The 144,179-nt window shown below is 32.6% G+C and overlaps 6 protein-coding genes across 7 annotated transcripts in view; 3 read left to right on the top strand and 3 right to left on the bottom strand.

Annotated features, from left to right (window-relative positions):
• The window catches only part of LOC143070850 (5-hydroxytryptamine receptor 4-like), a 10,177-nt gene extending 4,127 nt beyond the window's left edge, over positions 1-6,050 (top strand). Inside the window, exon 2 of the mRNA XM_076244970.1 lies at positions 4,877-6,050. Coding sequence (XP_076101085.1) covers positions 4,917-5,927 — 1,011 coding nt within the window. The 5' untranslated portion in view covers positions 4,877-4,916 and the 3' untranslated portion in view covers positions 5,928-6,050. The remainder of the gene's footprint in view (positions 1-4,876) is intronic.
• An 18,101-nt stretch (positions 6,051-24,151) lies between these two features.
• LOC143073457 (temptin-like) lies at positions 24,152-34,525 on the bottom strand. The gene is made up of 3 exons (XM_076249018.1): positions 34,254-34,525; positions 27,834-27,984; positions 24,152-24,341 (listed from the first exon to the last, which is right to left on the bottom strand). Exons 1-3 carry the CDS (start codon positions 34,434-34,436, stop codon positions 24,250-24,252), a joined length of 426 nt encoding a protein of 141 aa, XP_076105133.1. The 5' UTR covers positions 34,437-34,525; the 3' UTR covers positions 24,152-24,249.
• Positions 34,526-35,467: 942 nt separating this feature from the next.
• Positions 35,468-48,310, bottom strand: LOC143073456 (temptin-like). The gene is made up of 3 exons (XM_076249017.1): positions 48,101-48,310; positions 46,756-46,903; positions 35,468-35,624 (listed from the first exon to the last, which is right to left on the bottom strand). Exons 1-3 carry the CDS (start codon positions 48,281-48,283, stop codon positions 35,533-35,535), a joined length of 423 nt encoding a protein of 140 aa, XP_076105132.1. The 5' UTR covers positions 48,284-48,310; the 3' UTR covers positions 35,468-35,532.
• Positions 48,311-49,458: 1,148 nt separating this feature from the next.
• Positions 49,459-53,262, top strand: LOC143073455 (uncharacterized). Of its 2 annotated transcripts, none has more exons than XM_076249016.1 (3): positions 49,459-49,565; positions 51,029-51,533; positions 52,433-53,262. In XM_076249016.1, exons 2-3 carry the CDS (start codon positions 51,030-51,032, stop codon positions 53,009-53,011), a joined length of 1,083 nt encoding a protein of 360 aa, XP_076105131.1. In that variant the 5' UTR covers positions 49,459-49,565; position 51,029; the 3' UTR covers positions 53,012-53,262. The 2 variants fall into 2 exon arrangements, with proteins under 2 accessions (XP_076105131.1, XP_076105130.1); XM_076249015.1 differs by lacking the exon at positions 49,459-49,565 and adding an exon at positions 50,010-50,056.
• A 17,664-nt stretch (positions 53,263-70,926) lies between these two features.
• On the top strand, positions 70,927-119,248 carry LOC143073454 (matrilin-1-like). Its single transcript, XM_076249014.1, has 12 exons — positions 70,927-70,960; positions 83,225-83,339; positions 86,725-86,832; positions 87,320-87,433; positions 88,532-88,645; positions 89,389-89,502; positions 90,503-90,616; positions 91,335-91,448; positions 93,418-93,531; positions 95,731-96,014; positions 97,354-97,627; positions 118,534-119,248. The coding sequence occupies exons 2-12, from the start codon at positions 83,249-83,251 to the stop codon at positions 119,115-119,117; spliced, it is 2,025 nt and encodes a 674-aa protein (XP_076105129.1). The 5' UTR covers positions 70,927-70,960; positions 83,225-83,248; the 3' UTR covers positions 119,118-119,248.
• Positions 111,800-112,318, bottom strand: LOC143070941 (uncharacterized). Its single transcript, XM_076245042.1, has one exon. It carries the CDS (start codon positions 112,313-112,315, stop codon positions 111,800-111,802), a length of 516 nt encoding a protein of 171 aa, XP_076101157.1. The 5' UTR covers positions 112,316-112,318.
• Positions 119,249-144,179: the final 24,931 nt, after the last annotated feature.

Here is a 144,179-nt window from a genome sequence, read left to right as displayed (position 1 = left end):
GAAGTAAAATGCGCTCTTTGATGTAAAGTTATGTTTGTATGAACATTAATCTTTTATGTTGGAATTATGAGTTTTTAATATACAGTTATTCTCAGTGACTTACTGAATTGGCTGTGTAGTCACCTCTAATGATGAATGTCGATAGTTTTGTTCCTGCAAAAAAATATCCAAGTTCTTTTAAACGTATTGTCTGGGTCTGAAACTAATGGTCTGTTATTCCTCAAGGGTATCATCCACTCAGTACTCATTGCATCTTCACTGATAAAATTTTTAACAAGTATTTGAAAAATTATCGTTGATAAATTAATAATCAATAAAGTTATGGGACCTTCTACTGTATGAAACTAATAAAAATTTCTATGCAAATTTTTTTTTTTTTTTTGAAAAGGCGAAAACTCGGTATGAGTATTTTTAAGCTTTATTGGTCAAAACGATGCTATTATTTCTTACAATGCTCAGGTATGAGTTTCCCCCTTAATTTCATGCAGAGACCCATAGGATAATAAATGAAATAGAGGACCCGTGTCAAAATTATGAGAATAAAATCCTTTAAATCAATTTACACAGAATATCACCAACCGGCCAAAACTTGAGGAATTTTTAATTAAGTAGTTCATATACATTATAGAACTTAACGATATAGTTGTGGAAAATGAAAACAATTAGGATATGTGGTTTAATTACCGATGATACAACGATCCATAGTACAAAGACCAAGGATGTGATTAATTGCAGTTCATAAAACGGTCCGTAACGAAGAGCAAGTTCTATTCCGAACGCCGGAAGTACGCAATAGAAAGACCCTGTATGACAGAGGGAGAAAGAATCTATTTACTGAGAGTAAAACATGCCTTCTTTTTTGTGAGTAAAACATTGAAAACAACACGTTTAATATTTTCTTGCGTCCGAAATATGATAAAAACAAAATATTGCCGCCCAGGCGACAATTCACAAAAGCTTCTGATCTATGGTTATAATGTGTGGGAGATAAACATGCCAACATAAAATAGCACGTGACGCCGACCATGACATATCCAAACACATTTAATTTAATACAATTTTTTATTCTGCTTTTTGTTTGCCAATCTATTACCGGAAAAGTCCACAAATGACTTGATCACATTATTGTTAAAAAAACAATCAGTATGATCATAATAAAAAATGACAAATGTTTAACATGCATGTAGCTTGAGCATTTATTTTGAATTTGTAAAGTAACCAAGCCTAAAGCGCCTTCATCTTAATGATTGTATATGTCAAATCTGGTTTACCTTGCATCTGCAATGATATAACTACTGATGTTATCAAACTTATAGCATCAACTTTTCTAAGGGCAACGTCGAATATGATTAATCATTTTGAGGAAGTAAACTTACCTCACATGCAATAAGACTATTTTATAACGAGTAAAGAAATGGCTTGGATGTATGTAATTGTTATGCAAAGCGTGTGTCTAAAGGCCGATGTATTATCTGTAGGAAGGACATCAACAGATTCAATTGATTGAAAATTCTTTTATTGATAGAAACGTTGATTGCCTGCTAGAATAAACGCTACATTTTTCAAACGAACAAATATGATAAATATACAACTCTCAGCAGATGCCATTAAAGGGATACAAACATTTCGACTTGACAACAATTCTTATTCTGCTGATATATCGTTTTATTGTGTTGCTTCACAAGGTTTTTATACAGCCAAGATATTAATGTGCAACAATGTTGATTATTTTTCAAAAGACGATAATCATGGGCTGTATAAAATAATTGAATATCACAGAAATCATTAATACGAGTAGGTGATGCTGCTTTGAGAAGTGAAAACAGATAGGTTGAAACTGAGAATGAAATGAAATTTTCACAAAAAAATTGAAAAGACTTTTTAATGGAATGAAGTTGTTAACCCATAGACTATCAAATGTTTGGGTTAGAGTTTTCCTAGGGAAGATGAAAACAGACAATAATTATCTGATAAACATTGTCGTCTTCAATTTTCAAGTTGCTATATATTACCTTAAGAGTTCGTTTCAATTCGTGGAAACTAATTTTCAATCCACCATTTTCGACATAAAAAAATGCATGTACCAATTCAGGAATATGACAGTCGTTATCCATTCGTTTGATGTGTTTGAGCTTTTGATTTTGCCATTTGATTAGGGACTCTCCGTTTTGAATTCTCCTCGGAGTTCAGGATTTTTGTGATTTTAATTTTTGGTGTGAAAAGAAGTGCTGCGATTTTTGACATTTTTACCTATTTTGTCTGTTTGTTTTGTTCACACATAATTGTCAATATAACGGACATGTATGCAACTGTTATACAAGTAATAGTTTAAGCTAACTATAAAACTAGGTTTGTTCAACCATTCTCTACATAGAAAATGCCAGTACCAAATCAGGAATAAGACAATTGTTATCAATTCGTGTGATGTGTTTGAGCTTATAAAACTTTTCTCGGAGTTCGGTATTTTTGTTATTTTACTTTTTGCATACCATCTAATATTTCAACGAAATAAAAAAAATATGCGCATACTAAGTAAAAGTGTTCATCACTAACACGACAAAAAAATGACGAAGATATAAGTCTCAGTGCCACCATGTTCAGTTGTTTATTTATTGCAATCATTTTCAACATAGTATACCCATTGAAAAATCATGCAGCTGAAGATACGACCATTTTGGTGATAATGTCGCATACATATATAAAATATACAATTGATCCATACTTGTAATTCATTTGTACCAATCTACCATGTAAATCTTTGTTCAGTATAAAACTACATTGTATGTTGCTTCGTTGAAGCTTGTCAAAATAAGCTCAACCTCTACATGTATGTTATCCAACATTTAAGATAAAATCCTTGCCACATTGTTTTGTTTTGTGTTTTTTCTAATCTTTATGGAAATGCGTCGACTTGGAATACATAAGCGTCTCCATTTATACACACATCACAACCATGCAACTTCTGACGCATCCAAATTTCACCAAATTAAAACGCTATCAATAGTTTAAAAATCGGATGATTATTCTAATCTCTATATATAGTACTTATAACACGACTAAAAGATATTCGTAAAGCAATGAATTACACATATTTTAACAATACAGCCAATGACAAAATTCAAAAAAGACTTACGAATTGTTTTCAAATGAATCAAAACTTGATAATTGATAACATGTAATCGAAAGATAAATCAAGGTCATCATATAAATTCACAAGATAGCGTAAACTACATGAATTGTCATTGATATGGTCATATTTATTAAATAATTGTTTACAAAACTTTTGAATTTTTTAAATACTAAGGATTTTCTAACTCAGAAATAGATTACATTAGCCGTATTTGGCAAAACTTATAACTTTGGTCCTCAATGCTCTTCACCTTATTACTTTATTTGGCCTTTATAATTTTTTTTGGATTCGAGCGTCACTGATGAGTCTTTTGTAGATGAAAGTGGCGTCTGCCGTAAATACAATTTTTTATCCTGGTATCTGTGATGAGTTTATTTATTTAGCAGAGTTCAAATACAACAAGTGGATGGCCAGAATTAAAAAAAAAAAAAAAAAAAAAAATCGGAAAGTTGTGACAACCCCAATTTAGTATTTACAGTACCGTTGGAAAACATATGTTTCCAACACCTATTTGTGCAACATTTGAAAAAAGGTAACCCATTTATCTTATAACAATGAAACGAACGTTACATTCAAATAGCCAATACATAATTTGTACATATTGCATCTATGTGACAAGACATGGTCAGATATTTATTTAGGTTTTAATTTAAGATGAAATGAAATTTCAGAAAAAAGTAAGCTTTATACAGGGTTCAATCTTGTTACAATAAAAACTCGTGCATCATATATTTTTATTTCTCAACAAAGTAATTCTTTAAAATTCGTATACAAAGATTGTGTTTCGTTCAATCTGAGAAAACATAAATGATGTGTTTGCAGACGGATGACACAAACATTATAATTCAACAAAAGATTAAAAATGTAGTTCCCAATTTTTAATTCAACAGTTTTTTTAGTTTTGCATAGTAACCAAGCCAAAAGCACCTACATTATAATAATACAGGATTATATACGTCATATCTGTAGTAGTTTGCATTGCTGTTATAACCCATGATGTTATCAAACTTATAACATCCAGTTTTCTTACAGTGTCACGTCGAATTGATTTATATTCCTCGCATATAAATAGAATATTTCATATCAAAGTGATAAAGAAGTGGCTTGGATGTATGTATTTGTTATGCAAAGCGTGTGTCTCTAATCATGTATTATCTGTTTGGAGGATATCAACAGACTTATATGATTGAAAAAACTTTAATTGATAAACAACGTTATTTTCCTCACTAGAATCAATGCGTCATTTTTCACACAAACAAAGGTAAAACTTTAAACCCTGGGCATATGTCATAAGTTTAACAGGATACAATTAATTCATATAAACAAAATCTCTGATCCTTTGGGATTTTATTTGTCCAGTGTTGCAATGCATGGATTATTGATATAGAAAAGATGCTAACGTGCGAATATTTTAATAACGTTACAGAGGACGACTATTGTCGGCACAGCGCATCAGGTGATTACATTTATAAGAAATCAGTTATATGCATTCATAATAATGTCTCGCCAGAGGTAAACTGATATATTTAAACTTTGAATGAAATTGATATTTTCATATAGAGAACTAGGAAAAAGATATTTAATTTCACAAGGATGAAAACGTGAAACTCTTACTTTTACAAAGAAAAACTAATTTGAATAAATATGATTCAATATGTTTAAGCATCCAATTAATCACAATTTATATATGTTTTGAAAAAAAATATGTTAAATTTTTTAAAACAAATGTTTTGTTTTATTTTCTAGGATCCTGGTATAATTAGAAACAGTGTTTGAAGAACCCGATATGAACAACGTAACTTGCTCAAATACCACAATTGACAAACTAGTTACAGAAGACATAGTGTTGATTATATTTCTTTCTTGTTTTCCTTGTATAACTATTGCGGGAAATATTCTAGTTATTTTTACTGTACTAAAACGTCATAAATTTAGACAAAAGGCCAATGTCTTCGTCGTTTCATTGGCAGTTACAGACATAGCTGTTGCGATATTTGTGATGTCATTTTCCATTCTACAACAGTTCGGAAATATGCCATGGCTTACCTTAAAATATGTGTGCTGGTTATCGTTTAGTTTAGATGTCATGTTTACAAGTACATCTATATTGCACCTTATGTGTATGACTGTCGACAGATACATAGCTATTTGTTTACCATTTAGGTACCATTATTTAATGTGTAATCGTTCAGTGATAACTTTGCTCATCATATGCTGGATACTTCCTGTAATTATTTCATTCGGTTTGATCTTTGGAGAGGTGCATAATATTGGAATACAAGAAACAAAACAATGCTCAAACACATGTTCATTTGTAGTCAATATTTACTATGCAGTTATATGTGGGGTAGCAGTGTTTTATATACCATCGGCTTTCATGCTAGTTTGCAATCTGAAAATTTTACGCAAAGTTCGAGCGAATCGAATGAATTTGTGCAAACTAAGTAAGTGTATTTTACAACAAAACGAGATATTGATGAAAAGAGAAGTTAAAGTGGCTCGAACCATTGCAGTTATGTTAAGTTGCTTCTTTCTTTGTTGGCTGCCATTTTTTGTGTTGACCATAGTAGACACATTGATGAATTATAAAGCAGGAACAACTACCGTGTTAGTGATAACGTGGCTTGGATATATGAATTCAACTATAAATCCATACTTATATTATTTTTTAAACAAGCCACCATGTAAATATTCTTGCAATATAAAACTTTGTTGCTTGGGATCATTTTGTAAAAAGAAGCGAAATGTTTACGTATTGCAACATTTGAATATACAATCATTTAGACATGGTTTTTAATTTTTGAAACCTTCATTTTAAGAAAATTAACTGAAGTGCTAAGAAGGTAAGTGAATGAAACATGAACAAGAGTTGTGGTGAACATTTAAAATAATGCTTTAATAAAAACTATTCATATTATTATTCAGTCAGTTGTTTTTACATAGACAAATATGAAATTATATTATTTGTCTTAACAGTCTTCACGCTGAGTGGCAGCCCAGACAGCCCAGGCTAGTAAAATTGCTCTCGGGGCTGTAAAAATCATATCTACAGGCAAACAGAATCTAACTAAAAATTTTCAAAAATTGAGCTTTGGGTCTGTACTTTTTATAGTTCATCGTGAAGACTAATTTGTTATCATTTATTTTTATAATCTGAGTAAATATTTCAAAACGACTCTGAGTTGACGTGTTTAAAACTACCAACTAACAAGCAAATTCTTATAATTCCTTCTGTTTTCCCTATAGTCAAACAATCGCACAGGGAAATTTCTGTTAATTCAAGGGAAAAGGTAGGATAAACATTTTTAAATCTTGCAAGCATTCAGCAAAAGGACTCTTTTCGCTCTAATATGGAATATTGACTTAAAGAAACATAAAGTTTATAGGAGTGGTAACAATAATTCCTGATGAACTTACCAGTGAGGGAAGTCGGGTGTACCGGAAACATAAGTATGTCCTGCATATTTAGTGCACCTGAATGATATTATGACCGCATTTAAATGAACAAAATGCGTACGAAAATAAAAATAAAAATTGTCGTTTTCTTGACTGAATTCGTTTCTGTGTGGGATTCTTAGGTCTAGTTTTGGTTATATGTTCTGTTTAACCTTATAGTCTTTCAACTGTCTGTACATCATCAGCTTTTATTTTGTTTTGTTATGAATATTCTTAATGAAAGTATATCCAGATAAGCACTTCGAATGCACCACATTTATATATAAAGTGTTTTTTTACTCAATGGGTGTGAATTAAAATACTGTCATTCAGATTTTGTTTCGAATGTCATAGTTTATATGGTATCAAAAAAATATTAAAAGAAAAAAAAGAAATTTGATTTACAAGTTCAGAACGAAAAAATATCATACACTCACAAATGGATAAATGAAAAAAAGAAAAGGATAGTGCTTTAATTTATGTTTACAAAATTTAGAATTTTTGAAATACTAAGGCTTTTCTACCTCAGGCAAACTTTGAATTTTTCAAAAAACTAAGGATTTTCTTATCCCAGACATATATTACCTTAGCCGTATTTGGCACAACATTTTGAAATTTTGGATCCTCAATGCTCTTCAACTTTGTACTTGTTTGGCTTTATAAATATTTTGATATGAGCGTCACTGATGAGTCTTATAAAGACGAAACGAACGTCTGGCGTATATACAAAATTTAGTCCTGGTATCTATGATGAGTTTCTTTACTTCCACTGGGTCGATGCCACTGCTGGTGGAGATTTATTTCCCGAGGGTATCACAAGCCCAGTAGTCAGCACTTTGTTGTGCTGACATGAATTATCATTGATATGGTTATATTTATAAATTATGTTTACAAAATTTAGAATTTTTGAAATACTAAGGCTTTTCTACCTCAGGCATAGATTACCTTAGCTGGATTTGGCAAAACTTTTAGGAATTGTGGTCCTCAATGCTCTTCAACTTCGTACTTTATTTGGCCTTTCTAACTTTTTTGGATTCGAACGTCACTGATGAGTCTTTTGTAGACGAAATGCGCGTCTGGCGTATATACACAATTTAGTCCTGGTATCTATGATGAGTTTATTATGTTCTTATCGATAGTTGCCATGAGGACTTCAACACACAAGAAACGGCAAAAGTCGCTGTGAGTTCCAGTACTAGTTAGAGTGCAAGTATTGTAGATGTGGATACTATCAGCAGAAAACAGACTATAGTGGGCAACAAAAAAAAAAAATAAATAAAAAAAAAAAAAAATAAAAAACCAACAATAATATTATGGACACTAATAAGGCAAACGCCAGAACCAATGCAAATATTTAGACAACTATGGAATTTCTATACTTCTTGCTTAGTCTTTAGTTTTCTATGTTGTGTCTTCTGTGTTATTATTTGTTTATTTGTCTTTTTATTTTTTTATAATAGTCATGGCATTGTCAGTTTAATTTCTATCTATGAATTTGACTGCCCTTCTGGTACCTGTCGTCCCTCTTCTATATCATGAAGTAAATAATATAAAACTCTTACAGGTGAAGTTTTCAAGTGTTTCATCCATACACTCTACATTAGTTTCATTAACCGAAAGAGAAAAAAAGACGATAACTGAGTATGTTCTCTTAATCTATCTAAGATTGAAATAGTATGCTGCATTGAGAAAGGCATCACCGACAACCTAAAATATTGAATGGACTGGACTCTTTGATTTGACCATCCACAAAAAAATCAATTAAAACACGTTAAAATTTCGTAAAAAGAATTTATTTTCGCGACTTTCGCGAGTAGAAAAATAACGCGAATATAAATCGTCGCGAATATGTCAAAATTAGATTTTTCCTTATTTATATTCGTCATGAAAATTTAAGAATCGCGAAATTAAATCGTCGCGAAATGGGTTAGAAGGCCTAAACGTGAAATAAAGTATCCGCGAAAATAAGTTGGTTTACAGTAAGCAAAATGACAATGATAGACAAAGCACAATTAGCAGTTACAGCCATGCCAGCTCTATACATCAATTAAACTGATTAAGGATTATGTCTTCATCCTATGAAATTCAAGCACAATTCCTCCCATCATATCCATATAATTTATGTTTTTACAAGATCTGGTCGATCAATATCAACATTCTATATTTTAGGAAGATACAGTTATTCGTTAATAGTTGATAAAAGGAGCAAGACATCGACACGTGCACACGATTACGTTATTATATTATTAGATTTGTTTTTCAGCTTGTCGGTTGGAGGTTTTCTTTTAATTTTCATAATGATAGTCTTTTTGAAAAAGTGTGAGATAAGAAGTATGCCTTTATGATATAATAATCATAATTACTGATTTTTATCTCCAAACAGTGTTTCAAAACAATACATAGTTTTGGAATGAACGAAATAGTTTAATTTTTTTATAAACATTTATGTATGTTATAGTTATTTTTTGCTTTTCAAAAAGTTTCGGGTATTGCATTTTTCTGTTATGAGATGTATATTAAACGTGAAAAAATAAATGAAAATGGAGCTATAAAAACCTAATCGTTTTCTTACATAGATATAAGATTTGCCATGAGTGCCAATGAGACAACTTATTCCAAGTCCCAAATTTTAAAAGAAACCATTATAGGTCAATGTATGGACCTCAACACGGAGCATTTACTCACACCGTACTTCACGCTATAAAGGGCACAAAGAAATGACTAGTGGAAAACCATTCAGAAAGAACAATGGTCTAATCTATGACGTGGCGTTGTACTTATACATCCTGTCATTGTGCTATGGTAAAAGTTTGTATTCTTGTCTCTTATTTTTGATAATTTGATTTGTCTATATGCATTTTTGTGTTTCTTTTTTAAAATATGACGTGGATTTGTACTTTTAAATCCCGTCATTGTGTTATTGTAAATTTTTGTTTTTTGTTACATATTTGTTTGTTGTTTATAGTGATTAAGGTTATCAAATACTATTATCACAATGTTGACTGCTGTACACTAATTATTTTCCAGTTTTATCTATTGTGTCTATTTGATGTGTTCACACATTGTTGTAAATATGCTGAAATTTGAAGTGACAGTCATACAAGTGAGAGGTTCAGCTAGCTATAAAGCCAGGTATAAAAATCCACAAGTTTCTATAAAAGAAAATGACCGTGCAAAGTTAGAAATATGTTATCCATTTGTTTAATGTGATTGAGCCTTTGATTTTGCCATTTATTTAGGACTTAACACTTTGAGTTGCCCTCGGAGTTCAGTATATTTGTGATTTTTCTTTTCTATATAAAAACAAGAAACGAGAACAACATGAAAACACGATAACAACTGACCATCAAGTTTTTGACTGAAGACATGCTAAAATAAACGAAGCAGATTTAAATCTTTTGATAGGCACCAACCCTCACCCTACCTGAATCAATAGTGTAACATGAAAACATAGAAAGACACACTAAAAGATATCAATTGAAATGACTAAACTGAATCAAAAGACATATTAACAAAGGTTAAAATTAAATAACAAAAATACATAACAAATTGTATCAACAGATCAAATTAACAAGAAAGTACGATGTGAGTTCTCGCAGTAACGGAAAATTGTTAAAAAGCTTAACACAATTGATAATAAAAAAAGTCATGCACCAGAGACTAACATCAACTTAAACACATCCTAGAATTTTTTTTAACGTCATGACAATCAAAGAAGACACGACTAGTGCAATGTCAGAATAAATTATAGAAGACAATAGGATAGTTAGGCGTTAACTTTTAATAAATATGTGTCATGTTATTTATCTTACCTTCGATAAATTTAAGGGGATATGATTGGTTAATGGACCACACTTGGTGACTATATATATTTGATATTGGGTGTCACATGGTTAGTAACCATATAGGGTTAGCAACCTTTCAAAACAGAAAAGATGCCACAACCCATTATAAAAACAACACGGTGTTGAGGAAAAATCTGAAAGGATTCAACAGACGACGAAATTGACTATGAAAGGTTGAAATAAGTTCATGAAACATAATTAAACTAACAAGTTGTTACTGTTGGCATAACAGAGTTACTTCCCTTTCAAAACAAAACATAAAAAAATCTGAAAGGTTTCAACAGACGAAGAAGTAAATACATGTAATTCACGATTGAATTGAATTCATACAATACATTTAAAGCCAAAAAGTTGTTATTGTTGGCATTTGTTTTCTGTATAGACAAAGTGAAGTATAGGATCTTAATACTAAATATTGAAGACTTGATTAGTTTGATAGACATCTAGTCATAATACTACATGCGTTGATAGTCGGTAAGATAAATTCGTTACACGGTGTGCAAGTGACATACTACGAGATATATGGGGTCAGTAAATTCCATATGAGGATTCGAGTTTCGCTCTCATCCCATATGGAATTTACTGACCCATATATCTCGTATTAAGTCACTAACACACCATGTAACTAATATCCTGGATAATATATAGATAGCTCATTGGCTAGAGGTATAGGGGGAGGGTTGAGATCTCACAAACATGTTTAACCCCGCCGCATTTTTGCGCCTGTCCCAAGTCAGGAGCCTCTGGCCTTTGTTAGTCTTGTATTATTTTAATTTTAGTTTCTTGTGTACAATTTGGAAATTAGTATGGCGTTCATTATCACTGAACTAGTATATATTTGTTTAGAGGCCAGCTGAAGGATGCCTCCGGGTGCGGGAATTTCTCGCTACATTGAAGACCTGTTGGTGACCTTCTGCTGTTGTTTTTTCAATGGTCGGGTTGTTGTCTCTTTGGCACATTCCCCATTTCCATTCTCAATTTTATAGAATTATCTCTATATAGAAAATATACGTAGATGTGTATTTATACATCTAAAATACGTTTGGAAAGAATGCAAATTAGTTATGTTTTAATTTACTGATTACAAAATCAATAGTTGTGCTAATTTAAAGAATAGCCAACGTAGATACAAGTATCTTGTCTTAGGGAGGGATAAATCCTACTTTGTAAAGGATCACTCTGATTCGAACAAAAAATTCTCTGAAACTGATATTATCAAGATGCTTGATTTCTTGATTGACAACATATTTGTTACGTTCGGAGGACGTGTTTTTCAAGAGACTGTCGGCATTCAAATGGGAACAAACTCTGCCCCTCTACTTTCCGACTTGTTTCTTTATTATTATGAGGCTGACTTCATGCAGGAACTTCTTAGGAAGAAAGATAAAAAGTTAGCAATATCCTTTAACTCTACTTTTCGCTATATAGATGATGTTCTTTCACTAATTAATTCAAAATTTGGTGACTATGTGGAACGCATCTATCCAATAGAGCTAGAGATAAAGTATACTACAGATACAGTTAAGTCGGCCTCAGGGTTTCCCCTGGGTCAATTATTTTTTCGCCACCTCATTCGCCAAAACAATATATTTTTCGCCACTTTATTATTTTTTTCGCCAAGTAACATTTATAACTATATTTTTCGTTTAAAATTTACCTTTATTTCTACCCCCCCCCCCCCGCCCCCTTTCCTTTAAATAAGGTGATTTTGTCCCATTGTGTCTATGATTATTCTCTCAAACTTCTTTTAGAGTTTACATTTAATGAATATATACTAAACATTTACTTTAAAACAACAGATTTTGTTTTTAACATAAAAGGGAAAAATATTCATTGTATTTTAAACAACTTTTCTAAAAGAGGGGCCACTATACTTTTAATAATAAAAGGATATAAGTCCTGGAATATAACAAAATTAATGGACATGTTTTGATTATATAATACCAGTATAGTTCGTAGGGAAATTTTCTTTAAAAGAAAAATGCTGTTGTGCCCTTTCCTACTAAGAAGTGGTTTTTACAACAAAACAAAAGTTTTTATCACATGAAATTGATACCTCATTTCATGTGTAGTCATAACATTGAAGGGCTACTTTCGTTCGAGGGATTGTTCCCAACCTTTTGGATAGATTTCTTCATGACGACAGTTTTCTTTTCTTGACCATCGTAAATGAAAAAGTTGAGACGTAAAACTATGCTTGAAACACGCGTGTCACTAATTTACACTCAAACGACTTTAAAGTAGATTTTTCTTGCTTTTGAACATTTTTCGTCACAACCACAGCTTTCTTTTCTAAACTATCTTTAAAAGGAGAGGAGACGTCAAAAGTTTGCTTTAAACACGTGCGTCGCAAAGTGGTAAATAAATTCTGTATGTGACATTTAACGGAAGCCATTTAACCATATCATTTGTCAAACAATTCAATCAACACCTTTATTAATTAGTCCTTTGTTGTCGATAGCTATAAAATGCAATCAGCTGATTATTGATTTTCTGTCCAAATCTTAATGAGGTTAAGGTGAATTCCGAGTATTGTCTGATCGTGTAAAGTCCGAGAAACTCGAAAAAAGTAAATAAACAAGATGGAGGAAAATAAATCGTTCTATATATATTTCTTTCGCCAAATTCTTTCGCAAATGACGAATTTTTATCGCCACAATTATTATTTTTTCGCAAATTGCGGAAACCCTGGTCGGCCTCATATCTTGACTTACATCTAGAAATTGAGGTTCGGTTGAAAACAAAACTTTGTGAACTTTCCATTTCTAAGTAGCAACATTACAGCAGCACCTGCATACGGGGTATATATCTCCCAATAGATACGATATTCCCGTGCTTGCATTTCCTATCATGATTTTCTTGATAGAGGGTTGCTGCTCACAAGGAAGCTATTAAACCAAGAGTTACAAATGGTGAAGTTGAAATCATCCCTTCGTAAATTTTACGGACGCCATTACGAGTTGATTGACCGTTATGGATATGTTCCTTACGTCGTAACTACAATCCTCTTTCCTTTCATGAATGTGACCTACCAAATTAGACTATTTACCGGATTTGTTATCACATAAGCAACACGACGGGTGCCGCATGTGGAGCAGGATCTGCTTACCCTTCCGGAGCACCTGAGATCACCCCTAGTTTTTTGGTGGGGTTCGTGTTTTTTATTTTTTAGTTTTCTATGTTGTGTCGTGTGTGCTGTTGTTTGTTTGTCTTTTTCATTTTTAGCCATGGCGTTGTCAGTTTGTTTTAGATTTATGAGTTTGACTGTCACTTTGGTATCTTTCGTCCCTCTTTTAAACAGTATTCAAAGATCTAATTACGAGATTCGAAAAACAACCATTATTAATTAGTTTGTTTAAAGGTTCGATGAGTTTATTGATATGGTTGTATTTATAAATTTACTGTTTACAAATTTTGGAATTTTTTAAAAATCCTAAGGATTTCCTACCTCAGGCATAGATTACCTTAGCTGTATTTGGCAAAACTTTTAGGAATTTTGGTCCTCAATGCTCTTCAACTTCGTACTTTATTTGGCCTTGTTAACTTTTTTGGATTCGAGCGTCACTGATGAGTATTTTGTAGACGAAACGCCCGTCTGGCGTATATACTAAATTTAGTCCTGGTATCTATGATGAGTTTATTTACACATATCATTAAGTGATATCTGCGCTTTTAGTATAATATTAATTATCCATAGGCTTTTCTACATCAGGAATAAATTACCTTAGCTGTATTTGACAAAACTTCTAGGAATATATGGTCCTCAATGCTTTTTCAACCTTCGTACTTTAATTGTCCTTTTCAACAGTTTTGATTCGAGCGTCACGGATGAGTCTTTTTGTAGACGAAACACGCGTCCTGTGCAAATACAAAAATTCAATCCTGGAATCTATGTAAGTTTATTTAATGTAAAACATAGGATTTGAAATACCGGTTTTAATTAGTTTTCTACAGTTACAACCAAATTAACTAATCAAATCTTTGTATTTATGAAAGAATGGAGTAAAAGTCTTTATTAATTTATGGTACCACAATCACTGAATTAATAATTAACCAGTGATGCATTGATTACGCTCGTTAAAATCTATGATACCACTTCACACACGATCATAACGAACGAGTTCTGATATATAAACATCCTATGATAGATGCAAAGGAACAGTTCTGTCTTAAAATTGAAAATTGACAATAGAGAATGAATAATTGTTTTTTTTGGGGGGTCTAAAATTTTATTATGGAGTTTCCTTTTAAAATTGAAATGTCTAAATCTAGAAAAGGACAACTAAGGCTTAGGATAATGTACCCTTTTATTGCTTCAATGCTAAGCAATAGAGCAATTTATGCCTCTCTCACTGTTATCCTATTTTGACAATTATGTGTTTTACAAAAAGAAAACTATTGCTTAAAGTGATTTCCAAGGATACAAATGAAGATATTGCTTAAATTAAGTAAGAAAATGGACTTATTCAAGTACACCTTTTAGGTTACTCTCGACTTGAGTGACCCTGCTAGAGGGCTTTGAATTGTAATGGTTGCTTAGGACTATGTGAAGAAAATAAACGCTACCCCATCAATGGCAAACAAATGAATATTGTATGTTTAAAACAAAGATCTCTGCAATAAAGTTTTTTTTTTGCCTTTTGTAGAAATCTTGGTTTTTATTTTTGGCAATGACGTTTTCAACAGTGCTGCTTTTGATAACGTTTCCCCTGTGTGTATGTACAAATTAACACGTCACTTTTATTTCGTATTTTTACAGTTTTGATGTTGTAGCAATTAGAAATTTCGTAAAACACAGGTCTACGAAAGGGGTCATCGACCTAAAGATCTAGGTGGTCCAACTATCATTACACATTATGACATTACCCAACCAACATAAAAGTTCTCAGAAATAAAAAGCGTATAGAAAAAAAAGTGTTTAAGACAATGTATTATTTTTTTAATCAACATCTATGTTCCCAGTTTTTTGTACAAATTTGGTGTTTACATATTTCAAAAGAGATAGTGGTCAGGACTCAACATTACGTTAGTAAGTTTATCTCAAAATATATGGCTATAGGTGAGCTTAGCGAACCCGGTCACTTGAAATAAATCTAGTAATAGTTCGTAAAAAAACCTGTTTTGAGAAATGCTACTAGACTGATTTTAGATTATGATGTCCATGTAAATGATTATTCGTGTTATACTTATAGTTTCAATAATAGAAAGGCGAAAGAAACTGAGCCACACGAATTCCATTTAATACCAAGGGTGTTCACAGGTTCTCAGTTACAGTTATAAGATCCTATTTTACACCTGGCACCTGTCGCGTTGCTCATGTAAATAGAAAACCGGTGATAAGTCTAATTCAAAGATTCACATTCTAGAAAAAGGGGGTATAATGGTTACGATAGATATGCCACAATAGTAAAATGGAAAATCGTCATTTGATTAATATTTTAAACAGTACTATACGAGAGATCAATTATTTTTTTTGGTCAATCTATTGTTTTCTGTTGATATACATGTTTATAGTAGAGTTTCTGTCACCAGGTATCATTTAAAGTACTGTCTAAAGAACGATATTTGTACACTGAGAAAACTATAATGTTTTACACCTGAAAAAAAAATGCCTTTTCGATTGTTGGTAAATCATTCATGTAAGTATAATGTAAACTTGTAGACCGATAGGCCTATGAAATATCAATTAGGTGATAGAACAAAACTTTTGCAGTGCTATAAAACATAACCTTGGAGATTAAGGGCGCAAAACCAGCAATGACACTTAATGGACTAAATGTCTTTTTTAATAACGACAATTTTCTAGTTCAAACATTAAATATTTGTTTTAATGATAAAATTACAGCAGTCGAGCTAGCTTTGGTACTGTCTAGTGTCTAATTAAAGATTAATATATGAATGTAAAATATATATGTTGTATTTTTCTAAATGAAACAGTACTGTATATATAGGAGCTTCATTTAATGATCTGATTATTTCCTTATATTTTTATCTATATCCCCATGAGGAGATAATTATCGTATCGTATCGCATGGAACGGAAAAGATTTGAATAAAGGAGTCGACAATGTGTTTCTGTGAAATTTCCATTGTCTCTTCATTAGGCAAAAAACTAGTTTGTTAATTGTTAATTGTCGATTGATATTGAATTCCCTTTAGTTTGCCGTGCAGACAGTGTAATAAAGTTTAGTTTTACTCAATTAATCTGTATTATTTCTCTCTACAAGGAGTGAAATATTTACATAACGAATTAAAATTATACATTATTTCCCAAATTTTAACGCATTCGTCTTTGTACAATGCAATTATATACAGTCCTTATGATTAAAGATAGCATTATACAAAGGTCCCAAGCCAAACGTTTTAAAGTTGAATGATTGAGAAATCTCCAATTAAAAAGCACAACATGAGCAACACAACGGGTGTAACAAGTGGAACCGGATTTGTTTACCATTCCGGATCTCATGACAACACCCCAGTTTTTGGTAGGGTATGTGTGTGTCTGTCTTTATATTTTCAATGTTTTGTTTCTATTGTTTGTTCGTTTGTCTTCTGTTTTAGCCATTGCCTTGTCAGATTATTTTTGACATATCAGTTTGAATATTCTTTTGGTATCTTTGTAAATTTGTATAACACTTAAGGTGGTACCCAACACCTTGACTAAAATTAATTTGGCTCGTTTAATTTTCATAAAATTTTGACAAAATATTTACTTTGGCCCTTTGAAAAAAATATAAAAATTTCAGAAAACTTGAACCAATCACTTTCTCAGTAAAATTTGGTTGGATAGATAGCAGTTTGACAAAACCTAATTTTGATCATTGAGAAGCTTAATATTTCCTTAACAATACAACGTGATTAAAACATTTAGCTGATTTATCTCCCTGTAGTATTAGGTACCATCTTAATGTATGTTATTATTCCACTGTCAAGGTTTCAATAAAACCGCTTGTATTCAATAATTCATTATATAACTATAACATAAACCAAACAAATGTTTGCCATGGGGATCAACTTTGTTATACAACCGTTTTTAAAATGACGTATGAATTTTAAAGACTCAAAGCACATTCTAATCTAATATTCATCGATTCACTATGTACACAATTCCAATTATATTTTGATTAGTGTGCAATGTGTCAGTACACTAGTGTAAATTTTCTTTCATTTTCAATTTAATCAAGAGATTACCAAAATGGAATACAGAATGTATACCATTACTACACAACGATTTGTATGGTGTTTTTTTTTAATGCAATTGGCAATCTATTCATTATAGAGTTCAACAATTGATTCCATACAACAATAGAGGTATTTCAAATATAAAAAGGCAGATGGTTGAAACAAATAGAACGATTTCCTAAACTTTCCCACTCTTCACCATAAATCAATTAACTGACTCCACTTGTGTTCGTCAAGAAGGTCGGATAATAATTGTGTTAAAAGCTTTTGAACATCTGAATAGCCATAATTTCGTCATCTAGTACATTTTGATTTGATCTTTTACTGCAAACTATAAACAGAATTGTTCTTGTAATGACGAAAACTTCTGGCGTAATTAATTAAACTTTTAAAAGCGCATAATCCGCGTTAATAGTTATCAAAAGTACCAGGATTATAATTTAGTACGCCAGACGCGCGTTTCGTCTACATAAGACTCATCAGTGACGCTCATATCAAAATATTTATAAAGCCAAACAAATAGAAAGTTGAAGAGCATTGGGGATCCAAAATTCCAAAAATTTGTGCCAAATGAGGAAATGAAAAAATAGAACAAATCGGTTTCAAAGATGGGATGGACTGAGTTCAACACACAACGTAAATTTTTAATGTCAATTTTAATCATTAACAAATTAAAAACATTAAATTAAACATAACCGTTTCTGATGGTTACAAGTTCATTATAACATAATTATCCTTTTTTTTTACCAAACTTCGGTCAGATGAATCAAAATTTGATTGAATAATAAATACTGATTGTTAAACATGTATAGTGAAATGGTAAGTAAAGTCCGTTTAAAGAAAAACAATCTTTTCCTATTTGAATATTGATATTGGGACATGCGCCTTCAAGTCTACCAGACTGGGTTTATTAATAATTAATATTTCTCTAGAGATTTAACAGTTTAAAATCTCATTAATACGTATAATAGGAATTGAAATGATGGTGTGTACGACAAATATATATCAATTCAATCAGTATAAAGTTTTACATTAGTCTAAGTGTTAAAACAATTTGTTTATCTATTGTATTTATCCCAGTGGTAAAACTGTGTTATATTCAGTTTCCTAGTATCATTTTGCTTGCTTTAAGCTCAGATGCAATTTATACAAATCTAGCATGAAAACAAATTAAGAAATTGATCAGATTGACTAGTTGTGAAACGTCGTACAAGACTGAACAGACTATGACTTTGTTTATGAGTTTGACTGTCCCTCTGGTATCTTTCTCTGGTATCTTTCGTCCCTCTTTTGTTCCTCCAATATTTCAAAAGGACAAGCTGTTTTGACAGTCAAAATGGCCTTTTAATTCTTCAATTCACAATCGATAGTGGGATATTCTATTAAGAAATTGCCATATGAATGATATCTTAACCTTTGGTGTTTTACATGTTCAATAAACATTAATATTTTTAGTGGTGGTGTAGGAGGAGAGAGAATAGACAAATCGAATGACGACAAAAACTGTTGTGATACATGTTCACTCATTGCTAGAAATAAGTCAGTCACATTCGTTGTAAAAATGATGTAAATAGTTATCAAAGGCATAAAAAAGAAGATGTGGTATGATTGCCAATAAGACAACTGTCCATAAGAAACCAAAATGACACAGACATTAACAACTATAGGTCACCGTACGGCCTTCAACAATGAGCAAAGCCCGTACCGAATAGTCCGCTATTAAAGGCCCCGATAAAACAATGTAAAACAATTAAAACGAGAAAACTAACGGTAGCTATAACGCCAGACGCGCGTTTCGTCTACATACGACTCATCTTATGTAATTTACGTCTTGGTATTTATATCAGTTTGAATAACAAATCAAGTCTGCCATTCAAAAAAATATACATTTGATGGACAATCAACTGGAAAATAAGCACCATGTTCTTATTTTGGCTATTTGATAATGGACTTTCCGTATTTATTCATTAGCCGGCGGTATTTTTGTCTGTTGATTACGATTAATAAGTTTGCCATGAGGCCTATCCCAGTTTTGAATCTCGATTAAGACGCTCTTTTGTATCAGATTTCATTAAAGCACGTGTCTTCAATGAAAAAAGAAGGTATACAAGGTATTATCTCATGACCCGAAATCCCTACAAGAACTTAAAAAGACTTGGCCATTTGCATTGCTCTACATCTAAAAGTCACATTAAAAACCGTTGCAACCGTACTAAACTCACGGCAAATTCAAAACTGTTCCTAGCAACGTGTTCTTGGAGACAATTAATTACGTTACATATAAGCATTGAACACGTTAGTTATTGTTCGAAATTTTCTTGCCGTGATATCACTTAACTTTTCCCTGATTTATCAACAAAAGAGTAATTCGGTGACGGAATGAAACACCTATTATACCATTTAGTAACCCATTAAAAAAAGAATCGGACTTCTTTTAAACTGGGTTTTACTGTGGGTATTCCCCTCAGTCGACATTTGAGATCCCCTAGTCACATCAAGGTATATCGCAATAGACTGAATATTACCATCATTGATGGCAACACTGCTAGGAGTTGGGAGATGAGAATCACTTGGGAAATATTTTGGATAAGATTATAAAAAAAACGTTCGCATCAAGTGAGGACAGTTCAAAGCGTAGAGTTGTTATCACCTATTGCTATTCACTTGAGTAGTATATATTACTAATTACTATTACTAGTATAATATAAAGACGTTTGGCTACCTATAAAACCAGGTTTAGTCCGCCATTTTCCACATAAGCCAGTACAAAGTGTGGAACAGGGCAGATGTTTTCAATTTGATTGATGTGTTTGAACTATTGATTATGCCGTTTGATAAGGGACTTTCCATTTTGAATTTTCCTTGGAGTTCAGTCTGTTTGTTATATCGAACGTAAATGTTGATAGGTAATACAATGATTGAACTGTGCAGGATTATTATGAATTTTATTAAGAGCAGACAACGGCTGCAGGTCACCAATGGGCGATAAACTCTTGCACCCGGAGGCGTCCTTCAGCTGCCCCTAAACCCATATGTATACTAGTTCAGTGATAATGGACGTCATATTAAGCAAATATGCTGCAGGGTAAAACATATTTTTTTGAGATTTCAATCCTCTCTCTATACCTATAACCAACGTAGAAAGAGATTACCTAAGCCGTATTTCACACACACACACACATCTTATTAGGAATTTTTGGTCCCCAATGCTTTGCAACTTTGCATTGGTTTGGCTTTATTAATTTTTTGATTTTAGCATCACTGATGAGTCTTAAGTAGACGAAACGCCAAATGGCGTATGAAATTATAATCCTGATACCATTGATAACTATTAACACCACTGGGTCGATGCCACTGCTGGTGGATGTTTCATCCCTGAAGGTATCACAAACTAAGTAGTCAGCACTTCGGTGTTGACATGAATATCAATTATATAGTCATTTTTATAAATTTCCTGTTTACAAAACTTTGTATTTTTCAAAAAACTAAGGATTTTCTTATCCCAGGAAAAGATTACCTAAGCCGTATTTTACACAACTTATTTAAAATTTTGATTCCGCATTGTTCTTCAAATTTTTACTGGTTTTGTGTCATCTCCATTTTGATTTGAGCATCACTGATGAGTCTTAAGAAGACGAAACGCGCGTCTGGCGTATGAAACTATAATCTTGATACCGTTGATAACTATTTACACCACTGGGTCGATGCCACTGCTGTTGGACGTTTCGTCCCCGAGGGCATCACCAACCAAGTAATCAGCACTTCGGTGTTGACATGAATATCGATCATATGGTCATTTTTATAATTTTCTGTTTACAAAACTTTGTATTTATGAAAAAACTAAGGATTTTTTTTATATCCCAGGAAAAGACTACCTTAGCCGTATTTTGCACAACGTATTTAGAATTTTGGGGACCCAATGCTCTTCAACTTTGTACTAGTTTAGTTTTGTAACTTTTTTGATTTGAGTATCACTGATGAATCTTAAGTAGACGAAACGCGCGTCTGGCGTATGAAATTATAATCCTGGTACCGTTGATAACTATTTACACCACTGGGTCGATGCCACTGCTAGTGGACGTTTCGTCCCCGAGGGTTTCACAAATCCAGTAGTCAGCACTTCGGTATTGACATGAATATCAATTATATGGTCATTTTTATAAATTTCCTGTTTACAAAACTTTGAAATTTTCGTAAAACTAATGATTTTCTTATCCAAGGAAAAGATTACCTTAGCCGAATTTGGCACAACTTATTTGGAATTTTAGGTCGTCAATGCTCTTTAGCTTTGTACTGGTTTGGCTTTTCAAATATTTTGATTTGAGCGTCACTAATGAATCTTATGTAGACGAAACGCGCGTCTGGCGTATGAAATCATAATCCTGGTACCGTTGAAAACTGTGTCTTCATTATATGAATAGCAAGCACAATCCCTCCCGTTTGGGGTTTTGTATTATACCAAAATAACATATATGAGAAAAACATAACCCGTGTAATGCCAAAAACTGGTTTTAGAATAAATGTGTTTAATTCCGATGCAAAAACCCTATAAGTGAGTCAATATTAAAGCCAAAAAATGCAATCTTTAATTACCTGACAACTGTATCGTAACTATATCCCTTCTAAATAAATTTTTTGAAAGGTTTTGTTAGTTTCGAGGTGAATACTGACATTTTTGTGCTTTGTAAAGAATATTACCACAAACGATTAGATGTGAAATACCTGGACGTATAAGATGTCTGCATGTTGAGTTATATTTACGAATGATGTCCTTGTACCGTTGACAAAATTTAGTAAATGTTTTGACTAGTTTGTAATATCAAAAGTACTTGCGTATTTTTTTTTACAATAATGCATTTTTTCCTCGCTAAAATCTAATACGTTGTTACATGCATGTGCGAATCGTACAAGATGAGATATATAAACACCATAAAATTGTAAAAATGGAACGTCACCATCTAAAAAAGGATGATTTAAGATAGGAAATAAAAAATTATGTCTTTAATCATACATTTTTGTATTATTAAGCTTCCCGTTAATGATACAGATTTCAAGATCGAGGAAAGGACGGTGGTCATTGTTGGTATTAGCTTTGTTTAAAGCTAGTTCAACAAGATAATTTCTTTAGTATAAAAACTGAAGTTGTCATTATTTAAAGTCAATATATCCTCCAAATATCTAAGAGTATTGTTAAATTTTTGTATACGATTGTTCTTTGTCTTTTTAGTCACAAATTGTAATTCAGAACAATACAAAATCAGGTCCGCAATAAGTGGTGCACAATTAGCCCCCAATAAAATCTCGATAACTTGACGTCAAACTTAATCTCCAAAGCGAACAAAAATGTTATCTAGTAAAAAGTCAAGGGCATATAAAGAATTAAAGCATGTCCAATTGACAACAAAGAGTTTGAACATATGTATTCGCATTCTAACTTTTTAAATGGCCTTTTAATTGGACGTGTGAATTTTTTCTTAGGAAGAATATGAGACAAAACGTTATACAAGGTAGACAAGTCAAAACTTTGAACAGATTCAAAATCACCAATATATGCATGCAGTTTATCAAGTACTTCCAAAAGTAATTAATTCCACTATTCTCAATGGCCTTATTTGAATAATTGATTATCAGGTTTTGATTTGACCAGGTGTACTAGTAAGTATAATAGATAAGTTAGTAGTGGAAAATTGGCTTGAAGACAAAATAAATCTATATTTGTAAGGTGTTTTGTGTCGATTCGAAAGCCAGTACATAGTTGGGACTTTCATTGTATTTGGTTTTGCTGAAAAGAAGTAGCTAAAAGCTAATGTTTGTTACTTAAAATGGAGTCAGTTGGAATATTAAAGAATTCGTTATTTCATTTTGCAGAACGTCAATGTTAAATTTTTGTCAAACGTTAATAATATCATTAGCACCTTTATCAGCCGGGACAAAACAAATTCCTTGTCTAGAGTAAAATGTTGTATACGTAAATCAACTATGTTCATCACTGAATAAAAAAAGAGTCAAAAGATTTCATGTCAGCTTTTTCTAGTTTTGTTCATTGATTACAGTAAGTACGGATTAAGTCGTGAATGATATTACGACACTCATTCAAATTAATAATTGACCGGGGACGATATCTAGGTCCTTTTTTGAGGAGAGGAATGATCTTAACTATAGGTCACGAACGACGTTAAGGTCTACTGATAGTTACATCTTTACACATTTGGCTATTAATAAACCAATATTTCCGGGTAGATTTCCTGTAAACATAACAAATAAGAGCGAGTAGAGTATCATCAAAATACCCAGAAATTTGTTCATTAACAGAATGATCGTTAAAAATACTGACAATATTTACAAAATCAAAACCTTTATTGACATACTTGATTTTTATAAAATGTTTTTTTATGATTTTCGGGTCAGTCAATTTTTGGAAACAGTTTAGAATAACAATATGCGATTATAATTTGAACGATTTCATACTTAGGACTGCAATATGGAATGTTTAACAGACTGTTTTTATTTGTTAAGATAGAGATATACTAATGATAATTTTCAAGTATATTTAAAAGAGATGGGATTTTGGAAACTTTTTAATATTATTTAGTCTCTGGATCTTTATTTAAAAAACAGGAATATGACATCGATGAATTTGTAGTAGACAACATAAGTGTTATGGTTTAAGATGAGGGCTGTTTTCCATTTTATCGCAGGTAAAACCTTGTTGTCTCAGGCACTCGGGATGGCCAACCGGTTCACAAATACCTAAAAAATAAGAAAATAACATGATAGCTCACATGAACAATTTAATATTATGGACACTTCTGATTATTTTATCACACGGAATTAAGCGCATGTTACAATATTGCCATTCTGAAATAACTATCTGTTCATCATTTATTTTACTGGAAATTGTTTCAATATCAGCAAAACAACAATAAAAAAATAGCGTTCGTCTCGTGTATTTCTTTTTAGGGCACCTATGATCATTATCCCTATAATGTACTTTTTAATGATACAAAAATAGTGCTGAAAATTTGAGTGATATGTTATGAATATTTGCATCTAAGATGACGAAAAACCATAATACATTAGTTCACACAACTGACTTATCTTTATTTGTTTCATTCAATACGCCCGTTATCGAATGGCATGTAGCCTTTTACGAATCTAAATAACCTTGGGTAATCTTGTTGTTCCTACACCAAAATGAAAACGATGGTATGTCATAGGTTCAATTTTTATTGTTTGTGTCGTTTTTAACAAATCACAACGTTTTGTTGTACACTTGTAAAACTACAAATCAGAATTCAGTAGATTCTGAAACGAGGTCAATCAGCAAATTCCGGAAAATAAGCCTTAATAATATGTTAGCGGTAAAAAGCGTAACATATACTATAGAAAAAATTGTTGGCAAACAGGAAAAAATATTATGTAATGGAAATTATATTTCGAAAGTTTTATAAAAAAGCTTTTGTATATATACTTTCTGCTGAAGTATATGATAAAATGTGTTCAGCTTCTGCTTGAATACCACATTAAAAGATCACTATATTAAACTGTTAGTTTTCGTCATTGTTTTCTGCTCTTGGTCTTTGTTTGATATTAAGCTTCGGCTGATAATACATGCCATGTTATACTCTGATATAATAGTGAACGCATGAACTATTTGTCATCTCCGTTATAGGGCTACAAATGGCAATTGGAAGGGTCTTCATTAATATTATTGTTACTTTGGTGTATCTAAAAAAAAGGAGAGTCAAGGGTGAGGGTGTCGCGGAGGAATCAAACTTGATAAATCTTGACTTGTATTCTACCAAAATATCTTTAAAACTTTGAATTATAGAATTGAGAATTGAAACGGGGAATATAACATTATTTGTAATTTCATTTGGTATGACTGTTTAGACATTATTTTACGCATGTAACTGTTGAAGATTTAATGCCCATGAAATGGACACGTCAGACAAAGTTGATTTTTATGACGAATTAGACACGACATAAAGGTGACAGAAAGCACAATCTTTGTGGAATATCAATGTAAATGGAGGCAACAGTAGTATACCGCTGTTTGAAAGTCATAAATCGGTAGAGAAAAAAAACAAATCCGGGTTACAAACTAAAACCGAGGGAAACACATCAACGATAAAAGTGAACAAAAAAAAAAAAAAAAAAAAAAAAAAAAAAAAAAAAAACCAAACGACAATGCAACATACACGGAAACAGTGATATATTGTTGCCTCAAATTACTGAAGAATAAAGTCTTTTTTCCCTGGAGAAAATTCCCAAATTGAAAAAAAAAATGGCTTAAAATTATTTCCAAAAAGACAACTTTTTTCCCAAACAGTGCAGTCTCAGTAGTAATTGTGCATGAATACAAACTGAAAAACAATCGTTTAATCATTTTTCATGCCTAAAATGACTATATGTGCAGATTTGATGGTCTATTTAAGTATCTTCACTGACAAAAAAGGGGTCTTATTTAAAATGAGGGCTAACTTTTTGAGGAAAGGGCTGTAAATTGAAGTTCCAGTCATATTCATGGTTTATTATAAATTCGATAAAAATGACGCAAATTTTCCCAATTAAAAAGGGCAGAGGTAGTTTTGAAAAAAGCCAACATTATCACCGGGAAACACTATAACAAGAACATTCAAGACAGAGAAATACACAAATATATAATACAAATAGTACATTTCGACATGCTAACCACAGATAAAAAATACGTAAAACAACATAGGACAGCACAACAGAACTACGAACTGTCTTTCACACGACTAGATCAATGCTACAAAAGTGATGTCACATATAAATTTCTTAATATTTGCCACAGTTCAGGATCAGGTTTGGACAAATGTAACTATGTCATTTGATGTAAAAAAAAATAAAAAAAATTCAAGAATACTAATATAAAATTATGTTAGAAATAAGATAAATAATTGTATCATCTAGCTATGTCGGTATTTCTTCTCATTTAAAAATTAATTGTGTTCATATAGTTGATTTCAACTAAAATCTTATAAATGAACTGGGTGATTAATCTTTTAGTTGTGTTTTTACATAAGAATAGAAAATAAAAAAAAATGTACAACTACAACATGTTCATGTACAAACGATAAGACATTTAATTACATACGATTAGAATTACATAATACAACATCATATCTAATCATTTTCTGTGCTTTATTTTGTAATTCATTTGATTGTATAGCTCAAATTTTGGGCACCATGATTGGTTAATAAAAAAATTATCTATCTATCTAAATAGTTGTTGTGTGTCACTTTGGTCTCTTGTGGAGAGTTGTCTCACCGGCAATCATACCACATCTTCTGTATTTATACTTAGTTATGTAAGGATGTATTTAAGTGAGGTAAGGTAAAAATTAAGAAATTAAGAAATTAAAATTGATACTATAAGCTGGTAGAGCATCAATCAAGGATAAAGATAAGCTAAAAATATTGATAGGTCATGGACCTCCTTTTCGAGATATTTGAGGTTTAAAATATGGCGGGAAAAGGCTGACTCGGACTTTTACCTTATGTTTACATTGGTATTATTTGGGTCTCAAAACAAAAGAAAGAAAATCAAGAATCTTTTAAATTTTGGTAAATGACCATTCGTGAGCTATTAAGTTTTCTATGAAAATATAAATGGGTGTTATGGGGCAAAATATTTTACATTGTATTGTATGGAAAAACACCAAGGAGTTCGAACATTTGACACTAATTCAAAACCTCACCTAAGTACATCCTTAAGACACGGACACATCGCTTACATCAATCAATTCGTGATGGTGTTCATGACATTTATGGATTGTCATTTTTAATCTTCCCCCCTTATAATTTTTTGGAGCAGTTTCTACATAATGAGCACAATCCTGTATATGGATTCCGTACATTATGAACATGCACGAGAATAACGTATCAACTAAGATATGTTAACAAACTACGATAGGGCAGAGGGTATGTAAAAGAGGACGAAAGATACCAGATGTAACTGCTGAGAAATTGAAAATTGAAAATAGATCAATTGGGTAGTTGAAATCGTCCCGTTTGTCATAGATTTTATTGTGAAATTGTCCATACACAAATAAAACGGCATTCGTATGAATCAACTCGATGTATTAGTGTTCAAGCAATTAGTATTTCTATAATATGAAATAGCAAAACATTAATAATTTATTATCAAAAATAAGATCGTTCTTAGTCCATTTACATATGTTATTGATACGTTTATGTTTCCATGTGTATGCTTACCAGGATGGCTCATAGGTGTGTGAGATGGAGTTTGTCCTTCAAACCATACACAATCAGGATCTCCTAGTTCAGCCCCGTTTGTTTTATTGTCGCGATCTGAATCCATACGACAAAGGCTTAGGCTCCAAAAATTTGAAGCACTCGTAAAATCCTAAAAATAAAATAAAAATTGTATATTTTCCTATATTGTTCTGTTACACCACTCTCTCAAGTTAAGAGAGGGTTAGTGCATTCAAACAAGTTGAAAAACGCCACAATCTGTATGTGCCTGTTCAAAGTTTGGAGCCTGTAATTCCGTGGTTGTCTTTTGTTGCTGTATATTATATTTGTTTTCCGTTCATGATTTCGTACAAAAGTCATGCCGTTAGTTTTGTAGTTGAATTGTTTTACACTAATTATTTCCGGGCCTTTTATAGCTTCTCTATGGTGACCTATAGCTGTTATTGTGATCAGTTGACTCATTGTCATTTAAACCACGTCTTGCAAATTTTTGTTCTTCACTCGCCATGATTTGACTTCACGCTATTGGGAAATCGAGACAATACCGCTTGCACTGTGTCCAGCACTCTAAACCACTCGGCCATCTTAACTGAACTAACAATTCAGCTTTCAGTGGCCTTTCCTTGTCAGAAGAATCTACATTTGTAACACTGAATGATATACAAGTAATGAAGATGGATTTGATTGCAGATTAGCTTAATTGTCTATCGTAAAGGATCGTAAGATGCAGTCAGAGTAATAATTTAAGTACGTCTAAACAAACTCTATGACAGATTTATCCATTGGATGACCAGTGAAGGTGATAACTGCTGAAAACATATGATATTCATAAATACTCTAAATATCAGCACAACATTTGCAGTTTTAACATTGCCGTGTTATGGTGAATTTGTAAAATCAGGGAATTGTTCAATCCGTAAATTAGGGATTTTGTATCATCATTGAACTGATTCGTGATTTGTGAACTCTTTGATTTTGACTAGGGATTTTACAAAATCACTGAAATAATCAAAATCTTGTTTGCAGATTCCCTGGTTTAATTCATTGAATTTGTAAAAAAAGGTACTTCTTTTTTATTTTAGAATTCTAATGAAAAAGTCTACAACAGTTACCCTCAAAATGTTTGAGGTTAAATGAGCCTTATATACTGATATTAATGAGCAATTTACATCAAACAACTAAACAAACAATATGACTGAGGCGGATATGTATTTAAATCATGATCAAACTTACTCACAAAAAATATTATTCCCAGAATTTTCCGCATTTCATTTGGTCATGCTTACAGATATTGATTTGATGATTGGTATATATTTTATCATGACCAGTTACGGATTTATTTCGTATTTTGGTCCGGTCTAATGATGTATTGCAGACAATGGTAATTGGAATTAGAATATTCACTCAAATAATAAGTTTTCCTCAAATATTCTTGGTCATACTTGATATTTGTTACATAGTTTACACCATGACAAGTTATAGATTAAGTTAGAACTTTGGTCCAGTACAGTAAAAGAAATGTTAAGCCGGGCAATACTAACAGCTACAGTGCTTGTTTAAATTGTATTAAAAAAATACACATTTCTTATATCAAGATGCTGAATTCACTAGTAATTTAACGAAGAAGTTATATTTTACCAGAAGTTACGATGTTCTGAATTGTAAATCGATTAATGTCGTTTACGGATTAGAGTGCAACCTTTGAGGATTGGTATACGTCGGTGAAACGAAAGAAAGGCTAAACAAACGTATGTGCGGTCATAGATCAGACATTAACCTCAATGCTAACGACATTCTTCACCAGCATTTCAATCAGCCCGATCATTCCATCGTTTCTATAACAGTACGCATTAGAGAAAAAATATACCATAGTTCTAACAATCATTATCTTGCAACGCCTCTCCGTAGACAAAAAGAGGACTACTGGATTAAACAATTGGGAACTGCAACACCATATGGTTGCAATGACAAAATTGATGGTATAGGTATTCTATCTAGTCCTTCGTGTAGCTCGGTGAATGTGATGAATATGTTCAACTCTACTCCTCGACGTAGACGCAGTCATATCATGGTCATCGCCATTATACATCACCTAATCTGCATGATGTCTCTATTAATGACTTGCTGCCATTTATACAAAAACCGTAAGGTATTCATCACATTCGCACGAAGCCTTATTCATAATTACCCCTTTCAAAACTTCATTCTCTGTTCAATTTATGTTTGGAAACCAATGTTACAATCCCTCATTCAAACCAATACAAACTTACAGCTATAATTTCGGACATTGCAAGTCACAGACTTTTCAAGCTAGTCCGCATTTGAAATTGGAAAAGATGAAAACGAGAAAAGATCTTTTCTTAATCTTTCCTTTGCCAACAAAAGTCTCGATGGCGTCAACTTAGGCAACATCCTTCATAATAAATAAGTTCAATCGAAAATACCTCCTTATTTCAAAGACCACTCTGTACCAAACATTTCTTATACCTATACTAAACCTATTGCACCTACAATTTTCAATTACAATTTTTTTAGTTCCCAATTTACATATAATCCAGCTGGCCACGTTCTTACCAGTTTCTTTATTTTGATTTGTATCAACGACCTCACTGCCTTAATTCATTCGGAAAGAGTGTCTTTGTCTTCCCTCTCACGCTTAGCCCATTGTCTGGCATAATCCTTGACTGAATCCATAAAAATTTTAAAGTTGTATTTCCAATTGATGGATTTCGGCTCACGATATTTTGGACCTCTCAATAACACATTTCGTAGGGAAGTGTTATTAATAAGGTATCAGAATTAAGAAACTGAATGCGTCTATCAATGCCCATGCTACGTCAATCTTTAAAGACCCTAATGTTTCAAAACACTTATCCTACCGTCATGACAAATATGTTGTTGTCCCCGCAGATAAAGCCCCAAATAACATCGTTTTTGTGTGTAAAACTCATTACATTAACTGCTTGATAAACGAATTAGGTATTGACAATTAACTTGGAAACCCAAAATATACCCCCACAACACTTACCAAAGAGGAAATCCTGGAAAATCATGGATCTGTTCTATGTTACTTTGGAATTTCAACTAATAATGATGAAATGGATCTCCAATCACTGTATTGAATACCTTAACTGCATAAGTGTCCTTACAAACAACGGTATATTGCTGGGTCTTCCAAGTGCTCCACGAAACCTCTTTCAAAATTATTATCTATTTTATCAGCAATCAAAGACGGGCTTCAAAGTTATTGTGAAACTGCCTATTCTAGGATGGCGTGAATCAGATGTGGATACTTAAAAATTCCAAAGATCTTTTAGAGTAAATACAATCTAACGCTCTTTCATCCTGTAATAGTATTCAAACATTTGACTTTTCTACACTTTATACAAGTATTCCTCATTCCAAACTAAAAGATAAATTGAAAGAGTTGGTATTGCTTTGTTTCATAAAAAGGAATGGCCAACGAAGATACAAGTATCTTGTCTTGGGAAGGGATAAATCCTACTTTGTATAGGATCACTCAAACAATTTTTTTTCTGAAACTGATATTATCAAGATGCATGATTTCTTGATTGACAACATATTTGTTACGTTCGGAGGACGTGTTACTCAACAGATTATCGGCATTTCAAGTGGAACGAATTGTGCCCTCTTCTTGTCGACTTGTTTCTTTATTATTATGAGGCTGACTTCATACAGGAACTTCTTAGGAAAAAAAGATAAGAAGTTAGCCATATCCTTTATCTCTACTTTCCGCTATATAGATTATGTTCTTTCACTGAATAATTCAAAATTTTGTGAATATGTCAAATGCATCTATCCCATTGGGCTAGAGATAAAGGATACATCAGATACAGTTAAGTCGGTCTCATATCTTGACTCACATCTAGAAATTGACAATGAGGGTCGATTGAAAACAAAACTTTACGACAAAAGAGATGATTTCAGCTTTCCAAATGTTCCATTTCTAAGTAGTAACATTCCAGCAGCACCTGCATACAGTGTATATATCTCCCAATTGATACGATATTCCCGTGCTTGCATTTCCTATCATGATTTTTCTTGATAGAGGGTTGTTGCTCACATGGAAGCTATTAAATCAAGAGTTCCAAATGGTGAAGTTGAAATCATCTCTTCGTCAATTTTACGACGCCATCACGAGTTGGTTGACCATTATGGAATAACCGTTTCACAGATGATATCAGATATGTTCCTTACGTCGTAACAAATATACCCTTCCCTATTCACGAATGTGACCTACCGAATTGGACTATTTACCGGATTTGTAATAACATAAGTAATACGACGGGTGCCATATGTGGAGCAGGATCTGCCTTTTTGTGGGGGTTCGTGTTGCTTAGTCTTTAGTTTTCTATTTTATGTCTTGTGTACTATAATTTGTCTGTATGTCTTTCTATTTTTTAGCCATGGCGTTGTAAGTTTATTTTCAATCTATAAGTTTGACTGTTTCGGATATGTTCCTTACGTCGTAACTACAATCCCCTTCCCTTTTATGAATGTGACCTACCGAATGAGACTATTTCCCGGATTTGTTGTAACATAAGCAACACGACGGGTGCCACATGTGGAGCAGGATCTGCTTACCCTTCCGGAGCACCTGAGATCACCCCTACTTTTTGGTGGGGTTCGTGTTGTTTATTCTTTAGTTTGCTATGTTGTGTCATGTGTACTATTGTTTGTCTGTTTGTCCTTTTCCTTTTTACCCATGGCGTTGTCAGTTTATTTTTGATTTATGAGTTTGACTGTCCCTCTGGTATCTATTGTCCCTCTTTTATTTCAACTTGTAATCAGGGATTTTACAAAATCCCTAGCAATATTTTTAGTGATTTTGTAGGAAATCATTCTTTTGTTTTATTCATTAATGCCTTTATGGACACTTTCCTTAACTTTCCTATCTCCAAACTTTAAGTCAGTTTATTTTCACGATTTGACTCTCCCTCTGGTATCTTTCGCCCCTCTTGTATAGCCCTTAACCAACCACAATGCTGTCTATAATAGTGATGGTAAGGCTTTTAATTCAGCTTGGGCGTGACACGTGTATTGTTTCTGATAGTTTGTACGTTGCAAGGCGAGAGCTACAAAAGCAATCGAGTTGAGATGACAAATGATAATCTGTTTATCGCTGTTTTACCTATATCGAAATGGTCAATTTCATTAGCAACGCCACGTGGCTCCTTAGTTTCTAGCGATAATTTTCGATCTCAAGCAAGTAGCATGATATGAAAAATTTTCACAAAAAAGATCAAAAAAAAAAAATGAATAAAATAAATCCGATATTTTACTTCGCTGTGTGAACATGTTTGATCAGATACGATAAACAATCAATCAAGCATACTAAAGAAAAAAGTATGTTCTCAAATTCGACGTCAGATGTGTTTTTCTTCAAACATGTCCGGCAAAATTTTCTAAGGTGTTATAGCAGTCAATAACCAATGTATGCAGATAATGATCCGAGGGATAATGTTATAAGCAAACAACACGTTTTTAAATTTAGCGCGTCCGAAGCTTAGGGATTTAAAGGGACAAAAAAGACCTCATATTTCATTTTCTGTGATTTCTATTTATCTTAAAAGAAATAAAACCTCGCTTAACCTAGTCACGTCATCAGTTAAATTCTGTTACATACATTTAAATACAAAACTAGATTGTCTTTAATTACAAGCAGACACTGCCAAATCTATCTGTATTCAAGATAATTGCTTACATTGAAAACCATTAAAAACATATCATGCCTACGTATAGCTTTTTTGAATAAAACTTTCAACAGGAACATCAAACCCACCCAAAAAAATCAAAACGACAATATTAGTTCTTTAACTCGTTATCTATTGCAATCTGTCATAAAATTGAGCAATAAATCACTTTTCGCTTGATTGTGTGATTGGTCCTAGCATATCATGTTGTCACAGTTAGATGTATATAAGAATACATCTGAAAACCTTATTTTTCACCATTGACATTTCTCTATGTTTATGCAAATTGCTTTGATACATACGATTTCATTTGGTTATTTACCCAAATCCATTAAAGAGTGATAACTAATGTAAACATATGTTTTGCCATTGTTAAACAGCTTTAAGCAATAATTTTCATTTACATTAAATTCAAGTAAAACGTTATGCTCTAGTAAATGTATAAAAAGTGAAAAACAAAAATACTGAGCTCCGAGGAACATTCAAAACGGAAAGTCTATAATCAAATGGCCAAAATCAAAAGCTCAAGCACACCAAAAACGAATAGACAACAACTGTCATATACCTGACTTGGTACAGGCATTTTCTTATTCAGAAAATGGTGGATTAAACCTTTTACCTTTAAAAAAAATCCCCAATAATGTGAAGAAGTAATGCCATGGAAAAAAACATTTTACAATTTCTAATTTAAGATTGAAAAACTCACCCGACCAAACTTGTTTTTGATAAGTGTATGATGGAATGGGTTGTAGTGTCCAACTGCATTCCATACTCCGGGGGATACACACGGATTTGGAACACTATATCCATTCGGAATGTAATCTCTGTAACTTGGTTTACAGGAATAAATCTGGATAGTAACCAGTATAACTATAACGCACGTCCACATTGTATATTGTCTGTAAGTAGAAAGGCCTTATCTATCGTACCTAGACGGTTCTTACGTATGTCTTTATCTTTTGACATGCATTGATCAGTTGTCGAAGGAAAGGGAATTTTTTTTGGGAAAAACCCAAGCCTAGATTTTAAATTTATCAACCACTCTGTAATTCTATTGGATATAATAATATTGCTTATTAGGCCAATTATTCTTTTTAATAAAAGATGAATAATCTGAACTTCATTTGTCGAGATTGTACATAGCAATAAAGATAATCTTGAACTACTAGTGTATGTTCTGTTGCGATATACATAGGGTTCTGTCTGTTTTCTAGACCATATCTATATTTCTACAAATTCTTAACTTTTGTAACTGTATAATTTTGTCGTCTAATCACTTATACTAAAGGCAACCCCCAGTATTCATCTCCTCATGAAATGTTCTATTTTACACGCGTTTAAAGCATTTCCGTTTAAGTTCATTCAGTACTACCTCTTCCGTTATAAAATAAAAGTGCACACGGTTACATGTCTGTATTCTAGAACACAATCATATCTTTTTCAGATTCTAAATGTTTTATCACTTCACCATATTCAGTTTTCCTCAATTTGTTGTTTACTTATTTATAGCATAGACAGAGATACCAGTTCTCCCAACAAGCTACCCCATTAACACTGTAATAAAAGCATTTCCTCAATTCAAATTTCGAGAATAAATCTGCTTACTAGAACTTTGCGGGATCTAAAGAAACTATGGCCGATATAATCTTTATTTCACTGATTTAGAAAAAAAAATATCGAAGGACATTAGGTATAATGGTAGATGCCAGTGTGTTAAAGCCTCCTACCCATATTATCCATTTTGTGTTTTATTACATATTTTTTTTAATCATTTCCCTGTTTCTTCTGCAGCCAAGCTTCGCTAAAAAATATACAAAATAAATCAAATATCATTTTTTCTTTGGTTATTGTTTGCAAATATTTTTACTGAATTGGCTGATGTTCATTAGTATTTGTTGCACATCAATAAGACGTCATGCATTTATCATTCAATATCTTGAATTTAATATCATGAAAAACAAATTTGTTTTATAAAATAATCATTTTTAGGGCTTAAGATTGGCACTGTTCTCCAAGTCATTGCATGTGAATCCCTGCTCCCTTATACACAAAGGACTTCCAACAGGTTCACAAATACCTACAAGAAAAAATATTGTTAGTGACAAGGACCGAAGTTGTATAATATGTCAGCAAAATGTGTTCGTATAATGTGGCATTGAGATGAGATAACTATGTTCTCATCAGGATATGCATTCAATAGTTCTCATTGGACCGTAAAATAATAGTACATTGTTATCAATTTATAATACTTCAGAAAATCTGAAATCTACTTGGGTAATAAATGGCAGCAAATGACCGATCAACAACAGCAACTTTAAGAAACGCCATTTAACTTCGCTCATATGTGTTTAGCTTCATTAAGTTTCAATCATATTGAATATAATAAAACATCCCTAAAACTTGTATATATTGATAGGGTATTAATTAAGAAATAAAAAAAGCAAAAATAATATAGGGGTCAATGTGCTTGTTTTCGATATATTAGCCATTGAAATTTTGGCAAGAAAATATTCTCTCTTGATTTTTCATAGCTTTATCATTGACCAGTTAAAGTTCTCAAAAACTATTAAAAATAAAAAAGATTTTATAAAACTTAAAAAAAAAAATGGCTTATAATTATACATTTAAAAGATTTATAAAAAGAAAAATGGGGATTCATGGGCAATTTTTTTTTAAGGCATTTACATGGATAAAATCAGAGGATTTCGAAAATCTGACAAACATTCCAAAACAAGCAAACATCCTTAAACAGTAGAACACCACCAGGAAAAATGTTTAAAACAAAATTGTAATCTCTACGTTATTTAACATTTCAAATCTGATATAAACAACTCTTGAAAGTTATATTTTTGTAAATCTTTACAAATTTAACTGTTTACCAGTCCGGAATGCGGTTCGATAAAATTGCTCCCCTTGTTTATTTCGCTCTCCTGTCAAATCATGTAATTTCGCTGCCTCCAATAGTAGACGTGACAACGGTGGGTGTCGTCAAGACAGGTACAATTAAAAGAATCCGTTAGGAATTAGACGATCCCCATTGGTATAGGTGAGTTGTTTATTAGTTGTTGCTTTAGGATAAATGCATCTTTTAGGTTAATTCATAATCAGGAATAGCTGGAAGTGAGAGAAACGTGTTGCTAGGAGAATCCCGGAGACCGATAGTAGAATTTAAAAAAAAAATCTAGAGACGATCGTTCCGAGTGTGCCACCTACACATTCAAACATGTACACAACCACAGTATCCCCTATATATCTAATGTGTTTTCGTAATTATGTGATATAGGGCAAAAAAAGGTAGCAGTTTTTTATGTCTGGTTGTTAAGCATTTCCAGGGGAGATAATGTTATGTGTTACGGTGTGTTTGATAGGTTTGTTAAACTGTAACATTATATAATACACACTCGTAAAGTTGCCAAAAAGCGCCTCTCGCACCCAATTAACTCATTGACAATTTCAATTATTCTTTTAACCGGGTTATTGTAGTTCTATAATATAAGATTTCGTAGGTTCATATTATATTTACATGCAATTAACGTTTTTAATGGGATTTTTTTTTTACTATCAATGGGGAACGGTTGTATTAAAAAAAAATCTGATAAAAACGTGGAATGTAAATGATATGAACCTCTTTGTGGTGTGTATTACAAAAAAGGGGGGTGTCTTAAAATCACCGAAATACCATAACAATCCTACAATACCTGTTTACAGGATAAGAGAGATATTTAAACCTACCTTTTTCTCACATATTTGTTAGATATGTTGAAAATAAACCCAAATGTAAAGTAACTTAAGTATATCCATTCCATCTTTTTCAATTCATTAGTTAAACAGACAGCTCTAGAGAATATGCAATAACCGAACAATGATAATTTAGCTAACAATGAATTCAGTACATTTTTCCAACAAGTAAAGACCAATGAAAACATTTTATATGATTTAAAAACTTGGTCAATTAACATGATTAAGTAGGATCTTGTGGTTTCGTAGACATTAATGATAATTCAACATTTTCGATTTGTATTTTTCTTTATTTCATATACTAGTATATATCATAACATGTAATATTTTGTGATGCATCTGATGTATAAATCCAGTGTCAGATCCGCAGAAGATTCCGGTGTTCAGATCCGTTTGTATGGGGGCACATGTGGTTGGAACCCACGATTTAATTGTTTGTTTGATTTTTTTTTGCAGTGTCGAAAAGGCTGATAGACAGTAGTTTTATCAAGAAGTTATGGAGATTGTTTCCGAAAAGATCCCTTAACACCACAGTGTATAAGAGATTAATGAGCCTCGTCTAGTGCAAGCAACTGACATGCCCTACCTGTTACGCTGACAGAAAAGCCCCCATTTTGAAAGCACGTTTTAATGTTGTGTTATATATCTGACAGTCAAATGTCTTGGAAATATTCTGAAGTACATATGCCGACCAAAGGCATGGAATAGAGGGGAGAGGTTACAGTGTCAGATGATAGAATGAGATTACAATTTGAACTATAGAAAGTATTATATAAAGATATGTAGGAGAAATAATCTATATGGATAAATTATCCCACAATAGGAACTGTCTTATTGTGGTATAATTCCGGAGATGATATAGCAGTGCCATTGGTTTCCCCTTTCTCTTTGTTCAAAGAACTTGATCATCTGAACTCTTATTTGTTTTTAAATTGGAGCCCTGTTCAAGAACAGTTAAAAGAACATATGCTTAATTTTCGTTTTCTTTTTAAGACCAATATCACAATAAATTTTAAATAAAACTGGCTGTACATTATATCAAATATGCCAGTCAACCGGAAATACCCCAAAAAGGTCTTTATTATATTCATTTTTCAACTTACAAAATATGTCAACGGTTAATAAGCATCCCTAACTTTACCATGTGACTTGGATTTTTGATTTGTCAATATCAAGCAAACTGTCAATATTTTCCAAAACATGCTAATAATTCCGTTTTTGTCGAGCCTTCGACTTTTGTCGAAAAAGCGAGACATGATAGCGCTCCTACATTCCGTCGTTGGCGTCGTCGGCGTCCACAAATATTTACTCTGTGGTTAAAGTTTTTGAAATTTTAATACCTTTCTTAAACTATCCTGGATTTCTACAAAACTAGGACAGAAGCTTTTTTATGATCATAAGACAGTATCCAGAAGTAAATTTTGTAAAAAAAACAGTTCCTGTTTTTCCGTATTTTACTTGTAAATGGACCAAGTTTTTTCTGCTGGGAAACATCATATTCACTCTGTGGTTAAAGTTTTTAAAATTTTAATAACTTTTTAAAACTATCCTGGATTTGTACCAAACTTGGACAGAAGCTTGTTTATGATCACAAGAAAGTATCCAGAAGTAAATTTTGTAAAAAAAAATCCATTTTTTGGTACTTTACTTATAAATAGTAAATATATATGTTATATACCTTAATATAACAATATTAAGGTATATAAGAATTTTTTTCTGAGACAAGTGCCTGTGGAAACACTGGGTTTCGCGGAACCCTTACGAATTTTTATTATTAACAACAAAGGACTTCTCTTGTATAAAACTGTTACAGATTATCAGACTGTCTACAAGTACAATTTTAATCCAAGCCGCTGTTCTTTTAAGCATCGTGTTAGCGAAGGCTTGGTTGATTGTAAGTCTTTGGTGCAGAGACTGAAATATTTGTCTTTAAATAATCAGACTTGAGAAAATAACATGGAGGTAAGTATGTGTAAGGAGTTGTAACGGTGGCTTTTCCTGGAATAATTTCGCCATACTTCATATAATAGTTTGCAGATACAGTCACCCAACCGTATGTAAAACATACTGATAGACCAAATTGAAGATAATCTGAGGTTTTGCATTAGTTATGGTAACACCGTCAAGAATTGGTTGACTAACATTTCACACACAGTAGGCATTTGTGTTTAGATTTGAAGTTCATTATACTTTGGGTTGATACGTTGTATTTGTCATGCTGATTTAAAAGAGATAAACACGTAATTGTTTTTGTTAATTACTTCATGAAACATAAATGCAATTTCAAGACTTAATATTAAATTTAATTTATCCTTAAAATAATCTTTGCAAAATTATGGGGCACTAGTAGCGACATTGTTAAATCTAGATAGGACCCCAAAAGTTTGAACAAGAAAGAAAACACACTAGAATAATATATATATATATATATACAACTCGTCTAAACATCAACCCAACAATGTTAGATCTGTAAATTTGCTTTCGCAAATTTTTGGTTCTTCCCTCGCCGGGATTCGAACCCATGCTACTGTGATATCGTGACACCAAATCGCCTGCACTGCAGCCGTCCCGCTAGACCACACGACCACCTGGGCTCTCAAAAAAAGAGCTTTCGCTGGCCGTGTGCTACCTTTCCACGTCAGTTTTAATCTAGCGGCGTACTGCAGTACATGATATATAAGGCATGAAGATGTTATTGTTACAGATCAGCTAAATTATCTATAGTAAAGGATCCTACAAATTAATGTAAGATACAGTCACAGAAAATAATTATATTTATAAGTACGTCTGAGTCAGTGACAACCCTACAACAGATGTATCCATCGGATCGCCATCAATGATGGTGATACATGGCTGTGTACATAATGTATATACAACTCGTCTAAACATCAACCCAACAATGTTAGATCTGTAAATTTGCTTTCGCAAATTTTTGGTTCTTCCCTCGCCGGGATTCGAACCCATGCTACTGTGATATCGTGACACCAAATCGCCTGCACTGCAGCCGTCCCGCTAGACCACACGACCACCTGGGCTCTCAAAAAAAGAGCTTTCGCTGGCCGTGTGTTACCTTTCCACGTCAGTTTTAATCTAGCGGCGTACTGCAGTACATGATATATAAGGCATGAAGATGTTATTGTTACAGATCAGCTAAATTATCTATAGTAAAGGATCCTACAAATTAATGTAAGATACAGTCACAGAAAATAATTATATTTATAAGTACGTCTGAGTCAGTGACAACCCTACAACAGATGTATCCATCGGATCGCCATCAATGATGGTGATACATGGCTGTGTACATAATGTATTATATACAACTCGTCTAAACATCAACCCAACAATGTTAGATCTGTAAATTTGCTTTCGCAAATTTTTGGTTCTTCCCTCGCCGGGATTCGAACCCATGCTACTGTGATATCGTGACACCAAATCGCCTGCACTGCAGCCGTCCCGCTAGACCACACGACCACCTGGGCTCTCAAAAAAAGAGCTTTCGCTGGCCGTGTGTTACCTTTCCACGTCAGTTTTAATCTAGCGGCGTACTGCAGTACATGATATATAAGGCATGAAGATGTTATTGTTACAGATCAGCTAAATTATCTATAGTAAAGGATCCTACAAATTAATGTAAGATACAGTCACAGAAAATAATTATATTTATAAGTACGTCTGAGTCAGTGACAACCCTACAACAGATGTATCTATATATACGTATGTGTAGTTCATGAAATATGAAGACACTCGTGTACTACAAGTAGTTAAAGTGAGCATGTATGAGAAAAACTGAAATTATAGTGAGCCACCGACATTATCCAATGAACTTTAATATTCTTGAATCTGTTTCTGAGTTGCATGTGAAGAACTAACAGAAGGAAAGTTATTTAAGTAAAGTACTATAATACAATCGAGTCTTTATGCGACAAACTATAATAGAATTGACGTTGCGCACGATGTTGGTGTCTCTTTGGAAATATGGGTTGGATGGCGTGTTATTCAAATTCAAGCTCTTATCCTATACAACAAATATCCATGTTCTGCATATCATTCGAAAGGAAATAAACCATAGAAATCAATTACATAGATGATTTTGTGCTTTGTCTATTTTTTAATGAAAAAATTTGATGATACACAAAAAAAGACATCGAAGGCTATAAGCAAAGACAGCCAATGTAATATGTTGGATGTACGCTCGTCCTAAGAGTAAAGAGGTAGCCTCAGATTTTTCCTGTATTTGTTTCACTCATATTATCAAACTCAGTTTTAAAGTTTCACAAAATTTTGAAGATAAAAAAAACCGCCAAAAAATATACAAAACAGACTTTAAATCATATAACAAGACATCAAATTGTTACTATGAGTTATTGTTGGAGACAATTTTTCGCAAAATTAAAAATTGTGCATGTATTTAGATTTTTGTTTTAATTCAAAGGAATTTTTCATTTATACACCAGTTTAAAAAAAGTAAAAGTATATAAAGAAGCAACTTCGAAAATCTCTACAAAATGAATACTTATTAGAAGAATGTAAATTCTACGGTTACTTCAAGGATAACGTTTGAAACTTTCGGAACAATGTCAAAATCGTCGTTTTATTTGAACGTCGTGTAACGCTGAGTGGCACCAATACCGTGCGTAACGTCATTGAGTCTAACGTAAAACTGTTAACTAAATCAAGATCTCGTATGTACGACTCTTAATGTCTAACAAACTTTCGACTGTGTGTATATTATTAAGAAAAGAAAAAGATATAATAAAATCAAATCTTATGAATAATATTAGCGATAAAAGAAAAAAAATATCACATTATGTCGACGGACAATTGTAAGATGCTATAAGATCGAATTAAAATGTATCGAAAATATAACAAAAGAAATCAATAAAACAACTGCAATCCCTATTTTTAAGATGCAAACAGACAAAACAATTACACCATGTCGACGGGAAACTGTCGACTTGAAACGTTGTACGAACGAATCATATGACAAAAAAAAAAAAAAAAAGAAACCCCAACTGCAATCAACCAATATGACACACAAAGAGTCACAGGAAAATAGCAACTGTCGACTTGTCAATACTGAATGATCGAACACAAACATAGCCAAAACATGACACCAAAGAAAATAAGACAAAAACTAAATAACAAGATATTACAAGATCATGCGCGTAGCTACGTTTACGTCAAAACGCCCGGGCGTACACTTGAATTTGGTAAAACAAAATATTTTCATCTAGATTTATTAAAAGAATTGGTTAACAGTACATCAACCTCCTAAGTATTTCTTCAATTGCTTGTAATTTCGAATAAAGTGACAAAATTGGTGTCATATTTATAAATTTGTTAATTTTCTGTCAAAGTCTAAATCTACCTTGATTTCTATACTCGCTTTCCTTTTTTAAAGCAATTCCTTATGTACTTAGATTCGAAATGTAGTTTGCATTTTTTAAAATTATAACTGTGTAGATGTAGGTTCAGTATGTGGTTAAAGTTTTTATATATTTTAAGTAACTTTGTCAAACCGTCGTATGATTTTACGATAGCTGGACAAAAACTGTTTATGGTCAAAAGAGTATCCAGCGCATCATGACGAAATTATATATGATGAATTTTCCCGTAATTTATGGATTTTTTAAAGGAATTTCTTGAAGAAGTTACATTCTGAGGTTAAAATTTGGTACATCTAAATTATTTGTAAAACCGTGGTCAAAGTTAATGAAACTTCTTGGAGGAAAACGCGTATAGCGCACGAATAAATTTTCATCCTGGTATCTATGATGTCGAGTTAATTTACATGATAAATTTATAAACCTCCATATTTTGTTATGAAACTTGTGCAGAAATTAAATGAAAATATTTGATTTGTTCAAATCCTGTAATGGACTGATAAATGAATAAACTTTTACGGGGAGAAATTTCAGGCGAAAACCAGGGTTCTATTTACACATTTTAATATTGCACCTGAACAACTCAGAAAATTAATCATTTCATGTTCATTTACGATTCTAAATAAACAATGAATAGATTAAACATAAAAAAATAAGCATTTTGAATCTAAAGAATGTTGTTATTGATATGAGTTTCTACTACCAGCTGTTTCATTGACCTGGATCAAATAGGGACTTTAGGCCCTGGCTGAGGTTCGGGCGTACACTTGAAAATGACCTAGCTACGCCACTGAAGATCAATATCAGTTGTATAAAAAATAATACCGAAAGTACAATTGGTTAACACAAACAAGAGGAATACAACGATATAAATCTTTGCTACTTCAAAAACTCAACTTGACAAAGGTCAACCAATCCGGGTTACCTCATAACTAAGGTGTAACAAAATGTGGAGCAAAACTTTTTAAATATTACAGAAATTAGGACAGTCGGAATAATTGCAATTGTTTAAGAAAAAAAAAACATGTCAAAATGCAACGAGGGTCAATTTAAAACAAAGCTTTAGGAACAAGAGAGATGATTTCAGCTTCCCAATCTAGATCTTTCCATTTCTATGTAGCAACATTCTAACAGCAGCAACTGACAACGCTAAGGGGAAAAAAAGTAAAAAAAGACGACGACGAAAAGTAAAAAAAATTCTTCCATCAAAATGTTTGTATCTTGTCCTTATCCTACTTTCATGACAAATAAGTTGTTGTCCCTGCAGATAAAGCCCCAAACAACATCGTTTTTGTGTGTAGAACTCATTACATTAACTGCTTGATAAACGAACTAGGTATTGACAATTCACTTGGAAACTCAACATATACCCTCACGACACTTACCGAGGAGGAATTATTCAGCTCAGATAATATTATTATGAGGCTGACATCATACAGGAACTTCTTAGGAAGAAAGATAAGAAGTTAGCAATATCCTTTAACTTTACTTTCCGCTATATAGATTATGTTCTCTCACTAAATAATTCAAAATTTGGTGAAAATGTTGAATGCATCTATCCAATTGAACTAGAGATAAAGGATAATGAAACCAACGAATAATCAATTATATGAAAAATGAAAGAAACACATTTAGTTTTAAATGTCATGCGTCCGAAGCGCTCTGAATGTATCTTCATTGGGACTGCTCAATGCCAAAAAAAATGTAAGCCAATAATGTATAAAAACCAATACAGTCGAAGAGTTATACGACCGAAAGGTACCGAAAAAGGTTCAAAATCCATATAAGGTCAACTTTAACTAATGTTTACACACAAGTTCGTAAAACTTCATGATACCTTAAGGGACAAACCAACCACTAGAAGTCTAACCGACCAAGTGACGAAACACCCACTAGAAGTCTAACTGACCGATCATTGTATAATATGTTCTCAAAACGCGCGTTTCGTCTTCAAAAAAAATATTAGTGACGCGTGAATCAAAATAAATTAAATAGGCCAAATAAAGTAAGAAGTTGAAGGGCACCGTGGACCCAAAATTCCTAAAGGTTTCGTCAAATACTTCTAAGAGGTCGATTTCTAGGGTAAAACCAGATATTTTTTCATAAAGCAATTTATTTTCGTAAGTAGAATAATAACGTAAATATGTAAAAATTGATTCGTTCAGAATATTGATACAACATAAATCATTATATATATTATTCTAGATATCAAATTGTTTCCACCGAAATAAAACAATTTGGCAAAGCTTAAAGGTGCACTAGCTACGAGATCTAAAAACATCTAAACAAGATTTTGTATAGGTTCAATCTTTAATGATAGTGAAATAGTGAAATAATTATTCGCTTTTAAAAGCAGCCAGTTTGGTTCAATTTTGTCAAAATAATCAAAGAAACATTGTTGATGAATTATTCACTTGCAAGTGAACAATTGAATGGTTTTACATTGTCATTTCGGGATCTTTTTATAGCTGACTATGCGGTATAGACTTTGCGCATTGTTGAAGGCCGTACGGTGACCTTAAGTTGTTAATTTCTGTGTCATTTGGTCTCTTGTGGAGAGTTGTCTAATTGGCAATCATACCACATCTTCTTTTTTTTTTAATTTAACCTCATTGAATCCGTATTTATGTGACCTTCAATTTAACCCTTATATAATTAGCTAGAGATGGGTTAAGCATGACTTAAAACGTGTTCAGTTATTAACAGGAAAAGAATATCAACATTGAAAATGAAACGAGGGTAAACCATTTGATTGACTGATTCGATCTACAAAAACTAATTCTTATACTTAATGAATGGCTATTATTTATTTTGAATTTATTGAAACATAAAACTAATTTTTGACTCTTCACATTGAATAATCCGCGAAGCGGATTATGTAAAATGTGAAGAGTCAAAAATTAGTTTTATGGTTCAATAAAATCAAAATAAATTATTGCCATTCATTATAAATAAATTTTCATCAAAAATAAGGTTAAAAGAACTTTTTATATTATTTACATTAACAATAACAACGTACACACATGTTGGCGTATGAATACACAACGTCAGAGTGGGCGTGTCGCCATAAAAATTCACAACATTGAAAATAAAACTAATAATTTTAACCAATCAGAAGACAGTAAATACACAAAATTTATTTATACTCAGGTAAAACAATGCATAACGTATATGCTTAACCTATATTATTAAATAAATAAATTTTGTGTATTTACTGTCTTCTGATTGGTTAAAATTATTAGTTTTATTTTCAATGTTGTGAATTTTTATGGCGACACGCCCACTCTGACGTTGTGTATTCATACGCCAACATGTGTGTACGTTGTTATTGTTAATGTAAATAATATAAAAAGTTCTTTTAACCTTATTTTTGATGAAAATTTATTTATAATGAATGGCAATAATTTATTTTGATTTTATTGAACCATAAAACTAATTTTTGACTCTTCACATTTTACATAATCCGCTTCGCGGATTATTCAATGTGAAGAGTCAAAAATTAGTTTTATGTTTCAATAAATTCAAAATAAATAATAGCCATTCATTAAATCAAACATACCTAGCAAAGTCCAACTGCGCGAGTTCACTATCTATTTATATCTGTATTAATGTTTAATATATCAGGTTATATAACCATCGGCAGTTTTCGGATGTCACCTCGATAGTAAATTAGATGGAGTGTAGACTAAAATACACACGAAATGTTGACACAAATATCGAGCCCATGCTTTATAAATTGTTTATTTTAGACTTTTTATAATCTGGATATAAGTTTTAGTATGTAATAAATCAAATATGAGAATTTGAGTCAAATCGATGAAGATGAATTTTACAGTGCCGCCCCTTTGAAACATGCATTTCCAAATCATATTGTAAACTAATGAGTTTTTAAATCTCGTCCGTCCGAAGCGCTTATCGGGTTCCCACATGAACGCCCAAAACTAAAATTTGATAAACAGGGATGTAGAAATACGATGACAAGTTATGAGCTCCTTAACCTTTAGGTACAAAACAAAATTGCGAACATAATCTAACTTAAGGTCAAAATGTATGTGTAGTTTACGTTTTAAATTATTATCTTCTTACCCGGATGCCCTATAGGTGTTACAGTAAGAATTTCTCCTGTAAACCAATCACAATTAGGATCACCTAGTTCCGCTCCGTTTGTTTTATTGTCTCGATCTGAATCCATATGACAAAGGCTGTGTGACCATCTTGTTTCACTCCCATAATCCTATAAAAAAAACTTTAAGGGAATAGATTAATTGATTGATTGATTGATTGGTGTTTAACACTACTGTGCTATTTCGTGGCGGTAAGTTTTTATTGATGGAGGAAGCCGGAGTGCCCGGAGAGAACCACTGACAATCCTAGTCGATAAAGATTGAAGTCTAGTTCACCTTTCCCGTTCGGGATTCGAACTCACAACCACAGTGTTGACTGCCTAAGGATACAGTCGGTCAAATTAAAAGACCTCTCGGCAACAGATGCCTCTTAATGGATTAGACGTGAGACATCAATATAGCTTGATCTAAATACCAGTTTGGTTCTGTTTTTTTTTCAAATCGGTTTTCTGATAGGTGTATATTAATGAAGAAGTGCAAGAGGAGCATATGATATTTCGTGCGGGAGCCAGAACGAACCAGTCTCATTGTAGCGATCGGTCCAGGTATCAACATCAGTTTAAACTAGAAGATTTCTCATTTGTCGGAATTAATATCCGTCTTTTAAAACAAGTAAAGCACGACAGGGAGAAGTTAATAAATCTATAATGATAAGGGTGTTAAAACATATTGAACAGGAGTTGGATGGAAAAGATCTATATACAGTCTCTGTACACAGGGTTAAAAAAAACCTCATCGAATATAAATATAAGAAGATTTGGTATGAGTGCCCATGAGACAACTCTCAATCCAAGTCACAATTTGTAAAAGTAAACCATAAGAGGTCAAAGTACGGTCTTCAACACGGAGCCATGACTCAAACTGAACAGAAAGCTATAAAAGATCCCCCCCCCCCCAAATGACTGGTGTAAAACCATTCAACTATTTAAACGGGAAAAACCACCATTCGTATGTTTGAACAGGAAAACCAACGGTCTGATCTATATGAAAGACGAGAAACACTTATGAACCACATCAACAAACGACAACTACTGAAAATCAATTATATCCGTTTTATGATTTAGCACACCATACACGCGTTTCATGTTGATCCTAATAACCATTATATTGTTTCTGCCAAACCATCGTTACATGGAATAAATATTTGGAAGCGTAAATGATCAGATTTCAAAGGCACTAAAAAATTCATATTTCCCCCATAGTCATTTCTCGATATGGTTTACTAACCCTTCCAAACAACTGTTTCTTACTTATAATACATTGGAATACATTTCTCAAAATAATTCTAAATTCTCTGAAAAACTCACTCCACCAAACTGATTCTTGATCAATGTATGATGTACAGGGTTGTAATGGCCGACTGCATCCCATACTCCAGGTGAAAAACAAGGATTTGGAACAATATATCCATTCGGAATGTAATATCTGTAACTTGGTTTACAAGAATAAATCTGGATGTTAAGCACTATAACTAAAATATACGTCCACATTGTAGATGATCTCAAATAAGAAAGGTCTTATCTATTATTAGAAGATAGTTTTAACCTAAAACTGGATCTTTTCGACATACACTGATCAGTTATCGATGGATAGACGAATACTCGTAAAAACGTTAATATCGTGTAAATATTGTTAACTGCGGATATCGGACTAATTAAAACCTGTAAAGTATGAACTGTGAAACCCTCAAATGTCTTTTTATTGAAGGTGTACACCGGTATTGTACATTTGGTTCTGTATCGATATATACATGGTTAGGTAGATCTGTACGTAACTTTTCTTTCTCTTGTGTGGACGTACAAGTACCCGTCCACGTATACTGTTATTTAGTTAGATGTATCCATCTGATCAGTTAAGCCTTTTTCAATTGATTTTAATAGTGTGTTTGTTGCACTGTTACACCGTCCTAGGTTATGGGGCGCCTTCAAACGAGTTTAACACCGCCACATTCTGTATGTGCCTGTCACAAGTCAGGAGCCTGTAATTCAATGGTTGTCGTTTGTTGCAGTGTATTTAAAAATGTTCGTTTTTTTGTTCATTATTTTGTACATAAATTAGGTCGTTAGTTATTCTTGTTTTTCTTGTTTTACAATTAAGTCATTTTGGGACCTCTTATAGCTGACTACATAGCAATTTGGATTTATTGTTGAGGCCATAGGGTGACCTATAGTGGTTAATTATGTGTGACTGTCATTTGGCTTCGAGTGGAGAGCTGTCTCATTGGCAATCATACCACATCATATTTTTATATCCAATAGGAAGGTCCTGTTGTAGGAGGTCTATCAGGATTAGGTCTTTACATAATGACTAAGACAGAAAACAAGACCTCCCTTCCTGTCTCCATGTTGTGATCTATCATTCTTGGGCTATCACAATAGGTTTCATAGCGAGTAAGATTTGGATATCGCTTGATATCAATTCGATTTATTTTATTTCAATGTAATGATAAACGAGCCTTTGATTATTATGACAACTAATACAAAACTATGTATATATGACTTAAATCTCATTCACGACACATCCACTATCAAATGGACATGTATAGAGAAAGCACTTCCGTCCGTTAAAACGGATCAAAAGACACATCAAAACCAATCACGGATTCAAAATTACATAAAGATGTTTAAAAATAATTGAACTATTAACTTATATTAAAAATTAAATCAGTTATTCTCAAGATTTACAACAGGACCTTATTAACGTATTTGAGTGATATAATACCTAGTTATTTAACGACTAAGTACGAGTGTTTCAGTCATATACAAAACAGAGGTAAGTAAATAGACATATTTTTATTTTTATATCAATATCCACTATTTCATTTAAATATCATGACAAAAATGCAGTTTGGACTAGCATTGTAAAATAAAGCACAGAACAACACTTTTCTTATATATATACATCGTTGTAATAATTGATAAACGTTAAGTTCTGAAATATCCAAAGGATTTTAAATCTTAATAATATATAGTGAAGTATGTATTTTTTTCACCTGATGCTATCTTCACAGTATTTTATTTTTTTGCAAATACAGTATCTAGCATTCATGACATCTACATTTTGTAAAAGTCTTATAAATCAATTTTTCTCGATTTTTTAACAAGGAGAAAGACAATTTTTGTTTTTTTAACGTATCTTTCATATTTCTAGAAATTAAAAAAAAGACGATAAACAAAAGATAACAAAGAAGAATAATTTATATTTCAATATAAACAAAGAAGATGTGAATGAATGGCAATGAGACAACTCTCCACTAGAGACTTGTACGTTTTATTTTTATAATAGTACAAAATACGATTTCTGATATTCTAGGGATACTGTTTTCACTTTTGTACTCAATTGTTTCCTACATTTTGTGTCGAAGACTTCATTTTCATCCTATCTTGTGTGCAAGATTATTTATTTCCAGATCTTTAAAGCGCAGGATATTCATTTTCAGGTCTGAGTTTCGTCCTGTTTAGGTTTGATTTTTTGTCTACTTAGTTTTGAGTTTCGTCTTATTTAGGTTTGAGTTTTGTCCTGTTTAAGTTTGAGTTCAAGAAGACAGATGGAGTATCGCATTCAAGTGATGTATCATGTGATAAAAGTCTATACCAATGTAAAATGACCTTGATATATACATTTTAATCAGGTTTTGATCTGATTGCGTTTAATGTTAAGATCGGGATCTGAACATTTTCCGATTACAGAGTGATCTTTCGTCTGTAAAGTGTATTAAAATAAGGTGACCCTGATCTTAAATATGCATATCCGGATGTGATCGAACAAGCGAAAGTTTTTGTCTGTTATAAACGTGTTTTAATAACTAAAAAGTAGTCCGGAAATTCTCATTAATAGCTCTACTAAAGATTCCCTTGAGGTTATCCTTGTAAAAAGGAATGACATTTATTTAGTTGGCGCAACGTATTTTGTGACGAATTTTTACACTAAGTCAACTCTATAATGTCAGGACCTTTTAACAACTTGCTTTATATACCATATGGGTTTTACTCTTTGTCGAAGGCCACATTGGGACTTATAGTTGTTAACAATTACGTCATTTGGTCTCTGGTAGAACGTTATCTCACTTAAAATTACAATCCTACCACATCGTCTTATGTTGATATTGAATTAAAGGTTTTGAATAAACAGAAATGAAACAAATAACGTTTAAGAGTATTGAAAAAAAAAATCATCAGACTAGTTTTTTATTTCCTTGAAATGCAAACACATACATTGTACCTCATCTTTTTCAGAATGCGAATAATACTGATTGTAGTGCTTATTGCACTTGGGTGCCATTGCAAACCTAATAACCCGCTAAACACAGATGACCAAAATGGTAGAGATAGTAAAGAACTAGACGACCTTCCCGACATTTTTGATGATGTTGATGGTCTAGATTTGAGTCAGTCTGATTTAAGCTCCATTGATGACGTTGATGATAACCTTGTTGATAAAACGAAATTTTCTAAACATCGTTTTGGCAAAAAATTTGGATTTGATAAAGACGATAAAGATTTTGGATTTGATGAAGAAAATAAAGATTTTGAATTTGATAAAGAGGATAAAGATTTTGGATTTGATAAATTCGACAAAGATTGTGAATTTGATGAAGATGTTGAATTCGATGAAGATTGCCCTGATGAAGAAGAAACTGCTGAGAAAGAAGAAACTTGTGTATTTGATGTGTCCACAACAACAGGAGAGGGAGATTTCATCGCTAAAATTAGCTTTTCTGAAAAAATATGGGGGTTCGAGGTATGTATTTTTATCACTTTAAAAAAAGAAAGTAATAATGCATGAAATGAAAACTTGAATAGTAAAGAAACGATTGAGTTAAAAAAAAAAAAAAAAAAAAAAAAAAAACGAATGTCAAAGTTTTTATGTTGAAACTCATATAAGTTTCCTTATTTCATTAATCTGTATCGTGCTTTTTTGTTTACTCACATGTTATTTTCGTCTTTATTTCTTTTTTGCCTTCTGGTTTCTTAGATAGTGTTCCCTTCGTCTATGGACTTCCTTCTTTCTATAATGCGATTTTTTTTTATCATTAAATATTTTGGGGCATTTTTCAGTTCAACTGACTTAATACTCAATTCCTGTATTTACATGAGAATAATTTTTCGTATACCAAAAACAAAAAGACTAAGAAAGTGCGTTACATTTGCATATCCCCTAAAATAAATAGATATAAGAAAAACTGGTATGAGTGCTAATGAGACAACTCTCCATCAATGTCACACTTTGTAAAAGTAATCCATTATACACATGTAGGTCAAAGTACGGTTTTCAACTCGAAGCCTAGACTCACTTCGAAGAGCAAGATATAAAGGGTCCCAAAAATGAATTATATCGTCATATAGGTAGGCATGTGTACATTATGACGGTGGTAACCCTTTTCATCTATTGGCGTCCGAAAATATTGAATTTTAATTTATCATCTTATTGTTGATAGTCTATATCTAATTACTAAAGGTATCAGTACTGCATGTTACTAGTCCTGCATTCATAATATTTCTATTTATAGCTCAGCTTAAAGTTCTCAGCTGGTTAAGCCAATTAAATCCCTCTTATTAAACTTGTCAACGACTTCCAGAGGTGTAAATATGTTCGTTGTCGTCTGAGTATTAATTTCATTTCTTTTTATATCAATATAGATGGAAGAACCATTCAGTGTATTAGCACGACGTCGTGGAAATAACAGAATTGAAGAACTTGGCAGTACCATTGAAATGGGCAATAAGAAAATGAGAGGAGGAAAGAAGGGCGGTAAAAAAGGTGGCCGTAAAGGAAAACAAGGGGATGGTCGTAAAGGGAAACAAGGGGGTGGCCGAGGACGTGGTCCAAAACCAATTAAAGATGTGTATGCTATCAATACAGAAGAAATGGCCGTTCAGCAATATACCATGACATTCATTTTCAAATATAATACTAACAGCGTCCCAACGTTCACTTGTACAACGCTAACATGTTCATCTGGTGAACCGCCTCAGGGTACAACACCACCTTTACCATCTATACCAACGAGTTCTCCTGCCCCCCCACCACCAGAAGTCCCAACGAGTAATCCTGCTACACAAACACCATCACCAGGCCCGAGTAATCCTGCCACACAACCACCGTCACCAGGTCCGAGTAGTCCTGCCACACAATCACCATCACCAGGCCCGAGTAGTCCTGCCACACCACCACCAGCACCAACTACTCCTGCCCGACCGCCACCATCACTAGTTTAAGGAGTTCCTGTTAAAAATTGATTCAGTATGTTTTTGAGAAGACATACTTCTATTGGAGAAAAATCGTTTAATTAAAGAATTTAGGAAAAAACACTTTCAGCTTCTACATTAGTCATACAATAACTGTTAAGAGATTTTATAATTGTAACTCAGATGGCGAAAACATCACGGTAATTTCGTAGCCCAAAGTGGGGTGGAATATAAGTTCGTGCGTGCATAGAGTAGACAAAATGAACTCTTTAAATTTTAAATATTTCTATATATGTATGAATACAGGGGATATTTAAGATATTATACACAAATTAGAAGACAGCTGAAAGATAACATATTAAAGTCATCACAACAAACGTGTGTGTACATAATAAGCCATGCTATCGCACCGAGCCTAAAACAAGTGTATGTATATGAAGCAGAAACTTTAAAGATCTGCAATGAACTCCAAATTTTCCAAAACAACAATACTAATAAGGTATGACATGAAACAACATCTGACGAGGCTCCGAATTATGGACAGGTAGATGAATATATGGCGGGGTTTAATAATGTTTTGAGATTTCAATCCTTCCCGTTTTCCACCCTATCAATGGACAGAAAAAAGTACATTTACAGACAACTAAAAAATATCCAGCACTTAACTCTATAATAAAACAGAAAATATAAAATCAAATATATTTGAACAATTAACAAACATTATACAAAAAATACAATAACAAAGTTGACCATAGCAAAGAATACAAGCAGTTTTGAGAGCTAGCTCATAGACCTGAACAGTTCGAATCACACTTGTTTCATAACGGTTTGGTCGGAATAGACGTTTCTGTTTAGGACATCCGATACACAAAGGGAGATTACGTATATATATCATAAATCATCATGATTATATAATTATAAGAATATGTGGTATAATTGCAAATGAGACAACTTACCTCGAGACCAGATGACACCGAAATTAACAACTACAGTTCACCGAACGGCTTTCAACAATGAGCAAAACCGATACCACATAATCAGCTATAAAAGGCCCCGAAATGTAAATGAAAAACCATTGACGAGAATCTGAATTCAGCTTTTTTTTTTATAGCTCACCTGGCTCTTCACTTGGCGTCCTTCGTCCGTCATCGTCTGCTAATTTTTACAAGAACTTTCTCATCTCAAACAGTTACAGCTAAGCCAAAATTAACCAAACTTGGTCAAAGTCATCATTGGGGTATCTAGTTTAAAAAAAAAATGTGTCCTGTGTCATAGCCTACCAAGATTTCCGACATGGCTAAAAAATCATATGGGGTAAAATGCAAGTTTTGCCTATTACTTTGAAAACCGCTAAAAATAGAGAAAATCTGACAGGTGCAAAATGATGAGCTCTTCCTATACTTTTAAATTATCAGACGACTTCTTACGGACTTATTGTCATTAAATAACAAATTTTACCATTTTAAAAATGTTGCGTATTATCTCGAAAATTATGATAGACAGACAATAGCAATAATGATCAGCAAGACAAGGATGAAAATTATATATACACGTAGCTGTAATATACAAATATTAATATAGTATTTTATAACAACAAACCAGAGTATACTGATTTGTATCACTACGTTATAATAGTTATTACGATGAGGTTGAATTCCCTGTTATTTATTTATCTTCCATGCACGAACTTGTCTCAGAAAAAAATATATCTGTACATTAACCTCAGATGTAATTTGTTTTCTGATACTAGAGCTTGTGAGCATCCACAAGAACCTGCGGTCATCCGATGTTCAGTACTTCAGTATTTTGATTACAACGTGTTGGTGCTATTGCCTAATATCATAAAAACTAAACTAGACAGAAGGAATCTTTTAAAAGAAAAAATGATCAGCTTGACAGGATCAACAAATACGTCAACATAGCTGAAATCTTCAGTCGACTCCTTATTGAAGTTATAGTCCTTCGTTGACGATTTTTCACATTTTCTTTTCATTTTTGCCTTGAAAACTGTAATAGAGAAATAGAAACTTTAAATAGTACAAATGATCAGAAAGACAAGATATACAAATAAGTTATAATGGCCGAAATCTTCAGTCGACTTGTTGTTGGAGTAATTGTCTTCAATAGTAATTTTTTACATTTTATTGCATTTTTTGCCTAATATTAACTTGAAAATTGTACCAGACAAATTGAAACTTTTAAAAAAATATCACAGTCGCTTGCCCCTCCCCCTGCCGGGAATGCACCTCACCTTTTGAAAAAAATAATCCAAGTTAAAATTGTAATTTTCCCCTTCTAAAAGTAGTCTTGGTGTCACAATATTTCTTTACGATTCAGCAATAAAAAGTATTATTTATCGGATGACACTCTGTTCCTTTTTTCGGTGGCGTTAATATATTTTCCATTTTATCACCTTACTTTAAGTTTTGTATTATTTTTTTTATTCATATTTACATATTTGGATTTTTAAAGGGTAGGTTAATGACCTGAAAAATGTAGATATTTACAAATGCGCATGACAGTTGTGTCGATATTTTTTTTTTATGTATTTTAATTATACTAACACTGAACAAAAAAAGAAATTTACCTGTGGTCCGTTGTTCAACTTGTCGTTTAGCTTAATATAATCATTATTTATGATTAAAAATTGTTCAGCAAAAAAATTTAAAAAGCAAAGCGTGTATTACTGATGATTAGCAATAATACTTGCATTAAATTTACGATAAATTGAATAACAGGCCCTGGTTGTTAAGGTGTGTTGCTAGATAAACAAATAGTATACATTTGATTGTTTCTCTTTTTGATCACCTTCAGAAATTCAACTCTTCCTAGGATTGAAATCATCGTGCCAAATAAAGTAAGTTATTTAATGTTCCGTGTATTACCCCATACTTAATTATACATTCAGATTAAATAGCAATATTACGATCGAAGATGACAACGTTTTTCTTCCTTGTAAGACCTGCTCTTTCATGTTTTATGCCTAGATCTATTTTTAACTTCAGTGGAATGTTATCTGTAAGTTAACCTGATTAAAATGAGGGCCTTCTTTTGCTCTATTCATGAATACTAAACCATACAATTATGGCACTTCTCAGAGGCGGATTTAGGGAGGGGGGGGCAGGGGGCTCGGCCCCCCTTTTTTGGAAAAAATTTGGTTACTTATATAGGGAATCATGGAGCGTGACTGGAGCGGGCCCCCTCTTAGGCAGTTAGTGGGCCCCCACTTATGAAAATTTCTGGATCCGCCACTGCTTCTACTATCAAAAGTATTGAACTAAATATACCCGTTAATGATACACGACTTAATAGTATTACATTTATGTCAGGGCTATCGCATTAATATATCCTGTCTTGCATTTGACGATCATCATTGAAATGTAACAATCAACTTATAGATATGTTAGACCCTTTTCAAAAGATTCAATGCAAATAGTTTTCTCGTACTGTTATATCATTCAGCAATTTGCCCACTTTTTAATGATATACTGTTTGCCTAATAAACATTTATATTATGTCAGAAATCGAACTATAAAATATATAAAAAGCATAGTTTGGTGTATGAAGACAGCAAGCACCCTGTAGATGTAAAAGTAGCATAAAAATTAGAGAAATTTGCATCTGGTGCAGGAACATTTATTGTTCCAAATTGAAAATTATAATTAAAAATGTACACAATTACACAGAAAGTTGGTGTTGGTCTTGTATTACCCACACACTACTTAGATAAAAGGTTTGTCAAATAAGACGATTTCTTACAACTTTTCTTTTGATAAACTTTTTGGTCTGTTTCTTTCGATCCATTTAAATAATACACACCTTTTACCTCTAACAGTAATTTATAAGACGACTTCGTAAATTTTAAGTGTGAACCTGACACAATGTATTCAATACATTCATTTGAGAACCTCTATCCTTAAAATGTTTTGTTTTACTATTATTATCATATATAGTTAGATATATTTGCGAAATCTAAAATAACGACCGTTTTCGCAAAAATGCAAAAATGAAAACTTCAAGATTGTCCAGTAGAAATACATACCACTTTACAATACAAAATGTCTATTTCATTTATAGCTTTAACTGAGCCAGTCTTATTATAAAAGTACCATGCTGATGTAGTAACAGGGATTTGGACAACAAAAAAAAACTGGTTAAAAAAACAAATTTTCATTAACTTATATCTCAAAAACAAGCACACGGGCTTCTAATTTTTTCTGCTTTTTAGCATATACTTTTTATTCATATACTATCAATTTATGACAGTCTTTTAAAAAGCTTGTTATTTTGAGACAGAGTAGCGAAAACATCCTTAAGGAGACTTGAGGGTATACAAATTTCAGACAAAGATTAAACATTTTTTTATTACACATTTTATTTATTACTTTATTAGTTGTAACTTTATCATATGGTACACAAATCATTAAAAAAATCAATTCGTTTTGGCCCCAGATGACTTTTCCTTTCCTGGATTTAGATATTTCGGTTTTAAACGGGAAACTCCACACTAAAATTTACAACAAAAGAGACGATTTTTCGTTCCCTATTGTTAATTTTCCATTTTTAGATGGTGATGTTCCTTTGGCACCATCTTACGGTGTTTACATTTCACAACTTGTTCGCTATTGTGACGTTTTTGATTTTAACGAACGCAACCTATGTATTACTGGTAAATTATTAAACCAGGGATATCGTTACCATAAATTACTTAAAACCTTTACTAAATTTTTCCATAGATATAAAGATTTAGTTTTGAAGTTTGGTTGTACCTGTAGAAAACTTATTTCAAACGGGATAGCACATCCTCATTTTTACGGAAATGTTGTTAACCGTGCCCGGAAATTTAGAAATGATCCATGTAAACTTGTCGCTCCTTTTAATAAACTTATTCTAAAAGGTTACCTATTCAACATTGTAATAAGATCATTGCATATTGTTTTTATTGGTATAAATATTAATTTTGTTATCAGTAAATGAAAAGCTAACTAAATATTACTAGTATGTTATATGCATATACATATTCATGGATCATAATCTGTCGATACCTGTAACTTGGCATTGCACAAGGTCATGTTTTTCTCTGGCTGTTTATGATGTCTTTACACTAAATTCATTGGATGTTGGATGTGTACGGATTGATAGTTTAGTCTTAGATGCATGAATTTTTTATTAGTCGTTAGTGGCTTTGAACTAGCTGTCAGATAACTGCGAGTACTCTCAGATCTGTTCATTGTGTCTTTTTGTGTCGGGATGTATGAGTACCGGGCCACGTCCTCTTGTATTTTTGTCCATCTGATGAGTTAAGCCTTTTTCAACTGATTTGTATAGTTCGTTCTTATGTTGTACTGTTATACCACTGTCCCAGGTTAGATGGAAGGTTGGGATCCCGCTAACATGTTTAACCCCGCCACATTATTTATGTATGTGCCTGTCCCAAGTCAGGAGCCTGTAATTCAGTGGTTGTCGTTTGTTTATGTGTTACATATTTGTTTTTCGTTCATTTTTGTTTTACATAAATGAGGCCGTTAGTTTTCTCGTTTGAATTGTTTTACAGTGTTTTATCGGGGCCTTTTACAGCTGACTATGCGGTATGGGCTTTGCTCATTGTTGAAGGCCGTACGGTGACCTATAGTTGTTAATGTCTGTGTCATTTTGGTCTTTTGTGGATAGTTGTCTCATTGACAATCATACCACATCTTCTTTTTTATATTGTATAGTTTTGTTTTGTTTTGAATCTATATGCCATATCTCTTCTTAATCTATTAAAACTGAAATAAGAAATTCCAGAAAAACAACAAACGAAACAAATATATTTATGAGAATGTATTTAATCAATTTATCTGCAGATGGACTGTCAGTTCCTTCGGTTATCTCAAGCCAGCCAAATACCCGACTGAGTGCTAAGGTATTGTCAGTTTCTGCGGTTATCTCAAGCCAACTACCCGACTGAGTAAAAAAGTATTGTCAGTTCCTGCGAGGACTGTCAGTTTCTGCGGTTATCTCAAACCAAATACCCAACTGAGTACTAAAGTTTTGTCAGTTCCTGCGAGGACTGTTAGTTCCTGCGATTATCTCAAGCCAACTACCCGACTGAGTACTAAGGTATTGTCAGTTCCTGCGAGGACTGTCAGTTCCTGCGGTTATCATAAGCCAGCCAAACACCCGACTGAGTACTAAGGTATTGTCAGTTCCTGCGAGGGTTCCTGCGAGGACTGTCTTTTGCTGCGGTTATATTAAGCAAACTACCCGACTGAGTACTAAGGTATTGTCAGTTCCTGCGAGGACTGTCAGTTCCTGCGGTTATCACAAGCCAAATACCCGACTGAGTACTAAGGTATTGTCAGTTCCTGTGAGGACTGTCAGTTCCTGCGGTTATCTCAAGCCAAATACCCGACTGAGTACTAAGGTATTGTCAGTTCCTGCGGTTATCACAAGCCAACTACCCGACTGAGTACTAAGGTATTGTCAGTTCCAGCGGTTATCTCAAGCTAAATACCCGACTGAGTACTAAGGTATTGTCAGTTCCTGCGGTTATCTCAAGCCAAATACCCGACTGAGTACTAAGGTATTGTCAGTTCCTGCGAGGACTGTCAGTTTCTGCGGTTATCTCAAGCTAAATACCCGACTGAGTACTAAGGTATTGTCAGTTCCTGCGAGGACTGTCAGTTCCTGCGGTTATCTCAAGCTAAATTCCCGACTGAGTACTAAGGTATTGTCAGTTCCTGCGAGGACTGTCAGTTCCTGCGGTTATCACAAGCCAAATACCCGACTGAGTACTAAGGCATTGTCAGTTCCTGCGAGGACTGTCAGTTCCTGCGGTTATCTCAAGCCAAATACCCGACTGAGTACTAAGGTATTGTCAGTTTCTGCGAGGACTGTCAGTTCCTGCGGTTATATCAAGCCAACTACCCGACTGAGTACTAAGGTATTGTCAGTTTCTGCGATGACTGTTAGTTCCTTCGGTTATCTCAAGCCAAATACCCGACTGAGTACTAAGGTATTGTCAGTTCCTGCGGTTATATGAAGCCAAATACCCGAGTGAGTACTAAAGTATTGTCAGTTCCTGCGTGGACAGCTAGTTCCTGCGGTTATCTCAAGCCAAATACCCGACTGAGTACTAAGGTATTGTCAGTTCCTGCGGTTATCTCAAGCCAACTACCCGACTTAGTACTAAGGTACTTTCTATAAATTAAACGGATAATATTTATTAACATTTGCTGTAATTTCAGTTATCATTTTAAAATAAGGAATGTTTCTGCCTCATGCATAGATCTGATTCCGCCAATTTTTGTTTTATAAGTTTTTAAACGTATTTAGTATTTTGTTTTATGTATCAACTGTCTTGGAACTAAAAAACATCGATGGTCGAAATGACATCTGGTGCAGTAAATTTAGTACTGTAAATGATATTTTCTAAGTTAGGGTTTCTTACATAAAATGATATAGGAGGGGTTTACAGAGAAATGGGAGTAAAACACATCTGTATCGAAATCGAACATAATATCAACAAAACCGTCAGAAATAAAAATAAAAAAACCAACAAAACCTGTATCATCATTTTTTTAAGGGTAAAAAGTATCGTCGACGATACGTAAATCATACCTCCTCAACCACAGCCTCTTACATATGTCCAGGCTGTATGAAGCAGAACTAGCTCTTAATTAAGAACTCCACGTCATAATATTGAAAACTAAAAACATCACTTTATAAATGTCGTGCCTTCGAAGCGCTTTTCTGGATATAGCATAATCAGTAACGCTTAATGTCGAATATTTGAATGACAAGGATGTATAAGAACCGAAACAGTTGAAGAACTATATGATAAAAAAGGTCATGAAAATAACTGCCAAAATTATTCAATGGCAAAGTTATATTTCACAAAGAAAACATTTAAAAAAATAATCGTAGGCGCTAACGTTTTAGTATATATAACAGACGTCATGTCACGTGATTGAGACTGACCATACACCCATATTATAAACGTATCATTTCTATATCACGTGATTGAGACTAAACATAGTTTTTTTTACACCCATAATATAAACGCATCATTTCTGTATCATTATTAAAACGTTTCGTTATCGTTCTAAGCAACGAGTTCAGTAAAATCGTCATTGCGTTAAATTTATATGTTTTTTTCAGACCAGTGAAAAATGGCAACAGTAAGAATAAATATGTCTAAACCAGAAGAAGAACTTGCGGACAAACCGTACAGAGAAATGTCCTTCATGGAAAAAGTTAAAAGTCGTCGCAATAAAAGTTCAGAGAGTACCAAAGCCTTCAAACAATTTTGCCGTATTTTGTTTACGTTTCAGTCAACGACACAGTTGTACGTTTTCTTGGTCTATATTCTGCCTGGACTTTTTGAAGATGGATGGACTCGGTATTGGATGAAAGTACTAGCAGTTTTTCTGTGCCTGGAATGGTTAATTAACTATTTTTGCACAGTATTGTATAGTACTGACTTTCAAAAGACTCGTGACAGTCCGACAGTTCACATGAAGGAAAGGTGGGAAAATCCACCGGAATACTTCGAATCGTATGCTTCCGAAAGCACTTTATCCAATGGACATGCGACGGAAGTTATGAATATTCAACACGACAATGGAGAACTACCTTTTACGTTTTGTGATAAGTGTAAAATATATATACCACCTAGAACACACCACTGTGACATTTGTAAAACATGCATTTTAAAACGTGACCACCATTGCTACTTTGCTGGAACATGTATCGGTTTCAGAAATCAACGTTATTTTTATGTGTGGGCATTTTATTCAATTTGGGTTGGTTCTTTGGGTTTTTATTTCACCGTACAATATTTGAAGGAGTTTTATTCGCCATATTCATGGATGGATTTTATTCCTGTCGTTGCATTTTATCGGTGGGTATCTGGAACAGAGAATATAAGTTTTCATATAGTGTTGCTAATATTACATTTATATCTTGAGTTGATGTGTGCCATTTTTGGAATGATATATTTTAGTGGACAAACAATGTTCGTAGCCAGAAATATGACAATGTTTGAATTTGTAAAGAAAATAAAAGTTAAATCGAAGAACAGTTTCAACCAGAACTACCGCTCTGTATTTGGAGATTTCTGGGCACTGAATTTCTTGTTTCCGATGACAATTTTATTCAAGCAAAGAGAAAATGGCATAACATGGGATGGCTTGAAAATAGATTATAACAGTAATCATAAATAATAAATAAAGCTTCTATTGATTTCGTTTTTTAAAGAAGATGCTGTATGTATAACACAACCAATTAAAAACTTAAAAGTGATTGAAAAATACACATGAAATAGAAAAAAAAAAGTTAAATATATAGTTAAATAATACTAAGTATAAAAGTTAACCAAGATAGCGTGAGGTCATCATATGGTTTTTAGTGATTGTAGTGTAATATATTGGCTGCACAACAAGTTCTTACCTTACATGTTCCTAGTCAAACGTTTTATAAGTTTAAATAACAGAAACAACAATTATACATTAAAAAAAAAACATTAACAAACAGCGAGAATACTTATAAGATTGCTCTCTTGGTACATAAACATAATATAAAAAGAAGATGTGGTATGATTGCCATTGAAACAAATCTCAACAAGAGACCAAATGACCAAATGACACAGAAATTAACAGCTATAGGTCACTGTACGGCCTTCAACAATGAGCAAAGCCCATACCACATAGTCAGCTATAAAAAGACCAAACATGACAAATGTAAACTGTGCATTAAAAGTCATTTAAAAAGCCATTTATTAACAAAATTTATCTACAGGGTTCAACCTTCGACTATTTTTTGTTGTTGTTGTTTAGTTTGTTTCAATAACAATTTAATAAGTATTACAAATTCTGGTTCTAATCATTGAAGTAAGACAACAACAAAAAATAAGGACGTTAATTATAAAAGTGATAATAATTTACAGGGAATCATTAATTACTAACGGGCAACAATGCAGGTGAAGTAAAACACTCTTTAAAAGTGACAAATGGTGTCAAATTATGATTTCATTTACAAAATTCTGTCATTTTCGATTTTCAGAAAGAGCATGAACAATTTCGAATCACAAAGAATAAAAATAATCTTATCACATGTACATATAATAATGAGATGATTAGGTATAATTATATTATTGCTAATGAGACAACGCTTCGCTAGAGACCAAATGACAATGGAATATGTAGACAGCTCACTCACAAAAACGCAAACTTTAAAATATAAGGGTATGCACTACAGACACGGGTCCCATTCTACTGGGTCCACTGAGGTCGAGTAACAAACTCTGCAGTAATTATAACAATAAGAAGATATGGTGTAATTGTCAAGGACACAACTGCATATTTTATTAATTAAGGAAAATGTTTTTGACTCGTCTTTGCAAAACCTATGAATAGCAATTTTTATAAATATGAAATAAAATGAAGACGTCTATCTGATGTCAAATCTGTTATTGGATATAAAATATTGATAACTTCTTATAAAACGTAAACATTCATTCGATGTTTTACTTTTCTGTTAAAAATCAGAGTTAAATGCCTTGGTCGTTTACAAAACATCCATGTACACAAGTAGGTGATAAGGATTATCGTTGGATTTGCACTGACTAAATTGATTTGAAATTTGGAAAATCCACTAAAATTATCAGTGACGAATTAGAAATTCCCGTTATAAGAATTCAAAATAAGGAAGCATTGCATTTTACATCTGTGTGTCTTCAATCTATATAAGATAAATTTCATAATATTTTGCCTGACTTGAGGCGTCCTATAGTTACTAGAAGAGGCAATCCTTAGTTAGGTAGAAGGTCAGTTATTAGTTTTATTTTGATATATTTTGTATTTAAACGTTTAAATTATCTTTCTTATCATGGGTCAATTCAAACTTTTCTCAACTGGTTGTTCTTTCTTTCTTTTTTTTTTTTTTTTAAGTAAAAGATTTCTGGAAACTTCAATGAGACAGATGGATGGCACCCATTATAGTTTTAGGAGCCCTGTTGTTAAGTTAAACGTTGTATCATAGAATGAAATTCAAAACAGTGTAGCTGTGGCCATTGATTGACACATTAAAATCATCCATTGACTGGGACAATTTACGTGAACGTTTGTCTGTAACGACCACTTTTCACGACGTACCTACGATAGACATTTAAACTGTGGGGTCACCAAAGGTTTCTTAACGCCTTTAATTATAAAATAATTCGAAAAATTAATCAGGAATAACCTTTGTGTTTTGATTTATATAATTGATATAAATCAAAATATCGTGTTATATCTGATTAATTTTTCGAATTACTTTATTTAGGTGTTGAGAACCTTTGGTGACCCCATAGTTTAAGTGTCTTTAAAAAGTACATAGTGAGCATTGGTCGTTACATACAAACGTTCACCTAAATTGTCCCAGTCAATGGATGATTTTAATGTGTCAATCAATGGCCACAGCTACACTGTTTTGAATTTCATTCTATTAGTAATAGGATAAATCATCTGGAAGCCAAATTAATGTAGCAAATATTGAACAAACAACACTTATAATCACTTATAAAATAGATAAATAATTAAAGCCCATTTTTTACCCGAAAATATCAAACAAAACCACACTAACAGTTGGGGTTTTGATATACTGCAAAACAAGCTTTTAATTAGAGAGTTTACACTTAAAATGTAGAATACTGAATGTTGCTTTTATATCGGTAAATATATCTGGTTTGAATTTAAAATATTTCTCTAAAACATTTGAGTGACAAGCTTGCGCTAAATTTTCTTCAGAATGTACTCAAAAGTATACAAAACATCTGTAATATTAGTCAGCTAAAACAATTACAATGAATCACAAGTTACTTTTATTTTTTCTGCCTTTTATAACATATTAGAACAAAACAATCATATTTTCTCCTATGGAAAAAATAATATGTGGGGGTACACGTTAATAAGAAAATAACTGAATGGCACAATTAAACAATTACAAAGATATGTATTACCCTATGGATCTCATTAGACGGGTTCGATATGTAAAGGAATACATTATATAGGACTCTAAAGTGCGATGGGGACGATAAAGTACGATGTCACACTAAAAGCCCAGTCCCACTAGACCACGATCGCACCACGCTCACCGCGATCTAAAATAAATTTAGATCGTGGTGAGGTCGCGGTATGAGCGGCATGAAAATGTAAATGTTCGTTGCTTTCACGATGCTACTACGTCCTCTCCACGCTTCTACAAAGATCCCGCTACGATTATACCACGTTCTCACCGCGCTTATTCTGCGACCTCACTACGCTTTTCAAGATCTTTCTACGCTCTTCACGTTCTCACTACAACCATCCACGAGTTATCCGATTGCAACACGATCTTACTGCGATTATAACACGTTCTTACCACGATTATACTACGTTCATAGCGCGATATTACTACGTTCTCAGCAATAACGTCAACATCGTGTTCCATATCAATACAGTTCAATTCCTTCCATTTCTGATTAAATCGTAGATTTCTCAGAAACAATACAGTGATGCCACCAAAATCTACCAGAACACATGGGCATGGTGGTAGGAGTTGATGTAGAGGCAGAGGGAGCAAAGTAACGAATCCTGATCAAGCAGAGATGTCGGACCGACCAATCCAACCTAAATTACATCCTATTGCTGGTCCATAATACGGGGCGCCGAATGGGACTCTTGTGGTTTTGTACAAAATTCAATTCTGTCATAACAAAGTCATTTTTGTCTTACAAAACTATGTGATACAGACTTGTTGTATGAGAACTTCAATTTTGTGATGACAAAATTCATTTTTGTCATGACAAAATTCATTTTTTTGTTGACAAAATTCATTTTTGTAGACAAAATTCATTTTTGTAGACAAAATTCGTTTTTGTCATGACAAAAGTCAATTTTGTGAAAAAGGTATGCAAATATAAACGTATTTGCATACAAAATTGACTTTTGTTACCTGATATGGAAATTAAAACACAAAAGTCAATTGTGTGAGACAAAATTGACTTTTGTGAGACAAAATTCAATTTTGCGAGACAAAATTCAATTTTGCGAGACAAAAGTCAGTTTTGACTCACAAAAGTCAATTTTGTATGCAAATTTGTTTAGTTTGGATTCTGTGAACCAATTTGCATACAAAATCGACTTTTGTGAGACAAAATTGACTTTTGTGAGACAAAATTGACTTTTGTGAGACAAAATTGACTTTTTTGAGACAAAATTGACATTTGTGAGACAAAATTGACAAAATTGAATTTTGTCTCACAAAATTTAGTTTTGTCTCACAAAAGTCAATTTTGTATGCAAATTTGTTTAGTTTGGATTCTGTGAACTAATTTGCATACAAAATCGACTTTTGTGAGACAAAATTGACTTTTGTGAGACAAAATTGACATTTGTGAGACAAAATTGACTATTGTGAGACAAAATTGACAAAATTGGATTTTGTCTTACAAAATTGAATGTTGTCTCACAAAATTGAGTTTTGTCTCACAAAAGACAATTTTGTCTCACAAAATTGAGTTTTGTCTCTCAAAAGTCAATTTTGTGACGACAAAATTCAATTTTGTGACGACACAAAATTGACATTTGTGAGACAAAATTGACTTGTCTTTTGTGAGACAAAACTCAATTTTGTGAGACAAAATTCAATTTTGTAAGACAAAATCCAATTTTGTCAATTTTGTCTCACAATAGTCACAGATTTATTTATAGTTTTGATAAATTTGAAGAGGTTAATCAACTGTACCTTCTTTTTTTATGACATTAATAATTTATACTTTAAAATATTTGCTTTTGAATAGCTATACTTTTCTATGTAATTTTTTCTCTCCTGTTAAAAAAATTGGCATTCCAAAATAAGTGAAATTCATCCCCGAGTTCATTGTTTTTACACAGAGCACAGTTTCTATTTTGTCTGCTGGTGTTTAACCATCTACCAGCTTCAATGGGTAATTTATGATTCGTCGTTCTAAATCTACAAAATTCTACAAGATTTTTGTTATCTAAAATATCTAAATAAGCTTCAGAACTAAAATTATCTTTAAATACTTTGTAATTTACAGCTTTTGGTGATTCTTCTAACAGTAAGTGCCAATTCTGTTCAAATTGATCTTTAAGGTTTCTACAAACTGTAAGACGTAGCCAACTCAAGTTAATAAAAGTTTGTGAATTCCAAATATAATTATGCTAAGCCACATTCATTCAAAATATTTTTTATGTTATCTAACCATAATTTTTTTTCTCCATTTACAAATGACAATTGAAAACATAAGTTATAGACAATTTTTAACAATTTTGACTCCTTTCCAGAAAGAATTTTACCCCAGAATGATATCATTCTATTTTTTATGTCAATTATCAGAGGATATCTTCCAAGTTTGCCATATACCATATACGATGGTGTAGAAGATTTTAAATGTAAAAGCAATTTGCAAAATTTTTGGTGGACTTTTTAGATTATTTCGTTATTGCTAAAACCCCATACTTCGCACCCATATAATATAATAGGCTTTATCATTTTATCTAATAATTCTAGTTGCGTTTTGATTGAAAATCCGTGGTTTCTGCATAATTTTAGAACCTCGTAGAAAGCCTTCGTACTTTTATTAGCTATGGACTGTTTCGCTTTCTTAAAATTCCCACTTCTAGCTAAGTCTATCCCTAGATAATTAAAACTATTCCCTATTTCTAATTCTGTTCCGTTCATATTTAGATTTCTTGGAAGTGTTCCTTTAGAAAAAACCATGATTTTAGTTTTATCAGCATTTACTTTCAGTTTCCATAAAGTGCATTAATCTTGAAATGATTCAAGTTACCTTTGGAGATCTGCAGCTGATTCTGCCATTAGCACAGTATCATCAGCATATAAAATTACAAATAATTTTAAATATGCATTAAGTTTGATTTCAATTTCGTTAGTTTTCGTTTGAAGACCATCTAATTTTCAGTTTGATAAATATGACTCGAGGTCGTTCATAAATAAGGCGAAAAGAAATGGGGACAAGTTTTCCCCTTGGCGTACCCCGTTACTACACGGGGAAAATTCTGACTTACAATCATTATAAGAAATACAAGACTTTGTACCGTTATACATATTAACAATTATATTATATATGTTACCGTTACTAGCAACTTGTACCATAGTCCATCCCACCAAACTTTGTCGAAAGCTTTTTCAAAATCAATAAAAGCGCAAAACATTTTTTCGCTTTTGTTTTTTAGAATTTCAAAAATGTTAAAAATTATAAACAAATTATCGGTTGTTGAATAGCCCTTACGAAATCCACATTGATTTTCGTTCAAGATAAGAAATTCGTCTGAGAACTTAGTTAATCGCTCACTCAAAATTGCAGTAATTAGTTTCCCAAGGCAGCTTAGAATTGTGATTGGTCTATAATTTTTGGGTCCATTTTGTCACCTTTGTTTTTGGAAAACGGTTTAATATTTCCAATCAGCCAACCATCTGGGACAACACCTGTCACAAAAAAGATATTAGATAGTTGTTCGTAAATATCTAAGAATATAGTTTCTGTTGACTTGATATACTCATTTACAATCAAATCTTCTCCTGGGGACTTATTATTTTTTAATTTTTTAATACATTTTAAACAAAATGTGGTGTACAAGTCAATGAATCATAAGTCCAACAAACTAATCAAAAGAAATTTTAAGTGCAACATAAAGTCTTGAACAAAAAAACCACCAGGTGTCAAAACAATATGTTCAGCTTTAAATCGTCCACGCATCTTTTAGAGTAGTAAATAAATTTCACAAAAAAAAACCACGTTAAAGCCTCGGTCACACCTTACCGGATAGCTCGAACGGACGCTTAACGGATAGCTCGAACGGACGCTTAACGGATAACTTTTCATCAATCCGTTCATGTCCGTTAAAGCCTCGGTCACACCTTACCGGATAGCACGAACGGACGACTAACGGATGAAAAGTTGTCCGTTGACAAAATTGTTATCCGTTGGGAGTCCGTTGATGTACTGACCGGATAAAACGGACGTGTAACGAATGCGTAACGGACATACACCGGATATGCAACGTACGAGAAACGTAAACGGAAGCGTACCGGACAGAACGGAGGTCGAACGTACATCCAACGGACGAGTACCGCATAAAACGGACACCTAAAGGAAGCGTACCGGATAAAATGGATAAAGGTATACGGAAAAATTAAAGGCGACAATAATGACTTGTTCATCCGTTTTATCCGGTACGCTTCCTTTAGGTGTCCGTTTTATGCGGTACTCGTACGTTGCATATCCGGTGTGTGTCCGTTATGCATTCGTTACACGTACGTTTTATCCGGTCAGTACATCAACGGACTCCCAACGGATAACAATTTTGTCAACGGACAACTTTTATATCATCCATTAGGCGTCCGTTCGTGCTATCCATTAAGGTGTGACCGAGGCTTTAGATCTGTTCATTCTCTAAATTATAGAAATCCTTTGACAACCATTGACGAGGTACCTTACAAAAGAAATTGCAAAATTGTAATTGATCTTAAGCTTGATCAATTTTGAAAAATTCTACATTTTCAGCAATTTCTTCTGCCTTAGTATAAAAAGAAGTCAAAATAACAACAAAAAAACGAACTGAAAGGAACAATATTCAAAACGGAAAGTCCTTTCTAAAATGGCAAAACCAAAAGATCAAACACATCAATCGAATGGAAAAAAACCCTGTCGTATTCGTGACTTCGAACATGCATTTCCTTTTGCAGAAAAGGATGGATAAAACCTTTTTTTAAAGATATATAGCCTGCTATTACTTTCAATTGTTATTTAAACGACTTTTTTTCTTTCTTTTGCATAATAATAAAAGTCAGATGCATACATATAAACCTCTCACTTGTATGACAATAAACACATTCGATTTTTTTTATTTAATTTATTTATTTAATTGCAATTGCATCTTTGAGGACAACATAGCGTCAAAAACAAATAGGTGTATATATATATATATATATATATATATATATATATATATAAAAAAGACGATGTGGTATGATTGCCAATGATACAACTCTCCACAAAAGACCAAAATGACACAGAAATTAACCTCTATAGTTCACCGTACGGCCTTCAATAATGAGCAAATTCCATACCGCATAGTCAGTTTTAAAAGGCTCCGAAATGACAATGTAAAACAATTCAAACGAGAAAACTAATGGCCTAATTTATGTACAAAAATGAACGAAAAACAAACATTTAACACATTATAAACAAACGACAACCACTGAATTACAGGCGCCTGACTTGGGACAGGCACATACATACATACATAATGTGGCGGGGTTTAACATGTCAGCGCGATCCCAACCCTCCTCATAACCTGGGACATTTGTATAACAGTACAACATAAGAACGAACTATAAAAATCAGTAAAAAAAGGCTTGACTCATCAGAAGGACAAAAATACAAGTGGACGTGTCCAGGTATCAAAAATACGCTGCTTTTGCACGCCTTTTTGTAAACCTTTTAACAATATCACAAATTACATAAAGATAAAATGTAATAACTTTTAAACTTATTTAGTAATAAAGTTATATTTGTTGAACAAAATATTTTCGGAAAATGTATTAAACAATACATAAGTCATTCAATTTCACTTTGGTTGGCATATGTAGATGGTGTTCGTTGGATAATTTTTATCTTAGAATAACCATTCAATTAGCATTTGTTCCTCATAGGTTATTTTTGTCTTTCACAGTGACACGATGTTCCCTTCTCATTACTCGTTTATCTTGACCCTAATAGGTAAGTGTTTTTAATATATACAACAATATCAGGACTATAGAAGTTTTTTCCATGAATTGAAAGTTTGTCAATTATTTTTATGCAGTGCTCGATTAACTATATTGCAAGGTTTATTTTATTAAATATATAAAGTTATTAAAATACTTTTTGTTTTGTATTTTGAAGAACAATTAAGAGGCAACACCTTACTTCGGCAAGCAGCAAATTTGGTATGTTAGAACTTGTAGTTATATGAGATGCCATTGGTGGTATATTGACCTTGATCTTTATTTATATATATATATATATATTTTTTTTATAGATTTCAGTTTATTTACTATAAAATATAATATCTGAATATTTATAACATAGGCGATCTTTTATCTTCAATATCTATTTTGCTTACGATGAATTTACCTTTATAGAATTTTCCAACACGAACCACGCAGCGGTAGAAGTACCGTGAAAAATACAACGAAGTCAGGCATACTCATTCCTTAAAGTTCCGACTAGAAACAAACGGAGCAATCCTGTGTGTGCTAATACCGAAGGTTACTGTGAACATCACTTAACAAGCCGCAGGGTAAAGATGATTAAGACACGAATAAATATGATTTAAAGCGTTTTCATAAAATATTGAGTTTGGCTACCATATTTACTCAACAAAGAAAAAAATACAACATTGCAATGTTGCTTTCGATTATTTGAAGGAAAAGCTAGAGGCTTTGAAGAGCCTGTGTCGCTCACCTTGGTCTATGTGCATATCAAACAAAGGACATACATTATAGACAAAAATGGAATTCATGACAGAACTCTGTTTTGGTGATGGTGATGTGTTTGTAGATCTTACTTTACTGAACATTATAACTGTTTACAATTATTTCTATCTATAATGAACTTGGCACAGTAGTTTCAGAGGAAAATATTTTGTAAAAATTTACAAAAATTGTAAAACAATGACTTTAAATGGCAATAACTCTTTGTGGGGTCAATTGACAATTTTGATTATGTTGCCTTATTTGTAGATTTTAATTTTGCTGAACAACTTTTATATTACAATATTCAGGATAATAACTAAAAACTGCAAAATTTCCTTAAAATCACAAATCAAGGACAACAACCCAAGAACACTTTATGAACATGTTTACCCTATAAGGCTTACGTTTCAGAATGACGACCCGGGTCATCGGATACATTTTATAAAATAGATACCCTAAGGATGATTCAGGCCAGGTTTGGTTTAATTTGGCCGAGTAGTTTCAGAGAAGATTTTTGTAAAAGTTGACCGACGACGGACGGCAACGGACGACGGACGCCAAAGACCAGGTGAGCTAAAAATGAAATCAACACGAAACAAATACACTAGGATTTCTCCTACCTCAGTTTAAATACAATTAATGATAAGAACAAGGCAAACTTACAATCAACTGTTACTGTTAGACATATCATTTGTATCATGCAAAAACTGCATGGACTGATAGTCCCCTCTTTGAAGCCACATACTTAATGACAACGAAAAAACAAACGATACCAAAATACTTGCACCCTTCACATATATTAAATTATCCTCTAGACTAAAGAGATTGGAAACCTTTTCCATGTTATTATATTTATACTGCAACAAGTATGGACACAGACGCAAATTGTCAGTGGGGTTAAAGGTCGTTACAAATGTATTGAAAGCTAGACTGGAAATGTGTATTAACAAATTGAGTTGATGTGTACATGTCTTCATTCAAATGCATTGACTGATAGGAAAAGGGGCTTCAACTTCCATCCCCCTCTATGAATTAGTTGTTTGAGTGTTTGAATATGGAGTTTGTTAATAAATAAATAGCTGCACTCTAAGCGCATGATATGTCTTGATTCCTTTAAAGCTTGCTTAAAGGTTGAACTATTTTGTTTTGTACAATTATTAGTCTATTTGTTTTCTCATTTCATTTGTTTTTAAATGTCATTTTAAGGTCTTTTATAGCTGACTGTGCTGTATGAGCTTTTGTCATTGTTGAAGGCTATTTGGGGACCTGTAGTTGTTAATCGTGTTTTAAATTTTGGAATGTAGCTGAAGTCAACAGACATAGACAATTCATCTCAGTTTTATAAAATGATGTGGAAGTGTTTATGTGAATAATTAAGATGGGAAATAAGGAAAGTGTCAAAGTGACAACAACCCAACCATAGAGTAGACAACAGCTGAAGACCTCCAATGGGTTTTCAATGTAGCCAGAAACTCCTGCACTTATAGGTGTCCAAAAACTATAAAATCCCTTATTTTTTTTTAGCATATATAAAAATTCATAACACAGAAATGTATAATCTGAAATTTATTACAATCAAAAGGGACCTTAGGTCAATAGTGTAAACAATTCCCCAAAGTTTAATTAAAGGTGATGGATGCATTTTTGTGTTATTGTTCAAAATTGGAAAATTCTCTCTTTTTTAAGGATAAAATCTCTCTTCATAACATGGAAATGAAAATTCTAAAATTTATAAAATCGATGTGGAGCTAATGTCAATAGATATAAACATTTCAACAAAGTTTCTTGAGAGTAGGGGGAAGTGTTTTCTAGTTATTGTCTGAAGTGTGGATGATGGACTGATAGACAACAGTATACTATAATATGTTGTGTGTGAGGCATTGGTATAATAAAATGGTTTTGAATGAATAATGATTAGAAACTGTTTAATGCAGTTATTGAGGGAACGACAGTGAAGAAATTGCTGAGATCAATGCGTTTGAATCCTAAGAATTCAATTTTTGTTGAAATGAAACAAAGTTCAATTTTTTGCCCTTTGGATCTTAATGTAGACCAATTTGAAAACGGGACAATCCTGTGCAATTGAATATTCCTGGCTATTGGCAATACTGTGCAATTGAAAATTTCTTGCTATTGCGCAATATTGTGCAATTAGATATTTCTTGCTATTGTGCAATACTGTGCAATTAAAAATTTCTTGATATTGCACAATACTGTGCAATTGGAGATTTCTTGCTAGTGTGCAATACTGTGCAATTGAACATTTCTTGCTATTGAACAATACTGTGCAATTGAAGATTTCTTGCTATTGCAGAATACTGCGCAATTGAAAATTTCTTGCTATTGCACAATACTTAGTATAATAATTTTTGACCCGATTTGGACCAACTTGAAAACTGGGCCCATAATCAAAAATCTAAGTACATGTTAAGACTCACCATATCAAAGAACCCCAAGAATTCAATTTTTATTAAAATCAAGCTTATTTTAATTTTGGACCCTTTGGACTTTAATGTAGACCAATTAGAAAACAGGACCTAAAATTAAGAATTTGGACATGGTTAGATTTGGCATATCAAAGAAGCACAATACCGTAATTCATTTTTTGATGAAATCAAACAAAGTTTAATTTTGGCCCCTTATTCCTTGGGACCAAAACTCCAAAATTAATCCAAACCTTCCTTTTGTGGTCATAAACCTTTATAGATTTCTATTAACTTATACTAAAGTTATTGTTCAAAAACCAAGAAAAATGCTTATTTGGGGCCTGTTTTTGGCCCCTTAATCCTACACTGTTGGAATTAAAATTACCAAAATCTATCCCAACCCTCCTTATGTGGCCATAGACCTTCTGTTTACCAATACTTAAGTTATAGAGCAAAAACCAAGAACAATGCTAATTTGGCCCCTTATTCCTAAACTGTTGAGACCAAAATACCCCAAATCAATCCCACCCTTCCTTTCATGGTCATAAATCTTGTGTCTAAATTTCATATATTTCTATTTTACTTTTACTGAAGTTAGAGTGCGAAAACTGAATGTCTTTGGATGAAGACAATGATGCCAACGTGATACCAATGTACAACCAAAAAGTTTTCAATTTTTGCGGTTGTATAAAAATGATCTCAAATCAAATTTTTAATGGAGTTTGCAACAGTAATTATTCAACTACTAATTTTAATACATCATAAAGTATTAAAGTGTAAATGTCATACAGTCATGGTGATGATGCCTCCGCTAGCATATAACGTTATAAAGGTACATAAATCAAGAACTGTTAAAGTGAAGCTGCTAAAAATTGAACTTAAACAGAGTTTAGAGGTACCGGTAATAAGCATTGTATACACATTTCACTAAATTTAGTTGAGACAAACTTGAGAAATTTTTCCATTTGTGAAAGGGGATAACCCTTGAATGATAATCAAAGTGTTTGTAATCACTGAATGGCTATTAAAGACTGCTTAAATTTATCAGTTGGTAGTAAAGTGAATTTTGCATTGTATATTGTATATATAGCATTATTTTAAGTCGATTCAACTTCTATTCTGGACAGAGAAAGATAACTCCAATTTTCAAAGAAGATTTCATAAAGCAATGGTTTTAGGTAATATTAATTCAACAACCATTCTGGACAAAGAAAGATAACTCTAATTTATTGTCTTGAATCTACAAAAATGTTTATTTTGGTCCCTCAATTCCTCTACTGTTTGCCCCATAACCCACAAAATAGACCCCAAACTTCTACTTATGGTATTAAATATTATGGTACAGTTTCAGAACAATTGAAATACTTATACACAACTTTTTGTACTGACACAAGATTAATGTGTGTATTGGGCACCTTTGGAACCCTTATTCATAAACCTTAGGGACTATATATATATAACCGCCCCAAAACAATCCCAAGCTTCCTTTTATGATTATAAATATTATGTTATAATTTAATGGCTTCCTTTTTACTTATACTGAAGTTATTATCTGGAAACCATCCGTCTTGGGAAGACGACGACAGGATACCTACATGTATTTCAACTGCAAAAATTTCTGTGGTTGTATAAAAATTTCAAATATGTACAATGAAATATAGTTTTAGAAATTGATAAGCCTAGATAGGCCTTATAATTTTTTCCCCACATAGTTGAAGGACCATTTACACTCAGGACCGAGTCATAAGTAGACAGTACAGTCTACAGATGTATTAAAACAACCTAGCATCATATTGCTAGTAGTGGGAGTAGCATTCTTGGGTAAATTTGTTCTTTTTTTTTTATAATATGTTTGGTTCAAATCAAAATTGAATGCTTTTATCTCCCTAATACTTACATTGTAAATAGAGGTGGTACTACTTTGACAAATCCTTGTACATGAGAGTTTTCTGTCAAATCGTTATTTCACAAAGAATGAATTGCATAACAATGAACTGAGCTCAAAGCAAAGTACTTTAATAATACACTTAGACAAAGAGCTAAATCCAGTGATATACTTTGTACTACAGGTCCTTCATTAACATCCATTGACCAAAACCATATCTCAACAACATTCCATACTACATGGTTGGATTTGGAAGTCCTGAAAAAGACATAATTTTTTTTAACATATTTTAAGTACATATACACAGGTTAAAACTTTCTTGTTGTATAATCATTCCGTATCTATATATATATATAGCTAGAAACTATCAATTTGCTTAATGCACATATTGATAATCATATATGTTGAGTGAACCTCTGTTGGAAATAAGAACACACAAACCTCCACCTAGTTTTAGTCAGTTGACAAAACATTCATAACTATAAAATATTATAGATCTAAGACTTGTCAGTGTCTATTTACCATTGCCACTGAATCAGTGATATATGTATTGTACACATAATTATATACATGCAAGACTAAAATTATAAAGTACATACATGTTTGTATATAAGACTAAAACTGACATTCAGTCTTTACAACATCTTCATTCCCAAAGTCATTTTCAAATCTGACTTCATGGTGAAATAAGATTCCATATCTACAACCAATTAAAAGAAAAAATCCCTCTGATAGACTAGCATTTTAATCCGATTTCTAAAATGGAAGCTAGGACACCTTGGAACTTAGAACTAAAAAATATCGAACAATATATCTGATATATTTCAAATGCATGTACACTTGTACATGAAATAATATAAATCTCTAAAATTCACCATATTGTTCCCTATTTCATCTTCTGTTAGATACTGTATATCCAGTGGCGGATCCAGAAATTTTCTTAAGTGGGGATCCACTGACTGACCTAAGAGGGGGCTTGCTCAAGTTATGATTCAGTGATTCCCTATATAAGCAACCAAATTTTTTCCCAAAAAGCAGCCCCCCCCCCCCCTAAATTCGCCTCTGATATCAACCTCTAGATGTCTTTCAATTACATTCAGTTTAGTGTGGGTTGATCTTTGATTGTTGTACATGTTAAAACCAGATTCCCAGCAGGGAGCAACTTTGTAAGACCACAGAGGTTCAAGCTTAGATTTTGAAATAAGGAGGAAAATGTAACCTTTTCAATTTATAAAACAGGCTCAACATCATTTCTATACATATATAAACATATTCTAAGTTGTGGACACACCTTCATTAAATATTCTACTTCAATTAGTGGAGGAGATCAAATTTTTTGGGTCTACATGTATATATTGTCCTTGATATTGAGGTTATTTTGACACAGCAAAATATAAAGAAAATGTAAACTATGATCTGGAAATTGACTTTGTTTTCACAAAATAAGCCCACTTAAACTGAACTTTAAATGCAAAAGACCTCTAAATGGCTAACAGATATTGCTATATAAAAGAATAGTCCATGATTATACATGTACATGACATTAAAGAATTCATGAAATTTACACTGATTCTGTCAGTTGAATGGACTAGAATGAGATAAGTTATATACATGATAGACATAAAGGTTTTTTCCAACAGTTGTGTTGTAAATTAAATTAGTTGTATTTTATGGTTGATATATTTATGTATATACATGTATGTAAATCATTGGCTCTTCAACCAATGATATTTTACAATATCGATTATTTGTTTATTTTTCTATTGTTGGTATTTTTCAGCATACTAAAAATGTTTTAACACAACACGAGCACAAGCTTGATAGGGTGTCCTCACACAGGGTTTTCGCTGGCGGTCGCCATTTTCCCAATTAGCGAAAAAATAATACTTGTGGCGATAAAAATTCGTCATTTGCTAAAGAATTTGGCGAAAGAAATATATAGAAAGATTTATTTTCCTCCTTCTTGTTTATTTACTTTTTTTTCGAGTTTCTCAGACTTTAACTTATCACACAATACTCGGAATTCACCTTGAATGACCTCATTAAGATTTTGACAGAAAATCAATTATCTGCTGATTGCAATTTACAGCTATCGACAACAAAGGACTAATTAATAAAGGTGTTGATTGAATTGTTTGACAAAATGATATGTTGAATGGCTTCCACTAAATGTCACATACAGGAGTTATTTACCACTTTTCGACTCGCGTGTTTTAAGAACTCTTTTGACGTCTCCTCTCCATGTAAAGATAGTTTAGAAAAGAAAGCTGTTGTTGTGACAATAAATGTTAATTATCCTTTGACTTTGGTGTAAGTAATTGATCAGGGAGACTACTTTAAAGTCGTTTGAGTGACACGCGTGTTTCAAGCATAGTTTTACATCTCAACTTTTTCATTTAAGATGGTCAAGATGGTCGTTATGAAGAAGGGGGGGGGGGGGGAAGTATTCTTGCCAAATGAAGAATAAACAGTAATTCTTAGACATGACCATAAAAGAGGGGGGATAGGACCTTTATCAGGACTCCAGGATCGGGTGTTTTTAAGCTCGGGATTATCCCCCCTCATAAAATGTACACTTTTTTCCAGAAGATTAAAAAATCAGCTGAATTTGACAAATCACACTATTTGTTTTCCAAAAATAACCGTAATTGGATGGGGGTTGTGTGTATTCACATTATTTGAACAATTCTCCTTGGGCCGAGAAAAAAAGATCCGTGTTTCAGGTAACCCGACCGACCCTGGTTTTTAGCCCCGACCTTATCTTTTATATTGGATCTTTCAAAAAAAAAAAAAAAAAAATTATCAACCGACCCTGTTTTTGACACAGGCTTCTGATAAATGACATCATATTTTTTCTCTCTTGCTTCCTCTTGCATAGAAAGCCAGTAAATCATTTTATTAATGTCAAAAGGTATTCCAAACAGGTTAAAATCCAAGAAATTTGCACAGCAGGTGCTTCAAAAACATTGCAAATGGCCCAAGACCACAATTAATGACCCCACTGTTCGTTGTTCATGAAGGTAGTTCCTTTTAATTAGTCATTAGAGTGTATTTTTCCTGAATTTTTTTTCTTTCCCTTCCCCACTCATTTCTTAGATTTTATTGGGTGGAAATGAAAGATCAGAGGTGAAATAATTTTTTGGATGTTGTATTTAAACTGATTTTGATATGGAATGAGTGATTAGGCCAAGTGCAAAAAGGTCATATTTACAGTTTTCGGAACATCTCTTGACTTGTCCATAGGGGTATGGATGTATATTGGCTAAATTTGTAAAAGTCATTGCTTCAATCTTTCTGAATTTTGGATATATTTTTGGACTAGTGCTATACATAAGACACACAAAAAATTTGACAAAAGTGCATGGTGCAATTTTTTTAATGATACAAAATGTTCAAAAGAAATGATAGAGAAATTAATTGTGGTCTGTGGCCAAATGGCACACTTCCGGTTTTTGAAACTAATTAAGGATCCGGACTTGGAAAAAACATGATAAATACTCAATAACTCAAATATGAAATTTTTAATCATCACCAAAAAGTACAGATCATGTGACCATCATAAGAAACAACTATATTAAGTTTCATGAAATTTGGATAAGTCGTTCTCAAGTTACGGTGCCACATGTTTACGCTGGACAGACAGACGGACACCTGACATTTGTATACCTTTATACGTCCCGTCTTTGACGGACGTATAAAAAGCAGTACTAAGCGTGCATGTTACGCTAGAAACATATTCAAAGAATAAAGTTTTATAACTTCTTAATGTCATATCCAATATTTATCAAAACCTAAAGGGGAGTTACATGTATCTTACTTCCTATATTTTTTCATGGATGTCAATACACCTAATCGCTATTTATTCCATACCGGATAAATTCTAAAATTACACAACTTTTTCATCCAGTTGAAGCTATCTGGGGGCCGTTGAAACAATTCACCATGCATAATACTTTTTAATGAGACCCGTTTTAACTTATTGTAAATACTTTAAACAAAATAATTTTTCACTTCAATTCTAATTTCGAAAAAAAGTGGATCATACTCTATTAAAGTTTCTTGATGATCGCTTTCTTAAGTTTTTCCTCCCTCAGCTCTCTACTAAAAAACCTTTATTTTCGGCCGCATGACCCAAACAGGAAGTTGTACATACAATGTATGACTATTTTTCCCAGATTGGACTAAATAGCGATAATTAAATAAGGTGTAATTTCCGGGATTGTTGAAAACTTGCATATTCATCACTATCTGATTTTGTGGTTTTAACGATCCAGACAGACAAATAGCAATAAGATGTTTAGGAAAACATGACCTAAAACCTCCTTCATATAAGACAAAAAACATGGGAACTCATACTGAATGGTCAAATGTGTACAATATGAAAATTTGAGTTAAGATGGTAAAATCACAAATCAGCCGTTAATGTAAATGGACCATAAGTATGACTGTTGAGCAAATTTAAAGGGAAATGACGGGGAAGGGGCAAATTAGCGTTCAAGGGGAGCAAATGCTGTTTAAATTGGTAAGCGGGTTTTAAATATAGAGGGAAAGTGGAGTCATCTTTTTAGACTTTAGTTACATGTAAATATAACTTATGTAGACTTACCTTCTAATTCTATAGACTATTAAAAAAAAACACACACACAACTCGGAACTATTTCTAATTCACTTGCACTACTGATATGCAAACCTAAAAACAAAAAGGAAAATATCTTAAAATAGTGATTGAAAGATTCATAACACTTTGAAAGGATAATTCAGACACGTGTTACACGGGGAGCATGTTTGTTTACAAATAATAATGTCACGTGATCGCGCACTGACCTCGCATGCTGCATCGCCATTACAATTCACTAATACATGTACATAACCATTTTCATGCAAACATGCAACGTGAATGTGATTGGTTATCAAATAATACGAAAATAATGCATGAACCGTTGAAGAAGAAATTATTTCATCAAATAGATTGGATTTTCACTTTCGACACGAATAGGTCGAGTTGACATTCCTGTCATCGGAGATAGTAATGAGATAAATGGGATAAAACGGACCGCCAAAAAGGTCTAGAGAAGCACATCAGTAGAACCTTAACATAAATAAGTAATACTTACCAAAATTTCTCTAATTGATAACCTATAGAACTGAAATTTCACAAAAATACCGGTAAATAATTTTGCTGATTGATATGATCCTGGTTAAGTTGGCGCGAAATAAATATTCTTACTCCTATATTGCTTCATGTAAAAAAAAAAATTATAAAATTGAATTCGACTACAGTTCAGCATAAAAAAAACGTGAATATGCAAAAGCCAGGTTATATGTTAATGATAAAGTGTGTATAAGTTTTCTTAAACGAAGTTACCCGTATAATTACCAAGAATTACATTTGAGCGCAAAGTTCTGTATGTGGTTTGGTTGGTTTATGTAACATTTATAATTTAGACTGGGATCCTGGCTAATCTTGACCTTACGACGCGCAGCTAGATTGGACCGGATCCCAGGCTAATGTAACATCGTAAAACTCAGGGTAACGGAATTTTTTGCGTTGCTATAAGATCATTGAGGCCATCTATTTTTATTGCGGGTTCCACATATTTAAATCGGAATTATAGAAAAAATGGAATGTTGTGAGCAGAATCAAAACAGAAATGATGAATACTGCAACATTTCCAGCAAAATATAAATAGGATGGAGGATCTGTGTACTCACATTATTTGTAAAACTCTCCTTATTCATGTGAAGCGTGTGCTTTACATCGAGGCTTATTCTTTACATCGAGGCTTATTATGCTAATCATCGACGCCACAGTACTTCAACCAATCAGACAATGTTTATTTGGGACATTCGATCGATTTTAACTCAGATTTTGGAATATTTCAATCGAAATTATAGAAAAATGGAATGTTGTTAGTACATATAAAATAGAAAATGATGAATACTTTTAGCTAAAGATAATTTGGATGGGGGTTCTGTGTATTCACATTATTTGCACAACTCTCCTTACTGATGCCATATTTTGGAATTTCCGTGACCTAAATGGTTCGCGAAAATTAATATTTTTATATATCTATAATACTAAAATTACGAGGTCCAATTTGTCAGCTGTCATCACGTAAAAACGACGAATCACAGAATTCAACTTTATATATAACTAATATAGTACAAAGGTGTAGATTAAAAATTACACCACTCCAGGCCCTTTTGTTTTCCACGTAATTAATATTGCCAATAATTAAGAAGTTCCGGGTCGAGTCCGCTACCGATACCAATAGTATATATATATATATTCACCTGTTACCTATTACCTTATCTGTACGTTCCGCATCTGACAGGCGCACCACCAAACGTTGTATTCAGGATTAATATGCTATATGCACGGGCATAACCACAGGGTTGACACTATTAAATTGTCAAATTGTTACCTATTGTAGTATTTTAATCAGTAAGACTTTCTAAGATAACAATACGAATACTAAAAATCTGGACTAAAAATAAGGCGTATAGGTACAGTTTTCAATGTGTTAGTGAGCATGACGTAAAACAGCGAAGCAAAGAATTCAACTTTATTTATAACTTATATAGGACAATGCTGTTGATTAAAAAATACTCCATTCCAGGACCTTTTGTTTTCCAAATAATTAATATTATTGTTTCAGTTCGACGGGTTCAAACAGAAAGACTTGAAAGCAGAGAAAAACTGTGTATCTTATAATCGGCATGACTTTATCAGATGACAATACTAATACTAAAATAAGGCTTGCGCATAGTTGTATACTTTAATTCAGTCACGGACCCGTGATATCACGGGTGTGTTCTAGTAGTATAGTAACTAGCTGTGTTTATTTTCTAAATATAGTAACACAGCTATATTTTGTGCAATGTCAATTTCATCATGGATAACTTTTTCCACAATCAAGGGTTCATTAAGGGTTTTATAATTTAAATAGCTATCAATGTATTAATTTATATTGCAGTGTATTCGGCGCAAATCTGGGGAAGGAATCGGTAGAACCTCGCCCTTCCCCAATTTATCAGCCTCATCCAAAAAAGTTTATATTTTTCTGACATTGACCTTATATTGTATATTTATTTTAAAAGGTGCTTCTTTCATTATCATATATATCAGGAGCACGAATGAACAGATACGAAATGATGTTGCATAGTGGAAATTTTATTATTTTAATATTCAGTAGGATTATTTCTTTTTGGGTTCATTTTGCTTGGAGTTAAGTTTTCTATGTTGTATTTTATGTACTATTTGAATATCCCTTTCACATCAACTGTTTGGGTTTACATTGTCGCTTGCCATTACAAAACTTATTAACACTGTACATTGACAATTCACCACTTATTATTTAAATCAGATTTAGTAAATGTACTGTAAATAGATAAATAAAATATATGTATGACAATTAATTTCAGGAGCACTATGAATTTTCACGGGAAATGTTTTGCAGAATAAATAATACCTGTACATCTACACAATTGTGTTATCTGGTAACACCCTGTCCAAAGCATTTCAAAACAGGATGTCATGGTAATTATAGTTTATATTGCCTTATTCAATATTGAGTTAATATGATTAAGATTTAAACAAATCAAGTGCTTTCTGTATTTGCTATATTCACAACGAATACAGAGGCAAACAACAGAGCTTTATGCAATACACTTGAGTTGTCGGTGTTGTTTTGTTTCATTCAATGATATGTTGCTTATACTTTTATTGAATCTTTCAGTTTAAGACAATGATAAAGAATAATATAGATATTGTGACATGGATAGAGAGTTGTCTCATTGGCACTCATACCAAATTTTCTTATTTATCATTGTAGATTTTCTAACCTTGATTTGATCTGATTCGTTCACTTGAAGACAGGCATGGCGTTGTTAGTTTATCTTTGTCTTATGTATTTTGACTGACTTTCCCTTTTGTATCATCCGCCTCTTTTTGTGTGGATACATTGAGGTTAAAAAGTAGGACCTTGGTATGGTGTCAGCTAGTGTTGACGAGAATGGTTTTAAAGTCACAATTCTCAGAAGAAACTTAATTCGTTGTCTGATTTTGACTTATTAAAACAGGAACCCCTAATTTTAGATTACCTTTTTTAAATTTTCATTGATGTATGATATGATTATAAATTTTTTGGGAAAGGTTTTACAGGCATTAGTATACGTAAATGAGGTAGCTACTGTTATGAATTTACAGTGTAAGAAGGTTATAATATTTCTACAGTTGTATATTTTTCGAAACCTCTTTGAATTTCCTATATTATCTCTAAGTGGTCTGTTGTGAGGCAAATTTGTTACAAACCGGTATTTGGCAACCCAACTTTTCAAGTGGTATTCGAAATAGAATATTTGAAATGGTTATCTGGTCAAAATTTGATTTATTTAAAGTTCAGTGCTCAGTTGTTTGTAGGTACAAATGTGAATTAAAGTAGGATATTTTGAAAATAGAAACATAACAAACAAAACAGAAAGAACTTGCTAGTCGAAAGAGGCTGACAGGAACCCCGGAACTGTGAGTAGGCTAAGGTACCCCTAGGTCTGACGCTTGTCGACAGATTTTTGTAGGAAAGCCATTAGTTGGTTATTATGGTATAACCCTCGGTGTACAAACAGTTGCTGGGAGAGATATTCTGCGGAATGAGTGGATACATTGAGGTTAAAAAGTAGAACCTTGGTATGGTGTCAGCTAGTGTTGACGAGAATGGTTTTAATTGTGTTTTGATTTAGTGAGTACAAAATTGTAAACTCATGCGAGGACGCATGAAATCGGAGGCGTGGGTAGTGTTACGAATTTACAGTTTAAGAAGGTTATAATATTTCTACAGTTGTATATTTTTCGAAACCTCTTTGAATTTCCTATATTATCTCTTTATCATTGAAAACGGCATTAAAAATCATCCCTTTATCCTTGGTTGCTAGCAGACGCTTTCACCTGTATAATTGTTGCTAGGATGCTCTCTTCGAGGTCCGCGTTCTAAGTATAAATAGTGGGTAGCTATTCAGTTCAAATCGTCATTTGTACCGAAGACAGCAGACAGTAAACATCGGAAAGGAAGTAGTTTATAGCAGGCAGAAGGTTTACTTTAAGTAAAGTGAAGTGCTTGGAACCTGCGGACAGAATAGAGAATGGATTGAGACTGTTGGTTCGGTACATATTGTCCAAACAGGGCTGGTGCTAAGGTTTTGCGTCTCACATCTCTCACTATTGCAGTGACTGTTTGCTGACATACCATGCCTTAGTGCTACCCTGTTGTTTCGACAGTTATAGACATGTTTATTAAATAAAGTTTTATACCTTTTAGGTTTCAGCCTAGTTTGATACATTTAGGTTCAGTCCCGTTTTATACATTTAGGTTTCAGCCCGTTTAATACATTTCGGTTTCAGCCCGTTTAAAACATTTCGGTTTCAGCCCAGTTCCAAACATTTAGGTTTCAGACAATAGTCCAAACCGTCTGACCAGAATCATACATTTAGGTTGACACAACCTTTTTCAACTTTTGATCTTCAGTGCTGTAAAACTTTGTACTTTTTTTCACTTTCGATCTTTTATATCTGGGCGTCACTGGTGAGTCTTGTGTGGACGAGGCGCGTTTTTGGCGTATTGAATTTTAAACCTGATGCTTTTTGTTATCCATTAGTCATGTGTTTCTTTGTCTAATACGTTCTCCTATTAATTTGTATTGTAGTCCTGTAATATTATGTTGTCATTTCAATGTTATATTTAACATTGCCATTAAAGTGCGAGGTTTGGCATGCCACAAAACCAGGTTCAACCCACCATTTTTTCCTTTAAAAATGTCCTGTACCAAGTCAGGAATATGGCCATTGTTATATTATAGTTCGTTTCTGTGTGTGTTACATTTTAACGTTGCGTCGTTTGTGTTCTCTTATTTTTGAGTGTATATTCACATTGCGATAAGACGTGTCACGGTACTTGTCTATCCCAAATTCATGTATTTGGTTTTGATGTTATATTTGTTATTCTCGTGGGATTTTGTCTGATGCTTGGTCCGTTTCTGTGTGTGTTACATTGTAGTGTTGTGTCGTTGTTCTCCTCTTATGTTTGGTGCGTTTCCCTCAGTTTTAGTTTGTTACCCCGATTTTGTTTTTTGTCCATGGATTTATGAGTTTGAACAGCGGTATACTACTGTTGCCTTTATTCAGACCTGTTTCATACATTTAGGTTTCAAACCAGTTCCATACATTTAGGTTTCAGACTATAGTTTCAAACAGTTTTAATTCAACAGGTTCGGGTAAGGTTGATAGGTGTTGAAATTCGTTTTATGTAGTATAGTATTTTTTTTCATATTTGATAGTGATAGTGTAAACTTTTTATTGACTTTAGAACTTTTGAATTGCTTTTCAAATCCCAGGAAACTGGCACGAACCCGAGGATAAAAATATCTAAACGTCCCCGCCCGGTTACACGTTACACTACTATGAGACACCAAAAACAAAAACCAAAGACAACTAGAGGTTTTATTATGGTAAAAATCAAAGCTTTGGACATTGCTACTCTTTAAGCAGCTTGAGTAATGCTTTTAAAGTGACTCTTACCTACCAAATGATATTTAGTTTTTTAATTGCCACTAGGCTAATAAGCCTTCTATTTCCATTATGGTATTTATATAAAGAATTTAATTTTACGCAGTATACTTTTACAAAATCAACAATTAAGAGGAATGGAAAGAAAAATATCTATAATGATATCTAACTCAATAAAATTTGTTTTTGGAAAGGCTATGGGTAGGTTTGCGTGAGATCCGTTTAACGATTGAATGACACCAATCAATAATACATCCATTATGATTTATAATTTGTGCACTTATGCAGAAAAACAAATTTGAGCCAAATTTAATATATGGATAATGCAATCCGTAGTCATACTGTATTTTACTATTATTTGTTACAGAAAAAAATTGTACATCTAGCCCGTGCCAAAATGGTGGTGTTTGTGTAGACAAGGTTAATGACTACAGGTGTTACCGCCATGGGTTTACTGGAAAGAATAGCGAAATAGGTACTTTTAGAGTATTGAGCCGTTTGTTAGGTTTGTAACTGGTTAAACCAGATTTTTTTCTGAAATATTCATGTTTCCTGTTACTAACTTTTAAATAGGTTATTGTCTTGCTATAAGTTGGATTTGAAACAGTTCTCGTTCTTGCAAACCTTCATACAAGTATAAAGTACACTGGGAGCATCATTCACAAGGGTTTCATGGGATATATCATTGGGAAGCGATATAAATATGAGTGAACCCAAGCATTTTAGTTTCTTTAGTGTGCTTTGTGGAATGTTCTTTTTTTCCGCCATTTTTTTTTAGCAAAAGCCTTGTCAATTATATGAGTGCTTAGCTCCTCAGTCTTTTAGTTTCTATGAAATATTGTTTTTCTTCCGTCGGATTTATTCTAAACAAGAGCGTTGTCAGTTTTTCTTTGACTAATGAGTTATGAATGTTAAATTGGTAACGTTCACGTTATATTTTATAGTAAAATATGTTTTTTCAGATATAAATGAATGCGCATCTAATCCTTGTCAAAACAGCGGAACTTGTATAGATCACGCCAATGGATACAGCTGTTCTTGTGTTCCGGGGTATATTGGCATAAATTGTGAAAAAGGTAAAACTGAATAATGTTGACATCATGAGATTAGTAAACTTAAAACACGCATTTAAAAAATGAAGACATACAATGTACCTCACTTTCTGCTACAACAGACACGTGTGAAGCATTCGCTCGTGGTGAACTAAACGAAGAGGCCATGTAAACGCTTTCATCAATTAAATCTGTTGAAGGAAATAGAAAGCACTGAAATATAGATAACGACTAGTGTGTGTCATGACACTGCAATCAGTGGCAACTAAAACATTAAACTTTTATACAGTTACTTCATTGTACCGCTACATGAAACTCTAAAATATTGATTTGACAATAATAGAAGTATAGAAACATGAAAAATAACAGTGCTTCGTGTAAAAGATTAATTTCATCGGTACTATTTCCTGTTTTCAATTGTAGTCATGTGTCATTTTTCATTGGTCAATTTTCTATTCATAATGTTCTGTTCAAGATTTCAGCATATCGAAATGGGTACTTTTTGGGCACTGACTTGGTTGTGTACTCGTATGAAGCAGAATTCATACCGAACCATCTCAAAAAGTAACTTGCAATCGTTTTTGTTTCTCACTTTCTTATATGTTGATGTTCTGTCACTCAATTAACAACAGTTTAAGTAGCGCCTCCATCATTTATATTTCAGTAAACTCGAGATTAACGATAGTATAGAACTTGAAGGGTTGCTTCCTATCTTGATCTTTTCTTCGATATTGACACATATAGACTACTTCAAACAAGAGTCTATAATAAACGTATTGATTCGAATCACAATTTGTAACTTCACATGTTCATTTTTTGAAATGCATAATCGTTGAGTGTATCTGATACAAACTGCACAAATTGATTCGTTTATAAAATATGGTGCAATACAACGATACTGTTATTATTATTAATAGTTCTCTGTCATCATCCGACCGATACGATTTGTTGGTGCCTAAACTCACCAACAACATGGTAGTGAGGTCGTTAAACCGAATATAACAATTCATTCGTCCGATATATAATTTTAACGATTGTGTTCTGCATTTTTGCTTATGAACTAGATCATTCTTTTTAAGTTTTTATATTTGAGATAATGGTTATACTGTATGGATTTTGTAGACTTTAACGAATGTGGATCCAACCCTTGCCAAAATGGTGGAAGGTGCACTGACCACTTGAACAGATACCGTTGTTTATGTATGCAAGGCTATAATGGAGTCAATTGTCAAACAGGTCAGCTTCTCCTTCGTTATTACAAATATAGATGTATCATACAAACTAGAAATTAACATCTATAAAATGATAATTGGCCTATTGAATCAATGCAAAATCAGTATGGACAATGTTTTGTTGATGCCTATCCGTTTGGAACATTCTTATATAGGAACTCTATATGTTAGGTGTTTTTCACAACCCATTTGCATCATAAATGTTTGTAGTTTTCAAATAACCATTGGCGCATACATCTGTGCACTCGTGAACAATACACTTGCATCACAAATTGTATGAAAATAAAATAATTATCGGCAACCTGGATATGTAAATTTCATACTCCAATTACCTAATACTAGTAAACGTTTGTTTTTTTTTCACAATATTTTTATGAGACAATTTTTGAAACTATTAATACATATTATATGACATATGTTAGGCAAGTTATTTTACACGTTATTTAGATAAGTGTAATCATAGAAAAAATACTGTGGAAATTCATATTTCTAGAGCTTACCATGTTTCAAAGAGGAGTTTAGTTTTGTATCATCGACTCAATATTTACTTTGATTTAGATAAACGGTAATAATAAACTGAGATGATGAAAAGATAACACTTCAAACGCAACATACTTGTTCCTGACTAACAACATCGAATGGTCCAACACCTTATAATAAAGTTTTCACATGCTTTCTACCACACCAAAAACAAAATAACAATTGTACACAATTGTTGAGGTGACGCAATATTTTTTCATGATTTAGATAAAGATGAATGTGGATCAAATCCATGTCAACATGGCGGACGTTGTATAGATAACGTTAACAGATACAGTTGCTTGTGTATTCCTGGGTATATTGGCTTGAGATGTCAGACAGGTATCTGTTTTTATTAAGGTGGTAACAAAAGCTTGATTATTTTGTGTCAATATGTTCTAATGATACCTGCACAACTATTATTTTATTTATGTTATTTACATTAAGACTTACTCATTAGACACAGATGCATAATGACTCTCCAGTATCAATGGATCAGTTGGATCACTACTCAACTCTGTAATCTTTTTTATTTTAGCGTCACATCAAATATAGACTTCGTATCCTCGGTTTGAAGGCATTTTATTTATATGAAGAACATTCACACAGCGCCTGCTGCGACATGTCAGGGTTTGCGTTTCCTATCTTAGAGGGTCAGTGCTTACAATGAAGCTTTTGCAATGGAGGGTTCAAAGTGGTTAAGTTGAAGTACATGTACTCCCTTCGACAGTTTTACGAACTCCATCATGGTTTTAAAATTGTCGTTATGAAAAATCTATGTCCCTTATGACATGATAAACTATAGTCGTCAAATGTATGCTTAATTACACGTAAAAGGATCAATATTTTCGTACTCGTATATGATGATATGGCATAATTTGAGCATTTAATGTTTGATACTCCTTCATTGGATTCACAATATTATTATTGAAATCATTAATGTAAACGAGTGCATACTTTACTGATAAAACAAATGTGTTTTACACTTCGGTGTTGACATGAATATCAATTATATGGTCATTTTTATAAATTTTCTGTTTACTAAACTTTGAATTTTTCGAAAATCTAAGGATTTTCTTACGCCCAGGAGTAGATTACCTTAGCCGTATTTGGCACAACTTTTTGAAATTTTGTGTCCTCAATGCTCTTCAACTTTGTATTTGTTTGGCTTTTTAACTGTTTTGATCTGAGCGTCACTGATGAGTCTTATGTAGACGAAACGCGCGTCTAGCGTATTAAATTATAATCCTGGTACCTTTGATAACTATTTTACATGTTATTTTCTAAAGCAATCAGTTTTTCTTTTCTCGGTTGATAAAACAAAAAATATTATAATTTTCAGATGTAAATGAATGTGCCTCAAATCCTTGTCACCATGGTGGGACGTGTACAGACCAAGTTAATACCTACATGTGTAACTGTGTTTCAGGATATGGAGGAGTAAATTGTCAAACAGGTATTGTGAATTTAGGGACAGGAGACAGGGTGATGTATATTGGACAAGATCTAAAAATCTTACATTTGTCGACAAAAAAGGACAATGAATAATTAAAGATCGTTTAAAATAAGAACTTTGTTTATTTAAAGTCCTTTTAATAAGCGAATTTAACTACAGCTCTAGTCCTAAAAATATCACACAGAGACCAATACGTTGGCTTAATTTACAAAGACATTTTGATAGTTGTTGACGTTTTATTTACCTGCAGTCATACATATGGATTAAAATGTGTGTATACCCAACCCAACATGTGTGTACTATTACAGGCATGTTAATGACAGTTGTTTGTTATTCGTTCCGTTGGATGACACAGTCTAGCGTTTGTGTCTGGTGGATGTATTTCGACAAATTCCCGATTTCTATTTTCATTTGTTTTGTTAATTGGATTATTGCTTACTCAATTAGTAAATGTAGTAATTTATAACGGCTTCATTTATAACCTATCGAACAATGAAAGGATTGAACGTCAATACGCCAACGACCCACACAGTATAAAATACGTATATTTGTATTTCAATTTGTAGATATTTTCGAACGAGTATACGAGTATCGCTGGATAACCCTACCGTGTACTCGATTAGTTATTCCTAACCGAGTTGACATTCCTTATAGTAAAGTAAAAATGTGTTTGTGAACACATAGCATTCAGTAGTTTTACATGTACCTTTTTATTAAGATATTAATGAATGTGCATCAAACCCCTGCGCTAATGGTGGAAGTTGTACAGATCACGTTAACAGATATACTTGTTCATGCGTACCTGGGTATATTGGATCTAACTGCCAAACAGGTACTTTATGACAACCTAGATAAAATAAAATATATCATCATAGTTGTTATTGAATACATTTTTGTAAACAAAATTTGTAAAGGGCAGGGTATATGGAAAACGCGGAATTGAATTCATTTCTCCAAACGTGTCTATATAACGCCATTTAACTCCAAACATGTATAGTATCAGCGGCGCGTCAAATAGTGTCTTTTTAATGAACGTCTTATCGTGTTCATCTATAAATAAACTCCTAATCGTGTCCAAATTTCCCAAACGTGTCCAGATGAGACCAAAGTATCTCACTTGTATGTGAACACTCAATCATATCCATATATTTAAAACACCAAAAAGTGAACACCCTTATCAAATTGTGATTCGTATTCAAATATGATGTAATTATAAATTATTAAACAAGATATTATCACAGGAATCTGTTTTGTTTTGGGAATGTAACTCGTGAAATTAACTTTTATATAATACAATTTTGGCAAGAACCAATTTATGTGTTAACTTGAAATAATATTAATTACCAGTGATGAACAAACTAATGCATCTAAAATCATATTGATAAAAAATACCAATAGAATCCCTGCAAGTTGAAATATTGGTTTTAGTCCAGCATTTTCTTTTTCTTCATCTGATGCATATTTATTTGAAAGCAGAAGTCAGTTATTCCATCTTTCACCGTGGAAGTTTACTATGTCTTGGACATTTGTCTATACACATCACTACATCTTTTCTTTAAAAGTCCTTGTATAGCGGTTGGTTTTGTTTCGAATCCTTCAATCAAAACCCAACGTCCTCAATCGTGCTCCCTTCACAGAAGATTTTACGAACACGTCTGATGAGTTTTATTTGCCAAAACTGGTCCTTTTTAAAATGCCAGGGCGTCTCAAAACTTCAGAAAGAAAACAAATGGTGTCACCAAAATTGTCTTCTTGTTATAATTAAAATGAATCACTTATTTTCTTTATATAAACAAAGTCTAACACATGTATTGCCTATTTAAATTTTTTTAGCAAATAACCTAATCGGTTGTGAACTGTTTTTTTATACCCCCGCTTTAAAAAAAGGGGGTATACTGTTTTACCTCTGTCTGTCTGTCCGTCCGTCAGTCCGTCCGTCAGTCCGTCAGTCCGTCCGTCAGTCAGTCCGTCCCATGAAACTTTCGTCGCATTTTTCTCAGGAACTACAATACAAGGATTTCTGAAATTTGGTTTCAGGGTTTATCTAAGTCAGCTATACCGTGTGATGCGTTTTCAGATTGATCACTTGACAACTTCCTGTTTACCGAACACTTGTATGATTTTACACATGATAGCCAAGTTGAAAATTTTCGTCACATTTTTCTCAGGAACTACAATACAAGGATTTCTGAAATTTGGTTTCAGGATTTATATAAGTCAGCTATACCGTGTGATGCGTTTTCAGATTCATCACTCGACAACTTCCTGTTTACCGAACACTTGCATATTTTTACACTATTAATATTATCCACTTGCGGCGGGGGTATCATCAGTGAGCAGTAGCTCGCAGTTTCACTTGTTTTTTACAATCCAAAATAGAAGAAAGATTGATACAATTAATCTACCTGTAATAAATCGTTTGCCAAGTCTTTTTGCTGAGGTATTTAGAGGACAAAAGTTTAATTGAACTCCTTGATAAAATGTAATTACCTTAAAATCGCTAAAAATAGAAGAAAAAATACAGAATAATTTTTGTAGGCATTTTCCTTATATCGACCAAATTATTTGTATACAGAGATAGAGGAATGTAAAAAGAAAGATTCTTAAAACATTTCGTATATACGAATACGTGTACGAATGTTTTGGTCTTTCACACTATATATTGTCCAAATGGTTTATACAGATACTCATTTGTGTAAGATCTGCCTAGATCGTTCCTTAACTTATTATGATTTGGGATTTAATTACATATATTCACTTTATACATGAAATTTGCATCAATTTTAATTATTGTATGACAGATTTTGATGAATGCCAGTCTAATCCCTGTATGAATACTGGATCCTGCAATAATTTAATTAACAGCTACAGTTGTGACTGCACAGGTAGATACGAAGGCGATGTCTGTCAAACAGGTAAATATTTATTAATTTGATTCTTTTTTTTTTTATTCCAAATCATATTATTTGCTAATACTATAAAACAAGGAACAAGAATAAGTATCCAAAGGACACAGTTTGCTATCACATTACCATGTTCAATGAAGTGTGAAATATTGAATCATATTGTTCGATTCTTTTTTTTGAAATAAAGCTCTTTATTAAAGAAGAGGGACGAAAGATACCAGAGGGACAGTCAAACTCATAAATCGAAAATAAACTGACAACGCCGTGGCTAAAAATGAAAAAGACAAACAAACAAACAATAGTACACATGACACAACATAGAAAACTAAAGAATAAACAACACGAACCCCACTAAAAACTAGGGGTGATCTCAGGTGCTCCGGAAAGGTAAGCAGATCCTGCTCCACATGTGGCACCCGTCGTGTTGCTTATGTGATAATAAATCCGGTAAATAGTGTAATTCGGTAGGTTACATTCATGAAAGGGAAGGGGATTGTAACCACGACGTAAGGAACATATCCGATTTCATTTGTGAAACGGTTATTCCATAATGGTCAACCAACTGGTGATGGCGTCCGTAAAATTTACGAAGTGATGATTTCAACTTCACCATTTGGAACTCTTGATTTAATAGCTTCCTTGTGATCAACAACCCTCTATCAAGAAAATCATGATAGAAAATGCAAGCACGGGAATATCGTATCAATTGGGAGATATATACACCGTATGCAGGTGCTGCTGGAATATTGCTACTTAGAAATGGGAAGTTCACAATTGGAAAGCTGAAATCATCTCTTTCGTCGTAAAGTTTTGTTTTCAATCGACCCTCATTATCAATTTCTAGATGTAAGGCAAGATATGAGGCCGACTTAACTGTATCTGTTGTATCTTTAATCTCTAGTTCAATGGGATAGATGTGTCCAACATAGTAACCAAATTTTGAATTATTTAGTGAAAGAGCATCATCCTTATAACGGAAAGCAGAGTTAAAGGATATTGTTAACTTCTGATCTTTCTTCCTAAGAAGTTCCTGTATGAAGTCAGCCTCATAATAATAAAGAAACAAGTCGGCAAGAAGAGGGGCACAATTCGTTCCCATTGGAATGCCGATAGTCTGTGGAAAAACACGTCTTCCGAACGTAACAAATATGTTGTCAATCAAGAAATCAAGCATTTGATAATGTCAGTTTCAGATAATTTTTTGTTTGAATCAAAGTGATCCTTTGAAAGTAGGATTTATCTCTTCCTAAGACAAGATACTTGTATCTTCGTTGGCCATTCTTTTTTATGAAACAAAGCAATACGAACTCTTTCAATTTGTCTTTAAGTTTGGAATGTGGAATACTTGTGTAAAGTGAAGAAAAGTTAAATGTTTTAATACTATTACAAGTTGAAAGAGAGTTAGATTGTATGTACCCTAAAAGATTTTTGGAATTTTCAAATATCCACATTTGATTCACGCCACCTCTAGAATAGGCAGTTTCACAATAATTTTGAAGCGCGGCTTTGATTATTTAGGTTCATATATATTCCTGGTTTTTGAATACTCTGCTGTGAGTGTTCCAAATGAAGGTAATTCCATGAAAGTGCTTCAATCGCATGGAATCAATAAAGCGTTGTTTTGACGTTTTGTTATTGAAATGTAAATTGAGCATACAAATAAACATGAGAAGAGTTGATATGAATGCCAATGAAACTATGAGATTATAGAACTAAGAAAAACCCTTATCCCAAATTAAACCAAACTATGAAAGGTCCCGAAATGACAAATGGAAATCAGTTAAACCAAGAAAAGTAAATCCCTAATTTATGTAAAACACAATACACGTAAAATATTTAGCGTGGTGACCTAATATATTTAAGTTATATAGATATTGAAACTAACAAAAACATGCCAGTTGCAATTGATTACGAGTATCAAATTGATGTATTGAAGACCTTTCACATTTATGTGATCATTTATTGGTGGCTAATATAAACAAAAATATCGATTTTTTTTTATTGGAAAACGTGTTTTCATTTCCATTCCTTCAAAACTGTTTCTATTCCTTTTTAAATATCAAAGAAAGAGTCTTATTATTGATTGTTTAATTCAATAAACGATTCATTCGCATGGTATATATAACCAACATAAACTAGATAAATATAGCTAAATGATGTTTCAAGTGTCTACATAAAAAAGAAGATGTGGTATGATGTGTTTTGCAGATTGCAGACCTGGTCCTGCAGACATCGTATTTATTATTGACACATCTTCTAGCTTGGAAACAAATATCAACAGAAGTATAAGTTTTATAACTGAATTTATTAAAAGAACACCCATTGGTAAAGATGACTTTCAAGTGGGTGTTATCACATATGATTTTGATGCTAATGTACTTTTTGATCTTGATGATTATAAATCGGCTTTTGGTATGATTGCTAAACTTCAGCATATCAAAGCGGGAAATGGTGCCACATTTACATCTCCAGCGTTAAAGAAAGCAAAAGAGGTAGATAAATAATTAACATAACTGTAATTAAGCAATTGGCCTATATGGGCGTAAAGTTTTTTCAATAAAGTTAAAGTTATCGGTTATCTCTAATACAAAAAAAGAAATGATATTGGTATTCATCTATGACACATAATCAGTACATGCACAGCACAAAACAGAAAAAAACAAAATAACAGCGCTGTTATTGATTTTATTTATCTCAAAGTAACAGTGAGGCCTTCAACAGCAGCAAAAACTCTCCCTCACTGAAGATTAAGTCGGCCCCTATCACCTGTTTCAAATGTGACGTCACTTTGTGCGTTGAGGCTTTGTCTAACTTAGCTGTGTATTTTGATGTGCTGGATTAGGTTGTTTCATGTAATGTATCCGTTTTTATTCTGTAGTTAGTCACCACTTCGGTTTTATCATGTACATCTATTATATAGACATTTTATAAAATTTACTGTTTGCAAAAGTATGAATTATTCTAAATAATAAGGATGTTCTTATCCCAGGCAGAAAAACCTAACCGTATTGGACACAACTTTTTGGAACTTGTGTCCCCAGTGTTCTTCAATTTTGTACTTGTTTTGGCTTCCGAACTTTTTTCATCTGAGCGTCACTGGTTAGTCTTGTCTGGACGAAACGCACGTCTGGCGTACTAGATTTTAAACCTGGTACCTTCTGTTAGCTATTATGCGTGTGTTTCTCTGTCCTATACGTTCTCCCGTTTATTTGTATATTAGTCCTGTCATGTAATGTTGACATTTAAATGTTAAATTTAACATTGCCATCAAAGCGGGAGGTTTGGCATGCCACAAAACCAGGTTCAACCCTCCATTTTTTCTTAAAATGTCCTGTGACAACTCAAGAAATTAGCCATTGTTACATTATAGTTCGTTTCTGTGTGTGTAACATTTTAATGTTGAGTTTCTGTTGTGTCGTTGTTCTCCTTTTATAGCTAATGCGTTTCCCTCAATTTTAGATTGTAACCCGAATTTGTTTTTTTCTCAATCGATTTATGAGTTTCGAACAACGGTATACTATTGTTGCCTTCATCTGTTAAAGCGGAATTTTTTGCAAACATGAATATCTGTAATGATGTCCTACCACGTCTCATGTACTCATATGCAATAAATAAAATCTGTTCCATAAAATAATTTTCACATTTATTTCGAAGATGGTCTTTTATGCTTGAACATGATGTTAAGAAGATTGAAGCGATAAGGATAATTGAATAATGAAGGAAATTGAGAAGATAGATTTATTCATTTTAAACATTTGCTCTTTATATCATAAAAGTGAGAAAGAATTATGACACAACAATTCAAAATGTAAGATTTCTGTGATTTTGCAGATGTTAACCAACAGATCATTTGGATCACGTAGAATATCTAGCTACATAATATTGCTCTACGATGGTTTATCAACAGACAGTAATGACGCCGTTAATGAGGCTACGTTAATAAACTCCATTGGTGGGCGAATTATCACTGTAGCTGTTGGTCAGTCTATATCCTACTCAGAGATGTTGTCGATTTCAAGGAAACAATATTACACATTTAGCACATCATTTTTGGATGATATTTTAAACAACATCTTGAAAGAAACTGTTCCAGACAATTGTACAGGTAGAACATATATTTTAGTAATGTTTCCCCATATTCAGACAGTCTTATTCATTATTTGTCGTTATCAAATCGAAGGTTTTGTTATAAATATAAACTTGTTCTCCTTTAAATGAACACAATGGACTTTAATTTAAACAATACTTCTACGTATTTCGATCATTTAACTGAATCTTATGACAAGGACCGAAATCAACATATAATGGTACGTTTAAACAACATGCATCAATAGGAATGCTAACAAATGTGATGCAAACAGCTTAAAATGTACATAAATTGGTGCCTTCTTATCCACAGTTCGTATGTTCAATGAACCAATTAATCATGTAAAATACTATGCTTTTTTCAATATTTGACTTACAAAGTTCAGAATTATGAATTTCACAAATAAATTTTGAAAAATAACAAATAACCAACAGTCAATCCAAGAAGAAACAAAGAATCAATAAAACAAAAGTATCTTGTTTGGCCTATACAACTAGTATATCTTGAGATTCATGCACGAAAAGTCATCTCATTTGTAAATTTAAATTTACCAACTGTGCACTTTTCCCTATCATGACAATTAGATGAGTCTCGTGATGAGTTGTCTCCTTTACAATGTTTACGCTCTGATGTTTGTCTTATCTTTGACGTGATATGCGAAGTAATTTTGCTGATTGGGATATATTGAAAACTAAGCTAACAGTGTCCATTGAAGAAAAAAAAATCGTGTTGCACACGGATATGCTGAATCTAACTGTGTATTTGGATTTTGGATATTGGACCGTATCAAAATGGTACAAGTCCGATTTCAAATTTATCAGTTAATTGACCTTATTCATTGTGTCAGAAACCTATGCTGTGTCAAATATTCAATCAAAAATCAAATTCAGAGATGTATCAAGCTTGAACGTAGTATATATACTTGCAGTACTGTTCAAGATTTGACCTCTGAGACCCCAGGAGAAGTACATTTATGAATGAGTACACGTTACATGGGTTGACCCGAGGTTAATTAGCGAAAATTAGGTCATCGAACACTGGTTTCTTACTGTGACTTAGTAACATGAACATTGTAACATTGGAAATTTATGGGGAAGTGTATGCTTTTGAAAGCCTGTCCTCGAAGGCTGTAAATGGCCTATACACGTATAAAAAGTCTATACACAAGTTTTATTTTTGGAAATTGTTCGAAGTGATGTCTGAAGGTGTAATACCACCAAATTATGGTACGTCACATCCGGTTGCACACGAAAATAGGTCGAAAAAATTATTCCTATGAATTTGATAGTTGTAGGTAATTAATTCAGCATTTTATTGAAGTAACACATTCTGGGTCATAAACATATATCTTGGGTATTTTAATCACCATTATTTTTTTATTTGTGGTTTCTATAGAATATTTTGGAAACTTGAGTTTTCATGGTTATTAAAGCTTGTACAAAGGTTAGATAAAGGCGGAAATTTTATTGGTAAACTTCCAGTTATTTTCTTATATGCAATGAAATGTTAAGTGAAATGATGTCTATAGTTCTGGACAGGATAAAACTTCACACATGCCAAGAATTTCATTATTTGAAACAAACATAAATTCTGCACAATTTATTGTGAAGGGCAAATTTAACAGACTAATAGGGGATAATCAATGGTGGTATTACACCTAAATGGAAAGGTATATTACAGTGAACCTCTGTCATAATTGAAAATTACCCTGAAAGCTACTTCTTTGACATTTTGTATCATTGTTAGAACATACTTAAGCTTAATGATCTATTGCAATACATTGGCTCAACATATTGATTTGATTTTGGTTAAGTACACATTTTGTGAAACATCCATGTATATTACTTGAATCATATATTTTCGTTAAACGACTGAAAAAAGATTACTTACAACGTAGGTCCCGATTTTTTTAGTTTAAAACATTTGTTTCTAACTAGTGAAAAGACATGTGAGAAAAATTAACAGAACTTTTTTGGTCCAAGTTTTAGTTTAATGCGTTGATTATTTACATCCAAAAAAGGCCCAAAAACATTTATGTGAACTAGACAAAAAAATCCAGGGTTTCAACGAAATTCAAGCTTAGGTAATACAGAGCGCAGTCGTCAACAAACTTAATATTTAATTCAGAAAATGTTGTATTTAGGTACAAACATTTTTTGTCGTTGCATGCGCTTTTTATTTTCAGTACGAAAAAAAATACGTCCTTGGTACTCATTAAAATTTCGGGGAAATTTAAAATGAATGATATTTGTGACGACATGTATAGAACGTACATAAACTTTATAACAAAAACTTATATTCATATCAAGTCTGTGTGGTGAATATGATTTAGGTTTGGGTGGGGTTTACAGAATGCAGAATAAAGGGCAAACACATATGGAGTAAATAGGCAAAGAGAATAAGGAATTGAGAATAATGAGGTGCTGTTATATAAAGAATAGAGAACAACGGATACAATTTATTAAGAGTAGAGAAAAATGGCTTTAAACATAAAAGAACACAGAAATGGTGGACCCAGTATCCCGATGATTCTTTTATATATTGACTATTAATCCACATTGATAATTGTTGTGAGAAGGTGGTGCTATATATATGAGTGCATGATCCGACCTACACCTTTGTTTTGTTTGTGAAATTTACATTTTTATGAAGGATAAAACATTATTGGATAAAGAAACAATAAACACTGTCATACAGCTATTTTATATTTGCTAAATATCAGCATATATTAATATAAGGATTTGACGTCAACAAGTGTCCTATTTGCCTTCTGAGACAATACATAACAAGATTTCCTGAATTTAATAGTATGATCCTTTTCCTTTAAGTACAACACCTCCGTATCCACCTCCGATTCCTCCATATCCACTTCCTAGGCCCCATCCTCCATATCCACCTCCAATACCCCATCCACCTCCTTTACCCCATCCTCCATATCCACCTCCAAGGCCCCATCCACCTCCTTTGCCCCATCCTCCATATCCACCTCCAAGGCCCCATCCTCCAACTCCACCTCCTAGACCCCATCCTCCATATCCACCTCCTTTACCCCATCCTCCGTATCCACCTCCTAGGCCATATCCTCCTCCTTTACCCCATCCTCCGTATCCACCTCCTAGGCCATATCCTCCTCCTTTGCCCCATCCTCCTCCCCAGCCACCAATGCCTCCATATCCACCTCCCAAGCCACCTAGGCCTCCCCAACCAACTCCATATCCACCACCGTATCCGCCACCATATCCACCACAGCCTTTACCCCAACATTTGAGGTATGAGGCATTGGTGCAGACAGCTGCCAATAGTAAACCAAGAGCAATGGAGAGCTGCATGTTGTATCTGCAAATATATGTTTATTTTGTGTAGATGCTAATGTATATTATGTACATATAATCCAGTGTATGTGGTACAACTTCTTATTATTTTAAGTTAGTGCATGCAGGTTCACAACATCTTTGTTGTATGACATTATGTTAGTGACTGTGTTTTTTTTTATATATATATATTCATTTGTACAGTGTTACATAACAAATATAAAGAAATATTTTGTTTAGTATAAATAAATGGAGATGAAGGGTACATGTATACATGAATTTTAATGTGCGTATTGTTATGCTTTTACTTTACTACATTGGTTAGAGGTATAGGGGGAGGGTTGAGATCTCACAAACATGTTTAACCCCGCCGCATTTTTGCGCCTGTCCCAAGTCAGGAGCCTCTGGCCTTTGTTAGTCTTGTATTATTTTAATTTTAGTTTCTTGTGTACAATTTGGAAATTAGTATGGCGTTCATTATCACTGGACTAGTATATATTTGTTTAGGGGCCAGCTGAAGGACGCCTCCGGGTGCGGGAATTTCTCGCTACATTGAAGACCTGTTGGTGACCCTCTGCTGTTGTTTTTTATTTGGTCGGGTTGTTGTCTCTTTGACACATTCCCCATTTCCATTCTCAATTTTATCAATGAGACAGCAACCCAATGACATAAATAGGGTAGCATGACATCCTATTAAAAATTTTGTATTGAATATGAGGTAAATGCAAATGAAAGATATCTATATGAATTTTTTGTTCAATAGAATAAAGCTGTCTTTTAAACCTATCGATAAGTATTGATGGAACTCAGAATTACCGGACAAGAGAATAACAAAACTAAAGCTTGGCAAGATTTCCCTACAAACCCCTTCACATAAGTGTATGCTTTTCTTGTTTAAAGGAATTAAGGTCTGTGCGATTTTACATTATATTGTTAGTGCCAATTCCTATTTTGTATGGGGAAAAATATTAATTTTTAGAAATCAATGTAGATATCTGAGGAGCAACATGTTCTCTTTATTTTGAATAAACAAGCACTTGAAATTACCCCCTATCCTCAACCCTTTTTGATATTTAGAAATTTACAGCACACTTTTAAAAGATTTAGGTGTTCTCTTTTATTGAAGATTCTTCAAAACATGCTTTACTTGTACTCAACTTGTACGATTCGCTCGTGTATGTAGCAACGTTTTAGATTTAAGAGAAAGAAATCTATGTATTACTGAAAAATTATTACGCCAGGGTTTTCGATATTAAAACTAGTCAAAACTTTTACTAAACTTTATCATCGGTACAAGGACATCATTCGTAAATATAAATCAACATGCAAACATATTATACGTTTAGGTATTTCATTTCCAATCGTTTATGGTAATATTCTTTAAAAAGCACAAAAATGTCGGCATTCACTTCTAAAGCCAAGAAAAGCCCTTTAAACATCTAATTAAAAAGGGATATAGTTACGACACTATTGTCAGGTCATAATGATGGCATATTTTAGCTGTAATATTGTTTTACTTATTCTAAAACCAGTTGTAATACGGATTATGTTCTACATCTATTTTATGATGAAATGACACCCAACACTTAACGGGAGGGATGGTGCTTCAAATTCATATGATAAAGACATAATCTTTCAATCAGTTTGATTGAGGTCTGGAGCTGGCATGTCAGTAACTGCTAGTATTTCTTTGTTAATGTATGCATCATTGTCATTGTGTTTCGTTTCTTTTGTTACCTATTGGTGGCCTTCAGCTGTTATCCGATCTTTGGTCGAGTTGTTGTCTCCCAAATCCCCATTTCCATTTTCAATGCTGATTGCTGATAGATTGATTTCAAATCGTTCAACACAATGGCTTAGAACTGATACTAATATAAATTTAGTACTTATTATTGAAGAACAAAAATTATGAAAAAAAAGTTGAGGTTACAAAATTTTACCACTATTTTTCTCAGATACTCCTGTGATCAATTGCATAGTCTACTTTATGATGTTCAGTTTGCGAAAGAACAGAAAAGTTCTGAAATTTGATGTAGAGCGGAGAAATCTTGTATTATATTTGTAAAGGGATATATCATTGAACATGGATCTTGAATTTAAAGCTACTTTTATTTTTTTTCCCAAAAGTTGACAGTATGTTATAAGAGTTATTAGAAAATAAATGTAGAGAAGTAGGATAAACCAATATTCGGTCATACATTTTTTTTACACAATGTTCATTATACATGTTATATCTAGGATTTGACGATTGGAGAGAGAAGGGACACTATGTACTATATATAATGCACAGTAACAGTGTTGACAAAACAATGGTCATTAAGACATGTATGATCAGGGTCATGATCCATGTTACTTCTACAAAAAATCAATTCTTGCCTTCATGGTCAGGATGAAATATTTTGAAAGAAGTTAAAAACACATCTTTTCAGTTAAAAATAAAGCATGCAAAATAAAAGTTGTTCATTTACTTATTTTGGTTTTAATTAACAAAGTTTTTATATGAATAGAACTTGGTTATTGTACTCTTTTTTAAAGATCAAATGAACCTAAATAAAATTATCAACACACAACTATTCAGATATTTGTATCTTGAAGTATTAACACTCTTTGCTATATATGAGGTATCTAATTTTGATTAAGTAATTTACAATTTACAAGATACATTTCTGCTGCGAAATCTTAAAAGAAGTAATTGAAATGTGATATTTAAAGAGTAAAGCCAAACAAGCATAATTTTGAATATTACTAGTAATAATGGTTGATATTATATTTATAATGAAAATTAAGTATAAAGATTGGAATCTAATCTTTCTCTTATTACAGATGGTATTTTATTTCAGTTCCTGAGGAGAATGGTTGGTCCTATTAAAGTTATTTAAGTTAAGATTTCTGTAAAAGATCTTATCTTGCATCATATGTCTCCTTGTAATTTTGAAGAGAAACCGAATGAAAACGTCATTTATTTCTAAATAACTTAAATATCATTGACAAAAAAAAAAGGATCAAAAGCATCATTTTAAATCTGGATTATTTTCTAAGCTGAAAAAATTATCAAGAGAATTAAAAGCACCTGAATTTATTTTTTAAATGTCATAGCTAATGAATATATATATCAATAAGACTACTTACCTTGTGTAGGATGGGGAAGTTGTGTGTTCTCATCAGTGTCCTGTATGGTATATATACTGGAACATCCATTGTAAGATTGATGAGGAATATATTTCAATTCATCAGAAATTGTCACAATTTTCCACAAAAAGAAGAAAGTCATCATAATCTTGATTTATGAATTTTATTGATGTTAACATGCATAAGTATTTACTAATTATAGCGTCATTTATCATTTATGATGAATACTATCTTTATTATAATAATATTTATCATTATAAACAATTAAGGTTATTCTAGCCCACAATTTAAATTTCGTGTGGTAAGTTATAAGTCACCAGGTTCAAAGGCTTCTCACAGATAGTATTTCTTTTAAAACCACATTGATGTTTATAGAACAATGCATTTTGATTGTGCTTTTTAAAATTGACTTGTATCATTTTCGCATTAGGGTTACATTTTTCGCATTTAACTTTGCTATCTAAAAGGAAAATAGACCCCTTTTTTTAAACAAAAAATTCTTATGGATTAAATGTGTAGTAGCATGACGAGTCTCAACTGATAATGATAGGGGTCAAATTATCATGTCGAAACAAATGTGGTTCAAAATACATTGATTCAGAAAAGAATTGCTATATATTTACATAAAAGTCAATGAAGAACTGGTCATTTTCGTGATATATGGACTGCCCAAAGGACAGTGGTATTGACTTAGACAGCGATAATGGCTGAGGCATAGTCGAGGTCATTATTCCTGTTGCAGTCAATTATACCTCTGCCCTTTGGGAAGTCCATATATCACGTAAATGACCAGTTCTTCAATTACTATTATGTTTATTTTATTAAGGAACCATGTTTTTAAAAATTCTCATAGATTTTACTTGTTGAAAAAAACTAGTTTTTGTACGTTTTCTATAGGAAAGAGTGAAGACCAGTCAAAGTTATAACTATAAGTCATTGCCATTTATTTAAGTGCAATTTTTCTGGATATTGAAACTAACAAAAGTTGTCTATAATTTTATAATTAACGAATACATATTGTTAAAAGATGGTAAACAATTCAAGAACTTATAAAAATATTTTATTAAAGGGACATCTATCTAAACAGAAAAACTAAGTACCACCGGTCATTAACAAGTTTGTTAAAAGCACGCCCAACCGGTCGTTAACATGTAAAAGTCTGCTAAAACCACGCCCCAAACGGTCATTAACATGTATAAGTCCGTTAACGACTGGTTTTCTGGTCAATTTTTTTCTGTTAAAGACCGATAGAAATTATTACTGAAGAATAAAGAATGTCATGTGGCTCCTTGTTAGTCAATAATAGAAGCTCATTCTTAACCGATATGAAATTATGTCTAATAACATATTTTATTTCATAAGGATTTTTATTGCAGCATTATTACATTTACACTTTTAAGCCACGAATGTTAAACCAATGGTTTTTTTAAAGTAAGATAGTTTTCCATGGTAGGAAGAGTCAAAATATCCATGAAGATGCAGAGCAAGGATTCGCACAAAGAAGCTGGGGTTAAAGGCAAAAAGTCATGATAAGATAACATGTTATGATATTATTTCTAAAATATTTTATAAATCTCCGAAGTTATTTTAAGCATGTTTATAACTTGATTGAAATTAAATGCTACAATAATTTGAAGTTACAACACCTAATAATTTGGAAAAGTGTGCCAGTGAGGAAACTCTCGAACCAAATCACAATTTATAAACGTAAATCATTAAATGTCAAGGCATGTTCTTCAACATGGAGCATTGGCTCATACCGAACATCAAGCTATAAAGGGCCCCAAAAAATGGCTAGAGTAAAACCATACAAACGAGAACATCAACGGTCTAATCTATATACAAAACTAGAGAAACACTGATGAACCACATCAACAAACGACAACTACTGAACATCAAATATCTAACTTAGGACATTCACAAACAATTACAGCGGGTTTAAACGTTTTGATGGCACCCTTATCAAAAACAATAGTGTAACATCACAAAATAGAAAGACACACTACAAAATATCAATTGGAATGGCTTAACTCAATCAAAAGACGTAGTACCACAAATGAAACTACATTGAACGAATAAATGTGATCTATGACACAATGTAAATCCAAATTTGATAAAAATGAGGGATGAATAATTACAGTAAAAGTATTATACCGCTGTGAAATGCTAAACAATTTCAGTAAAACATCAACTTTGAAAAAACATAGCGCCTTTTGTAATATCAAAATTATACACAGGCAAATAAAAATAATTTTGTTGTTAAGTATGCTTCTTTTTCTTCTTCTTCTGCATAATTCTACTTAACTACCAGTATGCCTATTGTTTGAAAGCAGATAATTAAAGTCATATGAAACTTCAAATTGAAATGAAATTATGCATATGTTTTTTTATAAATAAGTGGCTAGTTTTTATTATAAAACATATGTACACTTACTTTTTTCTCAAACAAAATCTTTAATTTGTTCAAATTTAGAAGAAGTTTGCTTTGTTTAATTGTTTGCTTCCAGCAAATAATTCGCCCACATGTTTTCCGTATGCAGCGTGACCTTTCTTGTAAAAATCTGGTCATTGCAATAAGCAAGTGCGAATGGTAAACCAAACATAAACATCCCTCCGTCATCCAAATAGAGTATATCTTATTGGACCTGTTATACACGTGCTTACCTAAATAGCTATGCTTCTTTGTTGATTATTTACAATCGGGTGACAATCGTTACACTTCGGCCTCAAAACACGACCATAAAGTAGCTGCCATACACTGACCGAGTGAAATATGTTTTGACAAGTATACGAAATGCATGCGAAAAAATGATTAAAATCGTGCACAGAAGACTAACTTTATGATATATGTATGCATTGGTTCAAGAATTAGATCAACATCTTTTTCACCGGTCATTCGTTTCATACGACTTTAATATTTGGGTACTTAGTTTAAAGTTAAGTTATGATATGTAAGCAACACAGGTTCCTTAGAACCCCTCTTGTTTTTTTTGTTTTTTTTTGTGAATAGCAATTTCACCTATTAATCAAAGGATTATAACACAAATTATAAGATACTAGAACTCATTTTGATTTTAAATTTGCTGCATCGGAGTTTTATTTTTTTGTATAATTTGTCGATGATTTACATTATATTCATGCTATAAGTATATTTTATTAAACTGTCTCAAACCCATAAAGTTTTTGAAAATGACAAATGAAGTTTTTAAAAGTATTACGAGTCCTTTCAATGGGACTTTTTTTTTATAATAAACTATGCATTGAAAACCTGTTGGTGACCTTCTGCTGTTGTCTGCTCTATGGTCGGGTTGTTGTCTCTTTGGCACATTCCCCTTTTCCATTCTCAATTTTATGTTCTTAATTTATCATTGTGTTTCAGTGGATGGCAAAACAAGCCTTTATAATTTTATCTTGATGTTTATAAAAACATTGATACAAGATCATGAGGAACATTAAACATTCCTATGAGAAAATCAGCCTTTTTTGTTAATTTTTTACATCTTAACTTATCATTTTAATACATAGATCTTATAAAACAAAATCGCTTTTTGATATACTTTTTTGCATAAAACCAAAGTCAATCGAAAAATACTTTGATTATGAATAAAACTGAGATACTTAGTGAATATATGATGAATAAAAAAAATTCGTGAAATATTACATGCATGACACCTTTATGGTTTATGTATATGTGCTGTACATATGTTGGAAGAAAGCTTTTTATTTTTGAAAAATTTAAAGAAGGGTTAAACTCAATATGAGGTGCTCCTTATTAAAGGAGGCTTATATAAAGGAGAATAATTTACAGAATGGATATAGGTCTACAAGAAAACCTAGTGATTTGGGAAGACATGATGATTTAATGATCGACACATATTAGAGACATTGAGTAAAAAATAATATTTTAGTCTGTAATAATAAAATGAATTTTGATGTAGTATTGCTTTTTTACAGTTACAAACAGTTACACACAGATTCATGTATCGTATAAAAATGCTCCCTTCATTATGTACGACCAAAACTCAAGTGCTATTGGTGCACACCATCAATATATATGATTTTCAATTTGAAATTGGACAAGTGAGTTAACAGTTCCGACAAGTTAGAAAACAGGGTAGTTAAGAGGCCTTACTAGTATAGCATTATTTAACAATTACGATCTATCAATAAAAAAAATGTAAAATGTAAAGCCTCGGTCACACTTTAACGGATAGCTCGAACGGATGCCTAACGGAGAACTTTTTTTCAATCCGTTCATGTCCGTTACATGTCCGTTCTTATCCGTTAGACGTCCGTCCATATCCGTTGCATGTCCGTTTAGCGTACGTTTTATCCGTCGACGTCCGTTCTGTTCGGTGGAAATATTTTAGCATGTTCAAAACTTTGAACGGACCTCCAACGGATAAAATGTTCGTTTAACGTCCGGTAGGCGTCCGTTTTGTACGGTACTCGTCCGTTTCGTTTCCGTTTTGTATATCCGTTACGTGTCCGTTATACATCCGTTGGAGGTCTGGAAGATAAATTCACCAACGGACTTCTATCGGAAATTTAACGGATAAAACGGATGTTGAACGAATGAGAAGCGGACTTCTACCGGACCTATAACGGATAAAACGGATGATGAAACGGATAAATGCCAATTGAAAATTTTGCGTCAGAAATGACAATTATTGGTATGACAGATTTCTTGAGTGTCATGAATTCTTATTTTTCATAATCGATCTTAAAGTAAGGGCACATCTTCACTGTCAAGCAGCTGACACTACCCTTTGGTGGCAATTTGAAGAACAAACCAAAACCAGTTACACAGAAACATTTTGAATATTTATGCGATTTACATGTATTATTATTGTCGTCTTTAAATTTTCTGTATATCTTGTTCATCCGTTTTATCCGGAACGCTCCCGTTAGATGTCCGTTTTATGCGGTACTCGTTAATTGGATGTACGTTCGACATCTGTTCTGTCTGGTACGTTCCGTTTCTCGTACGTTGCATATCGGGTGTGTGTCCGTTATGCAATCGTTACGCGTCCATTTTATTCGGCCAGCACATCAACGGACTCCCAAAGGATAACAATTTTGTCAACGGACAACTTTTATTTTCATCTGTTAGTCGTCCGAGGCTTAAAACGTAAAGTAAAAACATGATACCATAGTCATACGCATGAGAGATCATACGGCATATTTTGTTAATAATGAACAAAAAGGTACAACATGCTACACAGATTAAACGTTATCATTATGATGGAGTTTCTTATTGACAACATATTTGTTGAATTTGAATACAGATTTTCAACAAATTATTAGCATTTCTATGGGAATAAACGACTTCATTCAGACACTTAAAAAAGCTACATCTTTAAATTTCTCAGTCAAATATATCGATGATGTATTCGCATTAACAATCAATACTTTTATAATTGGGTTCCATTAATATATCTTCCAGAACTAGAAAGAAAATAATCAGACACGACTTCTTCAGATTAATTTTTATACTTATACTTTGAATTTGACATAAGCGGTCATCTCAGTACCAGATACTATGGAATACGAGAGCATTTTAAATTTGAAATAATCCCTACCTGAGAAGCAATATACCCACTTTACCTGCATATGAGATATACATCTTCTGTTTCATTTGGTATTCAAGAGCTTGCAGCTGCCATCAAGACGGTATAAAAACTCAGTATCTGGGTTGAAAAGAGGGACGAAAGATACCAGAAAGACAGTCAAACTCATAAATCGGCAATAAACTGACAACGCCATGGCTAAAAACGAAACGACAAACAGACAAACAATATACACATAACACAACTAGAAAGTAGACAACATCTTTTTGATAAATATCAACTTCACAAATAAAACATGATGATCTTGATTTTTAGATTTTTGTCGCTGACGTTGTTTATCATTTTAACTACGTCTCATAGCGTTCTTTTATTTGTTGTTGGATATTATCAACCTTTTCTTCTTTTTTGTTGTAATGTGTGTTATGGGCTTTTCGGTATATCTAGCCAAGGTGTTGTTGTGCTGTGGTATTTTTCTTTTTATTCTTGTCTTATTTTTGTCTTTCATTTTTGCTAATGAACTTTGTCCTCTTATTTTACATATTAAATCTGTCTGGTTTGTTTTTCTTATACAATGTTGTTAATTTAATGGAGTTTTATTCATCTGTTATACAAGTTGGAGGTTTAAGCAACATAGTCAACTAGGTTTAATTCACAACTAGTATTTTCTACACAAGGAAACGCCTGTATCAAGTCAGGAACATAGCAGTTGTTTTCCATTCGTTTGAGTTATTGATTATGCCATTTGATAAAGGACATTCCGATTTCAAAATTCCTTGGAGTTCGGTATTTATGTAAATTTACTTTTTTGTACAATATGTTCAAATAACTAAAACTTATATGTTACGGGACTGCTACAATAACCTATTTATTCATTTCGGCAAATGATATTGCAACAGTAATTTTTGACATTTTTGTGGCACCGTGATTAGTGACTAGAACATCATTTATACATAAATACATTTACTCATTTCTCCTTTGAACAATGACTTTAAAACATAACAAACATACTGAACAGCTAGGGTATAGGCATACATTTAATTTAATTCTCCTTATGACCGACCTACGATAGTAAAGGGGCTTTATGTTTTCTGGTCTATGCGTCTTTCCGTCCGTCGGTTTGTTCGTGCGTCCGTCCGTTCGTCCCACTTCAGGTTGAAGTTTTTGGTCAAGGAAGTTTTTGATGAAGCTGAAGTCCAATCAATTTGAAACTTGGTACACATGTTCCTTATGATATGCTCGTTCTGATTGTAAAGCCAAACTAGACTTTTGACTCCAATTTTATGGTCCACTGAACATAGAAAATGAAAGTGCAAGTTTCAGGTTTAAGTTTTTGGTCAAGGTAGTTTTTGATGAAGTTAAAGTCCAATCAACTTGAAACTTAGTACACATGTTCCCTGTTGTATGATCTTTCTACTTTTAATGCCAGATTAGATTTAGCACCCAATTATATGGTCCATTGAACATGGAAAATGATAATGCCAGTGGAGTATCCGTGTACTTTCGAAACATTCTTGTTTTATTTATTTAATTAAATGGGGTTTGAATAATATTGAAATATCGGGGTTTTTGGTGTTCATTAGCACGTCAAGAAAAATCAAAATAAATGATATTTGTGACGTCATGAATAGAATGCAAGTACCTAAACTTAAAAACAAAAAAAGATGTATTAGTTATCTTGTCATTCATTTTGTATTGACTATGATTTAGGGTCTGGTTGGGGGTTTCAGAATAGAAAATAAAACGTGTAGGATAAATTATCAACAAATGCAAAGAATAGAGAACATTGACCACAAATATAAAGAATAGAGAATAATGGGGTTCTGAAATATGAAGAATAGAGAATAACATCTAAAAAAATTTAAGAATATAAAATAATGGCTTTAAACATTTTAGAATTCATAATTCCATTTGATTAAACTTTAATCAGAACCTGATGATCATTGTAATATTGTTAAAAAAATTCTTTAAAATTGTAGTTAGAAAAGGGAGTGTATGTTCAGACCTTCTTCTTTATTTTTGTTTGTGAATTAACATTTGTGTAAAGGATAAATCAATGAATAAAACACAGTTATACAGCTATTTTGTATTTGAAAAAATATATCTACATATATTGATATGAAGATTTAACTTCAACTAGTGTCTAATTTGCCTGAAACAGTACAGACTAAGATTTCCCGAATTTAATAGTATGATCCTTTTCCTTTAAGTACAACTGCTCCGTATCCACCTCCGATTCCTCCGTATCCACCTCCTAGACCCCATCCTCCATATCCACCTCCAATACCCCATCCACCTCCTTTGCCCCATCCTCCATATCCACCTCCTAGGCCCCATCCTCCAACTCTACCTCCTAGACCCCATCCTCCGTATCCACCTCCTTTACCCCATCCTCCGTATCCACCTCCTAGACCCCAACCTCCGTATCCACCTCCTTTGCCCCATCCTCCGTATCCACCTCCTAGACCCCATCCTCCATATCCTCCTGCTAGTCCCCATCCTCCATATCCACCTCCTAGGCCATATCCTCCTCCTTTGCCCCATCCTACTCCCAAGCCACCTAGTCCTCCCCATCCACCTCCATATCCAACACCGTATCCGCCACCATATCCGCCACAGCCTTTACCCCAACATTTGAGGTATGAGGCATTGGTGCAGACAGCTGCCAATAGTAAACCAAGAGCAATGGAGAGCTGCATGTTGTATCTGCAAATATATGAATACAATGTACATATAAAATCTAACTTATGTGGAATAATTTCTACTTATTTTAAGTTGGATCATGACATCTTTGTTGTATGGCATTATATTATTGTGATTTTTTTATTTTGGTTGTATTTTCATTTTGAGAACTTACAGTGTTAGAGAACAAATTAAATGGGTATATTTGTCTTCGTGTTAGCATAAATTAATAGAGATGAAGGTTAAACATCAATGAGACAGCAACCCAAATGACACAAATGATCAACAGACATAAATAGGGTACCATTTAGAAATTTTGTATTGAATATTAGGTAAAAGCAAACAAAAAATGTAAATAAAAACTTAAATATCTATATGTTTTTTTTTCAATAAAACTCAGAATTACTAGACGTGAGAAAAACAAAACTAAAGCTTGGCAAGACTTCGTTTTGAATACCCCTCCACATAAGTATATGCTTTTCCGGTCAACCAAGTGGTTCATTGTTTTATTGAATATAAGGTAATCGCCAATTCCTAATACATTTTTTTTATGGAATATAAAAATTCACGTAGGAAAGCTATTTAGATATTTGCGGAGCAACATGTTGTTTATTTTTATTTTGAATAAACCAGGATTTGAAAATAATCCCCCACTCTCCTCCTTTTTTAAATAAAGTTTTAAAACATTTAGGTTTTCTGTTTCTATTGAGGATTTTTCAATATTTAAAGGGTGAAGGTTTGGTGCAATTATAACGTTCAAATCTGCTGCAATTGTTTGCACCTGTCAATAGTCAGGAATCTGATGTTCTGTGGTTGTCGTTTGTTGATGTAGTTCATAAGCGTTTCTATTTCTCGTTTTGTATATAGATTAGACCGTTGGTTTTCCCTTTGAATGGTTTTACACTAGTATGTTTGGTGCCCTTTATAGCAAACTGTTCGGTGTGAGTCAAGGCTCAAAGTTGAAAACCGTACTTTGACCTATAATGGTTCACTTTTATAAATTGTGACTTAGATGGAGAGTTTGTTGTTTGGCCCTCATACCACATCTTCTTATATCTTTTTGTTGAGAATTGCTCATATCTTTGAGTGCAAATGGTACAAAAATAGCTTAGAACTAATAATTATTTAAATTAAGTATCACTTTTGAAGAACAAAAAATGTGAAAAATAGTTACATCATAACACTTTTTTATCTGATCTTCCTGTGACCAAATAGATAAGTTACTTTATAACGCACATTATTGAGAAAGAGCAGTTATATTCTGAGAGTTTTTGTAGAACGGATAAATCACGTGTTATAGTTGTATAGGGAGATAGATCATTTCTTCTTGATCTTAAATATAAAGCTACCTTTATTTTTATTGAAAGTTGACAGGACACTATACGACTGCTTCGACAATAAAAAAAAAGGAGTAGCAGGGTAAACATCATTTTACATGTTATATCGGGGATTTTCCAATTGGAGAGAGAAGTGACACCATGTACTTTATAATGAAGGAAATTAAAAAAAAAAAACAACGTATTTTCAGTTGAAAATAAAACATGCAAAATAATAGTGGTACATTAACTTAATTTTGCTTCAATTCATAAATTGTTATATGAATAAATTTGTATCTAAGAGTATTAACACCTAGCTATTTAGATATTTGTATCTTTGACTTTGAACCCACAGCTGTTTAGCTTTTTGTATAAAAAATGTGTGCCTTTTCAGGTTACTTTATCTGAGATTTACTCAAGCTTATATCAATTTAGTTTCATTTAAAAAAAATTTTAAAACAGCTCTTTATAAAATTAAAATAGTTACAACTGCGTATTCCAGGGAAATAGTATATACAACTGTTCGTAAAGCAGTAACGTAGGATCATTTTTGTGGTTGGCATATCTTTTTAAAGTTATAAATTATGTAATATATAAATCTTATGCTATATCATACATCGTATTGTAATTTTAAAAAGAAACTAAACTAAACCGTAACTTAAAACCAAATAAAATAGCATTGACAAAAAAATTTTAAAAATCAAAGGCATCTTCATAAATAGTGATTTGTTTTAAACATAAAAATTTCGCAAGAGAATTAGAAGCAATGTAAAATATATTTCAAATGTAATACCTAATGAGAAGTTATCAATAAGATTACTTACCTTGATTAGGATGGGAACGTTGTGTGTTCTCATCGGTGTCCTGTAGGGGTATATATACTGGAACATCCTGTGTAAGATTGATGAGGAATATATTTAACAATTGTCACAATTTTACCAAAAAAGGCAAAAGTCATCATAATCTTGATTTATGAATTTTATTGATGTTAACATGCATAAATATTTACTAATTATAACATCATTTATCATATATGATGAATACTGTCTTTAGTATAATAATATTTATCATAATAACCAATTAGGGTTATTCTAGCCCAGAATTTAAATTACATGTGGAAATTTTTATGTCACCAGGTTCAAAGGTTTCTCACAGGTCGTTTTTTTCTTTCTTCATATATCTGTTTATAGAACAAGGCAATTTGAGTGTGCTCCTGAAAAGTTAATCTTATCTATTTCTCAATTGGGTTACCTTTTTCTCATTCAATTTTGAAAACTTATTGGAAAAATATACCCTGTTTTTTGGGATTTTATTTATTCATAATAAGTCTTATAGAGATTGAAATGTGTAGTTGCAAAAATGGGTTCAACTTTCTGTGGTAAGGGTCGAACAACCTTGTCGAAAGACATGCAGTTCAAACAATCATGGCTCAGAAAAAAAATTGTTATATCTTGTCTAACAAATTTAAATTTGATAAGGATATTTATTGGAGCATTATTACATTAGAAGTAAAAGGCAGACTCAAATGCTACGACTGTTTAAAACAACACTGCCTTTAAAATTTAGACAGTTTTCCGTGGAAAGAATAGTCAAAATATCCATGAAGATGAAGATCTAGGATTTAACGATTTGGGGAGGGGGGATTGGGGTTAAATTTTCCATAGTACTTTCCCAATCTGTTACTAATTCCAGATAATAAATTTTTAAATTGATAAGCTAACAATACTATGAAGATTTCAAATTCTGACATATTAAAGGGAGGGGGCAGTAAATTTTGAATTAAGGTTAAATTTTCATATGTGTACATGGAGGACAGTCCATTTTCTTTTGGATAAAGACAGCTCATAGGGATCCAATTAAAACGTTTGTCCAGTGACTGCCTAATTTTACCTAAGCATCAGAATGCTTATTTTTTGAAAATAGATTATTATTATTTGGATACTTTGTTTGAAGGTAAATTATGATATGAGAGCAATACAGTCTCCTTGTAATCCCTATTTTATGTGACAGAGCAATTTCACCTTTCAATTAAATGATAACAGCTTAGATTTCAAAATAATAGAAAGATTTTATTTTAAAATTTGCTGCATTAAGAGTTTTATATTTTGTATAATTTGCTTGTGATTTACATTATATTCATGCTATACTATATTTTACTGCACCGTCTCAGACCCATAAAGTTTTTAAAGATGACAAATGAAGTTTTTAAATGTTTGATGAGTTCTTTGAGATTTGTTTTCTTTATAATAAATGCATGTTCTTAATTTATCATTGTCTTTTATGGGTTAGATAGTCTCACACTGAATAAATATCTGAAGGTATGTTGTATGTAAATTGATTGTTTACTAGTACATGGAAACTTATTAAAAAGTAGTTAATACCGACAAAAACCCAAAATATTGACACAAACTGGTGAATCAAAAGTGAACGAATTACAAATGAAAATAGCATACCTCTGTTTCTCGAAAGGGGTCACATACTGATGGGGTATTGAACTATCAATCTCACTTTTGTATATGCTTCATATCTTCAATCAATTCACAACATATTGTGAAACTTTTCATACAAGAATATATATATATTGGCACAAAAATACTTTTACACTTTATATTTTTATTTCGTTATCCAAATGATTTTTTTGGTTTACTTTGCCTCGACATTGGGCTTGTCACATCTGGTTGAACGTTATGGAATAACCGTTTCACAGATGATATCGGACTTAGACTATTAACCGGGTTTGTAATAGCATGAGCAACACGACGTGTGTCACATGTGAAGCAGGATCTGCTTACCCTTCCGGAGCACCTGAGATTACCACAGTTTTGGTGGGGTTCGTGTGGCTTAGTCTTTAGTTTTCTATTTTGTGTACTAATATTTGTCTGTTTTTCTTTTTTCATTTTTAGCCATAGCTTTGTCAATTTATTTTTGATTAACGAGTTTGACTGTCCCTCTGGTATCTTTCACCCCTCTTTTCTTGCATATATCATTACACGTTGTATTCACTTAAAGAATCTTTCTCATTATCTTCACGATATAATGCAAATCGAGGACTCCGAATAGAGATTGGGGAAACATTTTGTGAGCTTCGCTTGGCATACCTTTTGTTTAACTGAATACACTTTTTGACCATGAAATCATTAAACCCAGAACATACTATTGGATTTGATATGAAAGATTAAAATGTTTGATTCATCGAGGAGAAAAGGATGGAAATTTTAATGTTTTAAAACACTAGACCCAATGTACTTTAAATACTTTTTGACCAATTTTGGAATATAATAATCGAACAATGCTAATACAGTATGCTTTAATAAAAAAAGCAATAAAAGGAATGGGATATATGTCAGTGAGAAAGAAACTTAAACTATGTTTTCTGGTCTGTGCCTCTGTTAGTCCGTTCGATCGTTCGTCCTTTCGTCCGTGCGTCCGTTCGCTTCAGGTTAAAATTTTTGGTCAAAGTAGTAGTTAAAGTCCAATCAACTTGAATCTTAGTACACATATTCCCCATGATATGATCTTTCTAATTTTAATGCAAAATTATAGTTTTGACCCCAATTTCATGGTCCACTGAACATAGAAAATGATAGTGCAAAGTTCAGGTTAAAGTTTTTGGTCAAGATAGTTTTTGATGAAGTTAAAGTTACATCAACTTGAAACTTAGTACACATGTTCTCTGTGATATAATCTTTCTAATTTTAATTCCAAATTAGTTTTGACTCCAATTTCACGGTCCACTGAACATAGAAAATGATAGTGCGAGTGGGGCATCTGGTACTGTCACATTCTTGTTTCTACTCTATCAAGTCAATTTCTTTAACAAATCTTTTTGCGTTTTTTTTTAATTGCATGTTTGGCTTATGATAAAAATGAAAGGAATGTATTTTATATCAGAATATTCAAGTGGTACGTTAAACATTCAACACTCAGTGATATTGTTCTACCTCAGTGTTGTAGTACCTGTCAAACTATCAGTTCATATGGTCAGATGATTAGTGATTTGTTGTTTTGTGTGGTAAAGTACAATAAATTGTAATAAACCACAAAAAAAAAACTGGAATAGATTAAACCAAATAAAGCAGTTGTCGTATTTTTTTCATGATCATTCAAGGTAATGAAGCTATTCATCAATTAACGAAATAGTATAAACTGTATTTGTAATGTTATAAGTGATTTGGATAATACATTATGCGACTTACGTAAGCACCTATAATCGCACTGTTGTCAATCAAAAAATAAAGTCACAGTCAAACTTGTATATAAACCTAAGGTCATAATGACCTTATATGAAAGCTGACCTATGAATTGAGCTTCAAAATTTGAAGCTATTACTACATTGGGTCATGCATATGTAGAGGGTGAACTAAAAAGTCAGATTTTCAATTAATAGAATACATAGCTTTAGCCGTTATATTAGTTTTGACTGTAACTGCTTTAATGTCTTTAATACATAGCTAACGCTTAGAATTATTTTGGATAACAGCTGTCTTACATTATATGATGGTTCATTAAAAAAAAAGAGAACAGAATGTACATGTATTGGAGAAACAGAGGCAAATTAGTCAAATAAAAAAGAATAGAAAATAACTGTCATATTTATGACGTGGATAGTATAATCGTTGACAATCATACAAATCTCTTTATTCTATTGTTTAGTATATTTTTGTATCTTTTTGTAGCCTATAACCTTGAGTTTCGGCTATTCAAAGGTTTCTTATTCGATCTTTGGAATCACAAAATTTTTATTTTTGTTACTTTGTGAATGACTTTATCCTTAAATAAACCAACAAATTCATCATAACAGGATAAAAAATATACATTTTTAAATCCAAAAATGTGTCGATCCTATGAATTTATTGTTTTAAACATTTCAAATTTGGTATTTTTAACCCCTTCACATGTCTGTTGTTTTATCTTTACAGACTGTTCTCTGGTAACTGAATCACAGGTCATTCTGCTTCTGGATACAAACAATAACCAAACAAGAGAAGATTACAACAAGCGTCTCACAGCAATCCGACGAACAGTAGAACAAATTAAAACTTACAATCCTGATGCAAACATAGGCATGTTTTCATATTCGGACGAATTGGAACAAGTGTTTACTTTATCAGGGTCTGCTGATATCGATGAATTAATTTCCGCTGCATTGAAGGTCAGGATTGATATAGGGAAAACAATTTCAAATACAAGTCATGCTTTAAAACATATACGAGAAAGTAACTTATTCAACTCATCACGAAATCTCGTTGTGTTATTCTCAAATGCGAGATGGAACAATCTTGATGAAATCGATCTGGAGATTCAATTATCAAAACAACAAGACATCCACATCTTTGGCGTAGCAGCAGGGGACGATTGTGACAAGGATATCCTTGCTGGTGTTTTAAACGATCCTAGCTTGATGTTTTATGTTGACGAAGACGATTTAACGTCCTTAAAGTCGCTAGCATCAATTACAAAGTATAATAATTGCACTGATGACATTTTTAAAAAGCGACAGTAAAATGTCAGATTTATAGAATATTTAGAACTCATTTTGCGTCATACCCGGTCTATCTATTTCTAGGGTATAAGAGACTTATATTGATTCTTTTGTATATTACTTTCAAACATAAAGCTCAAAATTATTTTGTATCGATTTGTTATCGGTTTTTTTTTTATAAATTGTTTTGGCAAAATTAGCTTTCACTATCAGTGTCGATGTGAAAAATTCAAATATCGTCTAAAATATAGTACCCCAAAATGCGACAGCTACCATACATAAAAAATAACTCGTAAATAACCTCTAATTCAGTGATCTTCGTTTGTTGCTGTGTAACATTTGTTTTTCGTTAGGAATTATTTTGTACATATATTAGACCGTTAGCTTTCTCGTTTGAATTGTTTTACATTTGTTATTTCGATTCTTTTTATAACGACTATTCGGTATTGGATTTTATCATTGTTGACGGCCGTTTGGTGACTTATAGTTTCTTTGTCATTTGGTCTCTAGTGAAGAGTTGTCTCTTTTGCAATTATACCCCATCTTTTTTTATATCAATGATAACTCTAAAGACAGATACAGGTGCCAAGCGTCTAAATCGTCATGAGTTCATAGACTGTGTGCAACAATGGTTGATCACTTCTGACTATATAAATGCACCATAGAATTGATATTCATGTCAACAAGGAAGTGCGGACTACTGGGCTGGTGCATTGGCGGATCAATTTGGGGGTTGGAACCCCCTTCTTTTTTATGGCCGCTCAATGCATTTGAATGGGGGCATATAGTTTGAACATCCCCCTTTTGTCCTGGGTTGGGAACCCCATTTTTTAAAATGGGTAGATCCGCCCCTGCAGTGGTGATACCCTAGCGGACGAAATGGCACCAGTAGTGGCATCGACCCAGTGGTGTAAATAGTTATCAAGTATCAGGATCATAATTTAATACGCCAGACGCGCGTCTCGTCTAAATAAGACTCATCAGTGACGCTCAGATCAAAATAGGGATAAAGCCAAATAAGTACATAAAATAGAATATATATATATCTTAAGTACCTTTCTTAGTTATTCAAGATGAGATGAAGTTAATTTCCTAGACGATTCAACTATATTTCTAAGATACTAATAGTTTAAAACCTTTTCTGGTTTGCCACGTAAGTAAAAATCGCATTCATAATATTAAGTATTCTTCTGTTGGAGGACAATTATCTAGTTTTTGTATTTTTATTTAGAGCTTAATCGTAAATAAACCACATCCAATTAACCGTTCAGTCTTGAGGTCTTCTATTTCGACTATTTTTTTTTTAATATCACAGCAGTTTATCAACTGTTACCTTGGTCAAGGTGTGAGTCTAGATGCTATGATTGAACTTTATAAGTGAATTCCTTATTCCATGATGATGTATTGCGATGTATTTGTGACTTTAAAACATTTAGTTAAAGACTATTGAATATCTTGAACTATTTTTCAAATTATCATATGAAATTAACTGTAAATTGATATTTGGTGATAGCTATATATTCATGAATATATACATGTCTAAATGGAAAACAACGTTTGACCTATGATTGCGTTGGATAAAAACCGCAACTTTTATAGAATGAAATTCAAAACAGTGTGGCTGTGGCCATTGACTGACACATTAAATTCATCCATTGACTGGGACAATTTAGGTGAACGATTGTATGTAGCGACCACTGCTCACTATGTACTTTTTAAAGACACTTAAACTATGGGGTCACCAAAGGTTCTCAACACCTTAATAAAGTAATTCGAAAAACTAATCAGAAATAACACGATGTTTTGATTTATATCAATTATATAAATCAAAACATAAAGGTTATTCCTGATTAATTTTTCGAATTATTTTATAATTAAAGGCGTTAAGAACACTTTGGTGACCCCACAGTTCAAATGTCTATCGTAGGTACGTCGTGAACAGTGATCGTTACAGACAAACGTTCACGTAAATTGTCCCAGTCAATGGATGAATTTAATGTATCAATCAATGGCCACAGCCACACTGTTTTGAATTTCATTCTAAGTGTGTTTTTATCAAATGTCGTTGTAGACGATATAAATACAGCACAAACAACATTTTTCAAAAGACCAAAAAGTGAAAAGTATATTTAAACAAAACGCATTTCACTAACAGGTCGAACAACCGATGTCATTAAAACCTGGATCTTAATTATTAATTTAAAAGCAAACAGAGAACAATAAATTTGCGGAAAAGATGGTATATAGCAAACATGAGGTTTTACAAACTTGTTTCCGAATCCCATATTTTAACTTTATGTAATATTTTATCTTATAATTTTTTATTAATAAATACTAAACATGAGGTGCAAACACATGTACACCAGATCCGGATTTCGACTATTAATACTTATTCAGTGATGTTAGGGATCGAAACGGTATTGTTAAGGCCATATTAATTACCTCAATTTATGATTATATTTACCTCAATTTGATGATACTGATTTTTAGACGAATTTTATATACATAATGTATTGTCAGCCTTGTATCACCATCACTGCTGGTGATCGATTGATAAAATATGATGAAACTGGTTCACATGGTTCAGACGTACTTATTATATAATTATTTCTGTGGCTGCATCTTACATTAATTTGTAGGATCCTCCACAATAAATAATTCATCTCATCTGTAACAATTCCATCGTCATGCCTTATATATCATATATACTGTGTTACGACGCTAGATTAAAACTGAAGAGGAAATGAAACAACCGGCCACTGAAAGCTCTTTTTTGAGCCTAGGTGGTCGAGTAGTCTAGCGAGTCGGGTATAGTGCAATGCGATTTGGTGCCACGATATCTCAGTAGCATGATTCGAATCCCGGCGAGTAAAGAACAATACAAATGTCTAGGTTATGTCGGTTTCAATATAGAATTATTCATTATATCTTAGGGACAAATGCTCTGATTTTTAAAATGAAACTTGTTAATTTAAAATTGTATACAATTTGCAAGGAAGAGCCTGAAACTATAGAGCATAACTAATATTTGTCTGTTTGTCTTTTTCATTTTTAGCCATGGCGTTGTCAATTTATTCTCAATGCTAACTAGAACTTTAATTCTAAGCATGACTTGAATTCAAAACTAACTCAAAGTTTAACTCAAATAGTAGCCCGAACTTTAATTTGAACACTAATTCGATGGATGGCCACACTCATTCAAAACTCATACAACATGGAAATCTATCTAAAAATAGAACAGGTTTTTCCGAATTGGTCACGTGGTTTACGCTCATCAAGTAATGGGTTAACCACATCAAAGAATGACAGGAACACATCAAAGAATGACAAGACCACATCAAATAATGAAACAAACACATCAAGTAGTGTAAAATCGTCAAATTTTGAAACATCATTACATAGTGTTAAAACCATATAAAGAATAGACAAATCATCATTACGAAATAACAAAACCACATCATGTAATGAAACAACTACATTACGTTAAGTCACATACACATCAAGTAATGTTAAAACCACATTGACTAATAACACAACAATATTAAATAATGGTGAAACCAAATCGAGTAATGACAAAACCATATTGAGTAATGACAAAACTATATCAAGTCAATACGAAACCAGATCGTGTATTGTTATGACCATTAAGTAATGACTATTCCATATCGAGTTATATTAAAACATCATTACGTAATGTCAAAACCATATTAAATAAAGACAAAATATCATTAAGTAATAATAAAACGACATAAAGTAATAACAGAGTTTCACATAAGACAGCTGTGGCGTTCCATAGTAATACGTAATTACAAAATGTAACAACGATTTGACCATCAATCCTTCTGATGGTGTGTACCTTAATACTGATATTATTTTGCCCTGATCAGAGATGGGTCCGATTACTTTCAATGTAATTGATTAAATTACAATTACTTTGTCATTTGTACGATTAAATTAAATTAATGATTACATCTTTTCTGAAAGTATCTGATTAAATTAATGATTACATTGGCAAAGTAATCATGATTACATCTGATTACAATGAATTTAAAACCAAAACATTTTGATTGATGTGAATGATAAACGTTCAATATAACTATAGCATTTTTGAGAAAGTATTTTATTTGGTTCAATTATAAAAAGATAACTTCAAATTAAGCTTCATCTATTTAAATAAACACCAAATTTCACTACATATATATATACATTACACTTTATCACCAATGATCTCTGAATTATTTTGAATCAAATTTAATAAAGAATCTATATCACAAGAGTTTTTTGTTTGTCTTCTGACCTATTTCATAATTTATATGTATTCCAAGTTGCAGTTTATGAAAGTTTAAATATGGATGAAATAAAGTTACCAGTTAAAACTATGTTTTAATAGAAATGTTTAACCAAATTGTAAACAATATGCAAGTACTAAAAATCATTGCATTTTACATGTCCAGTCCAAATACATTTTTTAAAATTCTTAACAACATATTTGTCCAACTTTTAATTTAGTTTGTGCTAATTAGATAAATTTTCATGTCTGAATCATCTTTTATCATATATATTTCCCTACAGCTATACTCAATTGGTAATTGCAATAAAAACAAACCTTAATTAGTATCCGACCTGTCAATTCAACGTGACAAAAATCACAAAAATTAACAAAAGATTATAATTCAGGGTTTAAGAAAAGTATTACTTGAATATATAACAGTTATTATCAAATATTAATATGAAGATCATTATAAAACAATGATTTTACATGTATGTACAATATCTTATACCAAGAGAAAAGGTATATAATTTATTATATGTCTCTGCTTAGGCTAATGATGACTTTTCAATACTGTAACAGTTTATTTTTTACTGAAGTAGACATGCTTAAAGTAACCAAACCATTTCAGTATGTTAAAAATTTATCAAATATTAATAACAAAGAGGTTCATTTAATGACCAAAAACACAATTTTAGATTTTGGTCATTTTGGTCATTGTAATCAGAATGTAATCAAAAAGTAATCATGATTACAGGGTATTTTGAAAAGTAATTGATTAAATTAAATTAAATGTAATCAGATTTTTGGCTGATTAATGATTACACTGATTACTTGAAAAATTGTAATCAATTACAGCTGATTAACGATTACAATCACAATTACCCAAAGTCTGGCCCTGACAGCATATTTTCCTGTTCTTGAACGCTTGCAAATAGCTGGTTTTATGTCATACAGCGCAAAATGTTAGGATAAGGTATCTTTGGTAAAAATTGAAATTTCTTATATAATTTATTGTTTCTTGGATATATGTTATTATTACAGGCTGTTTGAAATGATTTTCCATTGCTGTCTAAGAAACAAAAACGCATATACAAATGTATACTTGACCTTAGTTTTCACTGTGTTTAATATCATTAGTGGGGGACTCAAGTCAGGAATATGACTGTTGTTGTCCATTTGTTTGATATGTTTTATCATTTGATTTTGCCATTTGATTTGGGACTTTCCGTTTCAAATTTTCTTGGGAGTTCAGTATTTTTGTGATTTTACTTTTTTCATTCACCGTGTCCGTCCACCAGTCCGTTTGTTCATCCAACAAAATGTTCTGTCACACTTTTCTCTGGTACTACTGAACAGAATGGTGTTATATTTGGTCAGCGGCATGACAGTGGTTTTTTAAGATCTGATGGACAATGATTTCCTGTTTCTAGATACTTTTGTATTTTTCAATATGATGAATAAACCTTAAATTTTTCGTCACATTTTCCGCCAGAACTTCAAAAGGGAACGAGTTTGAAATTAGTCAGACGTATAACAGGAACGAGTTGTAACGTGTATGCCCTTGTTGTTATATCTGTTAGACACTTTCATCTTGTTTTTGCTACTTTCAATTACGAGTGGGGTATAAAAAGCACTTCAACAAACGCATTCTTGATATAGCATTTATTAATTTGTTATTTGTATAATTTGATTTTCGTTTTGTAGGTAAATCTAAGACATTTATTTCATTTTTTCTACTCTATCAAGTCAATTTCTTTAACAAATCCTTTTCCGTCTAGATTTTACTTGCATGTTTGGCTTATGATAAAAATGAAAGGAATGTATTTCATATCAGACTAATATTCAAGTGGTACGTTAAACATTCAACACTCAGTGATATTGTTCTACCTCATTGTTTCAATCATAATATTGTAGCTACCTCATTGTTTCAATCATAATATTGTAGCTACCTCATTGTTTCAATCATAATATTGTAGCACAAGTAAATCCATCAGTACATATGGTCAGATGATTAGTGATTTGTTGTTTAGTGTGGTAAAGTACAATAAATTGTAATAAACCCCTAAAAAACACTAAAACAGATTGAACCAAATAAAAGCAGTTGTCGTTTTTTTAATGATCATTCAAGATAATGAAGCTATTCATCAAATGATGAAATAGTACAAATTGTATTTGTAATGTTATAAGTAATTTGGATAATACATTATGCAACTTATGTATGCACTTATAATCGCACTATTGTCAAACAAAAAATAAATTCACAGTCAAACTTGAATATAAGCCTAAGGTCAAAATGACCTTATATATGAGATGACACATGAATTGAGTGAAAAATTACAATATATTTTACTAAAATGGGTTATGTTTATTGAAAGGATGAACTAAAAAGTCAGATTTCGATTAAAAGAAGACATAGCGGTAGCTCTTACATTTGTTTTGACTGTTTAATATTGCTTTAATGTCTTAAATCATAGCTGACGCTAAGAATATATTTGGATAACAGCTGTCTTCCTTTATATAATGGTTCATTTTGAAAAAAAGAACAGAACGTACATGTATTGGACAAAATTGAGTTTCTTTCAATGCATTGCTGACTTTTAAAAGAGTGAGGTACTGAAATGAGATGATTATATCTGGATAATTTCTTTTTGGCAATGTATGGTATGAGTTTATAGTTCATAGTTGATTGCCACTTGAAACTTTGAAACTTGAAACTTGAAATTTTTTATTTCTCAAGACCCCATCAAGGGATGTGAATATAAACAGTAATAACAAACAATAACATATATACATATATACAAAATAATGAGATAATAGAATGACATGGTTACATATTCAATGGTATACATAAAGTACATGATTTAAGGAATTTGCAGTGGAAGGCAAATCTAATTTATAACAGACAGGACAATTTTACAAAATTTGGCAAGTTTGACAATTAAATTGTAGTCATCAGAACAAAAAAGTTCACAATACTTTATAGCATTTGGCTTTTTGTACACATTACAGGGCAAAAGCCTTTTTCTTTCATTTGAAAAAAAGTACATTTAAATAGATAATGAAATTCATCACCAATTTCACATAAATTACATAAATCGCAAATGCAAATGCGATCATCACGTTCGACACCCCAAAAACGACCTTGTTCTATTAGCAATTTATGGTTCATACATCTAAAATTACAATATGCCTTTCGGAGATCATATGGTAGATCAATAATATATCTTTCAAAATTATGAACTGTTTTGAAAATTCTATAATTTAAACATTTAGCTGAATCATAAACAGTAGTTTGTTTGAACTGATCACAGAGACATTGTTTGACCAGATTTGATATGACTACATTTTTTGGTACACTCTATGACAGCCAGTACTCTGAAACACCACAATTATTAAGGGTTTTTTCAATACAAACAATCCATTTAGAATGGAAAAATTTCTTGATATGTATGTTATATAATAACTTGTACAAAGTAGCAGCCGTAACTTTTATCTATACTTCTTTAAATCCATACCAATCTCTTTATTCTATAGCGTAGTATTTGTTTTGTATCTTTTCGTAGCCCATAACTTTGAGTTTCGGTTATTCAAAGGTTTCTTATTCGGTCTTTGGTATCTTCAATTTTTTATTTTTGTTACTTTGTGAATAACTTTATACTATAATAAACCAACAAATTCATCATAACAGGATACAAAATATACATTTGTAAATACAAAATGTGTCTATCCTATGAATTTTTTGTGTTGAACATTTAAAGTTGGTATTCTTTGATTACCTTCAAATGTTATTTCATCTTTACAGACTGTTCTCTGGTAACTGAATAACAAGTCATTATCCTTCTTCTGGATACACACAATAACCAAACGAGTAGAGATTACAATAAACGTCTAACAGCAATTCGTCGAACAGTAGAACAAAAAGAGACTTATAATCCTAATGCAGAAATAGCCATGTTTTCATATTCGGACGAAATAGAACAAATGTTTACTTTATCATGGTCTTCTCATATCGATGAATTAATTTCCGCTGCATTGAAGGTCAGGATTGATATAAGGAAAACGATTTCAAACACAAGCCATGCTTTAAAACATATTCGAGAAAGTAACATATTCAACTCATCACGAAATCTCGTTGTGTTATTCTCAAACGCGAGATGGAACAATCTTGATGAAATCGATCTGGAGATTCAATTATCAAAACAACAAGACATCCACATCTTTGGCGTAGCAGCAAGGGAGGATTGTGACAAGGATAACCTTGGTGGTGTTTTAAACGATCCTAGCTTGATGTTTTATGTTGACGATGACGATTTAACGTCCTTAAAGTCGCTAGCATCAATTACAAAGTATAATAATTCGATTTAAAGGGCTCGACCATTAAATCGCGTTATCAGAGGAAGACCAGCAATAGTTCATTAGCAGGTCAAAGCAGACGCGCATGTCTAAATTTATTACACTACATATAAATTAACTGCTCTTGCACTCTCATCACAAATATTGCAAAAAAAGTAAAATCACAAAAATACTGAACTCAGAGGAAAATCAATTCGGAAAGTCCATAATCACATGGCAAAATCAAATAACAAAACGCATCAAAAATGAATGGACAAGAACTGTCATATTCCTGACTTGGTACAGGCATTTTCAAATGTAGAAAATGGTGGATTGAACCTGGTTTTATAGCTAGCTAAACCTCTCACTTGTATGACAGTCGCATCAAATTCCATTATATTGTCACCGATGCGTGAACAAAACAAACAGACACAATAGGTAAAAAAGTCAAAAATAGGGGTACAGCAGTCAACATTGTGTTATCATCAGCAAACGCTATCTTCAAGGATTTATATTGATTTAAGGTCAGACTATTGATTTAACTTATTATACACATGATTACTTGATATTAATTTTAATACATTCAATCGATTTTATTTGTTTATGTTCATTATATGTCTATATAACGAATTATGATGTTTAATTTAATTTAATTTTAGTTTCATTCACATTATTGCTTTGTCTTTTATTGCTATCCATGCTAATTGCATTTTGTTATACAGATTATTTTGGCAACTTCCTATGAGGTATGTAATTTATATTTAATATTCGATGCACGCCGAGAGTCAACTTATATGGCTAGACAATACAATTATACATGGTACACCTAATTGTTATTTGATGTTGCAAATTATTTAAGAGAATTATACTTAACTAGGCTTCCCTTAAGAAATATTTGGTAAATGCTTTAAATTGACATTTGATTAATTGATTTATGATCAATTCTTTTCCGTCACAGATATCGCGTTGTTTACTTCATGTCTACTTTTATATTTAGTTAAACATATATTTTAGGATTGGTAACTATTTTTTATTTTACACTGTGTTTATTTATTGGAAGGTTAGTGATGCGTAGGGGAAAAACTGTCGCGAGGGGAAAAGGAGTTAAAAGAAGGAGAACAGCCCGTGTTACTGATAATGACAGGACAGCTGCACTGTCTCAAACAGAACATGATGTAGTGCCGCCACGGACGCAAATTACAACATCTAATGCATCAGGACCATCTACAACGTTTAACAGTTCAGTGGATTTACCGAATAACGAAGAGTCGTATTCACAAAACATCAATGAACAAGGTACATTTCAAAATTTTGAATCTAATGTTAATTCTGTACATGAAATTGCCAGCATCAGCAATGATTTTGGTAATAATGTTTCTTGCAATATCAGACAAAAAATCTTAAATGGTGAATATATTGATCTGGGTTGTTTATTGTCGAACCCAGTACCTATTGATGATAATTCTAATACTTTAATAATCAAAGATGGTGTTCTACAATCTAAACCAAAAGCATCAACAGTAAAGATTAATAGTATTAGTCAGTGGACTGATGCATTCCTGATTTTCATTGATATTTACCTGTCAAGTCATTTGGGAGAGGCAACAGGGCTTCTGAAATACATGAGTAACATACGACTGGGAGCTAGTAGGGTTCCCAGTTTAGGCTGGAAGAGGTATGACGAGCAATTCCGTTTAAAAAAAATAAGAATGCCGTCTTGTAACTGGGGAACAGTTGATTTAGAGCTTTGGTTACTCTTCATGTATGATGATAACACACAATTTAATCCAAACCCTGTAACTAATGCGTATAAATGTTATGATTATAACAATGGATCCTGTACTAGGCCTAACTGTCATTATTCACATAGTTGTTTACGTTGTTCAGGTATTCACCCATCGGTAAACTGTACACGATTCCATGGTGCTCAGACAAATTTTAATTTTAGGCGTGGTCCTAGATTCGCTGCTGGACAACCAAATAACAGTTCGCAACGAGGCTCGAGTGCTAATCCAAGGGCAGCTGTCAGATTCCAGCGACCAGCTTTCCACGGTTCATTCAATCGCTAATACGCCAATTAAATTTGATGTTCTTTGCAAGTTTCTGGAAAATTATAGTAATAAAACAGTTGCTTCAGAATTATATTTGGGATTTTTGGAACGTTTTCGTCTAAATTATACTGGACCTAGGATGACTACTGATTGTAGAAATCTAGTTTCTGTTTTTGGCAATGAAGTTGAAGTTGCAAAAAAATTATTGAAAGAAATTAATTTGGGAAGAATAGCTGGTCCATTTAACAATATACCACTTTTTAATCTAAGATTGTCTCCGATTGGCTTATGTCCTAAAAAGGATGGTTCTTGGAGGCTTATACAGCATTTATCATACCCACACGGTTTAAGCGTAAATGATTATATTGATAAGGGTTTGTGTTCTGTGACTTATACGCCGTTTGACCATGCACTAGATATGGTGGGTAGCCAAGGAAAGTTCGCCCTAATTGGAAAAAAATATATCAGCTCGGCATTTAGGCTTTTACCAGTAAACCCGGATGATTTCGAGTTATTGGGTTTCAAATTTTTGGACTTTTACTTCGTGGACCGCTGTTTGCCTCAAGGTTGTAGCCTGTCTTGCGCAACGTTTGAGAAATTCTCAACATTTCTAGAATGTATCTTTATGGACAAAACGGGATCGGAAAGTGTTATACACTACTTCGATGATTTTTTGTTTGCAGGCCCGGGGACTGATTCAACTTGCCTTAACCTGATGAGTGAATTTGATTGTTTATGTGATCGCTTAGGAGTCCCTTTGGCACATGACAAGACCGTCGGTCCAACTCATGTTCTTACTTTTTTGGGGCTTGAAATTAATACAATTGAAATGTCTGTAAAAATTCCCAAAGAGAAATGGCTGAAATTGAAAACAATAATTTCAAATTTGTTAGGCAAAAAAAGAACAACATTACGTGTTCTCCAGTCTTTTACAGGCATTTTGAATTTTTGTTCGAGAGTGATCCCTACGGGTAGGGCATTCAACAGACGTTTTTATGATGCAATATCAGGAATATCAAATCCTCGGCACCATATAAGGCTCACTGCGTCAATTAAGGAAGACATAAGGCTGTGGTCGTTATTTTTAGATTGTTTTAATGGCAAATTTTATTTTCCCGATTCCGATTGGATATCAAATGTTGATATGGAGTTATTTACTGATAGTGCTGGGAGTGCGTTTGGTGGATATGTTTCGTATTTACATCCTAATTGGGCTTTCTTTCCTTGGCCGTCATATTGGTTAGGTTGCGATATATTAGAGGACATTACATTTTAAGAGTTATTGCCTATTGTTTTAGCCTTTCATTTGTGGTATGCGATCTTTGCGAATAAGAAAATTATCTTACACGTTGACAATAAAGCACTTGTTTATATCTTGAATTCTAAAACGTCTAGATCAAGAAGGGTAATGCATATTCTCCGTCCTTTAGTCTTAAAAGCTATGGTTTACAATATTCAGTTCAAAGCAATGCATATTACATCAAACAAAAACTGTATTGCGGATGCAATTTCTCGTCAACAGTGGCCACGGTTTCGTCGCATGTCACCAGAGGCGCTACAAGAACCAGAAAAGGTCCCACAGTCTTTTCTTCAAGTGATCTCAAATTTGAATCCAACAAGTTGTTAACGGCGTCAATCTCACCAAACACAAGTGACACTTATGAAACTGCTGTCAGGTCATTTGATCAATTTAGATCTTCACACGGACATGCCATTGTTTGGCCACCCTCACTTAATGTTATCTGTAACTTTATAGCATATTGATCTGTGCGAGGTTATGCTCCGTCTACTGTCAAGTCTTATATTTTTGGTATAGCCTTTAAATGTAAAATGTTAAATATTACTGATAACACTCACAATTTTATAATTAAGAAAATGTTAATTGGAATGGAAAGGCTTGACAAACGAGTGGATTCAAGATTGCCAATTACACCACAGATTTTAGATAAATTGATTTCACTATTACCATCTGTATGTCTCTCACAGTATGAGACCTTATTGTTTTCGGGGTTGTTTAGTTTGGCGTATTTTGGTTTTTTCAGGATAGGGGAATTAGTAGTCAATAAATCACTGGCACATTCTCACACTTTGTCGTTAGATGATTTTAGTTTTTTCAGAAAATAACGTTTCTATCAACCTTAAATTTTCAAAAACTGATCAGTTAGGCAAAGGTAGTTTAATAATTATACCTTCAATTATATCTCATGTATGTCCTGTTCATTTATTAAAGAAATATTTTATTGCCAGGCCCAAAACCATTGGTCCTGCATTCATACACTTCGGTGGAAACTATGTTACACGTTATCAGTTTAACGCTGTTCTAAATTTAAGAAAGCTCTGAATGTGGCGAATATTACATCGGATAATTTTCAAAGTCATAGTTTTAGGATCGGAGCTGCATCTCAGTCTTCGAAAATGGGGTTTTCTGATGATGAAATTCAGGATTTTGGTCGTTGGGAATCAAAAGCTTATAAAAGATATATCAGAATACCAACGCTAAAGTTAGCAAGTCAAATTTAATATGTGTCATCATTTATTTGTTTGTATATATTGTACATAATTGATTTGAAATTTGAATACTCGCCTGATCGTCACTTTAAGACTTTCAGGTCAACAAAAGAGTGTTTGGTTGGTGGGTTCTTCAATCATCAAACATGCATTTGTACATGCTAGAAAGTCTGTCGATGGAGTAAATTTAGGTTTGGAATGAATAAAATCTACAATATGGTGGCAAGGAAAAAGTGGAATGAGGATTTGTGAGATAATACCCAAAGTCAAACATTTGCTTACACTTGAAGAACCCCCGCAAGTATTAGTATTTCACTGTGGTGGAAATGATATCGACAAAAAGTGTCATGTGTATTAGGACACGATATTTTAAAAGTAATTGATTGCCTTCGGGTCTTACAACCAAAGTCAAAATTTGTTTGGTCTCAAATTTTACCCAGATTGAAATACAGGAATGAGATTGTACATAGATCTTTGAACAGAACTAGAGTTAGATTAAATAGTTTAGTAGCTACATATATCATCAAACATGGCGGTGCTTATATTAGATATCCAGAAATATCTGAAGACAACCCAGATTTATTTTTAGACGGTGTTCATTTATCAGATATCGGAAATAATTTGTTTTTGTATAGGTTACAGCAAGGTTTATTTGACATTATAAAATTTTCACATACAATTTGTCCACAAAACGGCGAAGTAGGTCCATGGCTTCGGGAATCTGTTAGCTTGTAGTCACGGCTGTCAGATTCTTTAACATACAGGTTTTTTTTATTTTCAAATAAATCACCTTCATAGTACTGGTTGGCGGTAACAATTTTCGAAACATTCTGTTATGACAGAAAATTTCGAATTTGTTTAGTGGCGGATTTATAGGCTGCACCAGTACCGATAAACTTGATTTATTATTATTTAATTTAGAACATTAATCCATTTCTTCATTTACACTTCAAACGTAGTTTTTCATGTTGATTTTGGACATCTGTTGCCAGGGTTCAATTCAGCACACTATTAATTCATAATTTCATTACATTTTAGTTTTATTTCAATTTTAATTATCTATTATATTTTGAAGATTTGATTTATAATTTTAATTTACGGTTACCCAAAGACCCTTTGTTCATGGGTTGGTAACCGACAGAAGCCGTGATCTTACTTCGCCAATAAATATATATTATTTTTAACATGTGTTATCTCTTATAATTGCACTGATGACATTTTTAAAAAGCGACAGTAAAATGTCAGATTTATAGAATATTTAGAACTCATTTGGCGTCATACCCGGTCTATCTATTTCTAGGGTATAAGAGACTTATATTGATTGTTTTTTATGTTACTTTTAAACATAAAGTTCAAAATTATTTTGTATCGATTTGTTATCTGTGGTTTTTTTTTTTATAAATTGTTTTGCTAAAATTAGCTTTTACTATCAATGTCAAATATCGTCTTAAATATAGTACCCAGAAATGCGACAGCTACCATACATAAAAAATAACTCGTAAATAACCTGTAATTCAGTGATCGTTGTTTGTTGCTGTGTAACATTTGTTTTTCGTTAGGAATTATTTTGTACATATATTAGACCGTTAGCTTTCTCGTTTGAATTGTTTTACATTTGTTATTTCGATTCTTTTTATAACGACTATTCGGTATTGGATTTTATCATTGTTGACGGTCGTTTGGTGACTTATAGTTTCTTTGTCATTTGGTCTCTAGTGGAGAGTTGTCTCTTTTGCAATTATACCCCATCTTTTTTTTTATATCAATGATATCTCTAAAGACAGATACAGGTGTCAAGCCTCTAAATCGTCATGAGTTCATAGACTGTGTGCCACAATGGTTGATCACTTCTGACTATATACATACACCATAGAATTGATATTCATGTCAACAAGGAAGTGCGGACTACTGGGCTGGTGCATTGGCGGATCCATTTAAGGGTTGGTGGGGGTTCCGGGGGTTGGAACCCCCTCCTTTTTTATGGCCGCTCAATGCATTTGAATGTGGGCATATAGTTTGAACATCCCCCTTTTGTCCTGGGTTGGGAACTCCATTTTTTAAAATGGGTAGATCCGCCCCTGCAGTGGTGATACCCTAGCGGACGAAATGGCACCAGCAGTGGCATCGACCCAGTGGTGTAAGTAGTTATCAAGTATCAGGATCATAATTTAATATGCCAGACGTGTGTCTCGTCTAAATAAAATTCAACAGTGACGCTCAGATCAAAATAGTGATAAAGCCGAACAAATACATAAAATAGAATATATATATAACTTAAGTACCTTTCTTAGTTATTCAAGATGAGATGAAGTTAATTTTCTAGACGATTCAACTATATTTCTAAGATACTAATAGTTCAAAACCTTTTCTGGTTTGCCACTTAAGTAAACATCGCATTCATAATATTAAGTATTCTTCTGTTGGAGGACAATTATCTAGTTTTTGTATATTTATTTAGAGCTTAATCGTAAATAAACCACATCCAATTAACCGTTCAGTCTTGAGGACTACTTTGTTTGAATATCACATCAGTTTATCAAACTGGAACCTTGGTCAAGGTGTGAGTCTGGATGCTATGATTGAACTTTATAAGTGAATTCCTTATTCCATGATGATGTATTGCGATGTATTTGTGACTTTAAAACATTTAGTTAAAGACTATTGAATATCTTGAACCATTTCTCAAATTATCATATGAAATTAACTGTAAATTGATATTTGGTGATAGCTATATACATATGAATATATACATGTCTAAATGGAAAAAAGAACGTTCTGACCTATGATTGCGTTGGATAAAAACCGCAATGTTTATACGTGTGTATTTTATACGTATGTCGTTGTAGAGGATATAAATACAGCACAAACAACATTTTCCAAAAAAGTATATTTAAACAAAACGCATTTGACTAACATGTCGATCAACCGATGTCATTAAACCCTGCTGACAGCCATTGGCGATTGCAAAAAAAAAAGAGATCACAAGATGTAAGGTCTTAATTATTAATTTAAAAGCAAACAGAAAACAGTAATTTTGAGGAAAAGATGGTATATAACAAACATGAGGTTTTACAAACTTGTTTCCGAATTCCATATTTTAACTATATGTAATATTTTATCTTGTAATTTTTTATTAATATATACTATTTAAACTAAACATGAGGTGCAAACACATGTACACCAGATCCGGATTTCGACTATGAATACTTCTTCAGTGATGTTAGGGATCGAAACGGTATTGTGAAGGCCATATTAATTACCTCAATTTAGGATTATATTTACCTCAATTTGATGATACTGATTTTTAGACAAATTTTATATACATAATGTATTGCAAGCCTTGTATCACCATCACTGCTGGTGATTGATTGATAAAATATGTTGAAACTGGTTCAGACGTACTTATAATATAATTATTTCTGTGACTGCATCTTACATTAATTTGTAGGATCCTTCACAATAAATAATTCATCTGATCTGTAACAACTCCATCGTCATGCCTTATATATCTAATATACTGTGTTACGACACTAGATTAAAACTGACGAGGAAAGGTAACAAGCGGTCACCGAAAGCTTTTTTTTGAGCCTAGGTGGTCGAGTGGTCTAGCTCGTCGGGCATAGTGCAATGCGATTTGGTGCCACGATATCTCAGTAGCATGATTCGAATCCCGGCGAGTAAAGAACAAAACAAATGTCTAGGTTATGTTGGTTTCAATATAGAATTATTCATTTTATCTTAGGGACAAATGCTATACTTTTCAAAATGAAACTTGTTAATTGTAAATTGTGTACATTTTGCCAGAAAGAGCCTAAAACTATAGAGCATAACTAATATTTGTCTGTTTGTCTTTTTCATTTTAGCCATGGCGTTGTCAATTTATTTTTGTTTTATGAGTTTGACTGTCCATCTGGTATCTTTCGCCACTCTTTTCTTGCATATATCATTACACGTGGTATCCATTTAAACAATCTTTCTCATTATCTTCACGATATAATGCAAATCGAGGACTCCAAATAGAGATTGGGGAAACATCTTTGTGAGCTTCGCTTGGCATACCTTTTGTTAAACTGAATACATTTTTTACCCATGAAATCATTTAACTCAGAACATAATATTGGATTTGATATGAAAGATTTAATGTTTGATTTGAAATTCATCAAGGAGAAAAAGAGGGAAATTTTAATGTTTTAAAACACTTGACCAAATATTTTAAATACCTTTTGACCAATTTTGAAATATAATAATCGAACAATGTTAATACAGTATGCTTTGATAAAAAAACCAATAAAAGGAATAAGATATATGTCAGTGAGAAAGAAACCTAAACAACAACAATCACAGAAAAATGAAAAGAAATATACATTTTCAGCACACTGAAATATGAAATTAAGTACGGTAATAAGTAATTACCTTATTTGACGATTTGACCATCAACCTTTATGATGGTATGTACCTTAATACTGATATTATTTTGCCCAGACAGCACATTTTCCTGTTCTTGAACGCTTGAAAATCCGGTTTTATGTCATACAGCGCAAAGTGTAACGATAAGGTATCTTTGGTAAAAATCGAAATTTCTTATATAATTTATTGTTTCTCGGATATATGTTATTATTACAGGCTGTTTGAAATGATTTTTCATTGCTGTCCAAGAAACACAAACGCATATACAAATGTATACTTGACCCTAGATTCACTGTGTTTAATATCATTAGTGGGGGGACTCAAGTCAGGAATATGACAGTTGTTGTCCATTCGTTTGATGTGCTTTATCATTTGATTTTGCCATTTGATTAGGGACTTTCCGTTTCAAATTTTCCTCGGAGTTCAGTATTTTTGTGATTTTACTTTTTGCATTCACCGTGTCCGTCCACCAGTCCGTTTGTTCATCCAACAAATTGTTCTGTCACACTTTTCTCTGGTACTACTGAACAGAATGATGTTATATTTGGGGCAATATGCGTAATTGTTTCTCCATAGGCGGTAATGGTAATGTTTTCTTCTGTTGCGCAGCCCATATCGTAAACTTGTATATGTATGATGGCTTGTTTCGAAGCTGAGACATATTTACATATGTGGTCAAATTTTCGGGGTACGAAGTGTGATTCATTTTTCCGTAAATTAGCAAACCCCGAGTATCCTTTTGCGATGCGACTCCTCGTGGTAAAAAATCCCATTTTGAACACAATAAGTTCTTTGAAAATTTAATACTTTGAACACATTTAATAGCTCCATAGTTTTTACACATTTATTCTGTTTTCCCCTACTTTCTAAATTAACACAAATGGTTCAGCTCAGTTATTTGTTTATCATAGAAATGTGTCAAATATCACTACACAGAGATTTTTTGTTTACACGTGACTTTTGAGTTCCTCATTTCAAGGCGCATTAGGGATATTGTCCCATTTGTTCAGCGGCATGACAATGCTTTTTTTAAAGATCTGACGGACAATGATTTCCTGTTTCTAGATACTTTTGTATTTTTCAATATGATAAATTAACCTTAAATTTTTCGTCACATTTTCTCTTTTAAAAGGGAATGAGTTTGAAATTGGTCAGAAGTATAACAGGAACGAGTTGTAACGTGTATGCCCTTGTTGTTATATCTGTTAAACACTTTCATCTTGTTTTCTGCTTCTTTTAATTACGAGTGGGTATAAAAAGCACTTCAACAAACGCATTCTTGATATAGTATTTATTAATTTGTTATTTCTATAATTTGAGTTTTGTTATTTAGGAAAATCTGAGACATTGATTTTATTTTTCTACTCTATCAAATCAACTTATTTAACAAATCTTTTTGCGTTTAGATTTTACTTGCATGTTTGGCTTATGATAAAAATGAAAGTAATGTATTTTATATCAGACTAATATTCAAGTGGTACGTTAAATATTCAACACTCAGTGATATTGTTCTACCTCATTGTTTCAATCATAGTATTGTAGTACCTGTCAAACTATCAGTACATATGGTCAGATGATTAGTGATTTGTTGTTTTGTGTGGTAAAGTATAATAATTTGTAATAAACCCCAAAAAACCTAGAACAGATTAAACCAAACAAAAGCAGTTGTCTTATTTTTAATAATCATTCAAGATAATGAAGCTATTCATCAAACAATGAAATAGTGCAAACTGTATTTGTAATGTTATAAGTGATCTGGATAATACATTATGCGACTTACGTAAGCACCTATAAGCGCACTATTGTCAAACAAAAAATAAATTCACAGTCAAACTTGTATATAAACCTAAGGTTAAAATGACCTTATTTGTGAGATGGCATATGAATTGAGATTAAAAATGCCAATATATTACTGCAATGGGTTTTGTTTATGGAAAGGATCAACTAAAAAGTCGATTAAAAGAAGACATAGCGGTAGCCCTTATATTAGTTTTGACTGTAACTGCTTTAATGTCTTAAATCATAGCTGACGCTTATAATAGTTTTGGATAACAGCTTTCTTGTATTATATAATGAAAAAAAAAAAAAAACAGAATGTACATGTATTGGAGAAAACATTGAGTTTCTTTCAATGCATTGCTGATTTTAAAAAAGTGAGGTACTGTAATGAGATGATTAAATCTGGAAAATTTCTGTTTGGCAATGTATGGTATGAGTTTTGCTTATAGTTTATTGTCGTAACTTTTTTCTTAATTCTTTTAAATCCATGTCAATATGACTCTGATGGATAGAAATTAAACTTACACAAATACCGAACTCCAAGACCCATTCAAAACGGAAAGTCCCTTACCAAAGGCAGTCAAATAAAAAAAGCTAAAAAAAAAAAACTCATATTCCTGACGTGGATAGTTGACTAATTGGCAATCATACCAATGTTTTTATTCTATAGCGTAGTATTTATCTCTTCTTAGCCTACAACCTTAAGTTTCGGTTATTCAAAGGTTTTTTATTCGGTCTTTTGTATCTTCAAATTTTTATTTTTGTTACTTTGTGAATCACGTAATACTATATAAACAAATTTAATAATACTTTTAGATATTTGGATGATATTTTGGCTCTCAATAATGACGACTTCAGTATGTATATTAATGAAATTTATCCTGTTGAACTTACTTTAAATAAAGCTAATACTAACAATGACCACTGCCCTTTTCTTGATCTTGATATCTATATCACTAATGGAAAGCTGAATACTAAAATTTATGATAAAAGGGATGATTTTTCATTTCCTATCGTTAATTATCCGTTTTTAGATGGTGACGTTCCCTTGTCACCATCTTACGGTGTTTATATATCTCAACTTGTACGATTCGCTCGTGTATGTAACAATGTTTTCGATTTTAACGAGAGAAATTTATGTATTACTGAAAAATTATTACACCAGGGTTTTCGATATCACAAACTAGTCAAAACATTTACTAAATTTTATCATCGGTATAAAGACATCATTCGTAAATATAGCTCAACATGCAGACTTCTAATAAGTTCAGGTATTTCACATCCAATTTTTTATGGTAATATTCTTTATAAAGCACAAAGGTGTCAGTATTCACCTCAGCAACTTACAAAACCTTTGAATAGACTTATTAAGAAGGGATATAATTACGATACTGTTGTCAAGTCATTAAAGATTGCATATTTTGGCGTTAATATTGAGTCACTGATAAGGTCTTTGCATCGGAACTAAACACATTTATTCTAAAATACAGTTGTTGGCATGACACGGGTTATGTTCTTCTCATATATGTTATGATGGTATGATACTAAACCCCTAACGGGAAGGATTGTGCCTGATGTTCATATGATGAAATCATAATCTTTCAGTCAGTTTAATTGAAGTCTGGAGCTGGCATGTCAGTTAACTGCTAGTAGTCTGTTGTTATTTATGTATTATTGTCATTTTGTTTATTTTCTTTGGTTACATCTTCTGACATCAGACTCGGATTTCTCTTGAACTGAATTTTAATGTGCGTATTGTTATGCGTTTACTTTACTACATTGGTTAGAGGTATAGGGGAGGGTTGAGATCTCACAAACATGTTTAACCCCGCCGCATTTTTGCGCCTGTCCCAAGTCAGGAGCCTCTGGCCTTTGTTAGTCTTGTATTATTTTAATTTTAGTTTCTTGTGTACAATTTGGAAATTAGTATGGCGTTCATTATCACTGGACTAGTATATATTTGTTTAGGGGCCAGCTGAAGGACGCCTCCGGGTGCGGGAATTTCTCGCTACATTGAAGACCTGTTGGTGACCCTCTGCTGTTGTTGTTTTTTATTTGGTCGGGTTGTTGTCTCTTTGACACATTCCCCATTTCCATTCTCAATTTTATACAGTCAGGATTCCAATTCGTCACCATAACTCCCCATTACGCCAGTTTATTTTCACATTGGTAGAAATGGTAGCCATTGTAGGAATGATACGCTGCCAATTTTGCTCTTAAAAACTGATAAATTTATCCACATAGCATTACGATCCTTATATGTCAGTTGTATTTTAAAAAACAATTGTATCTACTAGTTAATGAGCATCAGTTAATGATCCTGACTGCATTGATTCAACTTAAAACTTTTGTCTGATCGGTTGTCAGGTGCAACTTTCGAAAATTCATAAATATTTTAAAAAAATTCTAATTAAATATTTCGTGGAAGGGCAGACTAGATGTTTTAGTGGTTGTAGACTATAATTATCACACACGAAAAAATAATCTTTTTCGAAGATATTCATTTTGTGATTCATTAGATAGGTATTTCACTTGACCCATATATTTCATCTTTTAGTACTTTTTAGTAACTTTTTTTTATGTTATAAAGTCAACCTGTAGCTTTGATATATAAAAATGATAGAATCTGAAGCCAGATGATATATCAAATATTCTTGCTTTGTACGATTTCAAGACAAAATATTCAACTCAAACACGCCCTAACATAAGATGCACTTGATTTTCTCTTTTCGATACAATTGTAACGGGTCAATTTTTTGGATTTTTTTCCTGAGTCACGGAATGGAATTCAGACACGAAAATTACTGAACTAATAGATTGATATGTTCTCCGTAAGTGTTTTTTTTTTAAATCGGAGGTTATGCATTTTCTACATTCAACTTGATAGATACCCTTGTCGTCGACTTGATATCTAATTGTTCTGCTTAACTATGTAATAGATAAATTGAAAACTTATGCAAATGTTGTTTTTTTTTTTTAAATAAAACACTTCGTAATTGAGTAAAAAATTGTCATTTTATTTGTTTCTATTAACTTTTAAACTTTTTGTTACTATAGTTAACAGTACAGTACGCATTTATCGCCTTCTCTAACAAAGAGCTTAAATTCTTTTGTTCTATTTCAACCAGGTTTCCGCCTGTATAATAAACAGACGAATTCATCATAACAGGATAAAAAATTATACAATTTTATATACAAAATGTGTCGATCCTATGAATTTATTGTTTTGAACATTTCAAGTTGGTATTCTTTTATTACCTTCACATCATTTTATTTTATCTTTACAGACTGTTCTCTGGTGACTAAATCACAGGTCATTCTCCTTCTGGATACAAACAATAACCAAACGAGAGACGATTACAATAAACGTCTCACAGCAATTCGACAAACAGTAGAATAAATGAAAACTTACAATCATAATGCAGAAATAGGCATGTTTTCATATTCGGACCAAGTAGAACAAATGTTTAATTTATCGTGATCTTCTGATATCAATGAATTAATTTCCGCTGCATTGAAGGTCAGGATTGATAAAGATAATACGATTTCAAACACAAGCCATGCTTTAAAACATATACAAGAAAGAAACTTATTAAACTCATCACGAAATCTTGTTGTGTTATTCTCTAACGCAATATGGAACAATCTTCATGAAATCGACCTGGAGATTCAATTATCAAAACAACAAGACATTCACATCTTTAGGGTAACAGCAGGGGAAGATTGTAACAAGGACACCCTTGCTGGTGTTTTAATGGATCCTAGCTTTATGTTTTATGTTGACGATGACAATTTCACGTCCTTAGGGTCTCTAGCAGCAATAACAAAATATTACAATACAATACAATACAATACAATATGCTTTTATTTCAAAAACACTCCGTCACATTGACATGTGAAACAAGAGGTAAATTACAAAAAATACAAAATACAATCACATACAATTGTACTGATAACATTTTTATAAAGCGACAGTTAAAGGTCAATTTTTGAATACTTGGATAAAATTTGATGTCATATCCGGATGACGTAATACTCTATCAATTGGTAGGTTTAGGAAACTTTTGCTGACTATTTTGTTTACAGTTGTGAGTTTATTATTTCAGTCCTTATTCCCTAATATTGGCTTTCAATGTCAATGTATGTGGGACAAATCAAGTTTTGTCCATAGGGTCAGCAATGCTCATCAACTTCAAACTCTATGTGGTTATTTTAAACTACATTTTTGTATTTTGATACAAGCGTCACTGGAGAGTCTTTTAATTTGTAGAAACTCAGGTCTGGAATACAAAAAAATCAATTTAATTAGTAATATCTATATGCGACAGTAATCATTAAACACAAATAATTAAATGACATCTAAGAAAATACATGCAGTTAATCGTCTTGAGTTTATATATTGAGTTTGCATCTAAAATAATTGCCGCAACAGTTTTTCAGTCACCTCCAACTATATTTACATACATTTTACTGCACCTGTCATAAAAAATACGAACACAACATCGTGACAACATATTTGTTGAATTTAAAGTAGCATTTACAATAAGTTTTTGGCATTCCTATTGTAATAAACTCCGTGCTCCTCCTAGATAGCGCGTGACTTCTTTAGCCAAATGTGGAGCAGGATCTGATTATCATTCCGGAGCACCTGAGATCACTCCCAATTTTTGGTGGGGTTCGTGTTGCTTAGTCTTTAGTTTTCTATGATGTGTACTTTTATTTGTCTGATTGTCCTTTTTTTTTAACCCATGGGGTTGTTAGTTTATTTTATTTATGAGTTTGAATGTCCCTCTGGGATCTTTCGCCCCTCAATTTTAACAGTGTTTTCAATTACTTTATTTAAGACTATATAGTACAGTTATATCATCTAAGGTGCTGAAACTAACACCATAACGAGTAGCATGTTTATTTTTTAATCAAAATATTCAAATAAATATATTTAATAAACCAGATTATGTGTGTGTGTGTGTGTGTGTGTGTGTGTGTGTGTGTGACAAGCTCCCGGACATAATCGGTGAGACCTGATTTCGGGTTCAAAATCCAAATAAAGGCAACAGTAGTATACCGCTGTTCAAACTCATAAATCCATGGACAAAAAACTCATAAATCCATGGACAAAAAACAAAATCGGGGTATCGGGATAAACCTATTCAAATCAAATCGACTCACAATTAACATGATAATATGACCACAACATCACAGTAAACTATCATAACCAAAAACGTAAACCTCATAATATGTTAAGTCAACCAGACATCAGGGTCAAACAGTAGTTGTACATAAAATACTTTAAAAAAAATACATGGTAATAAACATGTGTGCGAAGTTTCAGGCTAATGTGACTACAAATTAATATACCATAACCCAAATATTTTATCTGATTCCGAACTGATTAATGGACGGAAAGAAAATAATTTATTCTGGTCAATAGAACGAAATTTCAAAAAATTCAAAATTGTTAGTAAATATCAAAACGTACAACCAAATTTATCTATTAGGATTGCAAACAAGGGTATATTGGTTGATACATTTCTTAATTGATCAGATAAGAAATAGCTTTAATACAAATGTTCTGGAAAATTAACTTCACCATGGGCCGAAAACAGTTTCATTTAACTCTAACTTGCTCAAAATTGATTCCTGTCCAAGATTACGTTGGGTTTTTGCATTTACTTCAACTGAACAGGAATACTCACTTCATTACACAGTATCGGTTTTGATTTGCATTGATGC

Source organism: Mytilus galloprovincialis, chromosome 4 (genome assembly GCF_965363235.1).
Source record: "Mytilus galloprovincialis chromosome 4, xbMytGall1.hap1.1, whole genome shotgun sequence".
Lineage (NCBI taxonomy): Eukaryota > Metazoa > Mollusca > Bivalvia > Mytilida > Mytilidae > Mytilus > Mytilus galloprovincialis.
The sequence above is the reverse complement of the archived record's forward strand: the minus strand, read 5'-3'. Positions and strand labels throughout refer to the sequence as shown.

Excerpts from the sequence above, each read along its gene's own strand:
- LOC143073457 (XM_076249018.1), bottom strand. The coding sequence starts at position 34,436 with ATGTGGACGTGCGTTATAGTTATACTGGTTACTATCCAGATTTATTCC. Across the intron at positions 27,985-34,253 it reads TCAAAAACAAGTTTGGTCGG|GATTTTACGAGTGCTTCAAA; the intron begins GTGAGTTTTTCA and ends TTTTATTTTTAG. Across the intron at positions 24,342-27,833 it reads CACACCTATGAGCCATCCTG|GTATTTGTGAACCGGTTGGC; the intron begins GTAAGCATACAC and ends CTTATTTTTTAG.
- LOC143073456 (XM_076249017.1), bottom strand. The coding sequence starts at position 48,283 with ATGTGGACGTATATTTTAGTTATAGTGCTTAACATCCAGATTTATTCT. Across the intron at positions 46,904-48,100 it reads TCAAGAATCAGTTTGGTGGA|GATTATGGGAGTGAAACAAG; the intron begins GTGAGTTTTTCA and ends TTTTTTTTATAG. Across the intron at positions 35,625-46,755 it reads AACACCTATAGGGCATCCGG|GTATTTGTGAACCTGTTGGA; the intron begins GTAAGAAGATAA and ends TTTTTCTTGTAG.
- LOC143073455 (XM_076249015.1), top strand. The coding sequence starts at position 50,025 with ATGGCAATGAGACAACTCTCCACTAGAGACTT. Across the intron at positions 50,057-51,028 it reads CAACTCTCCACTAGAGACTT|AATGCGAATAATACTGATTG; the intron begins GTACGTTTTATT and ends CATCTTTTTCAG. Across the intron at positions 51,534-52,432 it reads AAAAAATATGGGGGTTCGAG|ATGGAAGAACCATTCAGTGT; the intron begins GTATGTATTTTT and ends ATATCAATATAG.
- LOC143073454 (XM_076249014.1), top strand. The coding sequence starts at position 83,249 with ATGTTTTGCAGAATAAATAATACCTGTACATCTACACAATTGTGTTAT. Across the intron at positions 89,503-90,502 it reads TGGCTTGAGATGTCAGACAG|ATGTAAATGAATGTGCCTCA; the intron begins GTATCTGTTTTT and ends TATAATTTTCAG. Across the intron at positions 90,617-91,334 it reads AGGAGTAAATTGTCAAACAG|ATATTAATGAATGTGCATCA; the intron begins GTATTGTGAATT and ends CTTTTTATTAAG.
- LOC143070941 (XM_076245042.1), bottom strand. The coding sequence starts at position 112,315 with ATGCAGCTCTCCATTGCTCTTGGTTTACTATTGGCAGCTGTCTGCACC.